At 42.2% G+C, this 144,179-nt stretch overlaps 4 protein-coding genes across 12 annotated transcripts; all 4 read right to left on the reverse strand.

Annotated features, from left to right (window-relative positions):
• Positions 1 to 8,338: 8,338 nt before the first annotated feature.
• Positions 8,339 to 51,887, reverse strand: PPEF2 (protein phosphatase with EF-hand domain 2). Of its 4 annotated transcripts, XM_023744814.1 has the most exons (19): positions 51,089 to 51,887; positions 48,474 to 48,589; positions 33,622 to 33,738; positions 28,389 to 28,516; positions 28,184 to 28,241; positions 26,616 to 26,791; positions 25,218 to 25,332; positions 23,911 to 23,957; positions 22,930 to 23,096; positions 22,427 to 22,463; positions 22,185 to 22,334; positions 17,943 to 18,329; positions 16,975 to 17,160; positions 15,769 to 15,911; positions 13,296 to 13,402; positions 12,228 to 12,391; positions 11,267 to 11,312; positions 10,768 to 10,855; positions 10,287 to 10,427 (listed from the first exon to the last, which is right to left on the reverse strand). In XM_023744814.1, exons 3-18 carry the CDS (start codon positions 33,674 to 33,676, stop codon positions 10,809 to 10,811), a joined length of 2,013 nt encoding a protein of 670 aa, XP_023600582.1. In that variant the 5' UTR covers positions 33,677 to 33,738; positions 48,474 to 48,589; positions 51,089 to 51,887; the 3' UTR covers positions 10,287 to 10,427; positions 10,768 to 10,808. The 4 variants fall into 4 exon arrangements, with proteins under 4 accessions (XP_023600580.1, XP_023600581.1, XP_023600583.1 ...); XM_023744812.1 differs by lacking the exon at positions 11,267 to 11,312 and having other exon boundaries at positions 8,339 to 10,427; XM_023744813.1 differs by lacking the exons at positions 11,267 to 11,312; positions 16,975 to 17,160 and having other exon boundaries at positions 8,339 to 10,427.
• Positions 51,888 to 53,098: 1,211 nt separating this feature from the next.
• NAAA (N-acylethanolamine acid amidase) lies at positions 53,099 to 77,833 on the reverse strand. The gene is made up of 8 exons (XM_023744809.1): positions 77,798 to 77,833; positions 70,381 to 70,733; positions 69,602 to 69,766; positions 66,662 to 66,788; positions 64,879 to 64,969; positions 59,476 to 59,552; positions 53,310 to 53,482; positions 53,099 to 53,205 (listed from the first exon to the last, which is right to left on the reverse strand). Exons 1-8 carry the CDS (start codon positions 77,831 to 77,833, stop codon positions 53,196 to 53,198), a joined length of 1,032 nt encoding a protein of 343 aa, XP_023600577.1. The 3' UTR covers positions 53,099 to 53,195.
• A 2,965-nt stretch (positions 77,834 to 80,798) lies between these two features.
• SDAD1 (SDA1 domain containing 1) lies at positions 80,799 to 113,065 on the reverse strand. 5 transcript variants are annotated; one of them, XM_023744818.1, is made up of 23 exons: positions 112,923 to 113,065; positions 112,618 to 112,700; positions 110,372 to 110,476; positions 109,542 to 109,640; positions 106,683 to 106,793; positions 105,198 to 105,269; positions 105,019 to 105,119; positions 103,669 to 103,726; positions 102,500 to 102,574; positions 98,914 to 99,015; positions 98,268 to 98,337; positions 96,931 to 97,034; positions 93,144 to 93,201; positions 92,102 to 92,160; positions 91,387 to 91,463; positions 90,511 to 90,608; positions 90,327 to 90,403; positions 89,360 to 89,489; positions 87,186 to 87,313; positions 86,861 to 87,051; positions 86,670 to 86,754; positions 85,383 to 85,544; positions 83,449 to 83,584 (listed from the first exon to the last, which is right to left on the reverse strand). In XM_023744818.1, the coding sequence occupies exons 3-23, from the start codon at positions 110,384 to 110,386 to the stop codon at positions 83,537 to 83,539; spliced, it is 1,920 nt and encodes a 639-aa protein (XP_023600586.1). In that variant the 5' UTR covers positions 110,387 to 110,476; positions 112,618 to 112,700; positions 112,923 to 113,065; the 3' UTR covers positions 83,449 to 83,536. The 5 variants fall into 5 exon arrangements, with proteins under 5 accessions (XP_023600584.1, XP_006103577.1, XP_023600586.1 ...); XM_023744816.1 differs by lacking the exon at positions 112,618 to 112,700 and having other exon boundaries at positions 80,799 to 83,584; positions 112,923 to 113,054; XM_006103515.3 differs by lacking the exon at positions 112,618 to 112,700 and having other exon boundaries at positions 83,267 to 83,584; positions 87,186 to 87,277; positions 112,923 to 113,054.
• A 9,197-nt stretch (positions 113,066 to 122,262) lies between these two features.
• On the reverse strand, positions 122,263 to 128,338 carry CXCL9 (C-X-C motif chemokine ligand 9). 2 transcript variants are annotated; one of them, XM_014445941.2, is made up of 4 exons: positions 128,213 to 128,338; positions 127,003 to 127,129; positions 125,589 to 125,673; positions 122,263 to 123,860 (listed from the first exon to the last, which is right to left on the reverse strand). In XM_014445941.2, exons 1-4 carry the CDS (start codon positions 128,274 to 128,276, stop codon positions 123,789 to 123,791), a joined length of 348 nt encoding a protein of 115 aa, XP_014301427.1. In that variant the 5' UTR covers positions 128,277 to 128,338; the 3' UTR covers positions 122,263 to 123,788. The 2 variants fall into 2 exon arrangements, with proteins under 2 accessions (XP_014301427.1, XP_023600591.1); XM_023744823.1 differs by having other exon boundaries at positions 125,506 to 125,673.
• Positions 128,339 to 144,179: the final 15,841 nt, after the last annotated feature.

Below are 144,179 nucleotides of genomic sequence, written 5' to 3' on the forward strand. Positions count from 1 at the left end.
ACGTTTGAAATGCCTCCTACCAGGCTGAGAGGAAGGCCAGCAGCCAATGGGCACAGCAAGTGCTCCCTAATTAGGCTGGGGGCTTGTCGTTAGCCGGAACCATAAGAATAAATGAGGGAGGAACCGCCTAAGTTGATGTGGGAAGTAGTTGCTCGGGAGATTTGGCCCCACAAAAGCAGTTGAAACAGAAAAAGGGCAGAGGCCCTTGAATGAGATCCTATTTGCTTATATAGAGACAGCCCCGTCAGCTACCTACCTGGCAGCTGCCCGAGACAAGGTGTGTGCAGGCGAGGAAGACCTGCCTGTGCTGTGGACACAGTGCCACGTGCTGCTCCTGAGGGGCTCACAGAGACAAGGGAGGTGGAAGTGCCCGTGTGGACTGCGAAGTGCTAGACGAATTTGCTGGGGCTGGTTCACAGCCTTGCTGCTCACAGTGTGGTCTTCAAACCAGGACCATCAGCCTCACCTAGGAGTTTGCCACAAATGCTCCTGGATGTCCTTTTGTTTGAAAACATTTGTTTTTATTGTGGTAAAATGTCCATAACATAAAATTTGCCATTTTAACCATGTTTGAATGTACAATTCAGTGGCATTAAGTATATTCACATTGTTGTGCAACCTCATCACTCCATCCCCGGCACCTTTTCATCTTCTCAAACTGAACTCGGTCACCTGAATGGCTCTTAGACAAGGTCTCCAGGTGATTCACATGCAGACAACAGCTTAAGAAGCCCTGGTGTGGGGGCTTCCGGCTGTGGATCCCGTAGTAAACGCAATCAGTTTGCTGTGGTGGACGCTGTGCTAAGCATGTTTTATCTCATTTAATCTCACTTAGGCTTTGCCTCACTCGGTCCTTCCAGCAACCTCAGGAAGGAGGCACAATCATGAACCCCACTTTACACATAGGGAAACAGTTCAGTGCTTTACTCAGGGTTGCACTTCGGGTAAGGGGTGGAGCTGTGACATCACTTGGCATCTATGATCCAGAGTCTACGCGGTCCTCTGACTCCCTCTGTGCCCAGAAAGATCCCACCCAGGGGTTTGCATTGGAGAATGTGTGTTAAGGAAGAAAGAAGCCTGGATACGGAGAGGGAAGCAGTGACATAAGATCCCACTGCAAGTAAACCTTTATTCCCACGGTTTTACACAGCCCACGCATCTAGAAAAAAAACCTGGAAAATCCGGAGCTGTTTTATGTTGTCCCTTCAGAAACTTTACTCTCTTATCCCAGACTCCACCCCCCACCCCCCAACCCCGCCTTCTTAGGGATTTCAACTGATCCTAATTCTCTCTTTACAGAACTTTCAGGAACAAACAGGGAGATCAGACAGGAAGTTACTGCTGGGGAATTCTGTGCTGGGTCGAATGGTGTGGCAGGCTTACTGCTCTCCTATCTCAAACCCCATGGTTGCAGGGCTCAGCGTGACTCAGGCGTACAAACTCCGGAAGGTCTGACTCAGAATCTGACTCAGGAACTCTGACCCGTCTCTCTGGCTCATATCTGAAACTGGGAAGTTTACAAAACACAAAACCTTTTATAATCAGAAAAGATAAATCTCCTGTAAGGAAGAAAAACACAGTGGAAAATTCCACGAGAAATATCTGAAATTGCCTAACTTTTCTTGTGTCAGCAAGTGAGGGGTCCGATGTGGCCAGATGCCACAATGCATGGAGAGCTGGACAAGGCCTGTCCTTCTAAGGATGAACACCTCGAAGGCACCTCTGCTCATTAACATTTCCTTGAGCACTACATCAACCAGACCCAATCTTCTCAATGATCGCTCAGAACTACTCATGGATCAAAGCTCAGTTAGACAAATGGTTGTCAACCCTGGCTGTACAGTGGAACCAATCACTTGTGAAGCTTAAAAAATAATAATCCCTAGCCCTGGCCAGGGTGGCTCAGTTGGTTGGGTGTTGACCCCTGTCCTGAAAGGTTGCCGGTTCGATTCCTGGTCAGGGCACATGCCCAGGTTGCAGGCTTGATCCCGGGTAGGGGGCATGAAGGAGGCAGCCGATGGATGCTTCACTCACATCATCGTTTCTTTCTGTCCCTCTCCCTTTCTTTATCTCTAAAAATCAATTAAAAATCATTTTTAAAAATCCATGTTCCAGGACCCACACCTAAACATTCTAACTATGTGTGAATAAGTGAACTATTGTTATCAAATAAGCAAACATTAGCCCTTGGATAATACATTATGGGTTTCAAAATGCTCTATTATGTGCTTCTCCCATTTAAGTCTCATGACTCCCCTAGAAAATATTGTTGTATGATGTCCATTTTACAGATGCGAAAACTGAGGCTTAGTGAGATTAGGTGATCCCCTCCCCCCACCCTACCAAATTCCAAAAATAAAAATAAAAAATGAATGAATGAATTGTGCTTATTTAACTCTTACCCACTCAGAAGTTTAAGGACTGCAATGGTTCTTGTCTGGCTCTACGTGTGCCCTAGAAAGGTTGTTTGATCGTTTGCCTTGTTCAGCATGTCATTTATTCCTCTCACCTTAACACTGATGCCTAATTTTAAATAATGCTTATTGTGTGAAAATTCCAACCGAAAAAGTAAAGAGAAGAGTGTAATTAACCTTTATGTAACCATCACCCAGCTCCCACAGCGGTCACCTCCGGGCCATTGTGATTACATCCACGCCCTCACACACTGTCCCCTATTTTGAAACAAATCCAGTCATGTTTCAGTATGTTTCTCTAAGGACTTCAAAACAACATAACTTCAATATCATTATCAGACCTAACACGTTCATGGGAATTCCTTAATATTCAAGTATCCAGTCAGTATTCACACATCTCTGACTGTCTTATTTAAAAATATATATTTCTTTGATTAGGGAGCTAAATAAATTCTATACATTGTAGTTGCTTCATAAGGCTTGTAAGCCTCTTTTATATACTAGTACATTTTATTGATTTGAGAGAGGGAGGAAGGGAGAGGGAGAGAGAGATAGAAACACCGGGCTGCCTCCCGCATGCCCCCTACAGGGGATCGAGCCCACAACCTGGGCATGTGCCCTCACTGGGTATCGAACTGACCTCTTGGTGCATGGGATGATGTTCAATTAACTGAGCAACACCAGCCGGGCTTAAGCCTCTTTTCACCTGTAGCCTTCCCCTTCATCTCTTTTTGTCTCCTTACAATTTATTTGCTGGAGAAACCAGGTCATTTGTCCTATAGAGTCCCCAGTCTGGATTTTGTTGATGACAAATGCTTGTTGACATTTAACATGCTCCCCCGGGGCCCTCTAGCTCCTTTCATTAGTGGGTAGATCCAGAAACTTTATCAAATTGGGTTTGAATTTATTTTTTCAAAATTCCTTCCTAGATGCTGGAAAGGTTTTGTGTGAAGACAGAAATTTAGGAAACAAAACCAATTGTCAAGGCGAGGCCGCTAACACACATGAATTCATGGCTCAGAATTAAGGAGCTTGATTTTGGCCGGCCTGTGCTGTTTCTGCTGGGAGGATCCCCTTCCTAACGCAGGGCCCGGGGTTAGTCCTGCCCCTCAGACCTGCTGCCTCCACCTCTCTGCGCCGGTGCCTGTCCTCTCTTCCAGCACCTGCAGGCATTCCTGGGAGTCAGCGTCTCCTGAGACCAGATAACATCGCTAAGTCTGGCTCATGGCGACAAGGAAATCAGCATTTTGTGGCAGTTGCTGTTGTCGCACAGCGCATGAGCTCGGAGTGACATCTAGTGGCTTAAAAAGTTATTGCGGTCTAGTGGCCTTTTAAAGAAGGGAAATCAAATTGTAATTTGGTTTGTATATATGTATTTTATTGCATACTTAATTACAAACGTATCTCATAACCATGAGAAAATCTTCAAAAGATACTGAATAATAGTAGTCTTGGCAATTAAATGTGTTTCCAAAATTTCACTCAAAACTTTCCTGGTGTGCTATGTAAATACAACGTGAGAGTCCCCCATGAACCCACACCCAAGACCAACCACAGCGAATGGAAAATTATTCTCTTTAATATCTACATATTATGTCATAGAATTGGGGGGGTAATTTATTCATCCCTCCTCTCATCAGCGGTCTTTAGAGTAGATTCCAGTGTTGTTGTTTCTTTCTTTGTTTGTTTTTTAATATATTGAGAGAAAGGGAGACAGATAGAGAGTTAGAAACATTGATGAGAGAGAAACATCAATTCAGCTGCCTCCTGCACACTCCCCACTGCACACTCCCCACTGGGGATGTGCCCTTGGCCGGAATCGAACCTGGGTCCCTTCAGTCCGCAGGCCAACGCTCTATCCACTGAGCCAAACCGGTTAGGGCGATTCCAGTGTAAACAGTGCTGCCAAGAACATCTCTGTTCGTGGGAGTTCGTGCTCTTGAGAACTTTTCTGAAGCTCATCATCTAGAATTACTGGGTCAAAGAGAATGAGCATTTTTTGCACCAGTTTACAACTCACCCAATAATGCCTATTTCCCCACATGCTTACACCACCAGAATATTACCACTTAAATAAAAATCTCTGTGCACCTTGTTTTTTTGTTTTGTTTTGTTTTTCTTTTTTATCTTTCTGTTAAAAATTTTTTTGTTGTTGTTGCCATGACTAGGTTGGGTCCTGTGTGACACAGTTTTTTTCTGACCATTAATCTTTCTGGAGACATTTTATACTGAATTTGTAACCTGATGGTAGATTCCAACTTAGAAACAAGAATAGCCTGGCCAGTGTGGCTCAGTGGTTGAGCGTCAACCTATGAACCAGGAGTTCATGGTTCGATTCCCCATCTGGGCACATGCCCGGATTGCGGGCTTGATCCCCAGGTGGGGAAGTTCAGGAGGCAGCCTAGCAATGATTCTCTCTCATCATTAATGTTTCTCTCTCTCTCCCTCCCTTTCTCTCTGAAATCAATAAAAAAGAAACAAGGATACATTTTTTACCCTTATTAATATTCATTGAATATTCATCATACTCAAATGATATGTATGGAGTGCCAAGCTGTGTACCTGGACAGTTGACCATGACAAATGGTGAATTGTGAAGAGAGCAGGACATGAAACCTGCTCTGTTATTAGGGAGCTCACAGACCAGAGAAGGGGACTGGCATGCAGGTCAGTCACTGCCAGGCTCACTGGAAGGAACCCAGGCAAGCAGGTGGCCAAGGGGAGGAAGTGGGGAGCAGATAGGTCAAGAAAAGTCTTCACAGAGGAGAAGGCATTTGTGCTGAGTCTTGAAGAATGAGGCCAACCCAACCAGGGGGAGGGCAATTCAGCACAGGAACCAGGATGTGAAAGGAATGGTACAACTGGGGGACTGTGGGAAGACCCAAGTAGCTAGACAGGGTTTGGGAAGCAGCGCAAATTTGAAACAGCATAGAGTTTTGGACTTTATGTACAAGGATGTTTCTCAAGTTCTGGAAACTTATTTTTAAAGAAAACACTACCTCAATACTGTAATTGAAAAACCAATTTCATTTGCCATAAGATACCAGAAAAATAGAGGGTTTTTTTTAAAAAAAAGAAACCGAGTGAGTACATTTGAAACAGCTTAAAATTAAATATAATAATGAATCTACTCTGTTTACAAAAAAAAGCATGCCTAAAATGATCTTTATCTGGGAAAAACAGTTTATATTAGTGGGTAATAAAGAAATTTATGTCTGCCCTAACCGGTTTGGCTCAGTGGATAGAGCGTCGGCCTGCTGATTGAAAGGTCCCAGGTTTGATTCCGGTCAAGGGCATGTACCTTGGTTGCGGGCACATCCCTAGTAAGAGGTGTGCAGGAGGCAGCTGATTGATGTTTCTAACTCTCTATCCCTCTCCCTTCCTCTCTGTAAAAAATCAATAAAATTTTCTTTAAAAAAAAAAGAAATTTAGGTCTGTATCATTTAGTTTAAGACTAAGATATGTCAAGAAATTCTTTGTTTTTGTGTTCATTAGCCCCCAGAATCAACACATCTGTGTTGGTAGTCAAGGCCTCTCCCTGCCTCCTGAAGGGCAGAGGTTCAGGGAGCTCAGTGTGGCTTCCATAGCTCAGATGACCTCACAGACCCCACAGCCGGAACTGAAATCCAAACCTCTGACTCAGATTCTCAGAGCAGGCTGATGCTTGATAAGAATGAAAACTTTCCAACACGTGTCTCTCTCCTGAATCGGGACCAGGCTGTCTGTAGGAGCAGCGATGTTCTTCCTGGAGCGTTCCAGAGGACATCTGCAAGCGAAGTGGTTTTGAAGTTGTACTCAATGTCGAAAGTTCCTTATAAATCTTAAGAGTCTCTGGGAAATATTTTGAGACATAAACCCAGAGATTATGAACTTTATGCTTTTCTTTTAATCATTAAAATACTGATAAAAAGGAGGTTTTTGAGTTCTACAAAAATAAACATTCAAATTTAAAGCAATGATTCTTGCCTGGCCAGTTTGGCTCAGTGGATAGAGTGTCACCCTGCAGACCAAAGGGTCCCAGGTTCAGTTCCAGTCAAGGGCATGTACCTTGGTTGCAGGCTCCTCCCTGGCCCGGGCCCTGGTCAGGGAGTGTGCAGGAGGCAACCAATTGATGTGATTCTCTCACATCAATATTTTTTTCTGTCTTTCCCTCTCTCTTCCACTCTCTCTAAAAATCAATGGAAAAATATCCTTAGGTGAGTATTAAAAAATAATAATAATAAATAAATAAAGCAATGATCCTTAGAGATACATGGAACCCGAATTATACCTGCATGTGAGTTCTATATCCAGCAGCAGCAGTAATTATTTAAACACACACACACACACACACACACACACACAGATTTATGTAAAAAAAAATCCCCAAACAGGAAGACTTTCATGACGACATGTATTAGCATATTCTCTGAAAACAATGTGTCTGGGAAGTATGAGCCCATCCTGAAATTATCCTTCAATTGTGATTATCACAGCTAAACTTTAACTTCTTGGATTATCAATGTTTTGGATCATTTAATGCTGTGTAACCAATTATCCCAAAAGTTAGTGGCTTAAAACAACAATAACCATTTATCCTATATAATAAAAGGCTAATATGCAAATCGACCGAACGGTGGAACAAGAGGTCTCTATGATGCACACTGACCACCAGGGGGCACACGCTCAACGCAGGAGCCGCCCCCCCCCCCCGCCCCCCCCTCCCCCGGGTGGTCAGTGTGCTTTCCACATGAGGGAGCGCCCACTCAGCCAGAAAGCCAGGCTTTATGGCTGGCGGAGTGCAGCAGTGGTGGCGGGGAGCCTCTCCCTGCCTTTGAGGCAGCACTAAGGGCCTAAATCGCCAGTCAGACATCCCCCGAGGTGGTCCCAGACTGTGAGAGGGTGCAGGCCGGGCTAAGGGGACCCCCCCCCCCCACCCAGTGCACAAACATCGTGCACCGGGCCTCTAGTAGAATTATATTGCACAATTCTGTGGGCTCCGCTTGGTGATTGTTCTCCATATGCTACCAGCTGGGGCTGCTATTGGCTGGGCTGCAACATTCAACAAACCTAACTTTGTTCAATTACAGGTGTGTTCCTGGTGATCTTTGGCTGTATGGTATTGACAGCATAAATATTTTAATTGTATGGTTTCAAATTCCCCATTTCTACATTACCACTTGTCAACTTTTGGTATAGTTATGGCGAACTCTTTAATAGCTCTTTCAGATAATTGTGGATATTCTTTTTGATACTATAACAGTGATGGTGAACCTTTTGAGCTCAGCATGTCAGCATTTTGAAAAACCCTAACTTAACTCTGGTGCCGTGTCACATATGGAAATTTTTTGATATTTGCAACCATAGTAAAACAAAGACTTATATTTTTGATATTTATTTATTGATATTTATTTTATATATTTAAATGCCATTTAACAAAGAAAAATCAACCAAAAAAATGAGTTCGTGTGTCACCTCTGACACGCATGTAATAGGTTCGCCATCACTGTTATAGTATCAAAAAGAATATCCACAATTATCTGAGAGAGCTATTAAAATACTCCATCGTTTTTCAACTACATGTCTGTATGAGGCTCAATTTTTTCATATACTTTAACCAACAAAATATATAATAGTTGATTGATTGCAAAAACAGATGTAAAAATCTTTTATTAAGACAGTCATGGCCCTAGCTGGTTTGGCTCAGTGGATAGAGCATTGGCCTGCGTACTGAAGAGTCCCAGGTTCGATTCCGGCCAAGGGCACATGCCTGGGTTGTGGGTTCAATCCCCAGTAGGGGACCTGCTGGAGGCAGCCAATCAATGATTCTCATCATTGATGTTTCTCTCTCTCTCCCCTTCTCCCTTTCTCTCTGAAATCAATAAATTTTTTTTTAAAAAAGACAGTCATGAAAGATATTTGCAAATGTGTAAAACAATGCCACTCTTCTCACTAATTTTTTTTGTTTTATTAATCTTCTTTAAAATATGTTATTTATTATCAATTTCTTGGTTTTGATAATGCAGTAGAGTTAAGTAAGATATCACCACTGGGAGAAGCTGGGTGATAGGAGCATGAGATCTCTGTATTATCTTTCAATTTCTTATGAATCTATAATTATTTCAAAAAAGTTATTTATGTTAATATGTGATAGATACATTATTTTAACTTGATTAATAAGTATCTTATATATTTTTGTTTCAATTTCTAATATAGAAAACATCAACAGATATAACCCACATAAGCAAAAGCTCTTTGGGATCCTCAATAAGTTTTAAGAGTATAAAAGCATCTTGCGATCAAAAAGTTTGATAATCCCGCTATATAGGTAAAGGAGGAAGTGGGGAGGCAATATGGCTTAGACTAGAGAGTTAGCAAAGGAGAAATAAGAAGATGTTAAATTCTGTAGGTGTTTTGAAGGTAAAGCCAACAAATTTGCTTGATGGATTAGATATGGGAAATACGGAAAAGAGAGAAGTCAAGCTTCTGTTTTCTGTTTAAAAATAAGGAAACTGGCAGAATGAAATTGACATTAATCAGATAGGGAAGATCCTAAGGGGAACTGATTGGGGGAGCTTATGATCACACCCAAAACATGTGAATTTATGGTGAAACGGGTGTACTCAGTTCTGAAAAGCAAACTGCCATAAAAATATTCACACCTGTGATGCTTAATTTCAGATGTCAACTTGATCATGGGGTGCCCGGATATTGGTTAAACACTATTTCTGGGTACACGTGTGAGGGTGTTTCTGGATGAGAGTAACATTTGAATTGGTAAAGTGAGTAAAGGCCTCACATAACTCCTTGAAGGTCTGAATAGCACAAAAAGGCTAAGAACGAATTCCCTCTCTGCCTGACGGTCGTTGAGCTGGGGTGTTGTCTTCTTCGGCCTTTGGATGTGGACTCAGACTGGGAACACACCATCAGCTCTCCTGGGTCTCCAGCTTGCTAACTGCAGATCTTGGGACTTCTCAGACTCATAGCCATATGGGCCAATTTTTAAATAGTAAATCTCTTTATAGACAAATACAACACCCTTTGATAAAGTAACCGCATTCCTGGAATTTGATCCTAAGAAAATGTATAATTTAAAAGATTTTTGTAGAAGAAGCTATGTGCATAAAATTATTAACCACAGTGTTACTTATAATAAAAGAAAACTGAAACAATACACATGTTGGACAATTGAAGAATGGCTGACTAGACTATAGTGCATCCATTTGAAAGAAAATTATGCAGCCATTAAACTAGTAATCATGAGGACTATGTAGTAACATAGGAAAGTACTTATAATTAGGTGTGGATTTATTTTTAAAAAGCAGAACATTAAATTATGTAATACTATAGTTATAATAAGAAAAAGTAATCAAAAGAATCCATATGTTTAGGTCATGGGATTACATAAATAATTTTTCATGACTTTCCTTTACCAATATGACATTTTAAAAGTAATAAATAAAAGGTGAAAATGGAAACAATGAGGGAGTTGAATTATCAGTGATTCATAACTGGGGTAGGCTTCAGACTTTAAAGATACTAATACTTGGGTCCCACCTTGTGAAAATTCTAAATACATAGGCTATGTCACCTATATGTTTAAAAATACAACACACACACACACACACCACCCTGCACCCACAAATACGAAGGTGATTCTGAGGCATGTTAGCTGGCAAATTCTCAGCATAAAGTTTCACAAATGTATGGAGAATAAGGAAGCTATTCCAGTGATATCGCTTGGCATCGCTTATGAGGCAACTTGGGTAACAGAGACCAGGCTGTCCTCAGTGGCAGCCCAGGAGCCACTGCCCTTCGTGTTGGTGGCTTGTGGACAATCTGCGGCGTCTCCCTCTGAGCAGGACTGCTCCACGAGGCGGACGGCCTCCAGGAACTCATTGATGTCAATGTGGCCGTCCTTGTTGAAGTCAATGCTCCGGGCAAGGTCACAGATACCGTCGTCTGTGATGTCCATCTTCATATGGGAGCTGAACAGCTTCCAAGTCTGTCTGAACTCGTCCAGTGAGATGAACCCTTACCAGAGAGAGGGAAGTCATTCAGTTCGTCAGTCTAGTTTTCAAGGTTCATTTTCCTCTGACATTCTTACAAGAACACCTGCTCTCATCTACTAATTATTATTCTCCCTATAAGAAGTTCTCATTCAGTTGGTCTTTTTTTTTTTTTAAACATATTTTATTGATTTTTTACAGAGAGGAAGGGAGAGGGATAGAGAGTTAGAAACATCGAGGAGAGAGAAACATCCATCAGCTGCCTCCTGCACACTCCCCAATGGGGATGTGCCCGCAACCAAGGTACATGGTGGGAGGTAAAATATTTGCTGTGTCAGAAATGACAGGAAAATGAGTGCCTTTACCTGAATGATCACTGTCTATGATCCTAAAAATGGTCTCCAGGTTAGATCGGTTGCGATACAGTGTTTCCAGCAAACTCGACTGTATGTTCTGTAAGAAAAACTCACCTTACTTCTATATCCTATGTTTAGCTTTTCCTACTACATAATCAACACACAATCAATCCTGACAATAAGACACTCTTAGAAAAACCTGAAGATGTTTTACCATCTCTTCACCCTCAACCCCCTTCAGCCTGCCAAATGCTCTAATGCAGCGGTTCTCAACCTGTGGGTCACGACCCCTTTGGGGGTCGAACAACCCTTTCACAGGGGTCGCCTAAGACCATTGGAAAACTCATATATAATTACATATTGTTTTTGTGATTAATCACTATGCTTTAATTATGTTCAATTTGTAACAATGAAATCGGGGGTCACCACAACATGAGGAACTGTATTAAAGGGTCTCGGCATTAGGAAGGTTGAGAACCACTGCAAATGGCTTAAGAGTTTGTAGCACCTGGTAAAAATGTTCTAAAGTTGACCGGGATGGTCGCTGCACATATCTGCGAGTATACAAAAAAATCATTGAATTCTACATTTCAAATGGATGAACTGTATAGAATGTGAATTATATTGCAATAGAGCTATTTTAATAAAGTACCTAGCCCACAGCTTCAAATATATTACGCATTCAACAAGTTTTATTGAATAAATCCTTTTTTAATGGAGGAAGCAGAATGAAATCAAAGAAGTCAGACCTGGGTTTGAGTCTCAGTTCTATAACTTAGGAACTCTATGATCTGAGGTTTGTAGCTCAATCTCTGTGATCAGTGTCCCCATGAGTACAATGGGGCTGATAATACCTATCTCTTGGTGTGATTTTAAGGATAAACTGAAGCAACATATGTAAATTCCTTACTGTAAAGTCTGACACATGGAAACTCAACAAATAGTGGTTCCCTTTTCCCATTCATCTTCCTTTCTGGGTTCTCAATATTTGGTTGATCTTATTCAAAGTTCTCCATAAAGTTCTTACCATTTGCGACAGCATGGACGGAACTGGAGAGCATTATGCTAAGTGAAATAAGCCAGTCAGAGAAGGATAAATATCACATGATCTCACTCATTTGTGGAATATAATGAACAACATAAACTGATGAACAAGGACAGATCCAGAGACGGAGAGGCATCGATCGGACCGTCGGGCCTCGGAGGGAAGGTAGGGGAGGGTGGGGGTAAGGGGGGAAGATCAACCAGAGGACTTATATGCAAGCATATAGGCCTAACCAATGGACATGGACAACAGGGCGGTGAGGGCATGAGTCGGGGGGTAAGGGGTAACGTGGGGATAAGGACACATATGTAATAACTTAATCAATAAAAAATTTTTTAAAAAAACACACAAAAAAACACAAAGTTCTCCATAAGGGGCTTCATGGCCCACAGTATGCCCTCATCCACCATGTTCTCATCATTACCTCGTGACTCAGTTGTTCTTTGGCCAAGTCCTCCAGCCAGGACTTGTACTCCAGCATGTTATCTGTTGAGCTGCTCACCAGCTGTGGCCTCAGCATCCGCCATGGCAGTCCTAGATGCAACACAGACTCCACAGCAGCTGCCCAGTCACTCAGGGTGATTGAACCTACAGGAAAAGGGCTAAGTTGTTGTCTTGTCACCTATAAGCCCAGTTTCCTGCCCAACAGTGGGTACCATTTTAACCTGACATCTTCTTACTATCCATAGGTAATAAAAATATTAGGCACTGTCACTATTTTTGTTGGTCATGGTCATGAAAGTAGAGTTGCCAGATAAAATACAGGCTATTCAGTTAGATTTAAATTTCAGACAGACCACGAGGTATAAGTATATCCCAAATATTGCATGGGACATACTTATATTTAAAGAATTTTATTATCTGTCCATAATTCAAATTTAATTTGGCATTCTGTTTTTATTTGCCTTATTTGGCAATACTACTGGAAATCACACAAAACTCAGACAATTAACAGGAAAAACCATTATACAAATACAGCACTGGTTGTTTACTTGTATAGGAAAAAAATATTGTTATGACTATATGACAGTTACTGCTGTTTTTTAATATGAGTACATGTAGTTAAAGTCCATTACACTTTCCAAAAGACAAAATTGCCAGTTTTTATAATAGAATGAAGAACAGATAAATACACACGAGAACAACAAGAAGTCAAATCATTAAAATTTGCTAATCTTGGGCAAACTTCTGTAACCTACCCCACCTGTTGTTTTTTGCTTAGTTCTGGCCTTGTCACCCTTCCCTTGACTTCATTTCTTTTCACCATCTCCATCTATATTTAGCCAAGTTCATATTGTTAAGAGCATGGAATTTTAATATTTAGAAAAGATAACTGGGGCATTAACTTGAATTAAATGGAGGAAGTAGTCAAAGAAGTCTTTTGGCCATCTGTTCATTCAGCAAATATTTATTTGCTAACTACTGCGAAACAAGTTTTTGTTTGTTTTTACCAGCTTCCTTCTCTTATGAATATCTTACTTGATTAACTTACCAGTGTTACCATTATCATGCTTCTTAAATTCCTCAAGAAGATCTGAGGAATGAGCAAATAACTTTCCCCGCAGAGCTCTTAGAGCTGACTCCTCTACTCTGCTAATCCTGGGACAGAAGAAAAAAAGGAACATTTTACTAAAGAAGAAATAGTCATGGGTTTCTACTATATTTTGCCTCTCTCATCCTTAATATTCCAACTTCCCAAGGGCTCAGTTTTTGAGGGAAGAGCTCCACCTCTTACTTCTGCCCCCGGCCCCCTGCTGCCCCACTTTTCCCTGCTGTGCACAAATAGGATAAATTTGAAGTATTCTGTGGAATGCTGCTGTCCTGCCCAGTATAGAATACTATGGTAAAGTTATGTAACTTCACTGTACCTCAGTTTGCCCAATAAAAATGTTACCTACCTCACAAGATTATTGTGAAGAATAAAAGAGTAAATTCATGTACTGCACTTAGAAGAAAGCCTGGCACTTAAAAAGCACTCAATAAATGATGTTTTCAAAATCATGCTTTCCTTGTAATTTATTATTACATTAAACAGTCACAAGGCAAGATTTATGAATAACAGCCCTGACCGGTTTGGCTCAGTGGATGGAGCGTCGGCCTGCGGACTCAAGGGTCCCAGGTTCGATTCCGGTCAAGGGCATGTACGTTGGTTGCGGGCACATCCCCAGTGGGGAGTGTGCAGGAGGCAGCTGATCGATGCTTCTCTCTCATCGATGTTTCTGGCTCTCTGTCCCTCTCCCTTCCTCTCTATAAAAAATCAATAAAATATATATATTTAAAAAAAAGATTTATGAATAACAAAATAACACTGATTTCGTTTTCTCATAGTTACAATACCCACTGAGGTGGGTAAGACTATTATGCCCGTTACAGAGTACATAACAAGCCCAAGGTCACATAGCTAATAAGGGGTGGAGCTAGGAATCAATCTTGACAGGTGGACGCCAGGCTGGCTAACCTATTACTGTGAGATGTGGGTTTACACCAAAAGTAAGTGAATTCTGAGTGAGGATTTCTCTAAGTAAAACACGTGATCCCGAGTTCTTGTACAAGACATCAATTATGGCTGGTCAGAAGCACTTCCCCCCTTCCCTCTAAGTTCTCCATTGTGGTCCAAATAGTTGAAGTCGTTGGACAAGTGACTTCTGGGTGCTGTTGTACTTCCTTTGATGCAATCAATGAATATTTCAAAGAGCTGAGTGATCTTTCACTATGTTATTAAACATATTATTTATAGGATTCCCTGCAGTGACTCCTCTTATAGTGACAACACTGAAATCATATGAAATCATGGTATTTCGGGTGCCTGGGGCCCACCCTTGGATACTCTAATCTGGTGAACTGGGATGAGGTTCAGATGACTGATTTTTTTTTTATAAAGCTCCACAGATGATTCTGCTGAACAGTAGGTTTAACTACTATTGTTTGGTGAGTTTAAATTTTCATATAATATTTCTTTTTAAAGTAATGCTGGCCTTAATTTTTTAAATAACTTGACTGTTCAATATCTCTGAGTGTTTTGGACTCAAGAATGATTTAAAATAATGTATTTTTATAGCACTCTCACAAGGCAGATGTTAAATATTAAGGTGTTCTTTTCAATGGATTTATACTAACTTTGTTTTTATTTCGAATTTAGTTCATCTGATAATTTTAAAAGCTGGTTTAGTATCACTAAAACTGTATCTGTTAGTAGCTTTATATTCTGGAGCCCACTTTTTGGTGGGAGGCAGTATTGCGTAATAAGTGTATGAGTTCTTAAATAAGACTACCTCGGTCAAGGCTAACTTTCACTGCTTATTAGCTGTGTGACCATGGGCCAGCTGACTTAACCTCTGTTCCTTAATAATTTCATATATAAAAGTAGAAATTATTACATGATGTATTTCATAAGTTCATTGTGAGACATATATGGTTTATAATAACACTTAATGTGTGGTATGTTCTAACTAAGATTACAACTCAGAATCATCCCAACAAAAGCCATTCAAGTAATAGTATATATTTCCTTCCCAGGAGGAAAGGGCCATTGTTAACAGGTTGTGTACACTGAAATCCATCTGCCAAATCCCCAGAGAGTACAAGGACCTTTGGCTGGGGTTGCTAGGACAGCACAAATTCTTTAAGGATGAGAGAGAACAGAAGAGTGACCCTGGAAAGACTCGGTGGCTGGTCCATGGATTTTACCCACGATGCACCCACTGAGAAAAACTGCAATAAAAGCAAATTTGCAGGAAACAAACTTGTTCCTTCCATTAATGATGAGGAGGTAGAGATTTTGGGGTGTGTGGAGAAGGAAGAGGCCCCTGCCTATAATGTCTATGATAGATCCGCCTTACTTCTGAAAGAGCCAAATTCTGAATTCTCACTTAGAACTTAGATAAATGTAGTCACATTTGACACTTCAAAGGTTCCATAAACACTATAATTCTGCTTTTCTGAAGTCACTCATGGGAAAGTCTTGCCTTTGCCTCATGGTCAGCATGTGGGTCGCCTTGTTAGCTTGATACTGCACGATGTGTGGGGCCAGGGCTGGCCCCAGTTTGACATAGGCCCCTCTGTTACTGCCAACTGCATAGTAGTTGGAAGCGGAAAAGACGGTTAACACCTAAATCAAGAGAAGAGAGACAGCCACTCAGGTTCACTGGAGAATCCTTTGCCCTCCATCCTAGAGGGTCCAACCCAATTTCAGGGGCTGCTATTTCTCCTTGACCTCACCTATGGGTTTATTTAAAGTCATTAATGCTAGTAGGGCAGGAGCTGTGACCCAAGTAATAAAAACTTGAATTCTGATAGAACATCCACAACGTACTTCCTTCACATTTTTGTCCCAAGTAAAACTAGGAGGAGTCAGAGAAAAAACTTCATTGATTCCACTCAGAGGCCAGCTGGGCCCAATGAGCGGAGGCGGCCATTATAACCAGCACGCAAATAAGTTGCTAACTAGCTGGTGGGAGGCCTCAAAGCAGTTTCCCACAGTGCGGAGCCCCCAAGATGCTCTGTGAAAAAAGTTTCCATTGTCAATATATTGGAAAATGCTAAACACTGCATCTTTTTTTGGAGATTTACAATGAATATAGGAAATTAAAAGTCCTTAGAAGTCTTGTAATAAAGAAACTTATATAACTATTTAACTAAACATTTCTCATATTACTTGATCTCTTATTTTTTCTGCATAGAAAACTGTTATTCTCCTGTAGAATTAGTATTCCTGGGAATACTCTCACCCGAATGGTATTAGCCTAGGCAAACACTGCAGGATTTAGAGATGCCCAAAGGTTAGGCAGGAGCAGACAGTCCAGAATCCCTGCCTGGGGCACCGTGAGAAGTCCTGTTACTCTGTGCTGCTGTTTGAGACATGTGACAGCGAGCAATGTGACGGAAAGAACAGAGATGTGGCTGGGAAAACCCCAGGCCATATTTGCACCCATGAGATGGAAGCAAACTTCCCCTTACTCTCCTCTCAGGATATCGGTGAGTGGTGGCCTCAAACAAAACTGAATTTTAAAGAGGCTCTAAAAGCCAAGGATAAATTACTGTGAAGGACTCAGTTATGGTTTGCAAGTGGGTAACAAATACAAGGCACAGTTGGTTGTGGGAAGCCTTCGCTAATCCAGACCTGGGAGGAGCAATAGGGACCGCTCCTGTGCTACTGCCGAGGGCCCACCCACCTTGCGGCTGTGGCAGAATTCATAGCCTTCGGGTTTGCACTCGTGTGAGCGGATCAGGAATTGCAGGTTGTATTTCTGTAGCAGCTGTTTTGTCACATTCGGCCCGAAATAGCAGCCTCCTCCTCGAACAGTGTTGGCCCTGCAGCCCTCCTGAGCCATGGGGTCACTCCACAGAATATCTACAACCTGGAGAGAACAGAGGTGGTGTCTTCCCTAAAAACTAGACAGATCCTCATTCAGAGTCATTTCTATGAATAGAGGAAGAGGAGGAGGAGGAACAGCAATGAAGCGAGTTGTAATCTTTTGCTGATGGAAGGTTTTGCTTTCAATTGGGGAAAAAAATGCAACATCTGTAGGGCACAACAAAGTGAGGTGCATTAAAACAAGGTATGCCTCTATTTTGGCAAGCACTGTGAACACATCCTTAATATCCATTCTTCTTCCTTGCTAACAAAACCCTGATTGGGCATTTGGGGTGGCAATGTGCCAAGCTAAATATCTGCTTTCTCAGCCACCCTTGCAGCTAGGGGTAGCCACGTGACACAGTTCCAGAGATTTTGGAAAAGCCTTTGGTTGCCTGATAATCACAGAGGAGGACAGAAGCTACTGACAGCCCTTTGGCTTTGAGCCTCAGCAGCCATCTTTCTGACACATTAAAACAAACAAAAAATAAAACAATCGCATCCAAGAAATCGTGGCTTACCTTTCACCCCAGCGATGTTAGGTCACTAAACCAAGTTTACTCAGGCAATGGAGCCTACATCTTCCCATCCTTCACAAAACTCTAAAATATATGAGTCATCAGGCAAATACTAATCTCTTCCTGGGATGTTCTAACACCAGGGATAGAGAAAGGCGGGCAAAAAAAATACCCTGAATTTACATGGAAAGATGAGATTTGATGTTTAAATCCTTGGTCCCTCCTGGTGGCAGCCCAATCCTAGGGAGCAGCTCCCGGCCACACCCACCTGCCTCCACTCCTCCTGAGAGGCCTCCAGCAGCTCCCCAGCTGCAGAGTCAGCTTCTGGGTTGAAGACCCAGGGCTCCTCCTTCTCCGTGATCACCGGGAAGCCTGCTTGCTGCCGGCACCTCTCCAGCTCCAGGTCCACGGAGCGCCTCGCCTGCCGGGAGAGCCCTCTGGGGTCCAGGGGGGTGCTGCAGGGGACGCTGGAGGAGCGGCCAGCTTTGTGGGTCTTGTGGGAGCTGAGATGAAGGGGCGAAGAGGGGAGAGAGCGGCTTTGGGGGAGAAACCACGGGGAGAGGCTCCCTGCAGAGCTCGTCTGCTTGGCTTTTCCCTTCTCCTCCGCTTGCTTCTCGTTCTCTTTTCTTGTTTTGCACCTCAAGGTGGAAACAATCTACAAATGTCCAGAAAACACAGGTGAGGGAATGAAACCAGAGGTCCTTTTTGAGCATCAGGCCAATGCTCCTCACACTGGGGTCCACAGGTAAGTGCTGGCCTGTGAACGGTTTGTCCTGACCCCGGACAAGAGAGGCACAGAACTTGGGAGTGAGCCTTTAGAAACTTCTATAGCCAGTTGGTAGTGTGATGGCACTCAAGCACATGATCAGTGGCCTTGTATTTTTTGTTTGAATTTCATTTTTCTAGTCATTCAGATTTTACGAAAGTATTAATCTATGAAAAATTGGAAATTAATTGCCCGGTTGGCATGGCTCAGTGGTTGAGCATCAACCTATGAACCAGGAGGTCATGGTTTGATTCCCAATCAGGGCACATGCCCAGGTTTTAGGCTCGATCCCCAGTGTGGGGTGTATAGGAGGCAGCCGATCAATGATTCTCTCTCATCGTTGATCTTTCTATCACTCTCTCCTCTCCCTTCTGCTCTGAAATCAATAAAAATATATTTTTAAAAATTGGAAAATTATGAAGCCTGGTCCTTCACCACAGATAACTGGATAAATGCTAACCTATGTCATGATTTCTCTCTGGGAGCTTAGTCATTTTAGACAAGGATGAGAAAGGGCACCTCTCTCTCAGGAAGATGAGCCCTTACTGACTTTTCTGTTGTTTCACAGATACTATGGCAGAGGAGAAGAAATGCAGCTTATGGCTGAGAAATGTAGGAACAGGGAAATCTTGACACTTGCTGTGAGATCACATTTTACAGGAGTGCTAGCTCACTTGTTAGCTCACCGGGGCAGGGAACACCTCTTTTCAGCCTAATTGGGAAGAGGGGTTGAGTATGGTCCCTCTCACTGACTCAGAGTCATCATGGTACCGGGACCAGGATAAGAACGTAGAGGACACAAGCAGAAAGAATTCTGATCATGGGAAAGAGAGGGGCCAGACCAGAGCAGAGCTGTGGCACTGAGCAGCCATTTGTGGCATGCCTGCGTACCACAGTGAAAACTGAGGGACACGCCTCCCACAGGGTATCAGTGACAAAGGTCTGGTGCACAGCGGGATATCCGTGCAACACAGAATCAGAGAACAAGAGCCTTCTGCAAATAGATATAAGAACACCAGAAAGGCATGTCCTGGCGTGGACTGGCTGAGGGCAAGAACAAAGAAGGCCACTCAGAGAGGGTCAGCAGAACCTGAGTGATGTTTGAGGAGGAGTCCAGATTAAAGAGAACAGAACAGAGGTTATTCTCTAACACTGGACAAGTGCTAAGTATTTCCTAGGCAGGTCCAGCGCTGGGCATAGAGAGTGAAAGGCCACAAAATGTGAATGGACTCAATCACCTCTTGCTCTCTTCATTGCCAGCTCACATCGAGGGCCAGACTATCAGTCCCCCTCAGGTACCTTTATTTTAAGGATATTATTATCTGCTCCATGAGGCATCCCTAGCTTTGATTCTTAAGGAGAATAGCAGTGCTAACACATGGAGAGCCCTTTCCAAGTAGGTGCTGTCCTGGGCACTTTATATGAACTAATTGCTTAACCCTGAGGCCACCCCTATAAAATACCATCCTCCTCTACAGTTTCACATGAATTAATTCAATGGCTGTCACACCTGGATGAAGTAGCATCCTTATTTATAGTAGAGATAAGAAAACTGAGGCACAGAGATACCAAGACTATACCAGGGCCGAATCCAGAGTCCATTTTCTTTGTGTTTTCCTTCCAAGTGGCCCTGAACTCAGATCGAGACATCACTCCTCCCCAGAGCTTTGCAAACCAACTGCTGGGAAGCTAGCTTTTTGCTAAGCCACAGGAAGCTCTAGCAATCTTTTCCAAAGTCCCCACTTCTCCTATATTTACATAATTAAATGTGATTCTTCCCATGAGATACTCTGATCTACCATAACTTGCTGTCTCTACCTGGATGCAGCGGAATAGAAATGTTTGAATTGAAACAAACAAACAAAAAACACAAGGACAATGAGGTACCAGACAACATGCAGAACTGACAAAGGAAATACTAAGAGCTGGTTTTACATCACCTGGGACCCTCCCTCTCAGTCAAGAACACGAAAGGGCTGAGGCTGTGGAGACATTGAGAGGAGTTTTGCAGGGAGCTACTGAAAATGTTGCCGGCCTCCCCTCTTCCACCTTTGCCAAGGGGTTAACCTTTCCTCTTCCCCACACGGGGTTTGGTGCGCAGGGACACGTAACATCTTTTAGTCATCAGACCTCAAGGAACCATAGTCAAGCCAAGTAGATAGGACCTGAATCCAGAAACCTCAGACTCTGAGCTGGATGCAAGTGGATGAGACTTGAGTACAGACTCCCTTGGGGAGGGGAGGAACATGATTCTGTGTATGGGAAGAAAGGCGTGCATCTGGGAGCCACAGGGACAGACTGAGCAATGTTGAACATCTGTCTATCCGTCCTCGTTAGTAATAGAAACCCGGATTCTTACAGACACCCCCTGAAATAAAGACTACAGCTTCCAACCTGCCTTTCAGCTAAGTGTTGACCTATGACAAAGCTGTGATCAGAAATTGTGCGTTCAAACAAATATCCTTAAAGGGGAGAAGCATGCCTTTCTTCTGCTCTCTAAGTTATGCCGGCTAGACTGGGGTCATGATGCCTGGAGCGCAAGCAGCCATGTTGGGCCATAATGCAACCTGGGAACCTGGGTCTCCGATGGCTTTGTGGTGTTACCATACCAGTCCTGGACTGCTGGCCTCCAGCTTTTATTTACATGAGAAACAAATAAATATTAAGCCATTATTATTTGAAGTTGTCTGCTACTTCAGCCAAATGGAGTTCATACTATTTCTACTTACTGAGTATAAATTTTGTAAGGCAGATGCACATATATCTTCATTTAATTCTCACAACATCTATGATATAGTTATTCATATCCCTATTGTACAGTTTTAGAAACTGAGGTTACACTAAGTTAAGTAACTTGTTCAAGGTTGCATAACTGTAAGTAACAGGATGGTTTTCTTTTCATCATAGACTCTTACATGTGTCTGGTATCTTATGGCTTCTCTACTCCAACTGTTATTAGATCGGGGATGGAAACACATGGTACTAGCTCCTCACTTTCATGTCCATGGCAAACATCACTAATTGGTCACAGCAACTTGTTCCCTGAGCCCAGCCGTGGATTCTCAGTCCTTCTCCTTTTAATGGTCTAATGCAGCAATTTTCGAACTGGTGTACCATAAGAATTATAGAAACATAATTTCTGCCAGAAAAACTATAGAATTTAAAACATGCAACACCTGAACATTTAGTCAGGGACACTGACCTCTTTTCCCTTAGATTGTCAAATTACTAGTAAAAAAAATGACAACAGCTAACACAATAGCCATTCAGTGTGAATGGATAAAAATTATACCTATTTTTTTGTCAGATCAGTAAAAAATATATTTTTTGGTGTACCACAGAATTTTATGTGCTATGAGTTAAAAAAAGGCTGAAAGTTGCTGGTCTATTTTTTTTATATATATATATATATATATATATATATATATATATATATATATATATATAATGATTTCAGAGAGAGAGAGAGAGATAAAAACATCAATGATGAGAGAGAATCATTGATTGGCTGTTTCCTGCACACCCCATACTGGGGTTCAACCCACAACCCCAGCATATGCCCTACTAGGAACTGAACTGAACTGTGAGCTCCTGGTTCATAGGTTGATCCTCAACTACTGAACCACACTGGCCAGGCCTTTTTAGTCAACTGGAGTCAGCATGCAAGATAACATTTATTTTATGTTGATAGTGAAACGGAGTATTTTAGTAAAATGTGCACTAATTTCATTATCCAGTCAGTACCTTGTGCCTCTCTAGTTTAGACAAAAGCTCTAGGTCAGTCGTGTCTGACACACCACCATGAAGAATCAGGACTTTCTCATCCACCAGCGTGGCCAGTGGAAGCCAACAGAAAACATCTTGCAGTCTTTGTAGTATTTTCTTGCCATGCATCTGAAAAATGATATGCACAAGACACTAAGTTTCAAATACTTCAGTCAACTATTCAGAGCTCAGAGAAACTTTTGCTTTTAGAGGCAGCACACCTTATATTTTTGCATCACTTCCTTGGTGAAGCCATATCTAGATTTAAAAGCAAAAAAATAGATATTAAATTTAGTGACAATAGTTATGACACAATTGCATTTTTATAAAATACATATTCTTATACATGTACTTAACTATATAGAAAAGAGACTAATCATCAAAATGACTACAATTAAACATTATCTCTGGGTAGACAAGTTATCGTATATTTTAATTTTTCTTCCTTTTGCTTATCTGTATTCCTTAATTTTTCTGTAGTTAAACTTTATTGTTTATATGATAAAGAGTATGGGTATGTAAAAAAAATTTAATGGTCTTATTAGAATAGTAGGATAATGTGTAAATTTTTTTTAAACTTTTAAAATGTTATATCTTGTGTATTCTACTTTATAAAATTGAAAAACTATTTTAAAAAGCATCTAGAAGATAAGGAACTCTGACAAAATAACTTTTTACAATTGCAACAAGTAAATATCAAATACCAAGCATGTTTTGGTTTTACCGTAAGTTCACCATGTGGTCCTCATGGTTTCCTCGGTTAAGATGGAACTCTTTGGGGTAAACCAACATGAAGGCAAAAAGGACCATCAGGATCTCTACCGAATCCTTGCCTCGATCCACAAAATCACCGTTGAACACATAGGCTCGTTCTGGGGATGGGAGGCCATTCTTCCCAACAAGGATTCAAGTCCCAGAGGAGGCCGAGAACGAAGGGAGTAGGAAATCAGGTTAGGCCAACGTGTACTTGACATTTACATCAGATGTAACACCAATTCTGAGTTTTTGGCTCTCCTCCAAATGTAAAACGTCAGTAAGAGGTGGAAATATTTTCTATTGGTCTTATATTTCCTTTCCAGCCAGGCTGAGGTTATGACATGTTCATAAAAATAAATGTTTTACGCAAAGCCCGAGTGTTGGAATGTGGTGTGTGCAAAGGACACTGAACCTGTGACCCAAAGGCCAGTTTTAAGTCCTGGCAGCATTGTTTTTAATGAACAATAACAACTGCCAGAGATTCCTTAGGATTAAACAACATAATACACGGCAACATGCTTTGGGAAATGCAGTATATCTACAAAGTTATATTACATAAACAGAATATTCATATACTATATGTTGCTATATGCTCTGCATTTTATAATTAAAAATTGATATGAAAATAGCTTTCAACTGCTTTGATAATAAAAATTCTCTTTATTTGAAAAAAAGAAAATCAATTTCTGAATAATGATTCCTTCTCTTTATTAACCTCAGATTTTGTATTTTTTAAACAGTTTATATAGTGGAATATAATGCAATGCTGGCTTTTATATTATATATTTTCTACTGTGTGTTCTAATATTTTCTATATGTATAAATATGCTATGTATATCTAATATTTTAAAATCCAAGCAATAGTTAATAATTTGTTTATTAGATGCTGTATTCAAACTTCTGAATTATACCTCAGAGAAAGACAGAAACTTAAATTGAACATTCATACCTTATAAAATATGAATATTAAGTCATCCAACTGACCATGTAAATCTCCTACCAAAAACAGAAAAGGAATATCAGTTTTGATTGGTCCTTACCATTGTTTCTCATTTTTTTACTCTAAAAAAGGAAAATACCCAGAAAAAAACTAGCAAGGTTAAGAACTTATGGTTAGTCATTTTTCCACATGTAAGATAGGAATAATTATTAATATCCCTTGTTGCAGGGGTAGTTAATATTGAAAGCAGAAACACAATATTTCTCCTGCATAATTATCATAAATAGTAAACAACCTGTCTTCTTACTGAAGCAAAGATGGGGCAGAATAGGACGGGGCTGCAAGCCCAGACGAGAATGGAAGACACTTCACCCCATCTAGAACAGAACCTGCAACTCCCTATGGGTCAGCCTTGCAAGATTTTCCAAGAGAAGTTGGGAATCTGGATTTTAATATGAAATCCTCTAATTTTCAAATATTGGAAACTAATTTTAAAATTTAAGACTATTTCAGGACCTATCTGTACACTGCCTGTTCCTAGAAGTGCCATTTTACAATACCTGCTGTACCACAGTCTGCCTCCCCTAAATTAAAGGGTGGGGTGTCCATCTATAATATAAACTGTGGGGGACTTTATGAAAACATAAGGAGGTGGAAAAATTGACACTAACAGGATTTCTGTCTGGGACAATATATGTGGATGGCAGGAATATTCACTAGGCTTTGGGGCCTCGTCAAGCAATCTATATATATAAAAGCCAAGCGACTGGAATGCCGGAACGACAGGAACGACCTGTTGCTTTGACAGGCACTGCGGCCCTGATCGCCCCCCCTCCCCGATTGGGGGCAGGGCCAGCCGGCCAAATACCTGTGACCTCTCCCCCGAGCCGGCCTGGCCCCCGATCGGCCCCAATCGGGGTGGGCCAGCTGGACCCCATCTGTGCACGAATTCATGCACCCGGCCTCTAGTTATAAATAAACGATCTAACAAGGGAGGGTCTGCAGGGTTTTTGTTCTGAATGGAGAGCATGAGTTTGGGGTCAAATATGAATTGCTCGGTAAAATAAAGAAGAGGCTGGCCCTGTGACCCCCTAGTCCTTCACTGAACCACCTCTAGTTTAAGAAACTGGAGCAAATATGCGATTGCTCTCAGTGTGAGGGAGTGAAGTCGGCCTGCCCACGTGGCCACTGAGTCCCGTCCCCCTCCCCTTCTCCTCCCCCCACTCCCCCCAGCCTTGCCTTTCCTCCTCCCCCATCACAGGCAGAGTTTTCTAGTTTGGGTCTAGCATATAGAACCAATTCAGACCAGCTCTTACCACACACTGTGATCTCCTCACTGTAACAGGTGGAGACCCGATTGATGTTTGGCAGCTGTACCAGATGTTTTCTAGTTTCATGCAAAAGATTCAAGACATAGCGAGCATGTAGCTGCTACTAGGAGGAAGAGGAGGGAGGGAACAGAACAACACTGATATTTGTGAGGGAAGATGGGCCTCCCCAAAAGTGAGCCTAGTCAACTGCCCCTGGGACCCTATGCACAGATCCTTTTTTTTCAGCCATTTGTACCCTTGTTTCTGCTTTTCACCATCACCCAAATGTTGAACTGATTTCCTCTATCTGCTCTATGAAATCCCCCCTGGCCTTTATCTGGGGAGAAACACATGATTGTTCAGCCAAGTATGAATAAGTGCACGCAAGCTGATGGTACTGAGTAATCCTGACATTACTGAGAAAATCACCCCAACTCCTCCTGCAGTGAATTAATTCATATGAAAGAGGGAAGGATTAGAATCTGGCATAGAGCCAGAATCCGACCACTTTTCCCCGCCTCTGCTTCCACCACCAGCATTTCAAGCCACAATCATCTTTGCCTGGACTATTGCAGTAGCCTCTTGACTTGGCCTCCCTGCTTCAGCCCTTGCTCCTTACACTCTGTTCAGCACAGAAAATGATTACTTTTAAAAGCAAGCCAGATGATAGCATTCCTGTGCTCAATGTCTCCCCATCTCTTTCAGAAGAATAAAATTCACCCCCTGTCCTCTTTGCCTCCATCTCCTAATACGCTTTCCCTGGCTCCCTCCTCTGGTGCATTCCCTCACCACCTTCATTTGACCTTTGCTCAGAAATCACCTTTTCAGAGGCCATCCCAGACCACTCGATAAAACTGCCCTCTCTCCCACCTAGAACTTAGTTGATTCTTTTGCATAGCTCTTACCACCTTCTAATACACACAATTTACTTGGGGCCTGGGCAAGTAATAATAAATAAACTGTTCTGACAAGGGAGGGCCTGGCTACTTGCAGGGATTTTGTTCTGAATGGAGAGAATGAGTACATCATTTACTCATTTATGGTCATTTATTATGTGTCTGTCTCCCCACTAGAATGTCAGCCCCATGAGGACAGGGAGTTGTGTCTGTCCTGCTCATTGCTGTGTCCCCATGTCCAGAACACGCTGGCACATAGCGGTGCTCAATAATTATCTGTGGGACGGATGAACAAAGGGCGATTACATTATTAGGAGAAGTTTTGAGTCCATAGGACCTGGTGATTGATCACAGGTCCTGGCTAAGCAAAGGAGGAGTGAGTGGAATCTCTCCAGTGGACCCATGACACAAACACCCTAAGTCTGGGGTCCTGCCTTCTGCTCTGATCTGCTCTCCCCCTGCAGGTGACCAGGAGTTGGTGGTGACTCAGGTTCCTGGGTGAGCTTACTTGTTTCAGTCTGAAAGCTTCCACCAGGGCAGTTGCGTGGTCAGGAAGGAGTGGGAAGGAGAGGCGTGGCCCCGTGTAATTGTCTGGCACCTCTATGGATTCATAGTCGCTGCATTTCTCTACCTCAGAGTCCCGGGGGATTCTCTCCTCAGTAAACATGCGGTTCAGGAAGTCCCCTGCCAGGACAGAAAGGGTGGCAGCTTACAATCAGACATGCAGTCAGCCCTCAGGCAACACAGAGGAGTCTTTCCTTGGACCAGACGGTAGGTCCTCACTTAATGCTGTCAATAGGTTCAGTGACTTTAAGTGAAGCAACATATAAGAAAACAAGTTTCACCATAGGCTATTATATATAACAAGAGTTATGTTCCTGCAGAATCTCGCCAACCTTATAAAGCGTGAAGTGGCCAGTCTGGCATCAGCTCCAGCACAGGAGAGAGAAAGAAAAGGGGAAAGTGACAAGTTAGGATGGGCAGGAGGCAAAGGTTATGTATGTCCTTGTGTCAATTCCCTTCTACTTTTATTTTAAAAGACTGAGATGTGTCAGACTTAGAAAGGATGGAAACTTAGGGGCCTAGGTTTGTTCAGAAGAAAGGAAAATACTGGCCAATTTAGATCAGGTGAGAGCGTCGGCCTGTGGATTGGGTTTGATTCCTGGTCGAGGGCATGTACCTTGGTTGCAGGATCCCCAGCCCTGGTGGGGGCGTGTGTGGGAGGCAACAAATCAATGTGTTTGTCTACATCTCTCTCTCTCTCTCTCTCTCTCTCTCTCTCTTTCTCTCCCCTCGCCCCCCCTCCTCCTTCCCTTCCACTCTCTCTGGAAATCAATGGGAAAAATATCCTAGGGTGAAGATTAGGAAAGAAGAAGAAGAAAAGAAGAAGAAGAGGAAAAGAAGAAGAAGGAAGAAGGAAGAGGAGGAGGAGGAGGAGGAGGAGGAGGAGGAGGAGGAGGAGGAGGAGGAGAAGGAGGAGGAGGAGGAGAAGGGGAAGGGGAAAAGCCATGTGGGAAACAAGTTCCAGGGCATTTATGGTGCTCAGTGCCCTTCAGGCAATTTCCAACTGCCTGGCCCTGCATCTCTAGCCTGAGGGCTTTTCCCTGGATCCACAGAAAGCCCTGCTTGGCAGGCCTGAAATGCTGTGGAATTAACAATCCTTCCTGTCTGCCCCTCCCGGCAGCCTCCAACCAATGACTTTCAGGAGCTGCCAATATAAGGACTCAGGTTTCCTCTGCCTTCAGGTGGGATCATTCGGGCGTGTGATTTGCCTTATTTCCCAGGCACATTGAGTTGCTAGCTTTCTTGGCTGCCTTCCCTGAATCCCTTCCCACTCCTTCCCCACCCACCCTGTTTCCTGTATTTAACAAATACACTCCTTGCACTCAAACTCTTGTCTCCAGGTGTGCTTCCGGGACAACCCAGAATACAAGTCCACTCTGCATTTATTTGTGGTCCTCCTTGCTCATTCCCAGCTGTCACCAGATTCACGTTTTCACTCCCTGTGCTCCCACCTCACCCCCAGACCTACGACCCCGAGACAGGAGGACGCGCCGTGTGGCAGCCCATACTCACTCTCACTGTGACTGCTGGGGGTGAAGTGGTCCACAAGGTAGCTGAAGAAATCGTGGAGCTACAGAAGAACCCAAGAAGACTTGGCTTTAGAGGTGAGTGAGAAGAGGCCCAGGAGTGGTCCAGATCAGCTACACCTCTGGGCACCTGGGCCTTGCTGCCCAGGGGCTGGAAGGCGGAGCTGGAGGCGTCCCACATCCCACCGCACCTTGACCTGGTCTTGCTGCCCAGCGTACTCCATGGACTGGAAGATGCTCCAGGTGCACTGCCGCCTCATCTCCAGGCGTGCCATGTAGCGCCGGTACCATCTCTGGATCAGGGCCGCCGCCTTGAAGGCTGTGACATGGATGGGGAAGCAAGCCTGTGAGCTGGGGTTCCCTGGGCCTGGGAGGAGGGGAGGGGCACCTCTCCCACTGTAATGTGGGGACAAGACGGTGGAGGAGGCACAGACCGTTGGTGCTGGTAGGAAGGACTTGCCTTCCCCCTGGCTGGGGTGCTCTTTTCCCCACTTATGCCTCAGGCCACCTCCATTCTTACCTCTTGGTTCTGCTCCTATCACTGGAGGTGTATTGGATTCCCACTTTTTAATGAAAATATTTACATGAGTGGAGATGAAAAGGCTGGACTGTCAGGATTCTGAGAAGGATATGAAAACTGGAGCAACTGCAAGGATGCAGCATCCTTGAAAAGTGGGATAATGCAGGCGTGGGCGGGGAGGGAGCATTTTGATATTTTAACAATAAACCGACTGTCAGGAGATCTGGGTTCTGGGCCTGAAAGTGTTTTGACCAGCTTTGTGGCCTCAGGTGAGTCACCTTTGTGGTCCTCAATGTTCTCATCTGGAAAAGGTGATGAATTAGATGATGACCAGGGAAAACAAGCAACAAAAAACATGCACATTACGACACACTGTAGGGTCCGGTGGTGATGAGCACGTGCTGGGTTCTGTGCTGGGTTCTGTGCTGCTCTCCCCATATTCCGACATCCCCAGCTGTAAGGGTCCCCGTCGCAATACCGCCACGACGGTGCTGCCTATCAAACACACAGGCACTGCCTATCGAACACACAGGCAGCCTTTGGGCTGTGCTTTTGCGAGGACCTGTGCTGGGTGACTGTCACCACAGGATGGCCTGAGGACTTTTAATTCTTCATATGGGCTTTGGGACCTGTGGTCCATAGAGCAGGACAGCTGTCCATATAAATAACTAGATTCGTCTTAAGCTCAAGGCCTGGATGTGCCGCCGGTGGTGAATGAAGTTATTTGTAGATAAAGCTGGATCGCACAGGAAAGCCTGCAGGTTCACGCAGGTCAGCCGCATGAACGATAGACAGATTGACTTAACCCTTTGCACTCCGCTGTCCCCTCTCAGGGGACATCGGAATTCTAGCATATCACTCGGATGTCCCCTCTCAGGGGACATTGCAGTTTATTAGTGATTACGGGGAATTGAGTTATTTCAACGCAACTTTTTGAGACATGCATGTTTCCCTGAAGTTTTATCTTGAAATGGCACAAGAAATTAAATCAAAATATCGTAAAATTACTAAGATATATACAAGAAATGTCAGCGGGTTTTGTGTCGGATTAAACAATAAACTACATATTCCCGATGTGGGACAAAGAAAACGGGACTGCATTGTGTGTTCTAACAGGAAAACACCTGGTGGCAGGCGTCAAACCACTTATTACTGTCAAACATGCACTAATCAGCCTGCAATGCATATTGGGGAGTGTTACAAAACTTATCATACTGTACAAAATTATAAACAATAAAATTTTGTTTTTTTTTGCAAATATACATTCCTCGATGTCACCCAATTCATGTAAGTCCAATATCATTATAATACGTTACTTGGTTCCAAAATTATACTAAATAATACAAGGGTCAGTAAATGCACGTTTCCGCCGCAAAGTAGCGTCGAGTAGCTGGTAGCCAATGTCCAGAATGGTTCGGAGTGCAAAGGGTTAATATATTTAGCTTGCATTAGGGAACTAATACAATTCTTGCTGATCTCCCTAAGAAGAAAAATGATGGTGGAGTGGGAAAAGAGAACCTGGGAGGAATTTAAGCACAGCTGAATTTGATTTCCTATGAGTGGGGGAAAAGTCATACTGTAAATATTTCTCAAAGGCACTTACTAAATTATAAGTGATGAGGTTGAAGCTCTACCAATTGCATTCTGTAAATGCATGTTCAGAAGAGTGAAAGACATGCCCAGGGTAAGCGCTACAGACTCCTTAAGAACACGTGGGAAACACTTGGGGATCTGGACCTCGCCCTAGACTTGTAGCATCAGAATCTCTACAGGGAACCCAGAAATTTGCAGATTTAACAAGCTCCACATGTGACTCTTACTTGCGTTAAAGTGTAAGCAGCACTGAAGAATATCATGGCCATTAAGTTTCCCTGAAAATGTTGTTTGCTAACACCTCGCCTCACGCATTTTAAGGCAAGTACTGCCAAGTAGACATACTTATATCCTGTGTCCTGCTTCGGCCAATTAGGGCCGGGGGAGCAGGCAGCGCCTCTCTCTGCCTCTTTATTCTCCCTCCAGTTCTCTCTCTGGGGCCGGGGTTATCTTTAATTGAGAGGGGCATGTGAGGTACAAGATAGTTTTAGATCCTTTTTCCCATCCTCCCTCCCCACAGCATAATATATTAACACTTGAGTACTTCTTGCTCTGGCATTGTGTAAACTAAATGCTAGGGTGCAAGTTACAAATACACCTGATTGCTAAAACCCCATAGGAAGATGCTAAAACCCCATATGAAGAACAAGGCAATCATGTGGGGAGAGAGCGGCCAAAGGGCACCAAGGCTTCAGATACTGAATGAAGAGCTGTCATAGAGGTAGAGCTTCCAGCCCCAGCTGCCTTGAGGATCAGAGACAAACCACCCCAGCTGGACCCTTTTCAAATTTCTGACCCACAAAATCATGACCAGAATAAAATACTTGTCTTAAACGACTAAGTTTTGGGATAGTTTGTTACACAGCAACATATAATTGGAACAGTAAATGTATAAATGTTTTACAAAATTATAAAACAAATTAAAGTGAAAATCTCAATCTCTAAAAATCCAAAGCAAAAGTTAAACAAGTGATTCTAACCATGTTTAAGTTGGTGGCATCACCTCACAGAAAGGAGTTACTGCAAATGACTTGAAAGTTCAGTAATTTGTACATCCCTAGTGGATATATCTGAAGATCAAAAGAACTGCAAAGGACTCTTAAAGAGTTTTCAGTAATCATATCGCTTATAATAGTATTTTTATATTACTCTGAAACTATTATTTAAATGTCATGGGATAGAGTAAATAATACCATATTGATGTCATTAAGGATAAAGAGAAAAGAGATCCTATATAATAGAAGGCTAATATGCAAATCAACCGAACGGCAGAATGACCGGTCGCTATGATGCCCACTGACCACCAGGGGGCAGATGCTCAATGCAGGAGCTGCCCCTGGTGGTCAGTGCACTTCCAAGCAGGGAGCACCGCTCAGCCAGAAGCCTGGCTCACGCTGGCAAGCACAGCGGCAGTGGCAGGGCCTCTCCTGCCTCCACTGCAGCACTAAGGAGCAGCAAGCCCAGTGGCAAGGAGCAGCCAGCAGGCAGGCAGTAAGGAGAGAAGGGTCCCAGACTGCGAGAGGGATGTCCAACTGCACAGGGCACAGGCCGGGCTGAGGGGACCACCGCCCCCCAAGTGCACATATTTCATGCACTGGGCCTCTAGTATAAATATATCAAGGTTGATAAGTAAAAATATTGTGATCCTAAATACAAATTGGTCATGATTATTTTTATTTAAATAATATATTTTTTCTGAATCTGTTCACTAAAATAATGTAGGAATAATAACCGACCTGGTAGCAATGAATACCTACCCTACACCCTGGAGAATAGCTATTCCTGGTCTGGGATCAAAAATGTGCAAGTTGAGCCTAGGACATATTGCCCAACTACAAAGCAAGGAAGCTGCAAGCTTACAGAGATGCACAGGCCCCTGTAAACAAGGTGCTGTCACTATTCCCTTTGCCTCCTCCCACACCTCCACTGCTCTCCTTAGCCTCCTTTGCTGGATCAACCTCTTTCTACCTGATGCTTAAGTACTGGTATAAGTTTGGCTCTGTCCTAGGCCCTGGTCTCTGATCTGGTTTTACTCTCGCTCTAGGCTACTTCAGTGACCCTCATGGCTTCAACAACCACCTACACTCTGATGCCTTCCAAATGCACATATCTCCAGCCCAACATTCCCCCCAAATGCAGATCTGAATATGCAGCTGCCTACTTAGCACTTCCACCTGCATGTCTCATGGGCACCGCCAACCCAGAGTGCAGAAACTCATCAGCAGCATGTATAAACTCATCATCTTCCCTCTAGTCAAACTTGGTTCTTCTCCTTTATCATTACATCAGTAAGTGGTATTATCATCTACACCAGGGGTCGTAGCTGGAAACCTGGAGACACATGCAAATACAAATATTTTATTTGTTCCCGTTTTGTTTTTTTACTTTAAAATAACATATTTGCAGTGTGCATAGGAATTTGTTCATCGTTTTTTTTTAAACTATAGTCCGGCTCTCCAACGGTCTGAGGGACAGTGAACTGGCCCCCTGTTTAAAAAGTTTGAGGACCCCTGATCTACACAGTGTTGATAGCCGGAAATCTGGAGATCATTCTTGACCGTTCCTTCTCCCTCACCTCATACATCTAATCAGTTAGATTCTGTCAAATCTACCTCCTGAATATTATTGTAGTTTACTCTATTCTCTCCATCTCTACTGCCACCAACTCTGGACTAAGACGTCATCACCTCTTGCTTAGATGACTTCGGTAGCTTCTAAACTGTTCTGTCTTCTCCTTCTCTTACCCCCTTCAATCCCTTCTTCATGGAAGCCAGAAGATCTTTAAATAAGGGTCTTTTAATATTAAAATCTTATTATAGAACTCCTATTTTTAATTTCTCAATGGTTCCTCATGCCTTTAGGATAAAGTTTAAAATTCTATAAGATCTCAGTGCTTTGGGCTCTGTCTACCTCAGCAGCCACATGTCAGGCTACCCTCTCTCACTCACTTCAAACCATTTAGTTCCTTGAATATGCCTCCCTCCTACCTACTTCATGACCTTTGTGCTGTACCCTCTACCTGGAGTGCTCTTTCATCCCTTTTTTGCCCAACCCATGTCACTCACTTATATAGTTTGGGATAAACCCCAATGAACAGCCTGACCCCTTGAGTGAATTTTAATTCTGTCAAATATACTTCACCAAGTCCTAAGATACTCAGCTGAACATTCTGCTGGTCATAGCACAAGAAGAAGCTGAAGAGTTGCATGAGGAGAAATATAATGGTTTTTGCTTCTATCATGACAAGTCCCTCCTTTGCAACATAAACTTTGGGGTACCCAGAACTAGTTTGGGAGGTGGGAAACACATACCTTTTTCTGCATTCTGGAAAGCAAAATGATGGTGGGTTGAGGCGCCACTTCCCATGGTATAAGAACAATGTTTCTTCAGGACTCAGATAGCAAGTCCAAGGAAAAGTGAATTGTTTGCTGACAAAAGGAAGAGGAAATCTTCAATAGGGAGGTTCAGGCAGAGTATTAGTTCAGGTGCAGCATATTATCTATGAACCTTGTCTCCCACATAATAAAAAAATTTGAGACTATCACCTCTCCAGTCTCAGTGCATGTGGTGTACCTCCCCTGAAAAGTCCCTCCATTTGTCAGTACATATCTCTCTTATGCTTTGTACTTTTCCACTAGCTTTTCCCTTACAGTCAAGAAACATACAGAAGTCTCCTCTCTTCTCAAAGCAATCCATCATCACCATCATCATCATCATTGTCATTATCGTCATCACTATCCTTTGACCTCCCATATTCCTCCAGCTATAACCCAACCTCTCTTTTCTTCACCTCCAGGAGTAGACTACATATTTTCTCCTTAATTCCTCTTCAGACTTTAGACTACTTTTTATTTTATTTTATTTTTTAAAATATATTTTATTGATTTTTTACAGAGAGGAAGGGAGAGGGATAGAGAGTTAGAAACATCGATCAGCTGCCTCCTGCACACTCCCTACTGGGTATGTGCCTGCAACCAAGGTACATGCCCTTGACTGGAATCAAACCCGGGACCCTTGAGACCGCAGGCCGACACTCTATCCACTGAACCAAACCGGTCAAGGCTAGACTTCAGACTACTTTTTAGAGCAACTTGCTGTTGTCAGAACAGCAAGTCCATCTGCCTCCACAAGCCACCCCTTAATTATAATTCTACTCCTTGGGCTTCCATGAGGCCAGACCCTCTTGTATTTACTCCTGCCTCTCTATTTACACTTTCTCCTTTTGGAGCTCATTTTTCTCTGTCCCTTTCTCAAATGTTGAGTTTTATTTGTAATCTAGTCTCAAATGTCAGCTCTCACTCTGTACAAACTCCCTGGATGATTTAATTAATTATCACATTTTTCAACTATCAATTCCCACCTCTCAAATTCATCCAAGGCCATCCCTAAACATCAGCCCCATATACTCAGCTTCCTGCTAAACTTTCACTGGAGTGTCTTGGATTCCATGTATCACAAATAGAACTCATCTTCTCAAAAGCCTACTTTTCCAGCCTCATCTCCTTTCTTCAAACTCTGCGCTTTGACCACCATGACCTTTGTGGTTTTGCTCTTACCTGGAATAATCTTCCTATCCCATCCTTTCTAACTTGTCCAACTCGACTCATTCCTTAAGGCTCACCGTAGGCATCACCTCTCTTAAGGAAGCCAGTTGGACATGCCCCCTCTGAGCTCCTGAATATTCTATTCACATCTTCATCACTATAACACCATATTAAAAATTTCTACTTTGTGTCTTTCTACCATTGGACTGTGAGTTCCTTCAGAGCAAAGACTGGGTGTGTGCAAATTCACCATTTTTATATCCAGGACTTAGCATGGTGCCTGACACTAATAGGAAATCAATAAATATTAATTTAATTAACTTTATGCCATATTAATTTTTATACAACAAAAATAAATCTTTCTCTAGCTCTTCTTCAGGAATCAATGTGAGATGTACTGACAATGTCAACAGTGGATTTCATTTCAATATTTCCCCCCCTCCCTCACTTCTACCTCACTCTCCTTCCTCTATTTTTGAAGGTTATTATATTGGGGATTGTCAACAAATTATCTTTTTCTTTGCAAATCCAAATGAAAGGCCCACCTTACTTTTGTTGATTGACTTTTAAAAAATTAATATTCAAAGAAGACTATAATTTTTTTTCTTGTGAGCAAAATTGTTTCCAGATATAAGAGATGTCATGTAGTCCTAGCCAGTGCTCAGTTGTTAGACCACCGGCCCATGGACTGAAGGGTCTCAGGTTTGATTCTGGTTAAGGGCACATACCTCAGCTACAGGTTCGCAGCCCCAGGTGGGGACACATGCAGGGGGCTACCAATCGATGTGTCTCTCTCACATCAATATTTCTCTGTCTCTGTCTCTCCCCCTTCCTTCCACTCTCTCTAAAAATCAATGGAAAAAATAGCCTCAGGTGGGGATTAACAAAAAGAAAAAAAGAAAGAAAGAAAGATGTCGTGTAATCAGAATCTGAGCAGGAGGTAAAGTGAGAAGCTATCATGAACAAATCAACCAAACTCCCCACACACTTTTAGAGCTGGAAGGGGCATCAGCAATGATTGAGTCTGCCAGTGACTCATAAACTGCTTTGATAATTAGTAAACTCCCTAGAGAGCCATGTTGCATATTGAAGCCTTTGGATTTTGGAAGTGCATAGATGGGGTGGAGAATTCCAACTCAGCTTCTCACTAGATCTTAACCATTTAACCTCTCCGTTTTCTCACTTATATATTACTGAGAAAAATAAATATGTTTAAAGTGCTTTCAATATACAGTAGAACCTCAATATATGGACCGAATCTGATATTATATTTATTTTAAAATATTAACAATAAAAAAATATGTCCCTGGCTCAAATTTAGGAGGCAGTATAAGACATACTATCTCAATGCAGCATTGTTATGAACTGAATGTCAGGGCTCCCCTAACCTATATGTTGGTATCCTAACCTCCAATATGATTGTATTAGGAGGTGGGGCCTTTGGAAAGTAATTAAGTTTCAATGAGGTCATGAAAGTAGAGCCCCCATGATGGCATCAGTGTCCTTATAAGAAGAGAAACCAGAGCGCTCTCTCTTTAAGGGGAAGGTGGCTATCTGCAAGACAGGAAGAGAGCTCTCACCAGGAACCAAATCTACTGGCACCTTGATCTTGGACTACTCAGCCTCCAGAACTGTGAGAAATAAATGTTTGTTGTCTAAGCCACCCAATCTATGGTATTTTGTTATAGCAGCCTGAGCTAAGCATAAACCAATGTGAAGGTTACTGAATATTGCTGGGTGAAGGCTTGTTGTTATCACATAAGTTCTCTTTTGCCCTTCAGATATCTTGTTTCTTATGTGCTTATAAATCCAAACACAGTGGTAGAATAAGACAAATCATCTATCCTATAAAAAAGTGTTGAAGGTAGAAATATGACACTGCTATAGAGTAAGAAAGTAATAACTCTCATGAGCCAAGAAACAACTTGAAACAACCTCTAGGAGTGAAAGGAATAAAGTCTCCCATCAGACGGCATATCCAGTTGTAACTAAGTCTGGGTCCCCGAGGACAAAAGGGATGTGCTTTCATATATCGTGGGGGAGCGGAGAGGGGCCCCCAGCGGTTACTACAACAGCATAGATGCCTGGGCTCCCTGCTCTGGGGCTCCAGCCTCATCTGTTTCCCTGCCGTGTCTGGGTCATGGTGACTCTATTTCGGGGTTGTTATGAGGGTGAAATAAGGTTACATGTGAGGAGTACTTTGCAAAGTTTTTCATTGTCATTTAAAACATAGAGGAGCTTTTTAATTGACACTTTCAGAAATTTTTTTTTCTTCTTTTTTTCTTTTTTTTAAATATATTTTATTGATTTTTTACAGAGAGGAAGGGAGAGAGATAGAGAGCTAGAAACATTGATGAGAGAGAAACATCGATCAGCTGCCTCCTGCACACCCCCCACTGGGGATGTGCCCGCAACCCAGGCACATGCCCTTGACCGGAATCGAACCCGGGACCTTTCAGTCCGCAGGCCGACGCTCTATCCACTGAGCCAAACCGGTTCCGACCAGAAATTTCTTTAAAATTGTCTTCCCTCAAATTAAAAGCACCTTAAATAGTTATCAGTACAGAGTTGACAAAATACATCATGGTAAATTAAAAACAATGGGATAGCATTTAGCCATGAGCAGCCATGACAAAGGCTAGTCTACATGGAATAGTATGAAAATATTTCCAAGATATAGTGTTACATGAAGAAAAGCAAATTGCAGAACAGTATGCTTAATGTCATCTCAGCTACATAAAAAATATGTCCGTAAGTGTCTAATCAAAGAGTATACACCAAACTGTGAACAGTGATGACCTCTGGAGAATGTGGTGGGGTGGGAAGTTTTCATTTTTAACTTACATACTTCTATTATATCTTTTATAATTAAAAATCATAAACTATATTTTTCAAAAATTTTTGCATATAAGAAATAAATTAGAAAAATACACTGAAGAGGGCATAGAGGGGATCAATGGTGATGGAAAAAATAAAATAAAATAAATTTTTTTAAAAGAAAGACACTGACTAAATAGGTATCGCATTCAGCTGCGTTAAGATAAGAAAGTGAGCCCAACTGGTGTGGCTCAGTGGCTGAGTGCTCACCGATGAACCAGGAGCTCAGACTGGGGCTGTGGGCTCCACCCCTAGTTGGGGGCTGCCTTGGGGTTTGCAGGAGGCAGCTGATCAATGATTCTCTCTCATCATTGATGTTTCTCTCTCTCTCTCTCCCTCTCTGACATCAATACAAGTTTATTTTTTTAAAAGATAAGAAAGTGATATTGTCTGCAGACCAGCTGAGAATGTTTTAGAAGTCATTAAGAAAAATGAAGAGGAAAGAGCAATAAAATAATTCTCAAGGCCAAAAGTGAAAACTTCATAAGATCATGAAAAATTAACTTGACGTGGCCTCAGATTGTTGGATGATTCAGCACCTTTGGTAACCACTGGCTGTTTCTCTGCTAGGGAGGCCCCTGCCGAGCCTGCTTCCCAGGTATCCAGCACATCTCCACTGCATGGTGGAGCCTCCTTGTTCCTCTAGGACAGTGGTTCTCAGTCTTCTGGCCGTTTAAATACAGTTCCTCATGTTGTGACCCAACCATAAAATTATTTTCGTTGCTACTTCATAACTGTAATGTTGCTACTGTTATGAATCGTCATGTAAATATCTGATATGCAGGATGGTCTTAGGCGACCCCTGTGAAAGGGTCATTCGACCGCCAAAGGGGTCGTGACCCACAGGTTGAGAACCGCTGCCCTAGGATTTGATCTAGCACCATTCATATCTGACATTATCATTAAAAAGTGCAGGTAATTGTTTATCTGCCCCCTAAGTGAACCCCCAAAATAGAAGGAAGATTCATCACCCAGGGCTTAACGACCTTGAACACGCAGAGCAAAGACCCTCTCTGGGTGAGTCAATGAGATAAACAAAGGGGCTTTCTCTGTCCTCTGTCCCCAAACCAAACCTATTTGTTTATTTCCTGTGTGAAAATACGTTTGTTGTCCTCGTGGTCTCATCCATTTCTGTACTTCAGGCTAGAAAGAAAGCTCTTACCTCCTTCAGTATGTTCACTATGAGGCGCAAGGCAGGAACCACGTTAACACGCAGGTGTGCGCCACATCCTGATTTCACAGTTGGCTGAGGAATCCCTGCGTTGATCTTCCAGATCTAGAATCCAATAAGTAAAGTACAGGCCTTGTCTGACATGCCTCCTCCCCAGAAGGCAATGAGGACGTCCACTGCCCTGGCCCAGCGTCAGGGCTCCCCGCCTCATGGCAGTGGGCACCCCGGGACCGCAGTCAGATCAGGCCTGCAGGAGGTTTGAAGGGGAGACTGCATAGTCAGTACCTCCCGCATACCCCGGCTAACTTCTGAAGACAGTTTCTCCACCGCTCACTCCCACCCGTCCAGACTTTTAAACCTCCTTACTCTCCTGGATTAGGAGGCTATGTTTCCCAAGCCCTGTCTGAGCTCCTTAACCCAGAAATAGAAGAGTGCTGACCAGGCAGAGGGGACTGAGGGCTTGGGAGACGGAGCCTGGAGGGGTCCATGCTGAAGCCAAGCAGGAGACAAAGGCATTCTTCCTTGTAGCTGGCTTGTTTCTGTTTGCAAAACTTGATTAAAACACCCTGCCCTTCCTCATTTACTCCTGTCATGGACACTTTTTCCCTAAGATATAACCAAAACCACTGTAAATCACTATTCCCAGACAACATAGTTTTAAAATAAATCTTAAGATGCCCATATATGTCCTGGTAGATACTAAATATTCCTTGGGAATTTGCAAAGAAACCTATACTCTGCTTGCTAACATATAGTTAGTAGGTCAAGCTTGTTAATCACGTTACTCTAATCCTCTTTATCCTTATTCTTCCTGATCTGCCCATCTTTGAAAAACATGTTTCAGAGCAGCGGTTCTCAACCTGTGGGTCGTGACCCCTTTGGCAGTCGAACGACCCTTTCACAGGGGTCGTCTAAGACCATCCTGCATATCAGATATTTACATTATGATTCATAACAGTAGCAACATTACAGTTATGAAGTAGCAACGAAAATAATTTTATGGTTGGGTCACAACATGAGGAACTGTACTTAAAGGGCCAGAAGGTTGAGAACCACTGTTTTAGAGATTTCTATACATACAGATTTAACAATTTATCCTTGGAGTTCTGAATCTTTGCATTATGTGTTTTGATGCTATGTAATTAAATAATTAGATTAAACCATATAAAATCGCTATTGGCAATTACTAGTAGATCATTATAATACATGAAGGTTTATGGTTGTTTTATTTTCTTGGTAGAGGGTGACCTATCAAAATGAAATGAAACCCTTAGGAAGCCTTTTTGCCTTGATTTCTCTTTTGTCCAATATTAATATTTTCACATTGTCTTAATGCTTGTGAGTGGTTGACTGCTAACATTTTTTCTCCAAATTAGCTAAAAGTTAAGACTGATACAATGCTCTATTATTGAGAGTATGAGGAAAAAGGCCCTCTCCATTCACTACTGGTGGGAATGTGGATTATCTCACATTTTTGGAATTAAACTAGATTAACTTTTAACTGTGACTTACAAAATTATAATTTTTACTTTACTAAATTTGTAATATGTAAACTCTTTGGCCCAGCAATCCCACTTAGAAGTATCTGGTAAAACTATATACCCACACAAAAATGTATATAAAAATGTTCATTAACATAGTCTGTGATCATGAAATATTAGAAACAACTTTTAAAAAGTTAAAAAATTGTAGAATGGTTAAATATCTTTTTCTTTTTTTTTTTAAGCAGAGCAGTGCCCTTGCTGGGTGGTCAGTTGGTCATCGCGTGCACCACAAGGCTGTGGGTTCAGTTCCAGTCTGGGCACATACCTAGGTTGCAAGTTTAATCCCCATTGCCTAAGGGAGGCAATTGATTGATATTTCTCTCACATCTATGTTTCTCTCTCTCGCTCTCTATAGTCCTCCCTCTCTTTCTAAAATCAATAAAAACATATCCTCCGTTGAGGAAAAAAGAAAAAAAAAGCAGATAAGTATTCTCTGTCATGAAAAGGTGCTCATGTTTTTTAAGTGAAAAGGCAAACTGCTGAAATAGAAGGGTGGGCAATAGCAGGTTTACAGTTGTAATACAAATAATATAATAATAATAATACAAGAATAAGCTATTTCATGTACTCACAACTATAAACCTATTTTTGCCCACCCCTTTCTAGCCTGAAGTATATTATTACTGCATTAGCCTCACAAATTACCTATGACTATAACTAAATGATGGTAATTTTTTTAAAGGCTTGAAATAGAAATGTTTCCTGTTGGGCACAAGCACAGAAGCTGAGCCTGCTCATCCAATTGCCCTTAATGGAGATATAATAACCATCGGGATCTTTTCCAAATCCTTCGATTTTAGATGAGCTTTTTTGCAATTAGTGCAGCAGTAGCTTTTGGTTTTGAAGTCCCTGCAGCCATAAGTTTGACTTTAAGCAGCTGATTATTTCCTCCAGTAGTAGATTAGACGATTTCTTATAACCACGTGAAATTTTTGTTCAGGTTTTTGTTTTGTTTTGTTTTGTTTTGTTTTGTTTTGGGGGGGTGTAGATCTTCATTTATTCAAGGTCTTCTTGACGGCTTGCCTCAGCCAGAATTGGCTGGTAGGTTTCACCTTGTGTGACAACTTGGGACACTGGGTTGAGATCACGAGACCACATTTTGCTCAGTGGAAAAGGGCACCCTGCTCAGCTAGTGATGTCCGCTATGGAAAAAGGATGGATATTAGTGACGGCTGTGCATCTGCCATCAAGTCAGGACAGTAAAGCCCTATGTAACCTTTAAAAATCCACTAAGGTACCTACCCTTAATGTGTGGAGAAGGAAAACTCTACTTCTCCCTCTTTAAGTTTAGTGAACCTGGTTTGTGTATTTAACTGGACAAAAGACAGATGAACAGGAAGAAAGGAAAACAATTTTATTAATTTTGTATGTGCACAGGAGTGGGGGAAAGTATCACTATTTAATATATTGGCATTGCCCTGATGTCCCAGCATCATAAGAAAGAGAAATCAACAGATGTCCCACTCCCCACTGCTGCCTCTCTTGTTCTCCCTCCCTCCCATCCTCCCTCCTCCTCATAGGTCTGAATGAGGACTCTCTCATGCAGAGTTTCCACCTGTCGGTTCCTCTAAGATTGAAATTTTATGCTAAATGTTCATGTGGGGATGGCAGATCCACATGGATTCTCAAAGGGGGATGATGACTCCAAGAGAGGTGAGGACAGTGGCATGGAGCATGTCAGACAACCCTGGTCCTCACCATGTCCTAGGCCCTACGTGGTGTCCACTGAGCACCTCCTACTGAATCCTCCCAGGGGACTACAATGAAGAGCTGAGCCCAGACTTGACACTAGCGGGGGTTCAGTGAGCGAATCCATGCAACAGCCAATGCTGAACTGTCCAATCCCACCCCTTAACTCTTACTTCCTCATCTATCAGAAAGAGGAGAGGGTTCTATGATTTATTTTACTCTGTGCCATTAAAGGATATTTTTAGAAAGAAAATATAATCATGTGGCCATAATGACCTCTTCCGCACTTGGGGGGTAGGGGAAAAGAGAGAGGGAGAAGTTCTCTGGTATCTTTCATAAGAGCACTAATCCGATCATGAGGCCCCACTCACATGACTGTATCTAACCCCAATTACTTCCCAAAGGCCCCCATTACGTTGTGGGTTAGGGCTTTAGCGTATACATTTTGGGTAACACAAATATTCAGTCCATACCACTGAGCAAATTAGTGAAACTGTGAGTCTTAGTTCCTTCCTGGAACTCATTATACCTACCTAGAAGGGTCTTGAGAGGATTAAATAAATTTTAATGTACATGTATAAATCTGCTTAGGCTGAGTTATCCTATGGAAACAAATGACTCCCAGAGATCAACGGCTTACAACATCCAAGGGTACTTGTTCATGTTCACATCCTCAGCATGTCAGCTGTGCTCTGCTCCAAATCTTTATTCCAAGAGCAATACTGAAGAAGTGGCTTCTGTCTGGGACAGGCAGGTCTCACGGCAAAGGGAATAGAGAGATGGCAGAACCTCTCAGGGGCTCTCAGAACTGCTCAGAAATGCCATCACTTGCATTCACATTTCAACAGCCAAAGCAAGTCATGGCCAAGCTAATGCAAAGTACAGTCCTTCCATAGGGACAGGCCAAATAAATATTTTAGCAATCATACAATCTATCACAGTATATAAAAGTATAACCAGTAACTGCTAGTGTCCTTCCCTACTGATCCTGCTGAGGAAGACAGTGGTAGAGCATGCCAAGGCAGTGTAAAGCCATAGTTAGCAGTCTAGATTCTGGAGATGACTGCCTGAGTTTGAATCCGGACTCTGCCATTTTCCAGCTGTATGACTCTGGGCAAGTTTATTTAACTTCTGTGCCTCAATATCCTCCTCTGTAAAATAGGAATAATAACAGTATCTATGCCACAGAGCTGTGGATTAAGTTAGTTCATGTATGTAAAGTGTTTAGAGCAGTGCATGGCGTATAGTAAACCCTATATAATTAACTACTGCTACGGCTGCTGTTGTTATTACTGAAGAAGCCTGGCTTGAAGTCAAAACTTGATTTAAAATTCCAGCTTATTGCCCTAACCAGTTTGGCTCAGTGGATAGAGCATCGGCCTGCGGACTGATGGGTCCCAGGTTCGATTCCGGTCAAGGGCATGTACCTTGGTTGCGGGCACATTCCCAGTAGGGGGTGTGCAGGAGACAGTTCATAGATGTTTCTCTATCATTGATGTTTCTAACTCTCTGTCCCCTCTCCCTTCCTCTCTGTAAAAAATCAATAAAATATATTTTTAAAAAAATAAAAAATAAAATTCCAGCTTATCATTCTGTTAATGACCTTGAGCAAGTCACTTAATTTCTGAGTATTGGTTATTTTTTCATCTGTAAAATTGAAGTAGCACTCATTTCTAGAGAGGCAGTGTAGGGCATGGTCTCCGGATTTGGACTACTTGGGATCTGATTCCAACTATACCACTTTCAAGCTGTGTGAGTTGAGGCAAGTTACTTAACCCCTGTGTGCTCCAATTGCATTATCTGTAAAATCAGAATAATAATCACACCTTGTGTTCATAGGAATGTTGTGGGAGTTAAATGGTTAATATATGCAAATGTAAAAAAATATATATGTAATATATGTAAATGTGTTAGAACAGTGCCTGGCCCTGGGGAAATGACCGGTCACTGGATGGCACACGTAAGTGCTTAGTAAGTTTCACTAGTATTCTTTTCTCACAGGGCTTTGAGGATTGACTAAATAATAGGCAAGAAGGTGCTTTATATAATGTACTAGTCAAGTGTGAAGACTTAGGAATCTGCAGTGTAGACTTCTATGGCTATGTAATTAGGATTAATCAGATTACTAGGCAGCAGTAAACACTTTTAAAAGTGTATCCAGTTCAGAGTGACCCTCTTCAATGCCTCCTTGAGGTGTGAATGGGTCCCGGCTGCTATTTTTGGAGCTTGTGAATTACAGAAGCAAAAGCTGGCCCTCGGCCCTGCTTCTAGCAGGACAGAGCACTTTGCACCCTGAGATGAAAAGAGATTGCCGTCATCCTAACTGGTTCTTATCTCCAAAATAATAAAGCCGAGAATTTCCTGCAAACCTGGACGCGCTAACCAAAACCATTTCATCTCTAAGTTCTGCTATGCTGGCATTCACAGGCGCACCGTGGCCTTTGTGAAACTGACAGTCATGTGGGGAAGTTACTGTCTTCCCACCATAGCAGACATTGGTAACTGTCATAATCTTGGTGATTTGAGGTTCTATTTTAAAAGTACTTCTGTGGGTTTTTTGTTTTTGTTTTAATTTGGGAAATCTGTTCTCTTGTACTCTTTGTAAGTAAACTTTATTTTTCCTTTTCTAAATGTTTCTGTCTTGCCTAGAGTTGATTGGACTAGGGGTCACACTCAACATGGGCCAAATTCTCCCTCCATGAATGTGTATTTGTTTTTCTTTTTCAGCTTCTTAAACCAGGAAGATATGAACTGGGGAGCTGTGGAGTAACCATCTTCACCAGATACGGGACAGAGAGGTGGAGAAAGTTCAGCCTGCAGAGTGAAATAAAGCGAGGCAAGATGAAGTGGGAATCAGATAGGGATGGGGGACAGTGCTGTCACCCAGTAGCCCAACAGCCTCCACCCTAGCACACTGCTTTATTCTCTTCGTAACACTAATCACTACCTACACGTTTGTTTGTTTGTTTGTTTGTTTGTTTGTTTGTGCCTCCATTTCTACAAGAATGAATCTAAGTGCTGTGAGGGCAGGATAATTGTCTTGCCCATCTGACTCCCAGTGCCCAGATCAATGCTTGGCATATAGTGGAAATTCTATAAATACTGACTGGATAAATAAATTCTATTTAATTGTTTACAATCAAATTAAAAATCTGAGAACTTATGTCCCATTGTTTCAAAAATCTTGTTATCTGCTATGAGCTATTACAACTTTAAAAGAATTAAGAATAGTGACCAAATAATAATCTTATATGGTTAATTTGGAAGCCTGAAACTAAAAATGACAAGAGCCTGCATTCCATGAAATGGGTTGCATTATAGCATCACTTCAAGAAGGCCAAGCCTCATGGGTCATAGAGTCTGGGATGATTTCTCCCAGCCATAACTGGGGTTAAAATGATGAGTCAGCAAAAACAAACAACAAAACTGGATACCTGAGGACTTGAAGACGGAATTTAGAAACAGGATATAAATAAGTATGGGGTAAGAAGCTTACCAAAAGATATCAAAGCAAAGCATAAGATGCTATTTAAAAAAAAAAAAAAGAAAAAAGTAAACTTACATTCTGGCAGGTTTAAAAAAGTACCAAATAGTCCATTAAAAAATACTATCCTTGATAGTAAAAACTCAATAAACCCATTGAAGAAATATTTCTGATTTAAAGGGAGGAAATCTTTAAATGCCTGGAATACATCGTTGAGAGAGAAATCCACTCCTCTCACTTTCCCCTCCCCCCAAAAAAAATTCCAGAGGGGCTAAGACATAGCCCCTCACATACCTACTCAGATTTCAGGAGAAGGTAGGAGAATAATTATTAGATGATAACTAAGCATTTTCCAAAATTAAATAAAATAAAATTGAAATTTGGAGAGCACAACAAATCCCAAGCAGATCAAAAAAACCTACATCTAGGTGCACTGTAGTGCAACCACATGGCACAAAGGACCAAGGTCTTAAAAGCAGCCAGAGGTTCAGATGCTTCAATGACTGTCCTGCTTCACAGCTCTCGAGGGCTTCATTTCCCCTGGTTAGTCCCCAAATTTCCACCCAAAACTCACAGTATATATTCAAGAAAAGAATGACGTGACCAATAAGTAGAAATTTCTGGTCTCAATCACAGTGTGATGTGTCTGGCAAGAGTAAACTACTCTTGATATTTGATTTTAAAAGGGGCACTGGATGATGGAAATTTAACAGTGTTGATCCAACACTGTCCAAGAAGAAACTGTATATTCCGGGCAACTAGAGATGTGCAGCATGATGGGGCAGGATGACCTGTGCCTGGCCAGCTTTTCCTTGCAGACATGCCATTTCCCTTCCTTGGACTGGTGCCTTGAACAAGAATACCCATCAACTCCTTTTCTCAGGCTTTTAGCCTTTTCTGACTTCATCCCCAAGAAGTTTCTTTCATATACATGTGAAAAAAAATCCAACTCTACAAAGCGGCTGTGCACTTCTTCAAATCCTGACACTTAACATCTGCAAGAGCTGCTTCCTCAGGACAGCTGTTCAGAAGGTAGGAAGAACACAGCACTAAATATCTCGGAAATTTTTATTTTCCTCGCCAACATCTTTTCCAGCATTTTATTAACTAATGATAAGTGACCATTAGAAATTATTTGGCTTTCAAAAAGCAGTAAGAAAGTGGCCATTTAGAAAAAGGAGGTACATCAGGTTAGAAACATTATACAAAATGAGAATCCCATCACATGGAAATACATAACCAAAGGTTAGACTAACAAACCAAGCAGGCTCTATTCAAATGAGAGCGCTCCATTTCTTTGAGAAGAATTTTTCTTTCTCAGACTCTTCCACAAACACTTCATAATGAACAAAGAACTTATTTCTTTGTAAGCTGAGGTATGACAACATAGCTATGCTATAGTGAGAAGCTGGGATACAGTTTGACCTCTGAAACCAATTACCTTTGAGTTAGTCATTCAAGCCAGGATAGAGGAAGCTCTGGGAGGGGCAAGGCAAACCGTGACGGGAAAAGAATTGAAGGAGCCTGCCACCCATTTTACCAAAACAAGCTCCAAGGTGGTCCTCCTGCTCCCCCCACCCCACCACTTCACACAGTAGAAAAGTTTAATGAGGAAGGAGCCTATATTGCTCACCTATATATATAAAACCCTAAGAGACCGTCTCACCGTCCAACCAGTAGCTATAACACACACTGACCACCAGAGAGCAGACACTCAACACACAGGCATAGACACATGGAACAGACTGATGAATCTCAGAGGGAATGGGGGAGAGGGGAGGGCAGGAAGAGATTAACCAAAGATCTTATATGCATACTAGAGGTCCGTTGTGGGTCCCTTGACCTGGCCTGTGGGGAATTGGGTCAAAACCAGCAGTCCAACATCCCCTGAGGGGTCCCGGACTGCGAGAGGGTGCAGGCCAGGCGAAGGGACCCCACTAGTGCATGGATCCGTGCACCGAGCCTCTAGTAAAATAATACAGTCCCTTCACTTTGTTTTATTTTTTAAAGTGCAGCTCTTCAAGAATTCATTTTTTAAAAATCACCTGCAAAGAAAGAAAGAAAAAAAAGAAAGAAATGCACTTAATTCAAAAACTGACTTTTTAAAAAATTGAATTTTTCCCATCACCATTCATCCCTCTATGCCCTCTTCCACCTCCACCCTCTTCCACCTACACCCTCCCCCTCCCCTGTGCAATTACCACACTGTTGTCCATGTCCATGAGTTTTCTTTTTGCTCACCCCGCCTCCTACATTAACCACCTCCCCCCAACCCCCAGTGGTCTGCCTGCTTTCTATCTATGAGTCTGTTTTTGACTTTTAACATTCCCAGAGTAAGTGAACGACCAAGACCAAAGCCAGGTCCACAAACTCCAGAAGATCCCTGCAGCAGGGAAAGGTGTCCTAGCAGAAGGTGGCTGCCGGAAGGTCTCAGCAAAAAGGGTTCCCACTCCTTCCTCAGGCCCCTCCTCTCATCCCTGAGCTCACTGATGCCTAAAATGAATTCTGTAAGCATCCCGTGACCTCAGTATCTGTCTTACGCTGCAAAGGTGATGGGCCTGCCTCACTATTCCTCTGGGGACACGTAAGCCCTACCAGCTATTTTCCTCTCCATATAAGTGAAGAGATAACACTTTGCCCTGAGCGTAGGTTTTAATAAGGGAGCAAAGGGTACCAGGCACCAGGAGATTCGCTCTCATGCAAACAATTCGAAATAAATACCTAATAGTGACATTCATCTGACACAAATGATATGATAACATCATATATGTATAAATGTTAAGTATGTTACCATCTTCTGTGAGAAATACCAGCACACACACACCTCTTCCTCCCCCAATAAACTTTAACAAACCTTTCATAGCAGGTGAGTTCACTCTTCTGCTTACTTCCTTTTAACCCAGGTTTCTGACCCTCGTCATGTACTTGTCTGGGTTGGCAGCGCTCATTACGGTAGTATAAACCGTGAAGCTGAAAATAATGAGAGAAATGTTTATATACGCATCATTTTCCCTAGGATTCCAAAGAAGAGAAAAAATACTAAGCCCTTCCCTAACACTTGGGACCTAGGGTAAGAATACCAACAGAGGCCCATATATGTCAGAATATTTAAAATTTATAATTCAAGGGACCACACACTCAAGGTGATCGTTCCTCCTATTTTGATGACACTGTGAAAGGCCACGTTCAAATTTTAAAATCCTCAGACTCCTCAGAGTTGCATGCTGGGCACTGAGGAAGGTCCAGCCTTGACCCTCACCCCTTGCTCTGCCCTACGCTGCTGGGGAGTGGGGGGACATGTATGTGGACACCTCAGCCTTTGAATCTAGGCTTCATGCATGACCCCCAGCAAACATCCCTTGGCCACAGGATGCCCACAATGGCTGCACACCACCATCAGGAGACCACCGCCTCCCACAGAAATGAGCTAAGAATTCCCGAGTACTTGAGCCAGACTGGGTGGACAAATGCACCTGGCCCAGGAGAATCTTATATGAAGACAGGGTCAAGGATGGCCAGGGCTCAGGAATCAAGATAGGAGGCCCACTTGCTCAAATCCAAGGATGAAAGTATGATGTCATTTACTCAACATTCTGCATCATTCTGCCCAGCAGGAGACCTCAACAACCTGAGCCCAGGTGCACACACAAGGGCCTCTTCCCTTCACTCCCTTCACCTACCACTTGTGCTGGACACTAGCTGGGATGATGTTCAAAGCACCTGGAGCTGGGTTGCTCAGGAACAGGCAGAGTTAGTAGCTCTGGGCCCTACAGCTGAATCAGATACTCAGCTAAAGAAAGCACTAAGGGCATGTTTCCTGAAGCAGGACCTTGGCTGTTTATTTACCTTAGTGATAATTCTATTCTCCATCGCGGTTTTAAAATTTTCTCGCTTTTAGCCACAGCAGAGCATGGAGTTCTACTGCAGGTGAGTGTAATTTTATAGCACAGCATAGAGCTAACTTCTGTTCAGGCTTATTTCTATTAACCGCTTACAGTAAAGGGCCCGAGAGTCAGGGATCTGTGTTAATTCTGGCTCAGTGGTGATTATTCTTTTTTAAAAAATTTATTTATTGTCTAAAGTTTAGTGGTGATTATTCTTTAGATGCAGTTGCTCTTGGGCTTTCAATTACACAATAGAGAAAAATGCTACTCCATAAGCTGTTTATAATTTCTAACATTCTATTTCAACAAAACATTTCAGAGTCATTTCAACATTCACAGCCTTTAACTTAGTAACCCCACATCTGGGAATCCAGGCAAGGGAAATATTAAAAAGTTGAGGGTGCGGGGGGTGGGAGGGATAAGGTGGAGAGAGAATTGCACAAATGTGTTTACTTCAGAGCTTTAATAGAGGAAAACCTAACAACTGGAAAATGCTTAACTCAATTATACTACATTCTACTGCTATGCAGCTATTTAAAATTATAAGGGTTACTCACAGCGTGGAAATACTTTATTAAAGTAAACATAAGTATTTTATTATAATACTAATTTGAAAATATATATTCATAATTTATATAATTATTTTCAAAACTATAAGTGAATATAATAGAATCAGGGGCATAGAAAGGGAGTGGACTAACAATTCTCGGGGGAGAAAGGGGTACAGGGGGTGCGGGAAGAGACTGGACAAAAATTGTACACCTATGGATGAGGACAGTGGGGGGGGCGGTAAGGGCAGAGGGTGGGGTGGGAACCGGGTGGAGGGGAGCTATGGGGGGGAAAAAAGAGGAACAACTGTAATAATCTGAACAATAAAGGTTTATTTTTTAAAAAAAGAAAAAAAAACCTATAAGAACACAAAAACAGGCTTTTAACCCCTATCTTTTGAATGAACATGAAAAGGGCAAAATTGTGCCCTTCCAGAAAGGGTACAGCCAGTGTTGCATTTGGAGTCAGTTCCTACAGGCTGGTGAGAGCCAGCTGTTAAATACGCAGGACATTTATAAATCAATTGTACGCTTGAAATAAGTACTCCCAGGTAGGAGTACTTATACCATGGGAGCTAATAAATACTACAAATCAGGGGGGTCTTTTGTTTGTTTTTTGCTCCCCAGCAAACAGCTAGTTTACTAGCATACCACTGGGTACCACTTGTTACCCAAGTAGCTCATTTGGGTAGAGTGGTAAAATACTGACTGACTAGGTAATTTGGTTTTTCTGTATTTGGTTGTTAGAATATTGTTTCTGGAACAAACTGTTTAGCATTCATCTTTTCATCAGGCCATTTAAAAAAACACTTTAGAAAAGGTATTTTGAGATATATATTCCTACTACTGTACAAAGTAAAAAGAGTAACACCAGTTTTGAAAATGTCATTACACATAACAAACCTTAAAGCACCATATACGAGTTACTTTAGAGGCCATCAGGAAAACCCCTATTTTGTGCTTGTGTAAAAGAGGATTGTTTAAAAAAAAAAAAGCCATTGGGTATTTGAAACTAAAAACCACTTTGCAGGTTTTACCTGCATTCGCTATTTCTTGAAGAATACTATTTTGATACTCCTGTCTTGGAGAAAGCAGAAGTGAGACTGATGAGTCGGTAGGCAATGCTCGGCTGTGGGATGTACTGAGCAGAAGCTAAAACTCTGTATCGACTTGCAGATGCTTCCTCTTTATTTTAGTCAGTTAAGTCCTACCACAGAAGCAAAACAAGGTGCGAGCACTCCTCGTGAGCGGCCTCGGGTGTGGGTAAGGCCATCGACAGCACCCGAGGGGGACGATCACCGGCAGGCTGAGCTGTCCAGCCTTGCGGCGATGGTGAAGTTCAGGTCCTCCTACGAGTTTGGAGGTGGCTGCCTCTCACCTTTAACTAAGAGCTTCCTGTGGCAGTGGTGGTGACAGCCCAGTGGTTCACTTCAGAAAACGAGGTGGGTAGAGTCCCAGGCTGTGGACTGTCAAGGGCATGGGAACTTAGATACTGAGTGATCTGCGGAATGAGCCCAGGGTAGCAGAACCTCCCCAGGAAGACAAAGGGAGGCCAAAGCTGTCTCAAGTTTAGATCTTAACAGTGAAATGAAGGGGCTCCCACACAGAGTTAGGATGAAAACATCCTGTTTTTCTTTATCTTTGTTTTTCTTGGTGGACTTGTCACCTGATTATGACATACTTGTTTATCTACCTCTCCTGGGCCAGCAGAATGCCAGTCCCGTGAGAGCAGACTTTGTTTTGTTCCCTGCTGTTTCCACAGCACCTAGAAAGCTTGCTCCACAGGAGCCCTCAGATCCCTGCTGAGCCAAAGAGCACATGAGATGTGAACAGATGCCACTTACTTGTTATACACCGGAAACACCGACAAAACCTGCACAGGAGAAAATCATATTACAAAAACTGTCAGAGTGGAGAAGAAATCCATATAGGAAGAATAAAACCCTTTAACACTTCAGCCTGTCTCAGAGTGACAGTTACAGACTTCTGCATCCTTTCTCCTCCGAAACAATGACCATTCATCACATCTGTCCCTTTTTCTAACAAGCAGAAAAATGTAGGTGAAGACGGATACTTCAACCCACAGAAGCAAATTCAGAAAATGTCATCTGACTTTTTAAAAAATGTTTTCAACCAGGTAAAACTTTTATTCTAGCATTTGCTTCTACCACATCTGCTTGACTTTACAGGAGAAAATGTTCTTACATCACTACTAACAAAGACACCAAACGTCCTGGGCGAAAACTGGGCGTCCCAGTGAAGTTACCTGGAAGAGGGCCTCCAGGCTGAGGTTGGCCTGGCCGGTGGCGTTAAGGGCTTTGATGGCGGGTGTTCTGTAAGGACAATGGTCAAAGGTCACTTGGCACTTCAGGAAACCCTGAGTCCCTCCAGCTCTCATTTGGGGAGACTCAGTGGGAGGCCCAGCCTCCTTACCTCCCGTTCCTCAAAACGGATTTGGCCCCCAAGCATGTTTCCTCCCTAGTCCCGGACCCCCTCGGTGGAACGAATCCAACAGTCGCGCCCACTGGCCCATCTGCTCAGGGAAGCTGGGCTGGGGAGAACAGTTGCCGCCAAACCCCGAGGGGCTGTAAAGCCAAGGGGAATATCTGCTCTTTGGGGACACACTGACTTATAACCACAGAAGCTGCAAAATTAGCAGGGACAACAAAAGCCCCCAACTGGTCTAGTTATTTATTTCAGTATGAAAAAGATTTTCCTTCCAAAAAAAAGTCTTACATAGAAACCATGAATATGCTCTACATTTTCCTTTTACAGATGGCTGAACAGAGACTCAAGAGAACTGAAATCATCTTTTTCCCCCACCACCAGCCAGAGCCAGCCTTACTCTCCCAATACCCGACCGACTGCCAAAAGGCTCTCCCCCGTGTCCCCCACCACACTCTATCTCACCGCCACCTGGCACTGGCAAGGGGGCCCAGGTATATTTTCTGGGAGGGGATAGCACCTGTAGTGCTAGATAGTTCCTGTGAAAGGAGGGGTACGTTCTCCTGACCACAGAATATACCGGGAAGCAGAGAGAGGCCCACCTTCGGTCATCCCTCGCAGGCGCTGGCTTCCAGTGGTCATAATTTGTCTCCACTCGGAACCACCTACAACACAGCACATCATCTTATCTTTCCAAGGTCATTGGAGACATTAAGTAAAGAAGAAATATACAAAAATGAAAAATACCTCCAGTTTCATCAATTAAATATAGATTATTAATGCGAAATGACCAGAGCCTTTCATTCTACTCACGCTCCATTTAAAGGATCTAGAGGCCAAATGTCTGCCGGGCCTCTTCTGTTCCTCGTGATGACTACTCCTTCCCGGGGGGACATGCCGCCAACAATGTAGTACACATCAGCAATAAGCGGAGTCTTGGCCAGTTTGTCAACAGCTGCTTCGAAGTTTTCCGATTCGCTCAGGGTCTGAACAGAGACAAACCTGCGTTAGCATCATCAGTCATACCAGTTGATAGCCAAGGGGTCCAAAGCACATCCTCCTGATATATGAACCCATGATCACAACCTTGAACTGCTCTGACTTCATCCTCTTGTCATCAGGACTCTTGAAATGGAAGAAACCTCAGCGGGGAGCCAACTGCACAGGATTTTTCTCACAAAAGGGAAGAACTGCTGACAAGCTCTAGGCCCAGCTCAGAAAACATGGGCCGCGTGTTTTTCTAGGCAGACCACTCCCCATGTTTCCTCATTCATTTGCTCTTTCAACAGGTATTTTTTAAATACTATTTGTATTGATTTCAGAAAGGAAGTGAGAGGGAGAAAGAGATAAAAACATCAATGATGAATCATCTATTGGCTGCCTCCTGCACGCCCCACACTGGGGATTGAACTCGAAACCCGGGCATATACCATGACCAGGAATCGAACTGGTCACCTCTTGGTTCATGGGTCAATGCCCAACCACTGCACCACACCGGCTGGGCTCAACAGGTATTTCTTGAGTACTACTATGTGCTAGACACCATGCTGGTATGGAGACAGCAGTGAATACGACCGATCCAGCTTTGTTCTCCCCAAACTTCTAAGGATGACAGGAAAATCAACAGAAAATGGTGATGCAATGTAATGAGTGTCAACAAGGAAAAGACGCTATGGCAGTCAGAGCAAGGGAACCATCCCCACCCATGGCATCGAGGAGGCATCTCAGGAAGGTATCACGTGAGCTGAGGCCAAAGAGACTCAGAAGTTAGAGTGGTGATAGTGGTAGCTGCGGGGTTGGGAGTGGTGATGGGGAAGAGAGTTCTAGCTCTATGGAAGGGTTTGGCAAAGTCTCAGAGCTGCTACATTAGAGTAGTGAGCTGAACTGGTGTTCAGTGACCCCTGGGGCTTCATGAAGACTTCCCATGGACTGTTAGGGAATCACTTTCCTGATCTTCAGCTTCCAAGTATGACCCTCCTCCAGCTGATTGCACAGGAATGTCCTGCAGTGGACGGCCTGCCCGTCCCACCCGCGCCTTCACAATCAACCTTCACCCCTGTGTGAAAGCAGTACATTTTCTGCTCACCCATCCTGAACACCGCTGAGGCACAGTGTCAAGGGCAGGGTGAGGATAGGGTCAAACTAAAGAGCAACTCAAAATATTCGTGTCTGCAAAGGCACCACATTCAGCACCATAACCCACCATCCAGGGCAGGGACATGTGGACGTTTCCCTGCCTTATACATATTATACATATTGCTGTTAGCGGGGAGGTATTCAGACTTGAGTTAATTTGTTCTGAACTCAGAAAAATTATAAAGTGAGGCAACAGGACTGATGAAACATTTTCATTTTTTTTTATTTGTTGCCTATACCATCCCCCAACTGCTATCAAAGCATGCATTCCTCTAACAGAACTGTATGAGAAAAAAGCAAAAGAACATCAGTAGGAAAAACTGGAAGCAAGGCTGACTTATTTCACTCAGAGGTAAATTGTGGTGAGAACATGTACCTTATGTTTATCTCAGGAAATGGAGGAAATAGACAGTGACGGCTAATGAGTACAGGGTTTCTTTTAAGGGGAATGCAAATGTTCTAAAATTGGTGACAGCTGTACAACTCTGTGAATATATAAAAAACCAGTGAGTTGCATGCTTTAAATAGATGAATTGTATAGCATTTATTTATATACCTCAATTAATTACACATCTACCTATGACCCACCAATTCCATCCTTAAGCATGGACCCAACTGAAATGGATACATATGTTTACAAAAAGACTTGTACAGGTCGGAGTGGGACCATCCAGATTGCAGCTCCTCGGATTCATAAAGGACATACTCAGGGGGCAGACTCAGTGAGCACCAAAGCCCCATTGAAGCAAGTCTTGCCCCGGAGGGGTGTCTCCAGCACAGAAGTTCTCCCACTGCAGACACAGCTGATTCTCACAGCCAATTGGCCTGGAGGTCAATCCCTCCCAGAGTTACCTACAACAATCAAGGCTTAACTACAACAAGACTATGCACAAAGCCCACAAGGGGGTGCACCAAGAGTGGCTACCTCAGGTAATTGGGGAGGCTAAGCCACTGGGCCCTATAGGACACCTAGCACAGAAAGCCACTCTATTGACACAGCGAAGGGTAAAGTAGTGCTGTGACAAAGAAACAGGACACAAATGACAGAATGGAGGAAAGCAAACTACTGGATATAGAGCTCAAAACCACACTTTTAAGGTTTTTCAAGAATTTTCTAGAAACCGCCGATAAACTTAATGAGACCCTCAAGAAATCTAATGAGACCCTCGATGTTGTGATAAAGGACCAACTAGAAATTAAGCATACACTGACTGAAATAAAGAATATTATACAGACCCCCAACAGCAGACTAGAGGATTGCAAGAATCAAGTCAAAGATTTGAAATACGAAGAAGCAAAAAACACCCAACCGGAAAAGCAAAAAAAAAAAAAAGAATCCAAAAATATGAAGATAGTGTAAGGAGCCTCTGGGACAGCTTCAAGCGTACCAACATCCGAATTATAGGGGTGCCAGAAGAAGAGAGAGAGCAAGATATTGAAAACCTATTTGAAGAAATAATGACAGAAAACTTCCCCTACCTGGTGAAAGAAATAGACTTACAAGTCCAGGAAGTACAGAGAACCCCAAATAAGAGAAATCCAAAGAGGACCACACCAAGACACATCATAATTAAAATGCCAAGAGCAAAAGACAAAGAGAGAATCTTAAAAGCAGCAAGAGAAAGAAAGTCAGTTACCTACAAGGGAGTACCCATAAAACTGTCAGCTGATTTCTCAACAGAAACTTTGCAGGCCAGAAGGGAGTGGCAAGAAATATTCAAAGTGATGAATACCAAGAACCTACAACCAAGATTACTTTATCCAGCAAAGCTATCATTCAGAATTGAAGGTCAGATAAAGAGCTTCCCAGACAAGAAAAAGCTAAAGGAGTTCATCACCACTAAACCAATATTATATGAAATGCTGAAAGGTATCCTTTAAGCAGAGGAAGAAGAAGAAAATGGTAAAGATACAAACTATGAACAACAAATACACATCTACCAACTAGTAAATCTAAAAATCAAGTGAATAAATAATCTAATGAACAGAAAAAAAAAAAAGACTTGTACAAAAATTTCTATGGTAGGTTATTCATAATAGCCCCAAACTGGAAACAACCCAATCAATGTCTATCAACAAGAAAATGGATAAATTGTGGAATATTCATAGAACTGAATATTTTTCAATAACAGGAACGAGCTAGTAACACAAATAACATGGATAAATCTGAAAAACATTATGCTGAGTGCAAGAAACGGAGTCCATATACTATGATTTCATTTATATGAATTCTAGAACAGGCAAAAGTTCCCTGTAGTGATAGAAGTCAAACAGTGGTTTCCTGGGGGGAGACTGGGTGTCAGAGGAGGTTGGGAACTGATTAGAAAGGATGCTAGGGAAATTTCCAGGGACTTAAAAATGTTCTGTGTCTTATTTTGTTTGTGGTTACAGGCATGGCTATATGAGTGAGTACAGCTGTTAAAACACATTGAACTAAACTCTTAATATCTATGCATTTCACTTTATGTAAATTATGGCAGGTTATTCATAATAGCCCCGTGTTTTTTAATCCTCACCAGGGGATATTTTTTTTCCATTGATTTTCTTAGAGAGAGTGAAAGGAAGGGAGGGGGAGAGAGAAACATGGATGTGAGAGAGACACATCAATTGGTTGCCTCCCACATGCTCCCCCAACTGGGTCTGGATGAACCTGCAACCCAGGTCCATGCCCTTGACCAGGCATCAAACCCTCGACCCTTTGGTGCATGGGCTGATGCTCTACCACTGGGCCACACTAGCCTTCTATGGTCGAAGGACAACTTACATGCAGCCTGGAACTCTGCTGTCTGGTAGGTCCTGTAACGCAGATGCTCCTTTTGTTTTGTGTAGAGCTACCTTCTAATGTAATTGTTTTGCTAATTCGAATATTTGCCACTGGGATTTCTAAAGGGGAGGTATATCTATGTCTGTAGAAAAGCACAGTATTATCTCTTATTTCAATCAGCTATTTTGGAAAACTAGAGCCTAGGACCAAGATTCTCTCCTTGACCAAACTCTGGCCAGCCTCCTCTGAGCCCTCCTCTTGATCAGGCCTTAACCTCGGCCTACAAAGACTGGGACAAACACTAACAGTTTCCAACAGCTCAAGGCCACATCCCTACGACGCTAGCCCTCCCCCCGTTATAGTCACTGCCCGAGAAAACCCCAGGCTGCTGTAGGGGAGCAGAATTTGCCTCCCCAAATATGTCTCTGTGGCATGAGGATTATTTTAAGCTGGTTATCTTTAAGAAACAGCAGACATGGCAGAAGCTCTGAAAAACAGGTGGAAGTTACCCTTTATAAAAGGCATTTCCATTCATCAGAGAACTCTCCATTTGTGAGGGTGTCTCCCTAACTGTACCAGAATAAGGGTATATGAATCTCTAGAAACTGTTATCAGTGGAGAAGGCTTAGACTCAAATCTGCATAGAAATCTTACTTTTCAAAAATTTTTTCAATTACAGTTTACATTCAATATTATTTTATATTAGTTTCAGGCGTATAGCATAGTGGTTAGAAATCATATACTTTACAAAGTGTTCCCTGATATTTCCAGTACCCACCTGGCACCATCCATAGTTATTACAATATTATTGACTCTATTGCTATGCTGTACTTTACATCCCCATGACTATTTTATAACTACTGATCTGTTAAAAATCTTACTCTTGCCCAGCTGATGTGGTTCAGGGGTTGAGCACTGACCTATGAACCAGGAGGTCACAGTTCGATTCCCGGTCAAGGCACATGCCTGGGTTGTGAGCTTGATCCCCAGTAGGGGGTGTGCACTGATGTTTCTACCCCTCTCTCCCTCTATCTTTCTTTCTCTGAAATCAACAAAAACAAACAAACAAAAATCTTACTCTTGCTATACTTTTTCCTGGTTGCCTCCCATAACTGACTCCCCACCCTCAACGTCTCCTTTTGTCTTCAGTGAACGTATTTAAGGTGATGGCTTCCACCATTTTGGTGAGAGTTACAGTTTTCCTGGGTGTTATACAGGAGGTATAGACGTTATTAAATATTGTTTCTTCTGCTAATCTGTCTCATGTCAATTTGGTTATTAGACCAGCCAGAAGAACCCAGAAGGGCCGAAGACAATTTTTCCTACCTGGACACTGACAAAATAATTAGTTACCGTCTGTTTCAGCCAACACCTGAAGATAGGGCCCTTGTCCCCCAGTCTGCTGGAGGGAAGGAGCCTAACAGTTAGCAAACTCAGGTTTTACACAAACAACCCCTCTTTTCGGCTTTTTGTAATTTGTCAATTCTCTGACTCTCCTGTGTTCCCCCCACCTCCTCCATTACCCACTCTCCCTTTAAAACACCCAGGTACCTCTGTACAAATCAAAGTTGAGTGCAAGTCACGCTTTCTCCCATTGCAGTATTATACTGCTGATTAAAATCTGTCCTTACCACTTTAACTTACTATCAAAAGGTTGATATGCACTTTGCAAACCTTTAGACGCTTATTCTTTGCAGGAGCTTTTTTTTTTAAATATATTTTTTATTGATTTCAGAGAGGAAAGGAGAGGAAGAAAGAGATAGAAATATCAATGATGAGAGGGAATCATTGACTGGCTGCCTCCAGCAGGCCCCCCACTGGGGACCGAGCCCAGGCAGTGCCCTTGACTAGAATCAAACCCTGGACCCTTCAGTCCGCAGGCCGATGCTCTATCCACTGAGCCAAACCGGTTTCAGCGAACCCTGGACTCTTCAGTCCACAGGCCGATGCTCTATCCACTAAGTCAAACCAGCTGGGGCTGCAGGAGCTTCTTACGTTAGGAACAACATTGTTAGATGACACAGAGCGTCACAGAAGATGAAGTCAGGGTGAGGTGGGCTCCACAGTCAATATACTCACAGTGCGGATAAGCCAGCTGATCGGAGAGTGTCTCTGAAAAAAGGCAGCGATCGCATTCTCCCACCACCAGCCTTTATCTGCCGAGGTGAAGGAACAGTGAGTGTACACACAATTGCCGCCACTTTTTTAAATTCCTTAAGTCTTGCTTCCTTCTCATAGTCCAAGCTGGTGGGCGGAGGGGGGAAGGTTGGTAGATGAAGAGTGATTTTATTAGCATCCAGTTTTCAAAGATGAAGCTAAAAGCATTGTTTTCAGGCACCAAAGATTCTGTGTTCTGTGTAAACATGTGTGTGTGTGTATCACATCTATACACAGAATTTCTGGTGCCGGGAAGCAATGATAATTATCTTAAAGGAAATCACTCTATGAATTACCTCAGGCAAAATAAATTTATGGAACTATCAGAAGTGGCTCAGTAAGTATTAGGAAGACTGTAAAGAGTATATATATCTTTCATGACTTTAAGTTTGATTGGGGCTCACTTTAAAAAAAAAACAAACAAATTTACAATCATTTCCCAAAATTACTTTTTAACATCTTGAAATTTTTCTATAGGGGATTTATTTTCAAAGAATACTTTTCATTCAAGAAATAAGCATTGAACATCTGCTATGTGGCTGTTCAGACAGAGCTGACTCCCTGAAAAGCTGACTCCACTTAAAACTAACCCTCCAAGAAGCAGAAGACCGATGAGGATGACTAGACAGCCAAAAAGGGAAAGTTAAACTTAAAAAAAAAAAAGGCCTCCGTGACCTATTCTCCCTCCACTTCCCGTCTCAGAATCTAAAGGTGGTCACCTTCGCATAGAGCAGTGATGGCGAACCTTTTGAGCTCGGCGTGTCAGCATTTTGAAAAACTCTAACTTAACTCTGGTGCCGTGTCACATATAGAAATTGTTTGATATTTGCAACCATAGTAAAACAAAGACTTATATTTTTGATATTTATTTTATATATTTAAACACCATTTAACAAAGAAAAATCAACCAAAAAAATGAGTTCGCCTGTCACCTCTGACACGCGTGTCATAGGTTCGCCATCACTGGCATAGAGACTCCTGCCCACCTACCCACGTGGGGGCATCACCACCTGCAGGTGACATGCACGCTCCACCGCCCAGCCAAAACCACAATGTGAATTTGCAGCAGGGGAGGAAAAAAGAACCAAACTTCCAAGGTCCTGCATTTTTTCTTTAAAGTACTTTAAAAAGGAAAATGTGTTTGTATTTGTTATTTACATTTTATATTTCTGTATATATTTGGGGGGGGGGGGGGTCAGCCATTTTTAATGATTTTGGGATGACCAAACCAGTCTTTGGAGCATTCTCTGTCCTACTTCTGACTTTACTTGTGGTATTCCCAGGTTCATCATAACCTCAAAGGAGAACCAAAAAAAAAGGTTTTGCTTGTGAAAAAAAGCAAAAACTGCCCAGCCGGCATGGATCAGTGGTTGAGCATCAACTTATTAACCAGGTCACAATTCAATCCCTGTCAGGGCACATGCCTGGGTTATGGACTCGATCCCCAGTAGGGGGTGTGCAGGAGGCAGCCGATCAATGATTCTCTCTCATCATTGATAAATGAATTTTATTTTGTCCAATAATAAATGAATTGTATTTTGCTGAGTTATTCTAACAACAACAACAAATAAAACACACAAACTAATCCTCCGGAATCCTTGACCCCTCCCCCTTTCCCTGGGGGGACTCTGGAATGCGTTGGGAGGCTCCAAGTTAATCAGGAACTACCATTAACCTTCTCCCACCATTTAGTCCTTCCTCAGGGGCAACATTACCTATTTTTTAACTCTCCCTAGCACCAGAGCACCAGGTATCAGGTCCTTTTGTTCCCTGATCACCCCCACATGCCTCTTGGAAATACAGGTCCTTTCCTCCGGGGTAGAAAACAGGTGGTCTATGGGGTAATCCATTTTTTCCTGTTGCTGCCTAGGACTGTGTTTCTGTAAGTTCCCTCTTAAAACTCTTTAAACTGACAAGCTGGACTTGTCTGCTTCTTTCTCTGGCTTCTCAGCTCGTTGGACATTTGGGGGCCACACTGCTCATACGGCCTTTTCACGAAACACTGGCATATCCTGACTTGGTCCAGACCCTTGGAATTGAACAGTGGACAGAAGAAACTAGTATACTGAGGGAAGAGCGAAGAACTAAAACGGAGTCACTACAGTCAAGCTGCTCAATTACTAAAATCAAGTAGGCTGAGGCAGAAGGAAACAATTCTATTCCTGCTTTAATTAGCCAGGGAACTTGAACTTTTGAACTTTTCAGTAATGTACAAATGCCTGGGGAGGTAGATAGATAGTAGCTGTATCCTATAGATAACCCTGTGAAGATCTTAGGAAAGAATATTCACATGTCCGAACAGCCTGGCATCCATTATCCAGACCCCTGACATCTGGAAGATCGCCATCTGCTAAGATTGCCAGGGGCTAAGAATGCAGGACGCATCCTTCTGAAGAATGTACTTTTTGCTATAAAAACTCTTCCCTTTTCTTTCTTCTTCAGAACACCCTGGGTATTGCCTAGTTGTGTCTATGGTATGCAAACCCTAAAACCCTTGAATAATTTGTTGCCATTTATTTCTAGCAAAGCCTCCTGACACCTGGTGCTCAGCTGACCATACCATTAAATAAACAAGACCGGGATAACTATAATAAAGAAAATGAGACAGGATAATATAATCATGAGTGACAAGAGAAGATTCCTTTCAAGAAGAACCTAAGGACAGCCTCTCTGAGTTAAGATGGGCTGAGGGACCCAAGACAGGAACAAGCTTGGCAGATGCAGGAAAGGAAAGAATGCTGGTGAGGGGCAGGTGGAGTGAGGGAGAAGGAGACAGGTGTGAACTGAGGTATCGGAGCTGATCGTGTAGAGTTCTATGGTCAGAGTCAGGACTTTGGATTTGTTATAAGTGAAATGGGCTGTCACTGTAGGTTTTAAACAGAGGAACAACCTGACCGTGCCAGCTGCTGGTTAAAAAGGAACTATAGAAGGGTGAGAAGCAGAGAGACCGGATGAACAGGGACGGCAGCAGTACCGGCGCGATGCAGGTAGCCTAGCACTGAAGGTTGGCAGAATGGACAAGGACAGTCTCGTTTTGGTGGTAGAGCTGGCTACACTCAGGAGTTAGGGATCAAAGAATCTCCTGGTACATCAGTTGATTAGCAGTGCCATTTCCTAAGACACACAAAACCAAGAGAGGAACAGATTTGGGTGGAGGCACAGTGAGGGCAAGAAAAGGAAAGAAAAAGTCAAGAGATCTGCTTAAGCCCGTGAAGTTTGAGATACTGGGTAGACGTCAAGGTGGAGATGCTGAGACGGTGGATGGGTACTCCAATCTGGGTTTCAGAAGTCAGGCTTGGGGATGTGGTAATAATAACAGATGTTCCACTGGCCCTTATTGTGTGCCAGGCACTGCTCTGTGCACTTCATGTACATGAACTCATTTCATCCTCACAACAGTGATTATCACCCCTGCTTTCCAGATGAGGACACTGAAGTACAGACAGACAGTTTAAGCACCTTGGTCCTGGTCACCCAGCTAGCAAGTGACAGCACTAAGATATAACCAAGGCAGGCTGGCTCTGAAGTCTGAGATCTTAACCGCCAGGTGGTTAGTTAAGGCTCTTCATCTCTATGCCATTAGTTAGTCTTCATATCCTTACCCCTTCTCACGGTGGTTAGAGGCACTGCTGCCACTCTCCATAATGCCCAGAAGCGTAACTGAATATCTTATCTCCATTAACCAAGAGATCTTACCTTACTGTTCAGGCATTTCAACTCAATCTTAGCAGATTAAAAGATAGTTTTCGTTCAAATAAGGTTTTTAAAATTTTTAAAAAGCAGTTTGACAGTACTTAATTAAATGTGTATGTTACAGAGTAACTGCATTATTTGTAAACTGCTCATACCTTAGGTTCTACTAACCAGTTTGTTAAACAATCTGAGTTGCAAAATGATGGAAACAAAGCCCACTTTTTAATAAATACACATGTGTTTACAGACATTCTGTGTAAAATTTTAATAACTGTCATGCTGTGGTTGGAGTACCACTTGAGATGACATTTGAGAAAATGTTGAAGAAATACATTAGGATAAAGAACTGACTACTATAGCCCTGGCCAGTGTAGCTCAGTTGGTTGGAGCGTCGTCCCATACACCAAAAGGTTGAGGGTTTGATTCTCAGTCAGGGCACATACCCAGGTTGCATGTTTAATCCCTGGTCAGTGCTCATGCAGGAAGCAACTGATTGATGTTTCTTTCTCTCTCTCTCTCTCTCTCTCTCTCTCTCTCTCTCTCTCTCTCTCTCATGCAGGAGGCAACTGATTGATGTTTCTCTCTCTCTCTCTCTCTCTCCATATCCTTGGGTAAGGATTATTAATAAAAATTAAAAAAAAGAATAAACCTAATCAGAGGAAACAATAACAGGAAGTCAATGGGGTTCATCAATGACCAACACTAAACTTTAAGAGACTCTTTGTGTATGTCTCCTTCACTCAGCTGTACGCTCCTGAGGACAGAGACAAGAGGTTATCTCTGGGCTTCCCACATACTGTGGAACTGAACGATGTCCCTGAGACTTGTGGAAGGGCCGCGGCTGTATAACAGAGCTTTGGGCCAGGACCCGTGAAATCAATTTGACAACTACCTCCCCACCTACTAGCTCTCATTTCTTCTGAGCCTCAGTTTCCTCCTCTGCATCGTGAACGGGTTAATAATATCAGCCCTGCCAATGCAGAAGGACTGTTGTAAGGCTCTAAGGAGGACACTTAGGAGAAAGTGCACAGTACACTGCAAAGTGCTTTACAGATGTTGCCTGTGGAAGGCCATCATACAGCCTCCAGATCACCACAACAGCTTCCTAACCGTCTCTGCTTCCATCTTAATCCAACACAATTCAGTCTCTTCAGAGCTGCCAAAGTGAGAGCTAACATATAAATAATATCTGTTCACTCCCTGGCCTAAAGTCCTTAAGGGCTTCCATTGAGCTTAAATTCCAAACTCCTCATGACCTACACCATGGCCTCAGCCCTCCTCTCCTCCTCCCTCCCCTCCCTCCTTACTCCCTTCTGTAACCACACTACCGAACCCATCAGGATGCATGGAGCCTGGCAGGGGTCTGGCGAAATCCCGTGAGTCAGGCCTTCCTGGACCCTCTAGCTATAGTAACCGTCCTGCCCCTCCTTCATTCTCCATCACATCGTCCTGTTTTACTTCCTTGCATGTATAGCTACCTGCAGTCATCTTCCTTGCTGACGTGCCCACTGCCCGTCTAACCTCATCAGAATGCCCTCGAGTGTAGTAGTTGTTCTACATGTTCTGTTGGGTGAGTGAGTGAAGTACTCGGATAAAAATGAACAGGGATGCTTGGGCGTTCATTTTGATTACCTCGTTCGTCGCCAGAGATTGTAAACTTGTAAGGACTTTGACCAGTCCATAATCCTACATAGCCAATAAAAGTGGTTCCAGTGAATGCAACCTGAAATCAAGAGATAAGGTACCATTTTACCATTCCAACCAAATATACTTTGAAATCACCTTATTTCGCCCCACAATTTCATGGATTTTTTTCTTCTTCTAAGGTTCCAACATAATAGAATAAAAACTCTGAAATAACCTTGTAGAAGGTTTAACCTTGGATAGAATTCAGTGGACCTATGACCTTGGATGGGAAAAAAAGGTACATCTTTATTTTCACTAACTTCTAACTGAAATTTCATTTCTTCTGTAATGAATAATGCAATAAACCATGTCATCATAGCAGTGCCTGTCATTCTGCCACCAGCAGAAATTGCAGGTATTTTCACATACATAATGGTATCATACCTATCTTGCTATGCTATGCATACATATCTTGAAATATCATTCACACTTATCACTATCCTGAAAATTATGGTAGTTATTAAAGCCACTGCCAAATTTTACTATTTAATGTGTTAAGAATAAATAAAATTGCCCGGCTTGTGTGGCTCAGTGGTTGAGTATTGACCTATGAACCAGGAGGTCATGGTTCCATTCCTGGTCAGAGCACATGACCAGTTTTCGGGCTGGAACCCTAGGAGGGGGTGTGCAGGAGGCAGCCTATCAATGATTCTCTCTCATCATTGATGTTTCTATCTTTCTTTCCCTCTTCCTTCCTCTCTGAAATCAATAAAAAATATTTTTTAAAAGAATAAAATAATGAAATGGCTGTATTTCAACTTAATGGTTTTCTTTGCAATCCCATACCTCTTATTTTATGTATTATAAGCGTAATTCTAAGAAGGGATCAGCAGCTTCACCAAAGGGGTTCCCATACAAAGAAGGTTAAGCAGCTCCATCCTACAAGTGGCAGCATGTGGGAAACCCGGTGCTGTTCGAACTTTTAATAAGAGATTCTCTTTGTAAAAGCAGATGACCAAATGAGTAAATGAGTTTTTCATATCTGTGACTCAACCTCTAAATGCAAAGAACAAACAAAATATAGTCCTTGTCCTTAAACAATGTCCCTCAAAGCCAAAACCTGGTTTTGGCTCTGTTCTGTTTCATAGCAATAGCCTGCTATGTATAATCAATGAATAGTGATGAATGCCATCTCCCTAAAAGTTTATATAGAAATGTGACAATAGTACCTATTAGATTATAGCTTTAATAAGTAACACCACAGAATACAGCTCAACAGTGGTTTTCTTTTCAGTGTTACTAGACCTTACTATGATGAAAATAACTATCACCATAAAGTAATTATCAACCTCTCTGAACTATAGTCTGCAAAATGGGTTTAAGTGATTTCCCAGGTTCATAAAGGAAATAAGTGACAAAAGCAGGATTCAAAGTCAGGACTGTCAGACCCCAAAACTGGGTTTCTAGCCATTACACTACACAGCCTTCCGCCCCCCTGAACATGGGCAAGCAGAGGAAAGAGCTGGCTTGGTGTCATAAGTGGACGACAGACCACACCCTCATCGAGATTTCCCCAAGGAATATGGATTGACCTCTCTATGCTAATAATAACAGATGACTCTTCTCTCTATAAGCATAATTGATGTAAACCTCTCTTCTGGTTTTGCTTTTCCAGGAGTTTGATGTTTTTTGTATCTTAAACTGATAACACATTTAAGTAGCAGGCCATGATTGCTAACTTGGGTTATCAAGTCTCGGATTCCTGAATCTTATGCTGTATGGACTATACCTGCCCGTTCTTTAAGAATTGTACATCCACAGTCATTTTGCGTAAGAAATCCCCAAATGGATAATCCAGATTCCGGCCATGGTAAATGTGGCCTTTGGAGTCTTGAGCCACAATACTGGTGCAGAATCTGAGAAAAGGGGGAAAGTTCAACAGGAATGAATGAGAAAAATAAGAAAAAGGAAAATGAGGTTTTCATTTTTAAGATAAATCGTTAAAGTAAAACACAACTATTCATTACAATGGACACATACGCTATATAATCCTTGTACGAAACTATGGACTCACAATTCAAGGTGAAAACACACTGGACACAGCGCATCAGCGTTCAGTGTTACTAGACCTTTGCCCTCAGCACACACGGCATTGAAAACATATGGAAAGAGAATTTCATCCTAAATCTAAATCTGGAATTGACCCATCTGGGCTCCACTAGAACTGAACTTTGCTTATTCTTCTGCATGGCAGAGTGTAGCCTATTCAATACATTGTTCAAAGCTTGCTCAAGGTCACCTCTCTATCCCATGAACTTCTCAGAGCAAGTAGATTGGCACTAAACCGTTCTGTTCCACAAACGTTTCATTTTCTCTCCTTGGAAAAACAGTCAACTCTTTAGGGGCTTGCACTTTTCCTGTCCCCTTTAGAACTCTGCACAGAGCTGACAGGAAGGAGCCAGAGAGAAGTCCTTTGAGGAAGAAGGAAGGGGTGTGGTAAGGTAAGTAAATTCTTTGAGGATATGAAAGGTTATGTGAAAAAGATATTTACATACAGCATGCGCAATTCTGGAGAATGGGGAAGAAGCTATGTATATCCACACAAAACTGAGAGGAAACACCTTGAAGAACTGATGGCCATTTCTGAGTAACAGGATATCATTAATTTCTTTTCACTTCTCTGTATTTATTAATTTTCTAGAATGATTACATATTATTTTTATAGTTAGGAGAAAAGAAATGTTACTTAATTTTTGTTTGTTTAAAGAAGGAAGCTTGGTAAGGTTCTAGTTTTTCCCAAGGTTTCCAATCTTAACTTCAAAGAGTTCATGTCAAGGAGGGGACTGATAAAACATTGCAAGTGGCTAAAGCAAAGTTTGGTTTTTCAAAATTGGCAAGACAACACTACTTCCGTGTCATGCCCAGATGAGGTAGCCCATCAGCACAGGGGGCTTGGGGGCCGGGCTCTGCTTTGGGAAAGGCACTGTGGCGCAATGGAGACACACGTGCTTTTAGCAGAGCGGCTTGGTTTCCACATCACAGCAGGTAATACCATCTTCAGTGCCTGGCACCCAGCCGGCTCAATATGGGGTAGCTAGTCTTATCCTGATTCGAAAAGCCTTCAAACTGACATCAGAAATGAGAATAAAACATTTCCTTTGTTAAGGTTAGTGGAGTCTGCCTGTGTTTTGTGTTGATAGGGAATTCAATATGTACCTTAACATCACATCCCAAAGTTATAATATTCTTCCTGGAACTTTTGCTTCAATCAGTGACTCCAACAAAAGAAGGTGAAAGTGTATATGAAAATCCATTTTTCGCCCTAGCCAGTTTGGCTCAGTGGATAGAGTGTTGGCCTGCGGACTGAAGGGTCCCAGGTTCGATTCCAGCCAAGGGCACATACCTGGGTTGCAGGCTCGATCCCCAGTGGGGAGCATGCAGGAGGCAGCCGATCAATGATTCTCTCTCATCATTGATGTTTCTATCTCTCCCTCTTCCTTCCTCTCTGAAATCAATAAATATATATATTTTTTTAAAAAAGAAAATCGATTTTTCTTTTCAGTGAGAAAGACACATGCCAGAACAAGGAAACAATGGGAGATAAAGAGTGGCAAAATTAGTTCAACTGAAAAGCACTTTAACAAGTTTGTGTCTTAAAACATTTTCCTGAGGAGAAATGCAGTCGCAATGCATGTTAACCTGCTCTGCCTAGTTGTTCTTGGAAGATGCCAGGGGAGGAGGGGCAGGGGGTAGTGGCAGTAAAGTTTCATTATCCCAATAACTTTTTTCATCAATCTTTTGGTAGCCAGAAGCTGTTACCACATTGCGGACGAATCACGAGAATTCTCCCTTCATATTACACAGTGTTTCACAAAGTATCATACTTTAAAAAGATATTAGCTTGTAAGAACACGTAATAAATAACTTCAAAATGCAATGGGTATTTAATTTTAAAGCGTGCCTTTAACATTTATGTAAAATGTTTTTTGTACTCGTTCAATAAAAACTTACCTGGCCACTGGATAAAGCTAGCAATAAAACTACTGGTGCGCAATGTGTTTAAGTAAATGCAAGATGTTACTAGATGAGGCTGGTCTGGTAGCAAAACAATTAAGCCCTGGAGGCAGAAACCTCTTAATTCCAGGACCTGTCACCGAGCCCATGGAGACTTTCGGCTTCCCTGCCCTTTGCCTGGGATCCACCAGGCACTCCATATTGCTTCCAGTCCGTGCCCCGCATTTTGTCACCCCCGCTCAGCACACCAAATATTGGCTGGCCTGTGGCCCAGCCCTGGAGGGAGCAGACCGGGAAAGAGGAATCCGGATCACCAGCTATGACAGACATGGGGGAGGAAGGACTGCAGGGACAAATCAGTGCTAGGGCGGCCCGAGGGTCACCGGGTTAACTAGAGGGTCCAGGTGAGAGTGGGGTGAGCTCCAAAAACTTCTTGGAAAGTACACGTTGCGCAGAGTTTCCAAAGTGGGGTGCCACCTAGACTGGTGGTGGGAGAAAGGGGGCATCAGGTAGAGGGAAAGCTCAGTGTGGAGGTCAGAGAAGCCGCTTGCCTGCGGGAAGCCCAGGCATGACCCGCTGCTCAGATTTAACCAGAGAAGCAAAGAGAAGTGCTGCGGGTTTCTGGGCAGCCCAGACACCACCCCGCTTTTGTCTCCCTGGAAACAAGTCCGCTCCCACTCGCGTGGCCAGAGTCGCCGGCCAGCCGGGCACTCACGCGGTGGACTCGTAGGCCAGGTTGATGAGGATGCAGTCCGCCAGCCTGAAGCCCAGGGCGTCGCACATGCCGCGGATCTCATCGGCGTAGGGCTGGGGCAGGGAGCCTTCCAGCTCCCCCATCGCCACTCGCATCACTGCGTGGACCCACTTGGGGACCTTATCCCTGGAAAAGAAAAGCCACGAGGGTGTTGGCGCTCAGAGGTTGCAGGGGTGCCAGTGTGTGTCTGGGGAGCTGGGGGGACTTACGGCTCTCCTTCTTAGGAGCCATGCTGTTGCCCCCCTTCCCCGGGTTGCTGACAGTTCGGGTTACGCATCACCCGATCCGCAGCCTCCAGGAGAGAAAAAGGAAACTTCCACGAGAGAGAGGACGCGCGAGCGCGGTCCCCAAAGGGGCGGGCTGGGAGGGCCCCCAGGCGGGAGTGGGCTGCGTCCCCCGGCTCAGTAGCTGAGCGGCCGCGGCAACATCTCCAGCACCACCCCGACCTGGAATGTTGGAGGACTGGCGTGCCGCTGCTGACACCGAACCTGAAAGCCGAACCAGCCGCGCCGGATCATCCCCGAGCTCGACGCCGCCTAGAGCAGCAGCAAATACCAGTTCTGATCCCCGCCAACCCCTTCGCATTCCAGGGGCCGGGGTGCGAGGGAGGGTGGGGGGCGGCAAGGCCGTGGCAGAGAGAGAGAAGGGGCCGAGTTTCGGCTCAAACACGCGCCTGTGGGCTTCCCCGCACCCGGGCCAGGCAGCCCGTCCCCGCAGAGCCGGTGCGGCCCCGCGCTCACCCGAGGATGTGCGCCATCGCGCTGCGCAAGAAGTCCAGGTCGAAGTGCTGCAGCACCGGCAGCCAGCGCAGCTCGGGCGCCGCGTCCAGGCTCACGTTGAAGAGCGGCGGGGCTGGGGGCCGCGGCGGCGGCAGGCACCCCGGCCCCGGCCCAAAGCAGCAGCAGCAGCAGCACGCGCCAGCGCCGGGCGCGCACCCGGGCGCGCAGTGAGCATGCTCGGGCTGGGACGGCCACAGCGTGATCGCAGCTGTTACTGCCGGCGCCCGGGGAAGCGCTGAAGAAGGAGGAGGAGGAGGAGGAGCCGAGGCGGAGCCGGGAGGGCTGGAGGCGGAGCCCGAGAGCGACCCGCCTCGCTGGGTCACACGGGACCCGGAAAAGCGAAGTCGGTCGCTCCCGCCGCGGCCGCAGCCCCCAGTCCCGCCGCGCGCTCCCTCCCGCGGGGGCGCTGAGTGTTGCGGCCGGAGGCTGCTCCCCCCTCCGCTCCCCACCCATCGCACTCACGTGGGTGCGGAGAGGGCACGCTGCGCCCGAGAGGAGTGAGGAAATGATTCTCGGTAGCGGAGGGCAGCAGGAGAGCCCGAACTGGTAGAAAGGAATCCGTCCCTCCCTCCACCTCTTTTGCTCACGTTTAAATTCTAAAAAGGTTTATCTGGATTTTATAAGGGGGAGGAGAGCCTTTTCTGTTCAACAGGCCCTCCTCCTTTAACTTTTTTTTTAAAGAGCTAAAATGTTGCCAATATTTATGTGCCAAGTATTTTTGCCGCCTCTCATTTCACCATCAAAATAAGCCCAAACACAGGTTCTGCCAACCCACCCCTGCTTTTCTGGTGAGGAATTTGAGGCTTGTAGTGGTTCAGTAATTTGCTCAAAGTCACACCACTGGGGAGCCTTTGCGCAGGGAGCCAGGCTGTCAGAATCCAAACGCACCTTCGTAGTCTTGAGCCTGAAGGGGCCTCACCACTCTGCACCTCCAGTATCTGGGAGACAGAAAACTTGTCTTGGGAAATCACCTGACTTAGTAAGGCTGGGGCTTTTTTTCTTAAATCCTACCCGAGGATATTTTTTTCTGTTAATTTTTCAGAGTGAAAAGGAGGGGGTAGAGGAGGGGAGGAGAGGAGAGGAGAGAAGAGAGAAATATCCACGTGAAAGGCTTCCCGCAGGCCACGCCACGCCCCTGGGATCGAACCTGCAACCCAGGTGCATGCCCTTGACCTCCCTGACCATAATCGAACCCGCGACCCTTCGGTGTACAGGACGACTCTATAACCACTGTGCCACGCCAATTTTAATGGTTAGCAGGATCATCTGTGGGTAAAATAGAGTAAATGTGTAGAGCAGTGGTTCTCAACCTTGGCTGCACAGTAGAATCACCTGGGAATCTTTTTAAAATCCTGATTTCTGGGCCTCACCTTCCGGAAATTCTGTTTCTTTGTTATGGGGTGGGGCCACAACATTAGTAACAAAGAAACAGAATTTCCGGAGGATGAGACCCAGAAATCAGGATTTTAAAGATTCCCAGGTGATTCTAATGTGCAGCCAAGGTTGGGAACCACTTAAGAAATAAAAATTATTATTAAAAAAAAATAAAAAATAATAAAAAAAAAAAATAGAACACATCACCACTGATTTTCTTCCTATTTTTATGGCCTGCATGTCCCTGGGCTAAAGTTTCACATCTTTGTTCCTGCTTCTTCCCAGTCTTTGCTTAAAATCTAAGCCAAGACCCAGGTCTTAATTTGTTTATTTGCACCTGAGTAACTGCATTGAGAGAATCACTAAGGGAGCAAATTAGCTGAGTTCAAAGAAGTGTGCTTGCATTTAAAAAAAAAAAAAAAAGACTTCCAATCACTGCCAGACTTTAATTTTAAATAAAAATTAAAAACAAATACAAGATTTTGAAAACAACCCATGATAAAATGCATTGTGAACAAATCTACAGCATAATAAAAAAAGTGTTATTCACAATTAGGCTGAGCTAAATATAATCTATATATATAAAAGCCTAAGCGACCAGAATGCCGGAATGACCACTCACTATGATGCACACTGACCACCAGGGAGCAGATGCTCAATGCAGAGCTGCCCCCAGGTGGTCAGTGTGCTCCCACAGCCAACCTTCAGTAGCCAGACAACCTCCTGCAGTCCCTCCCCCCATCTGGCAGGAAGGCCCCAAATGGCCCTGATTGCCGGCCATGCTTAAGGACCCCACCCGTGCATGAATTTCGTGCACCAGGCCTCTAGTTTTATATAATCTACTCCTCTACTATTAAAAAGTTATAGATATGGCCTTGGCTGGTGTGGCCCAGTAGTTGAGCATGAACCTATGAATCAGGAGGCCATGGTTTGATTCCAGGTCAGAGCACATGTCCTAGTTGTGGGCTCGAACCCCTGTAGAGGACTTGCAGAAGGCAGCTGATCAATTATGCTGATCGATGATTCTCTCTCATCATTGATATTTCTATGTCTCTATCCCTCTCCCTTCCTCTCTGAAATCAATAAAATATATATATTTTAAAATTTATAGATATGATATAGGACAATTTAAAACAAAGATTAAAAGGGAGATCTGGCCTATTGATTATGTGAATGTCCCATAGGTTGTGGTCATACTGGTCTTAGAAAGCACATTTTCCTTTACCTGGGAAGGACAGCACAGTTATCCCAAGGTCAGAGGGCTCCAGTTAACGTATCCTTGTTGACTCAGTGTTCCAGAGACCCAAAACTGTAATTTAGATAACATGCCTAAGTTTAACGCAGGTTCCTCATTCCAGACCCGAGGGCTCTAGATAATGTGTTTCTGTCAATTCAGTGACCCCGAGACCCAAAACTGTAATTAACATGCTGCTTCTGCTTCTGTAAACTGCTTTTTTGCAAACCAGGTTCCTCATTCAAAACCTTGAGATGTAATCAATACCTTTGTGATCTTTGCCTATATAAGTCTGGTTTTGCCACCATCTTATCACTATGAGATTTGGGGAATGGCCCCTCATAATCCCGGATTGCAATAAATGTGACTCTTTAATTCGGAAAAAAAAAAAAGGGAGATCTGGAATTGCAAAACTCTGAGCCTTCTCCTTTCTGCTGTTTCTGTGCTGTGCAAATTTCAGAGATACTGGGCATTGCTCATGGCTTATCTATGCACCAGAGCCTACAGTTTAAAAAATGCTTCTGTGGGGAATGAAAGAAGGTAGCTGATTGTATCAGAAACATGGAATATAACAGCTTTTTTATACCTGGCATCTCATTCTGTTCAGTTTAAAAGCAGTGTGGTAGTTAAGAAACACCACCACTCCTAACTATGGGCTACACTTAGTGACTTGCTTGTAATGAATCAATAGACTAAAGCCGAGGTGGTGATGTCTGACTTCCAATACGAGGTCACAAAAGACATTGCAGCTTCCTCCTTGCACTCGCTCCTGGATGGCTCACCCTGAAGGAAGCCACACTAAAGAAGTCCTATGAAAAAGTTCCTAATGTGAGGAACTGAGACCTCTACCAAGAGCCAGAGAGGAACGAGTCTTCTTACTCATACAATCATGCACCGCTTAATGTTGGGGATACCTTTTGAGAAATGAGTTTGGTGATTTTGTCCAGACAATGGGATATAATTCAGCATTAAAAAGAAATGAGTGGTCCCACCAGGAAAACACATGAAGGAAACTTATATGCATATTTCTAAGTGAAAGGAGCCAATCTGAAAAGGCCACATACTGTTATGATTCCAACTCTATGACATTCTGGAAAAGGTAAAACTTTCTATAAAGTAAAAAGATCAGAACTTGTCAGGAGGAAGAGAGGGAAATGGGCAGAGTAAAGTGGATGTTTAGGGCAGTGAAACTCCCTGGATGATACTACAATGGTAGATACATGTCATTATACATTTGTCCAAACCCAGGGAATGTACAGCACCAAGAATGAACCCCAATGTAAATAATGGACTTTGGGTGATAATGTGTCAATGTAGGTTTATCAATTGTAACAAATGTAACATTCTGGTAGGAGATATTGATAATGGGGAGGCTATACAGAAGTGGGGGGAGCAGGGGGTTCTGTATATGGGAACTCTCTACATTATGCTCAATTTTGCTGTGAACTTAAAACTGCTGTAAAAACATCTATATTTTTAAAGGATCTAGAACTTGTTTTGAAAATTCCCAGATCCAAAGTATACATGGGAACTTAGTTTATCACAGAGGTGGCATTTCCTGTCTGTGGAGATACTTGCAATATAAGTAATTGATAAAGAATTCGTATCCAGAATATACGAATAGACCCCTATGAATCAATAAGAAAAAAGAAAATCAAGTGGATATAAAAACAGGGAAATCAAATAGTAAAAATCCATGTGAAGCAATCTCAATCTCACTGTTAATTGAAAGGGCGAGGGCTACGCCCTCCATCTTGCCCTGAATCCTCCATTTTGGGCAGCAGCCATGTGCTCAGCAAGGAGCTTCTTCCTGGAGGCCAAACCTCTGCAAGCCACACCTAGGATTTCTTTAAACTAACCAATGATAATCAAGGGAAGTGCGTGCCATAGATACGACCACATCCTGTGTAACAAGACACCGACTTGTGCCTAGCCAATCGGCAGGGCCCCCAGTCCTCTCTCTTCCCCTTACTATAAAACCCCTTTCCCCACAGAGCTGTCTCTCTCTGCTTCCTGCCGCTGCATCGGCGAGGTGGGGGAGCTGAGCTAGCTCGAATAAAGACTCTTATGCTTAACTAATGGACATAAGACACTGGGGGGTAAGGGAGGGCAGGGGATTGTCAAGGGCGGGGGGGGGGTGGGGGAAGGACACATATGTAATACCCTTTGTAATACTTATTATAATATTTTTTTTTAAAGAATAAAAAAAAAAAAAGACTCTTATGCTTTTGCATCGGACCTGGCTGGCTCCCTGGTGTGGTTTCCTGGGGATCCTGAAATCTGGGCATAACATTAATCACTAAAATCCATCTTAAAACAATACCATTTCATCAACAACAGATTGTCTAGAGTTTTAGAGTCTAATAACACCAAGTGTTGACAAGGATGTGCTAAAATAAGAACTCATGAGTTGTTGGAAGGAATGTGCATTTTAGTATTACCTAGGGAAGTTGGAGAATCATGGACCCTACAACCCAGAATTCCATTTCTAGGTTTCTATGTAAACTGGATAAAGAAAAGTTTCTAACTCTGGCCGGTGTAGCTCAGTTGGTTGGAGTGTCATCCTGTATACCAAAAGGTTGTGGGTTCGATTCTCAGTCTGGGCACATACCTAGGTTGTGGGTTCAATCCCTGGTTGGGGCACATACAGAAGTCAACCGATAGATGTTCTCTCTCACATCAATGTTTCTCTCTCCCTTTCTCCCTTCTCCTCTCTCTAAAATCAATAAGCATATCCTCTGGTAAGGATTAAAAAAAATTTTTTTTTAAAAAGACTCTAAGACATATGCCCAAGGAGATATTTACAAAGACATTATGGGGCAAGACTTTTTAAATAGTGAAAAGGTGGACACAATCTAACTGCTCTGAAGTAGGGTAATGAATAGATGGAAAACTTTACAACAGTTAAAATGAAAGAATCTAATGTTACATAGCAAAATACTATAAACAATTTTATTTGTTAAATTTTAAAAGATACTAAATGATACTGTCTGCTATATACATACACATACAAATACATGCACAAATATAGTAAAATATAACTAAAGGAATAACAGGCATGGAGAAGATAGTGGTTAGTCCTGAGAAAGGAGGAAAAATGGCTGAGTGGGGCGTTAGTTATAGTACTCTTAATGTTTTGTTTCTTTAAAAATGACTATGGTAAAACTTAAAATTGAATAAATCTGGGAGATTGATGTTTATATTCTATATTTTTCTGAATCACAATTAAATGGTAAAATGTTTATAAAAATTTTTCAAAAGGGAAAGATTCAAGTATCCTTAAAGCAAGAAGTTGTGAAATACAATTTATTCTTAGTTTCCATGTAATTATTTTAAACTTCCTCTTTTGTAACATTTTCTAGAATCAGGTTCCCATTTTGTCCACAATTTACCTTGCCACTTGGTCAAATTTCCTTTTTGTAAAAATATATTTTATTGATTTTTTACAGAGAGGAAGGGAGAGGGATAGAGAGTTAGAAACATGGATGAAAAACATCGATCAGCTGCCTCCTGCACACCCTCTACTGGGGATGTGGCCACAACCAAGGTACATGCCCTTGGCTGGAATTGAACCTGGGACCCTTCAGTCCGCAGGCTGACACTCTATCCACCGAGCCAAACCAGTTAGGGCCAAATTTCCTTTTAAAGTATTCCTGGATCTGATGTTAACTTAGGTATTAGGCATAGCAGGTACTCCAAAATTGGATCTTGCTAAGAATGGAAGTAGAAGTAATGTTTTAGATTATTTTTAAAAAATGTTTATTATAAATGTTTTACAGCAACATTACAAAATGTTTTATGATGGTTAATTTTATGTGTCAGAGTGACAGGGCTAAGAAATGCCCAGCTAAAGGACCTGCTTGTGACAGCAGATCACGGGCTATCTCAGCCTCCAATGTGTGTGTGAGGGACTTTCCAAAAGAGAAAGAAGTTGGACAGACTGAGTAAGGAAGCTCACTCTCACTAATGCAGTGGGCATCATCCAGCCCTTGGAGGGCCTGAACAGAAAAGGCAGCAGAAGCGCAAATATGCTCTTTGAACTTGAGCTGGGACATTCATCTTCTCTTGCCTGGGACCTTGGCAGTCCTGGTTCTCGGGCCTTCAGGCTCAGACTGAATGGCACCACCACTTTTCCTGGTTCTCCAGCTTGTGATAGCAGATCATGGGATTCCTCAGCCTCCACAATCTCATGAGTCAATTCCTATTTTATATCTATTTCTCTGTCTCCCTCCTACTGGTCCTGTTTCTCTGGAGAACTGTTATACATGCTTAATACGTACAGAAAGAGAAAACCTAATCAGCTATAGTACTACCATACAAACCCAGCAACTATTTTCATATGCATACTATATTTATAAAATTGTTAAATTGTAGACTGGTGCAGCCACTGTGGAAAAGAGTATGGAGATTCTTCAAAAATTAAAAATGCCTTATGACCCAGTGATTCCACTTAAGGGACTATATCTTAAGAACGCCCTTTCTTGTTGCCTTAAACACAGAAGAACTATCTATGAAGGTAAAGGTATTATCATTATTTCCATTTTTATAGATAAGGAAACTGCAGCACAGAAATGTTGATTAAAATGTGGTCATACAGCTATGCCAGTCAGCATTTGAATCCAGAGTTTGGCTTCAACACACTAAGAATGACAAAGCAGAGCCCAAGATCCTGAGGGCATGACAGCTCAGACCAGCAGCTGTGTACCTCCAGACTTCTCATGTGATTCTCCAATATTTGGTTATACTATTTTTAGATGTGTATTCAGTTACTTGCAGCAGAACAGCCCCAAACACATCTCTTGCCATATTTCGGACCATTTTCTTAGATTAGACTTTCAGATGTAGGTTTGAGACAATGGTTATGACTATTTTTAGGTCTTAGCACATACTATAAATTATTTTCTCTAAGAATTATACTAACACTAGAATTTTGTTAATACTAACAAAATTCGTGCACAGGTAGAGTCCCTAGGCCTGGCAGGCAATCAGGGCCCATTTGTGGGGTGACCGGGGGCCCCCACTGGCACCCACCTTGGCTGGCCTGGCACCACCTGCTCGCCGCCCCCCCCCACCCCCCGCCACTGGTCACCTCCCTCTGTGGGGTGACTGGCGGGATTATTGGGGGGGGGGGGCTTTCGCTGGCACCCTCCTTGGCTAGTCTGGGGCCTGTGGGTAGCTCCTGCATTAAGTGTCTGCCCCCTAGTGGTCAGTGCACATCATAGTGACCGGTCATTCTGCTATTCGGTCAATTTGCATATTAGGCTTTTATTATATGATAGCACTTTAGCTAACATTGGGGATTGCTGGGTAGAGAAAAAGGGTCCCATCTAGTACCCTGTCAGTAAACAAGAGGAGAGAGTGGCTAAGAAGGGGAGATCACAACTCCTTTGGCGTATCTGCAGATTAACCCTTGCCTTGGTTTAAGTACATTCCCCTCCAAATGGTCCAAAAAAAAAAAAAAATCACGAGAGTGTCTTAACGCAACTTTATTCTCTGGCCTCAAATAAAGTTGTTTCTCATACAATGACATAAGTAAAAACATGTATGCTGTAAAAGATTCAGAAAGTAAAGTAGAAAGAAAAAACCCCTCACATGATTCCAACCAACATCGAAGAAAACCATGTTTAATATTTGGCATGTTTCTTGAGCTTTTATTAGTCCCTATTCACTCATGTGTAATTGGATTATACTATAAATACTTTGTGTTTTGTTCATTTCATTTATAAGCATTTCCTATTGTAAACATTTTAAAGGCTACATAATATTCCACCACGTGGATAAATCATAGTTTAACCATTTCCATATTGAGATCAAATTGACAAATAAATGAAAGCAGAATTTGCAGGAGAAAATAAAATGATCACATAGGAGTGCCCTGATATATATGGTATTAAATAGTACTGAATGACCTGTGCTTTCCATTCTTGTTTCGTTTTAAACATGTACAGACCAAAAACTGCACTAAGAGAAAACGATCCATGTCAGCAATTTACCTTCCTATTCCAATTCAATATCTTTTAAAAATCTCTTTATACATTCTAAAAATATGTAAGCAACTAGAGGCCCGGTGCACAAAAATTTGTGCACTCGGGGGGCGGCGGGAGGGGGGTCCCCCAGCCCGGCCTGTGCCCTCTCGCAGTCTGGGACCCCTCGGGAGATAATGACCTGCTGGCTTAGGCCTGCTCCCAGGTGGCAGAGGGCAGGCCCAATCCCTAAGTGCAGCCCCTGGTCAGGCTCAGAGCAGGGCCGATTGGGGAGTTGGGGCGCCGCCCCGTCATGCACAGAGCAGGGCGGATCGGGAGGTTGCGATGCCACCCTCAGTCACGCTCAGGGTAGGGCCGATTGGGGGGTTGGGGCACCGCCCCCTGTCACACTCAAGGCAGGGTCGATGGGGAAGTTGCGGCACCACCCCGTCATGCACAGAGCAGGGCCGATCAGGGGGTTGGGGCGCTGCCCCCTGTCACAGAGCAGGGCCAATCAGGGGGTTGAGGAACTCCCCCCTGTCACTCACAGAGCAGGTATCAGGGGGTTGGGGCGCTGCACCCTGTCACACTCAGGGCAGGGCCAATGGGGAAGTTATGGCTCTACCCTGTCACACACAGAGCAAGGCCCATGGAGGGGGGTTGGGGCGCCACCCTCTATCACCCACAGAGCAGGGCCGATCTGGGGGTTGGGGCACCACCAATGTCACACTCGGGGCAGGGCTGATGGAGAGGTTATGGCTCTACCCTGTCACACACAGAGCAGGGCCCATGGGAAGTGGGGGAGGTTGGGGCGCTGCACCCTGTCACACACACAGCAGGGCCGATCAGGGGGTTGGGGAGCTCCCCCCTATCAGGCACAGAGCAGAGCTGATCAGGGGGTTGGGGTACCTTCCCCTGTCTCGAACAGAGCAGGGCGGATAGGGAGGTTGTGGCCCCACCCCCTGTCACTCACAGAGCCGCAGGGCGATCAGGGGGTTTGGGCACTGCCCCGTCATGCTGATCCCGGTGCCTGGAGGCATATTACCCTTTTACTATATAGAATAGAGGCTTGGTGCATGGGCAGGGGCTGGCTGGTTTGCCCTGAAGAGTGTCCTGGATCAGGGTGGGTGTCCCCACTGGGGTGCCTGGCCAGTCTGGGTGAGGGGCTGAGGGCTGTTTTCCGGAAGCGGGTGACTAAAGCTCCCAACCGCTCCTTGTTTTCTTTCTTTTTTTTTTTTTTTTTAATTCTGGGCCAGCTTTAGCTCTGAGGCCTCGCTGCTGAAAACATGGATACAATGTTTCGGTCCAGCTGGCTTTCAGTCCGGCTGGTTTCTGGTGTTTTGTTTAGCTTATTTGCAACATAGTACATAGTTGCTTAGACTTGCAGCTGAGTGGCTGGCAAGTGAGGCGGGGAACGTTGGAGTCCGCAGCAAGCAAGCCTCATGCTCGTTTCAGTGCCTGGGCTGCCGGCCGCCATCTTGGCTGACAGTTAATTTGCATATACTCACTGATTAGCCAATGAAAAGGGTAGCGGTCGTACGCTAATTACCATGTTTCTCTTTTATTAGTGTAGATAGTTAATTTTTAAAAAAATATATTTTATTGATTTTTTACAGAGAGGAAGGGAGAGGGATAGCGAGTCAGAAACATCAATGAGAGAAACATCGATCAGCTGCCTCCTGCACACCCCCTACTGGGCATGTGCCCGCAACCAAGGTACATGCCCTTGACCGGAATCGAACCCGGGACCCTTTACTGCATAGGCCGACGCTCTATCCACTGAACCAAACCGGTCAGGGCAGCAATAGTTAATTTTTAGTTTTATTTTTTATACAATGAAAGGATGTCACTTAGTAGAACAGGTTTAAAGTGTTTAAAATAGTTTTAAAACAGTTTTAATATAGTTTGAAGAACAGAGCATTCCAACTGATTAAACATTCTGGTTAATACAGAGCTGCCATACAACACTCTACATACATTATAAATTTTCAAAGAATTAGAATATGAAGTAACAAAACAAAATTTAATTAACAATAACCTTTAAAAAGTTGTACCAATTTTTAAACCCTAACTTTTTCTTTGATGATTCAAGAATCCATTTCCTACTGCTGCCCTGTTCATCCTAAGCATGTTTGTCAGCAAACCCTCCTGCCAGCTGAACTGCCCCTTCGTCAGGATGCCCTGCCCTAAGCTATGTGCCTTTTTTGATAGCTCTGTAAGTGGCTCTGTATTACATAGTTATTTTTAAAGTCTATTTCCTTCATGGGTTTCAAAGTTTCTGTATGACACAAACATTGTGTTTGCAACCCACCCAGCATCTAGCAGGCTGCTTTGCATACAGTGAGCATTCAATATATATCTTTGTATTTCAAACTAGTTCCCCCCAAAATGGATGAGGGATAAAACAAATACTTGTAGCAACTGCAATTGTCATTTCAAGAGTAAATTAAGCAAAAGATAAAATAAAAACTTAATCGATATCTAACCTTTGATGAGAAATTTACTGAATGCGTACTTTGTGGCAAATACCATGCTAAGTTCTTATAAATAGCTATTAGTTCTCAGAACCTCAAAACGATCAATGAGGGAGGTCATGTTTCAAATATTTACTGAGCCTGGGCATAGAGCAGGGAACAGCCTCTGCCTTTTGTGGCGCTTATTTTCCGATGGAATTTGCTAAGATCACATACATAATACATTATCATTCCAGATTTATACATCGCTTCATGTAACTATATATGAGCTTGGACAATATGAGTTCATCCCAGAAATGGATCCATTCCCAGTGCGGACAAAAAAGTGAGTCTGAAAAGCTAAAACAGAGACCCTGGTGGCTTCTTCAAGGTAAATTTCACCCTGAAAGGCTACTCTGCCTTTGCTGGCAGCAGCCACCCTTGTGAGGGCCTGATCTTCAAATCTATAGTAAACAAACATAAAATATTCTTGAGATTTATAAAATAATAAAAGGGACCATAGTAAGATAAGATACTATGGGACTGAAGAAATAAAAGAGAGTTAAGACTGCACCCTTGTAAGCCAGCTAGTTTTCTATCTTGCATATACATTTCAGTTAAGAGCAGGGTGAAGCCACATTAGAACAGAAGTCAGAACACATGGACTTTGGTGTCTCGGCACCTAGGTGGGTGTGAAAGTCTAGCGAAAGGATGCAATTTTCAGGTACCATCACAATTCAGGCAGCAAAGCTGTGGATCCTGGCTGCTATGTCATTTTGGTTTTATTTACCCCTCTCTCAAGCTAGATACACGAGACAGTTCAAATGTGCAAAGAGAGCAGTTTCTAGTCTGAACCATTCAAATTTGCATGGGGCACATTCTGTGAAATACTGAAGTTGCCCAGGTTGACTCTGAGAGCTCCCCTCACTAGGCCAGTGCAACTGAGTCATTAAACCTCAAGGTCTTCACAACTAATCCCCAGTATTTTGGGGAAAGTCACACAGTTTCCTTCAAATAAAACTCAAGTTGAACTTAGAAAGTGAACAGAAGATACTGAAAGGGAAGGAGAAAAGTAGTTTTAGAAGCTGCTTTCTAATTCAGAGTAAGCAGAAAATTGCTTTTTACTTGAAAGCAATATAGAGTAATTTCATCATCTACAATATTATCTAAGAAATCTGAGGTAAAAGGCAACAAACTTTCCAAATGCAACAACTTGCAAACAGAGAGACTGACCTGCTTTCATGCCCCCTGAAATCTACCCAAGCACACCTAGGGAAGGGAGACCAATGCAGCCACTCAACACACAAGAAGACCTATTTGATATTAGAAACCTTTCTTTGGACACAAGGCTGAAAATATTAAAGGTGAAAAAGGCTAAGGAAACTAATTTGATTTTCTTTTTCTCTATGGGGACGTGAGCAGCCCAAATGATAAAGACACTCCAAGATTACTATTTATACTTAAGGCAATATAAAAAGCAAGGTTTTAACCTGGCATTCAAAAAATATTTAAATCTTTTGGATGGACTAAAAGAGCTAAATAGTCTACCCAAAATCTGTACAGCAGGGACCTGTTTTCAGCAGGTAAGCCTATTTACAAGTAAGAACCTCTTACTCTTGTAACATTGTCCTGTTTCATTTGAAGAGAATATGTAACCCTGCCCCCTGCAGAGCTCATCTACAAGATCTCCATGACCCCACAGGAAGATGGACCTATCTCTACCAGAGAACTATTTACACTGCACATAGATACACATATACACACGTCTGTCCCCCGCATCCTCCAAATAGGCTGTGGATGCCTTTAATGAGGGATTTTGGTCATTTTTACATCGATAGTGATAATAGGCACCGAAGAGTTTATTCTCACATGACTGCTAAATGATTTTACAACATCACGACTGTTTACATTTCAAATATTCCCACCATTATCCACCTCCAAAATAAAAACACCAAAATGCTACCAAATTTACTTTGGTTTTCACAGTATAGTGTTTCTGGACTATTTAATGTAAACATTCTCAGTTTATTAATTTTCAGAGTAATGACACAAATTGAGCATTCTCTTTGGAGTGCTAAACTTGCTTGTCCAGGTTACTTCATTCTTTTTCTCTTTTTCAAAAGCGCATCTCGTAGTGCCAACTGGAAGATAAGAAAAAGACAACTAAACATGGTAAGTCTTGGGATACAAAATTATAATAATGTGGTTATATGAAAGTGTACCAAAATGGAATCACTAAGTCAAGAAGTCATCCCCCAAAACTACAAATAGTGAAATATTCCATAACAGATCAGATCTGTAACCAGGCTAGGGCCTCCTTACTGCTAGGAAATAGGCAAAGCTCTTGAATACTGTTCCCACCACATGGGACAAAAGCTCAAAACAGGAGCAGCTACAGAGTGCAGAGATGGAGCATTATGAATAAACCCAAAGTTTAAAAAAGACAACCAAGGTCAATGTACACATTGTAAGTGTGTAATGAATACTATCCCATTAATTCCCAAGTATTACTCTTGGATTCCTAGAAACTTTTAAAGATCTGTAGTTTTTGAATTTTAAAGGACACGTGTTCATTTGGGGGGAGGGAGAAGAGGAAGCTGCCTGGCTCTACATCTAAATGTTCTAAGTTTTTAAATTTTATGATTTTAAGTTATTGGCTCCTTGCCTTTAGCTCTTATCTATGTGTTGGTATTCCTTTGTTAGGCAGAATAGCTAGCACACTTGAGGCAGGAAAAAAAATCAAGTTCATTTTAACCTAATTTCCATGGCTAAGAAGGTATTTCTCAGACTCATCTATTTATGAATTATTTTCTCATCTGTAAAACTGGTTTAATCACAGTACCTGCTCATATTGCTGTATGCTGATTAAACAAACATGCTGACAAGGAACAAGGCCAAGCTTCTGTATCAAGCCAAAAAAGGCATGCTAAAATTGAGAGGAAGTAGCTAAAATGTAACAAAGCCACGAAAATCTCATAATGAAGCAAGTCCTATAAACTATTACTATTTCCTCAACCCTAAACTCTTACAAAGGGCAGGTGAAGGATAAACTAATGGAATTAATAAATTCAACTATGAATTTAAATTGAACTGGGAAATTTTAAATATTAAATGGCAGCTTTCCTTTTACCTCAATTTCAACAACTTCTATTAAAAATACTGTCACTTTACTATTTACATAACACAGTTTAGAACCAGGAAGATTAAGTAAACAGACAGTAGACTTTAAATGGTTCCTCAATTAAGTTAATACTGCCTTGGTTCCCAGACAGAACACTGACCTGGAGAGCTGGCCATTGCATTCAGGCTGAGCATTTTGGAACACTGGTTCAGAATGTGAGACTAGTTTACCCTTGACCGGATACCCTGGAGATTCTTCAGAATAGTTTGATACATTCTGGTATACCCCCAGTAGAAAAAGACATTAAAATATAAATTTGTTTTACTACAATGAACTACTGAAAAAAACTAACCATGAAAGATCAAAAATAGATAAAATGTAATCCCAAAGGCCTGTAAGCATAAAGGCTGTGCAAAAGGGCACGAACCATTGGGGAACCATTTCGTTTGTGTGCTTCACTAAAACTGTTTCCGAGCTATTACCACATATAATTATTGCTTCTAAAAAAGTACCAGACATATTATAAGCACTCAAAAATTCTTACTCAATTTTTATACTATAGTTCACATAAATGTCAGAGAATTTTAGCAAGAGAATGAACTGCACCCTTTTACTTAGAGGAGAAAAACAGACTCCCCTTTGGACAGATGAGTCCCAACCAAGTCAGGTCTAGGACTGACACACCCTATCTTCCACCTCTCCAATAATACTCCCATTAATCCTAAGACACACACAATGCAAGGTCTTTAGAGGCACAAGTCCATCCCAAAAGTAAAGGTGTCTTAGAATGACAATCCCAAGTTTCAAGATGAACTCACCTGCTTTTCTCGGAAGGAACGCTTATTTTTTGAGCGGACATTATGGCTATACCGCATCATCATGAAGTTCTTCTGTTTTTTCTTCTCTTTATTTGTGGAACTGGAAAATGGATTCATTTTGGTTTTCTTCCTCATAAATTCTTTTCGGTCTGTCTTTCCAGCCTGTCAGCACACACACAAAAAACATTTCATGAGTTACCTAATCAATATACACATCTCTCCTGTGCCAGGTGCTCTACTGGATGCCAAGGACACAAAGATGAATGGAACACAGTCCTTGCTCCCCAGGACTCAGTCCAGGGGAAATGGACCGTGATCAACTGTAATGGGGCAAGGAGCTCATGGGAAAAAAGTCATAATTGAACAATGTAAACCAATGAACAAAAACAGAAACAGAGAAGCATTGATCAGATGCTCCAATCTCAGAGGGAAGGTAGGGGAGGGTGGGGGTAAGGGGGAGAGATCAACCAAAGGACCTGTATGCATGCATATAAGCCTAACCAATGGACACAGACACCAGGGGGGTGAGGGTATGAGCAGGGGGGTGGGGGAGTAATGGGGGGGATAAGGACACATATGTAAAACCTTAATCAATAAAAAGAGAAAAAAAAAGTGGAGGCAAAAAAAGTCATAATAATTCAGCTTGGTGAGGTCCGAGGAACCTCCTAGAAAGGGAGACCTGTGAGCTTTTTTTTTGCAGGATGAAGGCATTCATGGTAAGGGGAAAGGAGAAAAAGGGGTAGAGCATTTCAGGAAATAGGAATAATAGCATATGGAAAGGTGTGGAGAAAGAACATGGTTTTTTTTTAACTTAACTGAACAGATTTTAGTACAAACGGAATGCAGAGGGTGATGTGGAGCCAGGATGGCCTGATGCCTAAGACAAGCAAAGGCACAGAAAATAAAGGTGGAAATGTCGGCGGGGTGCAACCACACCGTACTTGCCAGAGGCAGACTCCAACTGTCTGCCTTTTCCTTAATGACTGCAAACACTCCCCTGCTTTTCTATCAGCTCTGGTAGTGTTCTGAGCCTCCCTGATACCATGAACATGTAATGGTGCTTCCTGTTATCTACAACATGTTTTGGATGGTAGTTACATGGCTGCCTAGTTGTTAAGCTCATCTAACTGAACGCCTCATGCCTGTGCATTTTATTCTATGTTCAGTACAGCTTTAGTCAAAACATTAAAGTAAAATACTACCATTCTGTGCCTATACAAGTTCTGGGTCATGTTTCATTTCTTTGTTTTCTGTTTACAGGACTAGGGAACAGTATGCCTCACTCACCATTGCAGTTGCTAGTCTTGTCTCCTTGTCAGACTTTGGCTTTTTATGAAGGCGTTCAATGTCCCGAAGAGAAAGCAACTCGCCCCTGAGATGAAGGAAAAATGTAACATGAAACAAGGGTGGAATTCCTCTCTCTAATACTTTCATTACCATGGGAGCTGCCTAAAGACCTAGGGCATGTGCTGCTGTACCTGGAATCTTCATCACTGTCTATTTCGATATAGTTCCTCTTCTGGGCTTTCCCGGGGGCAGCGTCGAGTTCCTTCCTCATCTGGGCCAGGCGGATTTTCTGGAAGTCTTCCTGAGTTAAAACTCGGCTGGTGCTGACGGCTGCAGCTTTGGCTATCCGCTCCTCCACAGGCATGCTGCTCAGCTTCTTAGCCTTTAAGGACACAGCAAAGGCTTTCAAGGCTACAAGCTCAGGTGAGAGCTCAGTCCCTCAGTAAGGCTCAGCATGAATTAAGCCTTAATGAACACTGGAGTGATGCACTGATAGAAGGAAATGTTGAAACTTACGATTTCTTGCTGTTCTTCATCAGAAGAGTGGTGCACGTCAACCCACTCCCCGTCATCTGACTCCTCACTGAGACTGGCACTTTCCCACCCGTCTGTGTGAGAGAGCACAGGTAGTCTATCGCTTTGTGCTGAGTACTCATGGCAAGTGGAGATAAATCAAGTGAAAGTAAGGTTATGAACCTCAAATAGATGCTCTACAAACCAAGGATTGATCAGTATTTATTGTTAAATAAGCCACATCAATTTAATTCATTGTAGGAATGGGAATTAAACACTGACCAAGTATCTACCCTCGGCCGAATTCTTTCACTTTCTCTAACCCTCAAGACTCAATAGAAGAGGAACAGGATATTGCGTTAAGGCACCTGTTCCAGGCCAGTCAGAAAATGCAGCCTACACTGAAATTCTGAAAATCATGTTTGACTCCAGAGACCACGTTCTTCCCACCAAACCATGTACATCAAACTGCACTTGTACAGTACAGTTATCTTGGCTACAAAGGAAGTACCCAACTCTTCTAAGCACATTAAGAAATGTTTTTAGAAACTGGTTAGAACAGTCATTCAGAGAACTGAGGTAGAAGATTTTGGATGTTAAAAAACCTTGCAGCCCTGGCTAGTGTGGCACAGTTGGTTTGGCATCATCCTGTGCACCAAAAGGGCACTGGTTTCCCAGTCAGGGACCATGCCAGGTTGTGATCCAGATCCCCAGTAGGGTGCATGCAGGAGGCAGCCTATCAATGTGTTTCTATCTCTCTCCCTTTCCCTTCCTTTTGCTCTAGAAAATCAATAAAAAACATATTAAAAACAAACAAACAAAAAACACCTTGCAGACATCACAATAAAGGGGTATTAGTGTTCTTAATGGAGCCACCATAGTACGCTTTCAAAATCAGCTACTTACAATCTCAGTGGTTCCTCATCCTATATAATAAAAGCCTAATATGCTAAGTGTCCGGTTGTCCATTCAACCAATCAAAGTGTAATATGCTAATGATATCTAAGGCCGCTCAACCACTCGCTATGACATGCACTGACCACCAGGGGGGTAGACACTCTGACCGGTAGGTTAGCTTGCTGCTGGGGTCCAGCCAATCGGGACTGAGACGGGCTAGACATGCTCCAGAGCCCTCCCATGGTTCCTCCCTGGCTGGCCAACCTCCCACGTCCCTCCCTGGCCCCAATCATGCACTGGTGGGGTCCCTCAGCCTAGCCTGTGCCCTCTCACAATCTGGGACCTCTCGGGATATATCAGAGAGCCGGTTTTGGCCCGATCCCAGAGGCCAGGCCAAGGGACCCCACTAGTGCACAAATTCGTGCACCGGGCTTCTAGTGTTCTATATAATAGTGTCCCAGCTCTTTGGTATGGCATATACACAACCAGTCATGGTAAGGCCCAACTCAGACTCTAGTCTACTATTTGACTATTGTCTACTTTATATTCTGCACTGTAAGTTGGCCAAATCCTTTAGGTCTTTGCTCACAGTTTGCCTGGAAAGTCTCCATTGTTCTACCATTCCTCACTTATAATTCAAAATACAGCTTATGGGTTACCATCTCCTTGAGGCCTTTTCTGAACCTTGGAGGTTGACCTGACCTCTCTCCTGCCCTTATGCCTCACTCCAATTATAAATCCTAGTAACACTTTATTCTCAGCTCTTTTTTTCATGCCTGCAGGGCAGGAACCATATCATTCATCCTTGTATTGACAGTGGCCAGCCCACAGCTAATGCTTAAAAAAGCTTTGCTGAAATCATGAATGAATGAACAGGAAAAAGACAGGACTTTAGCAACCAATATAAGAAAGTCAGAATGGAGATCCTCAAGCATTCTTCAACAAATTCAACAAGCCTTTTTCAACAGGAGAATTTTGGAAGATTGCTAAGGACTAATAAATACATCATTTTTTTTTCCAGGCAATCAACAAAAAACCATTATCTTTCCCAAGTGACCAGCATACCATTGGTAAGGGGCAGCCACCCTGAAGAACATGAAAAGACATCTAAACTCGAATGTAAGTTCCCTAGTAGCAGGAACCATGCCCATTTGATCCCCAAGGCTTGTAACAGTGCCTGGCATAAAGTCACTGCTGAATGTTCAATAGCGTAAAGATTTCAAGGTCAATACAGATATAGGAGTGACTATGTCCCAAATAATGGTGAAATAAAAATGAACCTTCATCGTTTTCCGCATTCTCTTCTCCATTTTCAATTTCTAGAATTTCTGCTCCTGGGATGTAATCTTTAGCATCTAGTTCTCCATATTCTTGTACTCTTGCTTCTACAGAGGCCTCTGTAGGCTTACCCTAAAGGAAAGGAAATTGTTTTTAATATGGTTCTTAGATTGTAAATCATTATTCATGAAAAGGATTTCCTAGGATTATGAATTTAGAGGGGAGAATCACAAAAAATGAAGTAATCAAATGACAAAGATCAATCCATATATGCCTTGGGTCAATGTAAATTTCCCAGTGAGAACTCTGTCCACTATTTTCCCGCTCTCTTCTGATCCAGATCAGGAAACTGGAAGTTATTAGAGAATATCCATTAGGATTCCTTTTTTGTTGTTGTTGTTGAGAAAGAGAGAGATGGGGAGAGAGACATCGATGTGAGAAAGAGACATAGATTGATTGGTTGCCTCCTGCATACACCCTGACCGGGGACAGGATCAAACCTGCAACCCAGGTCCACAACCTTGACCAGAATCAGACCCAAGACCCTTCGTGTGCAGGCTGATGCTCTAACCACTTAGCAACACTGGCCAGGGCTCTGTTCTGATTCTTAAGTCTTGAGATCACCATCTCTTTTTCTGTCACATACACCCATCTCTCTTCCCTTGCAACTCCAAAGAGGTGGTATCTGTCTGGGGATTGCCCATTCAATACTGGCATCAGCTACTGATTAATCTTTGGGATTTCAATCGATTAATGATTAAACAGCCTGACTGATCTATAAGACTCAGTTGTCATCAAATATTTAAGGCAATGGTATTCAATCAATTGTATTCTGAGCTTAAAGAATAAACCAGGCATATCACCAATACTCATAATGTAAGCCTCACAAACACTTAAACTCAAACTGTAGGATCACTCTCACCTTCTGAGACCATACCCTTTAGATCAATATATGCACGCTTCACCTACCCGGAATTTCTTCTGTAACATCTGAGGATTCAGTGTTCGGAAGAGCTGAATCAAAGTTCTAGCAGACATCATTACATCTGTAAAATTAGACCTTTAATTTAGAAACTCCAGAGCTAAGTGTCTTTTGAGATAAAAATGAATCATCCTATATTCTTTGGTCTACAGAGACTAACATGCAACTTACTCTTATCTTTGTGTGTTTTATACTGAGCCAGGTCTTGGAGAAGTTCTTCAGTCATGGCTAGAGGACATCGAGCTGTTATCTCCTTTATAGCATTAATTCTAGAAAAGGAAAAAACATTCAAAAGAACCCAAAAAGCAATTTCATATGGTTCAATTTAAGAAGGTGTCCTAAAAAGACTAAAAAGGGATAGAAGAAGTTGGGTTTTATAGAGCTTAGGTCTCTAAAACTGCAACACAGGAGAGAATGTGAGAGTGGGCAGCCTTAGAGGGCTTTGTTCCAGAGAGCTTACTACCATTTCCCCTACAGTGATATAGGAAATAGTATCTTCTTTACAAAGTAAATAATGGTAGCATTCACTTGCTAACTCTAAGGGGAAACGGGACTAGGTCAAATAAGAAAAGCTAAAGATTTTTAGAGCTGTTATCCTAGCAATAAGTCCATAAAAAGTAGCTCTCAACATACTGCTTAGTTATCAGGACAGATTAGATCATTGTTAAACCAGTACTCACACTCATTAAGCATTTTTAAATGAATCAAAAGGGCTACTGTCTAGGAATTAGAGTGATTCAACAATAAATCATTTGTTCCAGGGGAAGATATGAATTCAGGATAGAGACAGGAGAAAAATGCTGATCGCCAAACATTCATTTGAAAAAGTGAAGCTAGTAAAAAAACAAAATGTTGATTAGAAAGACAAATATCTTTTATCTGACTCCCTCCTCAAAATTCTGACCAATAAAGTAAAAATATCAAGCCTCCTGAGAAGACTAAAGTATATTTTGAGGCCACACTGCCAGCTGAAACTTCCATCCTGGTCATGTAAAGCTAACCGAGTACATTAAAAACATCCAGTGCCCCCAGCCACATTCTACATACCCTACTGTCATGACTTCCCCAGAGTTCTTGTCGGTAACAAAATTGTTGGCCACAGTCATGAGCAAGGATTGAATGACCTGAATTGGGAATAAAAGAAGAGTGCTGGTAAGACATCTGCACCTACTCAAATATTTGAGGATGAAGCACAACAGATTATTCACAGTAGGAAACAGCATTCCACCTTCAGTTTGGGAGTGTGACGGAATTAAGACTGAGGAGGACAGATAAAAATACTCTACTTTGGGTTTTCGTCTCTGTAGCGAACTTCAGATTAAATTTTGCTCTCCTTTAAGGTTAGTTTTCAATATGGATTAAAGAAATTGCTTTGACCCAGGATAATCCAATCCCAATACCGTTTAAATCAAAGAAAGGCATTATCAGCTTTGAAAAGTAATCACATTTAACCAAAAGTAAGGACAAACTTACTCATATTCTTGACCTCCCATCATAAAACTTGGCAATTAAAATAAGAATTCTCAACAACTTGTCCAAAACAGTTTACTTCCTATAGTAATTTTTTTTTCAGTTTCTGTAAGTAAACTTCTGTATATATCTCCCTAAGAGTTAAAGTCGCTTCTACTCAAAATAAAATAAATAAATAAATAAATAAGGGTGGGAGGGACAGTAATCCCTGTGGGAAAAGCCACATGATATACTTAATGGTAACACTGCGATGTACTAGATCCAGACAAAAGTAAGGTTTAAGACTTCTCACCTCTGGGGGTACTAGGTGATGAGATGCTTGTGCAGCAAACAGAAGGATCTTTGTTACTTCTAAAAATGTAAGAGGTTAGAAAGGTCATAGTGGGTTTACTGCTGTTCTCTGAACTATAGCAAACATGGTAAGGACATTCTGGCCCTACCGCTGCTGCTTACTCCACATGAACACTCCGCCCCCTTGCTTCCTTTAAGCACCTACTCAACTGCTGCCTTATCAAAATGTCTAATCGCATAATCTAAAATAGAACCTGCCCCAGCACTCCCTACTGTCCTTATTTTGCTTCCTCTTTCCTTAAAACTCTTATTTTCACCTGGACATATACAGGATCTGAGTACTCTATTCCCTTGTGACCACCCTAAGTTTCAAGGAAGAAATTGGCTACATTGTGTTAATGTTACACTTTTGAAGGAGCTATTCAAAATGGTGTGCAATATAAACTTATGAACTGTTTATTTCTGGAATTTTCCATTTAAATTTTTTTTTGAACCTCGGGTAACTGAAGCTATAAAAGCAAAACTGCAGATGAAGGACTACTTTAAAAAAAGACTTGCTTTGAGAAACCAATTCATTCGTCTTTCCACCCCCACCACCCATAATTATTTTTTAAAGTTGATGAGCAGAACAATTAACCCAGGGAAGATTCTGGAAAGAAAACATGAGTTTCTCTCCCCTTTTCTCAAACAACACATCTCACTCCTAACTCTTTTTTTTTAAAAATATATTTTATTGATTTTTTACAGAGAGGAAGGGAGAGAGATAGAGAGTTAGAAACATCGATGAGAGAGAAACATCGATCAGCTGCCTCCCGCACATCTCCTACTGGGGATGTGCCCGCAACCCAGGTACATGCCCTTGACCGGAATCGAACCTGGGACCTTTCAGTCCGCAGGCCGATGCTCTATCCACTGAGCCAAACCGGTTTCGGCACACTCCTAACTCTTTATCTTTACAAATTACAGAAGAAAAAATTCTGGATGGTTATTTTAACCCCTAGATGACCTAGATGACCAAAGAAACATATGAGTGTGCAACTTACCTCTTTGGTGGGGCTGCAGAAACCTTTGCACAAAGGGATAGAAGTTGAAAAGAAAAAGCTGTGGGGGGAAAAACGCAAACTTTAAAATTTCTGTAACTAAAGCTAAACTATAAGTTCACTTTTCCAAATCCAATTATATCACTAAGTTCAAATCTAAATAGCATCTACTATAATCTGATCACCAAAAACACCACAATTCTCGTTTTATTATTAGATACCAGACCAACCACTTTGGAGGAATTACTCAGAGCTCTATTTTAGAGAAAAAACACTACCACTCTGGAGTATACCTAATCAAGGTGACATGGGTCCCGTTATTAAAGCAATTGCCATTTTTAAAACTGATTTTAGAGACAGGGAGAGGGGGAGCGAGAGAAGGAGGGAGAAAAACATCGATGTGACAAACATGCGTTGGTTGCCTCCCATCTGGGGTTGAAACAACAACCTGGGTATGTGCCCTGACTGGAAATTGAACCTGCCGCCTTTTGGTGTATAGGACAATGCTCCAACCAACTGAGCCACACCGGCCAGGGCAAGCAGTTGCAATTTTTAACTTTAAGAAGAGGAAATTTGGAGATGGACCAGTCTATCAAAGTTCATTATGTGAAAATAAATTAATTTTTTCTATTTTACCCACAGAACAAAACCATGGCCAAAGTAACAGGGAAGGTTTGGGTTCAATATAAAGATGGATGTCCAATTGTAGTCAGTTGTGAAACTCTGTATCATTTCCATCAACCATGCTTAAATTACAAACCGCTTTTGGTTATCAAGCTCAAATTCAGGTTGGACATAAAATTACCACACAAATATATCAAGAATTGACTTGGCAATCCTGCCTTAGATCTGTAGACCATAGAGAAAAAGCAGTTTATTCACAAAAGTGTTGTTTTTCTTAGAGAAAGAGAATGAGTGCTTTCATTTTTAAGTTGATCTATGTCTATACTGTTTAATTTTCAGTAAATAAGCCAAACCTGTTTTACTTTTTTAATTAAAAAATTTTTTTGAAGAAAGCAACATATTCAATGATTTTCAGAATAGCAGCACTAGTCACAAGAGCAAAATAATGGGGAACAACCTCAATGGTCATTTCTTCACGGCCTAAATTTTTGGGAATCTCTTCTACAATGCCATTTGGTCCAAGAGTGTGTGGGAAGTTTCCATACATTATATATATATATATCTATAAAATCACCAAGGAGCTCTTGCAGTCTAACTTAACATAAAATAAATGAGCACAGAATTCAGCTTTGCAAACATGACAATCTCCTACTAGAGGGGTCTGGAACTTAGGAAAGCTATGAAGGAATAAACTGTGAAATGCCGAAACCGGTTTGGCTCAGTGGATAGAGCGTCGGCCTGCGGACTGAAAGGTCCCAGGTTCGATTCCGGTCAAGGGCATGTACCTGGGTTGCGGGCACATCCCCAGTGGGAGATGTGCAGGAGGCAGCTGATTGATGTTTCTCTCTCATCGATGTTTCTAACTCTCTATCTTTCTCCCTTCCTCTCTGTAAAAAATCAATAAAATATATTTAGAAAAAAAAAGACCAAGATGGCGGCATAGGTAAACACCGAAGACTGCTGCCGCAAACAACCACTTCAAAAATACAACTAAAAGACGGAACGAACATCACCCAGAACCACAGGAAGGCTGGCTGAGGAGAGACTCTTCAATTAGAAGGAAAGAAAGCAGCGTGCCGAGGCTCAGAGGAGGCACAGTGTGGAAAATTTAAAGGTGCGGAGGTGCTCGCGCAAAGTGGGCTGGTGGCTGAGGGCGCGGTTGTCTAAGTGAGTCTCAGACTCTGGGCTCCAGATCCGGGCGAGTCTCTAGGGACTCAGACTCAGACGGGAGAAGCGGGATTGTCCGGCATCAGTTGAAATCTGAGGGCAGCTTTTTCTCCGAGGTTTGCAGCGGCTGCCGGGGTTCTGAGAAGCAGAGCCTCTAGGAACGGGACTGAGAGCAGACATAACTGCTCCCTCCGCCCGCCCTGTTGATCCCCTGCGACCCGCCCCACCCAAGCCCTGCGCAGAGCCATTTGCTGGATCGCCTCAGGCAAAGGCTAGATTAGCACCTCCCCAGAGGACAGAAGTTTTCCCACAGCTGATTCCTACAGCCAGTCGGCCTGGTGGTCAAATCCCTCAGTATTAACTAAAAAAATCAAGGCTTAACTAGAACAAGACTGCGCACAAAGACCACAAGGGGGTGCACCAAGAAAGCATAAAAAATGCGGAGACAAAAAAACATGACAGAAATGGAGGATATAGAGCTAAAAAACGCAATTTTGAGGGCTTGCAATAATGTGCTACAAGCTGCCAATAAACTTGATGAGAGCCTCACGAAATGTAATGAGACCCTCGATGTTATGATAAAGAACCAACTAGAGATTAAGCATACACTGACTGAAATAAAGAATATTATACAGACACCCAATAGCAGACCAGAGGAGCGCAAGAATCAAGTCAAAGATTTGAAATGCGAAGAAGCAAAAAACACCCAACCAGAAAAGCAAAATGAAAAAAGAATCCGAAAATATGAAGATAGTGTAAGGAGCCTCTGGGACAGCTTCAAGCGTACAAACATCAGAATAATAGGGGTGCCAGAAGATGAGAGAGAGCAAGATATTGAAAACCTATTTGAAGAAATAATGACAGAAAACTTCCCCCACCTGGTGAAAGAAATGGCCTTACAGGTCCAAGAAGCGCAGAGAACCCCAAACAAAAGGAATCCAAAGAGGACCACACCAAGACACATCATAATTAAAATGCCAAGAGCAAAAGACAAAGAGAGAATCTTAAAAGCAGCAAGAGAAAGAGACTCAATTACCTACAAGGGAGTACAAGGGAGTACTCATACAACTGTCAGCTGATTTCTCAACAGAAACTTTGCAGGCCAGAAGGGAGTGGCAAGAAATATTCAAAGTGATGAATAGCAAGAACCTACAACCAAGATTACTTTACCCAGCAAAGCTATCATTCAGAATTGAAGGTCAGATAAAGAGCTTCACAGATAAGGAAAAGCTAAAGGAGTTCATCACCACTAAACCAGTATTAGACGAAATGCTGAAAGGTATTCTTTAAGAAGAGGAAGAAGAAAAAGGTAAAGATACAAATTGTGAACAACAAACATGCATCTATCAACAAGTGAATCTAAGAATCAAGTGAATAAATAATCTGAAGTACAGAATGAACTGGTGATTATAATGAATCAGGGACATAGAAAGGGAATGGACTGACTATTCTTGGGTGGGGGAAAGGGGAATGGGAGATGCGGGAAGAGACTGGACAAAAATCGTGCACCTATGGATGAGGACAGTGGGTGGGGAGTGAGGGCGGAGGGTGGGGCGGGAACGGGGAGGAGGGGAGTTATGGGGGGGAAAAAAAGAGGAACAAATGTAATCTGAACAATAAAGATTTAATAAATTTAAAAAAAAATATAAAATATATTTTAAAAAAAACAAAAAAAAACACCTGTGAAATGTAGTAATAGGCAATAAAAATATGTAGGTTGTGTTGGCTCAGAAAAATGTATGTGAAACAAAATAAGAAAAATAGAACACAAAATGTCCTGTCCATAAATATATATACAATTTAACATTTATACTTACTAATAAGAAAAAAAATGATAATAATAGTATTTTCAGAGTAAAAGATTTTATTCTTCTCTAAATTGTATGAATTTAAATGATTTGGGGGATAAAATTAAGCCACTCTACTACCTTAGAGGCTTTCTTTTAGCAAAAATAATTCTATTTCCAATATCCACCAAGAGAAACAATGTAATTCAAACCTCGTGAATTCCCACCAATCTGGAAATGAGGTTCATGAGCATCATCTTCACTTCAAACCTCTCCTTTGAGCTCTCTAGCTGCTTTAGTAGTTTTTCTGCAAAATCTAAAAGAAAGTATCAGAAAAGTACACTATGGGTCCATGGTCTGTACAACATTATCTTACAGATGTAGAGAAAGGCAGGAGTTAGATCAGCGACTCTGGTATGGCTGTACCTGAAATCACTCTGTTGAACCAGGATGGTATAAACAGCAGTATGACAGAAGGTGAAAAGATTCACACACGGGTCAATACAGTTTCAATAATGCCGCAAGTTAGGTCTTAAGGATGCTCAAGGTTTTAAGCATCAACATGCTCAGTGACTGTTTAATAGGTGCTCCATTTAACAGTTGTTCTTCAACTTCAGTTTCTCAACATGTGGTCCACAGAACACCAGCAGCTGGTCCACATGGTACTTTTGTAGAAATACAGAATCTCAGGTCCCAAGCCAGACCTACTGAATCAATCTGCACTTTAACAGGATCCCCAGGTGATTCTATATGCACCTTAAAGTTTGAGAAACACTGACCTAGAGGAGGGGCCAGCAAACACTCCTGTACAGAGCATTTAAAAGCCCGAATGTCACCCAGCCAGTGTGGCTCAGTGGTTGAGCATTGGCCTATGAACCAGGAGATCATGGTTTGATTCCTGGTCAGGGCATATGCCCAGGTTGCCGGTTCAATCCCCAGTGTGGGATGTGTAGGAGGCAACTGATCAATGATTCTCTCTCATCACTGATGTTTCTGTCTCTCTCTCCTTCTCCCTTCCTCTATGAAATCAATACTAATAAAAAAATAAAAATAAAAGCCCCAATGTCCAACTGCACCCAATACCAACTAATCAGTCTCTGGGGATAACAGGACCCAAGCACCAGTATTGTTTATAAATTCTCTGAGTGAGTCCAATTTGCATTCCAGTTTGAGAACTGGTGTTCTAGAATAAGGTTTCTCAAACTTTTGGTTTCCACAGACCAGTTTTTTGTTTTTTCTTTAAAAAAAGGACAAAAGATCATCAATTTTTCATTTAGTCGAGCACAATGTTGTCCTACCATTATTGTGTTGTTAAAATAAAAATTTTAGAGAGAGCTGTTCTTCCATATTTTTCTTATTTTGCTATGACTGAGAATCACTGTTTCAGAACATAAACTAGTAACAGTTACCACCAACTAGGAACAACTAAGTATTTACTGATTGTCTATTAAGCCCCAGGGATCTTATATTCCCTGGTAACTCTGAAGGTAGGAAACTAACTAGGCAGAGATCAGGCCAATAAGAAATTGCAAAGTCATAATTATAGTACCTTGAGGATCATGAATCAAGTGAATAGCTGAAAAGTTAAACACCTCTGGTTTTTTCTTCTTCTTTTGTTTCTGAAACAAAGGGAAAGAAAAAACATTTACTTTTTGAATTACAGTAATGAGGCCCTTGGGGTTAAATGTGCTAATGTGCTAAAAGTTGTCATCAAGTCCACCACACTGTTTAAAAAGAAGACAAAATCTTTGTTCTAAAAACCTTTCTTTCATAAAAAGAGTATAGATGGTTTTTGTCTTTTAAGATTCACTAGTAAAACTTAAAGGAATTTGGCAATATAAAAATTAACCACGTAAGGGCCAAATTAATGATTCTCAGAATAATCATTACAAAATATAAAATGTATTTTATTCATGTACTCTTCTGAGAAGATATGCCTACCAAAGATATCCTAATATAGGTCATCTCAATCAGAACAAGTGAAAAGTAAATTTAATCTAATTTATTCAAGTCACAGATTTTGCTAGAGCTGAAAATTAAATTCATCCCAAAATTAGTGCTTAAAAACTCATTACACATTTCTACTAGTAAGTCTTTCAGAAATGTGCTTTATTTCAAATTCTTAAAAGCTTTTGCTAAAAACCTTTTCTACATTCTAATGATTCCTAACTTCATTTCCCAGGTACAAATCTCACCTTGAGCACTTTCATAGCCTTTTCCAACCTCTTCTTGTGCTTGGAGCTTTTCTTCCCTGTGGCATACTGTACTAGCAGGTCTCTTGCTGTTGGTCCTTCATCCTAAAAAAAAACCTACTTTGTAAAACTGTAAATAATGAAAGTCTGCATAGAAGCTAAGAGTAATCCTTTCAACCACTTCTTCATACTTACACTCTTTGAACACAGCCATTAAAAATGAACAGGATTTCTAAAAGTCAATAAAAAATATTTTCCCATGTGCACAAACAGGCATAAACAAAGACTTTGACTGCAGCATTGATTTTTACCTTTGTATTTTCTTTTTTTAAAAATATCAATATTTTTAAAATTTATCTTTATTGTTGAAAGTATTACAGATGTCCCTCTTTTTCCCCATTGACCTCCTCCACCCGGTACCTCTCCCCTGCCCAGACTTCATCACACTACTGTCCTGTGTCCATGGGTTATGCATATATGCATATAAGTTTTTTGGTTAATCTCTCCCCACCCACCCCTGCCTTCCCTCTGAGATTCATCAGTCTGTTCCATGCTTCTATGTCTCTGGATCTATTTTGTTCATCAGTTTATTTTGTTCGTTAGATTCCACATATGAGTGAGATCATGTGATACTTGTCTTTCTTTGACTTATTTCACTTAGCATAATACTCTTCAGGTCCCTCTATGATGTCTCAAAGCATAAGAGATCCTTCTTTTTTAATTTTCCTTTTAATTTTTATTAAAGTATAATATATTGACAGACTGCAACTTTGCTCTAATTTGAAAAACAAACTGGAAACAAATATTTATGAACAGGAAAATTTTTAAGTATAATACATTTATATTCAGAAATATGTGTAGGGTAAAAGCATATGGCAGAGAGGAACAAAATAGAAACAGAGGAATGGATACATGGAACAGACTGACAAAGGCCAGAGGAGAAGGGGGTGGAGGTGGAGGTGGGGGGGGACTGGAAAGGAGGTTGAAGAGATTAGCCAAAGAACACAGATTCATAACCCACAGACATAGACAACAGTATGGTGATAGCCAGAGGGACAGGGAGGTGGGGGCTGAGTGGAACAGGCAAAGGGGAGGGGTAAATGTTGGACCACTGTAATAGTGTCAACAATTTTTTTAAAAAAGCATAGGGCAGATTTACATATACTAACAGAATAAGCTCTAAATACATTGGTAAGTATATATTGACACAAAGAAAGCAACCTGCAGTATAATATGTGTATTATTTACATATTTTAAAAACCTACTGTGGCTTGGCTGGCATAGCTCAGTGGTTGAGCATCAACCTATGAACCAAGAGGTCACGGTTCGATTCCCGGTCAGGGCACATGCCTGGATTGCGGGCTCAATCCCCAGTGTGGGGTGTATAGGAGGCAGCCAATCAATGATTCTCTCTCATCATTGATGCTTCTATCTCTGTATTCCTCTCCCTTACTCTCTGAAATCAATAAAAAATTTTAAAAATAAAAAAATAAAAACCTACTGTGCATATAAGACAATCATATACACACCTACATATATAACTGCAAGGGGAAACAAAGTAGTTATCTGTGAAGAAGGGATGGGGAAGTGGAAATAACACAGGGTCAAGCAAATTTCTATTTTATCTATAGTATCTGAAACTTTTTACAATAAAAATGTATTACTCATACACCATTTAATAAGATAAAATGAATTACAAGATATTATATACTAGTGGCCCAGTGCACGAATTTGTGCACATTGAAAGAAAATTAATTAGAAGAAATATTTTAATATCGCTATTTGCCCTTTCTCTATAATAGAAGTGTCAACCAAATTCATGATCAACAATGACAGATCAAAACACACACATACAACTGGCGCCAGCGAGAGCTTTATATGTATCACCTGTGCGCAAGTCAACTTAGTGTTTTATATGTATAGAATAAAGCTGCTTAATTAGACCTGCTTTCTGATGTAGCTAAACTTTTTCCAGCCCAGTGAAGCACCCCAACTTATTTCAGGTAATTGTCAGCAACACAGCAGCAAATGTCAACATGAAGCAAATTATTATTGTAGATCACACAGGGAGAACAAAGGGTAAAATATTTAACTGTAGCAGTGTTTGACTATATTCTGCACAGTGAGAAAACCTGAAGTCATTTTCAAGGTCCACCATTTCTTCTTTTCAGTTGGGTCAAGTTTCTAAACTTTCTAAATCTCCATTTTCCAGTTAACAAAAAGAAAATAGAATTCCACCTCGTCTCCTATCTACCTACTCCAGGACTTCTGTGAGGATCAAATGTGATGAGGCACGTGAAAATGCTTCACAGACATTTGGTTAAAGTGTGAAATGTCTGCACCTGGCTATAAAGCAAGGCATGTTCCAGGGCTGAAGAAATGCAAGGAGGCTAGGGAGAGTAAGCCAGGAATGCTATATGACGTTGTTACCCAGCGCCCACAGCTACCGTTTCCAGACTGGGTTGGGCTGTGGGCCGCATTTTGCGCCATGGAGTCTCGGCAGCATTGGCTGCGATTTGGTGGGCTGTCACTCTGGGGTGGTGGTAGGGCCTGTGTCCCACTTGGGGGAAGCCGAGTGTTGCTTTGTGGGCACAGAGGTTTCTCTGTGTGCGTCATGGCAGCTCCTGTGTTGAGCTGCCCCCTGGTGGTCAGTGGGCACCATAGCAACTGGTCAGACACTTAGCATATTAGCCTTTTATGTATATAGACTAGAAAGGCTCACGATCAGGGATGATCGGGGCCTTCCTTCCTTCCTTCTGCGCCGCCCCCTGGTGGTCAGCCCACGTCATAGTGAGCGGTTGAATTCCCAGTTGGTCAAACTCCCGAGGGGACAATTTGCATGTTAGCCTTTTATTATTACATAGGATTCCAGTATTCTTATAAAAATGCTAAAATAGGAAGGGAAATTTTTCTCCTTTTAAATTTAATTAAAAGTATTTTTTTAATTAATAAAATTTCATATAATATATCTTGATTTTTCCTTTTAAAGATGCCATGATATTACTCCTCTCCATTCCCCCACTCTGAACTTCTATGATGTCAATACTCACCTCAAAAATGTGTTGGCATCATCACCCTAACCGGTTTGGCTCAGTGGATAGAGCGTCAGCCTGTGGACTCAAGGGTCCCAGGTTCAATTCCGGTCAAGGGCATATGCCTTGGTTGCAGGCATGTTCCCAGTGGGGAGTGTGCAGGAGGCAGCTGATCGATGTTTCTCTCTCATCGATGTTTCTAACTCTCTATCCCTCTCCCTTCCTCTCTGTGAAAAATCAATAAAATATATTTTTTAAAAAAATGTGTTCGCAGCAATTTTCATTCTAAGTTTATATAGTGAGTTATAGTAACTGGTTTATAACTAATAACAAGAGTGAATGAATCTAAATTTTATTAGTTACTTAACCAATCTTACTAAAGTTAAGTGACAAATTCTAAACTATAAAATCTCCACATGGCAGAACTCAATAAAGGATAAATGTAACATGTAAATTCCTTTCTAATGTAAGCAGTCATGGATTTTACCATTTTCCCTGAAAGCAATAATGAAATCTCATAAGCTGTAAAATTCAGAAGCATTTATGGTTAAACTAACCTCCGATTCTGAGTCGCTGTCTTGTTTTTCCTCTTCATCTTTCCCAAGGAAGAATGTTAAAGCAGCAACTAATATCTAAAGATCAATCAGAAAAATTACTCATCCTACCTTACAACAAAGAATAAATACTTCTGTCTACTCTTTATATAAGTGTACACAAAAGGATCTAAAGAAAATTAAAAATGGGATTTGAGCTCATTTTCTCAATTAAAACATAATGCTTTTATAACATTACTTGTCCTAAAAAATATGTAATTAAAAAAAATCTTAGATAAAAATACCTAGGCTCTACATAGTTATCCTTCAAGTAGACTGTCAAGAATTTCCATGCCATGGCTTGGTAGGTCAGTTGGTTAGAGCCTCATCCTGATACATGACAGTTGTGGGTTTGATTCTTGGTCAGGGCACATACAAGAATTCAACCAATGAATGCATAATAAGGGGAACAACAAATCAATGTTTCTCTCTCTCGCTAAAAATTAAAAACTCAATAAAAAAAAGAATTTCTACTTCCTCCCTACAAAAAAGTGACATTACAGTCCTTTTAATAGAAAATCAAACATATCCTTAATTATCTTTCAGCTGTGTCTGAGCCCAATAAAATAGTCAACAATTACAGGAAAAACATAAAATCAACACTATTGTTTAATACATAGCATTTTACAACACTCATATGTAGAATTGTGCACCTGAAACCATTATAATTTTATTAACCAGTGTCATCCCAATAATTTCAATAAAAAGGGGGAGCCCTAGCCAGTTTGGCTCAGTGGAAAGAGCGTTGTCCTGTGAACTGAAAGGTCCCAGGTTCGATTCTAATCAAGGGCACATGCCCAGGTTGTGGGCTCAATCCCCAGTGGGGGGCTTGCGGGAAGCAGCCAATCAATGATTCTCTCTCATCATTGATGTTTCTATCTCTCTCGCCCTCTCCCTTCCTCTCTGAAATCAATAAAAATATATTAAAAGAAAAAAAAAGGGGGGGGGGGACCTTCATGATAATTATGACTCTTCTAAAGCACAGGTTGATGAAGCAGGAAATGGCGTGTACACAGAGCACCAGTAAAATGAACTACATACTCCCTCTTCCTCGTATACCATTCTCCTTTACTCTCTATGGAGAAGCAGACCACTCACAAACAGTGCCTTCACACAGCCATACAGATGCTCACCTTGGTGACCTTAGAGAAACACGCAGTTGTTATAACATTGACAGTTTTGGCATCGTTCCTGGGGAAAAACAAATGAATGTTATAAAGTAAGTTTTCATTCTATTGTACTTGACAGCACAATGGCACAAAATAAATAATATAATAAACATTTCTGACTTGTTAGAATTCCTAGCTATAATAATTTTAAAAAGTCATAAGTTGCTAGTCAACCACAGTTTGATTACTTAATTTAATACTAATTAAACTTAAGCTCAGTCTTACTTCAGAAAATTATGCAGTCATTAAGACTCATGGCCCTGGCTGCATAGCTCAGTTGGTTTGAGCATCATCCCGATATAACAAGATTGCGAGTTTGATCCCCGGGCAGGGCACATACAACAAGCATGTCAAACTCATGGCCGGCAGGCCGCATGTGGCCCACAGTGCATATTTTTGCGGCCCAGCCAATATAACGGTATGTAAGAAACGTTTAATAAAAATTCCGTAACTTAATTTTTACAATATCCTGTTATACAGTGATGGCAAACCTATGACACGCGTGTCACCTCTGGACACGGAACAACCAAACAACCAGTTGCTATGACATGTGCTGACCACCAGGGGGGCGCATGCAGAACATGGCGGGTGTTGGCTGCGGTGGGATGGTGGAGCAGGTGAGTGGGGGTGCCAGACCAATGTGGGGCGCTGGTCACTGTCACCAGGGCGAGTCTCTGATGGTTACTGAAAATTCTTTGTTCCTGTGCACCACGGTCCCACAAGGCGCTTGCACCTGCTGCCAGCGCCGGCCCTGTTCGTGCCCGCTGCTGGCACCAGAGTTGCCATTCACACCAGCTACCGGCGCCGGCCCCAATCGCTCTGCATCGTCAGTGAGTGTGAGCAGCAGCTGCCAGCCCTGATCACCTCTGAGGGCTTCCCCACTTCCCTCTCCTCCTGGGGGGCGATCGGGGCAGCGGCAGCAGCAGCTGCTTCGCACCCAATCGCTCTGCGCCATCAGCAGGTGCAAGCAGGGCCAGTGCAGTCAGGCAGCGGGAGTGGGGCTGCCAGCAGACAGGGGACCAGGACCACGGTGGGGGGGCTGGGCGGGGGCATGGAGGATGGGCTGAGACCCGCCCCTGTGCCCACCGCAGCCTCGCGGCCTACAGTTCCTTTCAAGGTGCACGAATTCGTGCACTGGATCCCTAGTGTAATATAAGGTGTATGTGCTCAACAAATGGTAACTAGTGTTGCTACCTCTGCATATTTACTTCCATTCTTACTCAAGATCAAGACAAATAATTGTGCATGTGCTATGTAGTAATTACAAATGAACAAAAGATTCTATTTCTCAAGCGACAAATACATATATATTACCAGATGTTTCTTCTGTAGAGTTCAATCATCACATCCAAGGATATCTTAGCTGCAGTTGCATTGCTATCTCTCAGCATGGTGTACATGAAATTCTGCAACACCTAAAGAAAAAGAGGAGAAAGAAGCCTTAATACACTGATGGTACAATGCTGCAACAAGGAAAACAAAAGGGTACTTACTACATTCACTTTATTGTTCTTGTGTTTTGCATTTATATTCTTGATATCAGTCACAATATGCGTGTATAAAGTCTGAGGAAAAGAAACAAAAACATATATATATAAACCAACATTTCAAACTTTGCTTACTTTGGAGAAAAGTACAAATGTACAAGAGGATTTAATATTATCTACTTTACATTTTATCACAAAAGAGACCAAAAACAAAATAAAAGCAGCAGCTAAAATGCAAAAGGAAAACTGCCCTGAAAAGGTTAATCATGGAGTTACCATATTACCCAATAATTCTACTCTTAAATAGTCAAAAGTGAAAACAACCCAAATGTCCAATAACCTATGAATGTGGTGTAATCATACAATGGAATAGTATTTGGCAACAACAACAAAAAAGAAGAAATACTAATATATGCTACAACATGGATAAACCTTGTAAACATTATGCTAGAAGCCAGACACAAAAAGCTACATACTGTATGAGTCCATTTATATGAAATATCCAGAGTAGGCAAATCAAAAAGACCAAAAATAGATGGGTGGTTGCCTAGGGATTGGGAGAGATGGGGGCATGGGGAATAATTGCTCATGGGAATGGGATTTCTTTTGAAGGATAAAAATGTTCTAAAATTGATTGTTGTGATACTTGCAAAATCTGTGAGTATACTAAAAAACACTGAATAGTCCATTTAAATGGATGAATTGTGTATGAATTATAGTTGCTCCATTTTCTGAGCCCCTAACTCCATGCAAGATCATATTGGCAATACAAGTATCATTGGTGCCCAAAACATGTTCCTATAAACAACTTTTATCCCACAGGTTAGACCAAGAAGTACAATTGCTAACATCAAATGGTGGCAGTTTCTAAACACTTTGAAAAAATTATTAAGTTAATGAATGTGAACTTAAATTTTTCTTGCTTAAATTTCTTTTATAAACCTTCAGCTTCTGATCTTACTTATGTAAGCAAATTCAAAGTCATAGGAAAACAATAATAACAAAAAAAGTGAGTTTCTTGGGGGCTGAGGTTGGGGCAGTTATGGCTATGAGTGTTTAGTCCACGCTCTGATTTAGTCAGTATAGTGCAGAGAAAAGGGCTTGGGTTCTGGAGCCAGACTGCCTGGGTTTATATTCCTGCTCCACCACTCAGAATCTGTGTGACTCTGGGCATGTTACTCTATCTCAGCCTTTTCATCTATAAAATACTACTACTACTATCACTACTACTACTAATAAATCCTATATCATTAAGCAAGTAAACAAATAAATATTTAAAAAGCTCTGAGAATGGTACCTGACAAAAAGTAAGCATTCAATAAATGTTTAGCTATTACCATCATATTACATACAAAAAATGGTGGATTTTTTTCCTATTAAAATTATTCTTAACTATATCCAATAATGTGAAGCATCAAGACTTCACTCTATAAGTTTTAAGTTACTGCAAGGAAAAATGAGATATATGAAAAAAGCAATTTTGCTCTTTACCTTTCGCAGAAGCTTATCATGGCAACGCAGAAGTTCAAAGAACAGCTCTAGTAAACTTGATGGATTGATGAGATTCTTATTTCTCAGCAAGATCAAAGCTTTGCAAAATGTCTCAGGAAGGAAAAGAAAATATACTATAAGATAATGATAAAGTTAAGAAAATGGAGCATGTAAATCACAAAAGAGCCTATTAATCAGGCATCAGAACAAAGAGTCTCTGCCCTCATGGGCCTTACACACTGGGGGGTGTAGCAGAAGAGAGGACAGACAAACAAGAAGCACATGAACAGGAGTATCTCAGATAATAAATGTCACAAAGGAAGTAAAACAAGGTAATATATGTAATTGACACATTGTGGCTACTTTACACAGGGAGGTCAGCATCTGACAAAACCCCAGTAATCAATGAATCCACAAAGATAAGAAAGGTGGGTTAACAACAATAACATCATACACTAAACTGGAATAATCAATCTGAATTTGTGACCTTACAAGGCATTCTTTTGAAGTATTGTTAGTATTACAACAAAAGTTGCAGTACTCTTGCTTACCACCAACTTTTATGAGTACCCTTATCACTCAAATTTTTCCTCTAATTCTCTTCTCCATTGGATGGAACAAATAATCCTTGGAAAATAGCTGACTCTAAGTCTTGGGGCAGGACAAACAGTAAGAAAGGGTTTGGAACTATTTCTGCCAGAATGCAAGGATGCTTTAAAAACATCAGGGGTGTTGCCGAAACCGGTTTGGCTCAGTGGATAGAGCGTCGGCCTGCAGACTGAAAGGTCCCAGGTTCGATTCCAGCCAAGGACATGTACCTTGGTTGCGGGCACATCCTCAGCTGATCGATGTTTCTCTCTCATTGATGTTTCTAACTCTCTATCTCTCTCCCTTCCTCTCTGTAAAAAATCAATAACATATATTAAAAAATAAGTAAGTAAATAAATAAAAACATCAGGGGTATTGCTGAAAGAAGAAGCTCCCACCGGACAGGTGGTGACAGTTTGAAGGTGGCCATCACAATAGCCAAGTAAAAAGAGGATCCATCAGTATGTTCTAAATGATTCTTCTAAAAAGGAATGCTAATTACACAGATTCAATCCCTTGTTTCTTAGCAAAGAAAAATTTTAATTAGTGTTTTAAAAACCTACTATTCATCATAAAATACTATAAAGAAACATACACACACATTTGTTTATTTAATAACTAGAGGCCCGGTGCATGAATTCGTGCACTGGTGGGGTCCAGCTGGCCCGTCCTGATGGGGCTGGGGAGAGGGGCCGCAGGCAGTTGGCCGGCCGGCCTTGCCCCCTGGTCGAACTCTTGGTCGAGGGGACAATTTGCATATTAAGCTTTTATTATATAGGATGCTTGCAGACCAGTTTGGTTTGATACTATTAGCCACACAAAACTTAAAGAAAGAAAACCTAATTACTTGGAAAGACACTGAGTCTCCATGCTCAAAATCTCAAATCTGTACAACCCAGAGGAACTTGAAAAGCTCCATGACTTAAGTAAAAGGCTTCTGACTAATGGTTGGAGTTTGAAGCCTCCTGTGCTGTCAGGTCCTATGACCCTGAGGGTTAACCAGTTGACAACCCTAAACCTGCAACCTTGGTTTGTCTGAGATGACATTCTTTTTTGTTTGGGCCTAATCAAATTAATAAAATCTTAGAGAAGTATAAACAGAGTTAAACATATGGACTTAGCATTTTTACAAATTTTTGTATAAGATATCAATGTTTTGTAATCATAATATTTATGTAAGTTCTACTTGCTATAAAGGTGTTTGGAAAGCTGATGTATACAATTTTAAAATGCCAAAGGCTGAGTTCCCTAGAAGTAGAGCCCGATTCATTACAGTGGTTTGTCTAGAAGGGAAGTAAGGCAGTAAAATAAGGCAGAGAAAAGCTGAGCAAGGATGTGTCCCTGGCTGAGACTAGCTCTAGTCAAATCACAAGCCCTGGAGTACAAACTGCAACAGAGAGTGGGACCCACCTTGAGGGACAGGGTCAGGGTTTTATACCACTGGGTTGGTCAGGTACCAGCTGTGAGCTGCAAGGTCAACCTCTCAGGTACTAGGTCTCCCATTTAGCTGAGAACAATGCTCCAGGGAACGGGCAGCTGGGGGCCATTAGGCAGGGGAAATGGATGCACTGGCTTGGTAAAGGGATCTTGGCCCGGACCCAATGTCAACCACTAGAGTAAGAATATTTAAATGTTCAAACTGGCTATTTAATGGATAAATTTATTAAATTAAGCATTATACAAACCAAAAGGTGAAATTAAAGTTCTTCAGGCATACGATATTTGAATGACTAGAAGGAATCACCTATTCAAGAGGGAAAAGAACATCCTGGCAGGGTTAGCATGCTGAAAGATCAGAAAGAAGAGTATAATTGAAAAGACAATGAGATTATATACACACATACACACACACATGCACATACAGGCAGGAAGCAGATCATGTAAGAACTTACAGGCTACGATAATGCGTTTGAGTTTTATCTATAATAATAAAAGCATAATGTGCTAATTGGACTGGACGTCCTTCTGGAAATCCTTCCTTCCAGACAAAGCCAAAGCGGGTGGGGGCTGAGGCAGAGGCGGCAGAGGCCACCGGCCGTTGTGGCGGTGGCGGGCGGGGGTTGGGGCCAAGGCCCTTGCACGAATTTCGTGCATCGGGCCTCTAATTCTAAGTTTAAATAAGAAGCCACAGAAGGATTTTAAGGAAGGGGTGACACATTTTGTTATACAATTTAAAAAGATGTTTAGCCGAGAGGCTATTTTCATTTAAACACATATTATAAGAATACACACGAACACAGCACAAGTTATCAATCCAAATACTGGCTCTACCATTCGAAGATCTGGATCCAAGACAGTGTGATTGTAGGAAAGAAGATCTTTCAACTCTTGAGGAAAGTTACTTAAATGTTCTGGGTAGCAGTGACCAATCTGTAACAAAACAAAGACTCTTCTGAAGTCTGTCTTTCTCTCCTATAATTCATGTGCATGTATTTCGGATTTTCTATAAAATTCTGCAAAAGGGGAATAAAGGCTCTTTCATAGAGGTAGATGGTTCCAAATCATATCTTTTTCTTCTACATGTAAATTTCTCTGACTCCTTTCATATTTCCTCTTAGTCTTATTAAAATATGTGTGACATGATTAGAATCTGATTTTATAATGAATTTGAAGAAAACAAACAGTCTGAAATTTTGCTCTGGATGGTTCTGTGAAAAGCTCTAGCAAAATCTTCCAACTCACCACACAGAGAAAGTAAATTTGCAAAGAGGGAAAATTGCCTGGTCGTGGTGGCTCAATGGTTGAGCCTCGACCTATTAACCAGAAGATCACCATTCAATTTCCAGTCAGGGCACATGCCCAGGTTGTGGGACTGATCCTGCATGTGGGGTGTGTGGGAGGCAGCTGATCAATGATTTCCTCTCATTATTGATATTTTTCTCTCTTTTCCTCAGCCCTTCCTCTCTGAAATCAATAAAAATATGTATTAAAAAAATAAAAATTAAAAAAATAAAAAAACCATTTTTTTAAAAAGGGGGAAAAATTTTTTTTAAATGAAGCTTTCATTCCTGAATGGAATGAGGTTGGATATTACTGGAAAAATATTCTGCAAACTATGTGTAATAACTGGTCTTTGTTTTGCACAGAAATTATCTTCTTACCTGTGCCATAAACATCACCAGCTCTGCCAGTTCTTTGCTGGGTTTATTTGGTTGTAATCGGAAAATCTCCACATTGGATTTGTAGTGATTATACTGCTGTAGAAACTGTAGAAAAATAAGATTTAAGTTGGTCACCTTTTATTATATGACTTGCTCAGTATATTTAAGTCTTGGTTAGTAACATGGAGAAAATGATGTGGCAAAAGTATGCAGAAACTCTTTCCTTACCTGCATTTTCAAAATAAGTTTTGGAAACTTTATGTACATCACAGGTAATCTAAAGATCCTTTCGTTTATCGTTAGAAATTTAGGTGGTGTAGTGTAAAGAACAGTAAAGCCAAGAGTCAAAAACTCAGGTTCTGGCCCTATTCTGACATTTACTATCCAAATGACCCTTACTACATAGTCTGCGCATACAGAGCACTTATATCAGCAGAAAAACACCATGTCAGAAAATGTAAATTATGTATTTCTTAGGTACATGAAGCACTCCAGTCAAAATTCCCTTCTTCTTTTAAATACCGATTTAGATTCTATCCTGGAGTTATAGATAGGATGTATTAACAGCCAAAAACAATAGACACACAGAAATAATGATAATAGCTTCCATTTGTTCATCACTTGCTATATGCCAAGCTCACTGTGTCCATTATCTCATTTAATTATGTTTAATCCTAACAACAACTTAAGAATGTTCAAACACCAGACATCAATTAGTTCCATGTATCTACTCTTCATCCATAGACCACAGCTTTGAGTGTGTGTGTACCAGAGAGTGAGAGAGTAAGAGACAGACAGACACTATGAGAACGAATATTTCTTAATACTGCAAGCCCTAAATGGTTAGTGACCTCCAAATCCATATATCCAATTAACTGCCTGATGTCTCTGTTTGGATGTCTACCAGACATTTTAAACTTAGCATGGTTAAAAAACGTAACTCTTGATTTCCCCAACAAAACTGGTAGGCCTTCAGCTTTCTCCAAGAATAGGACTTCAGATAGCATGCAGCCCCCACATGCTTCAGGTAAGACCCCATCTCTCTTGACTCCCTACTGCCACTGACAAGAGTGAGGAGAGTACCCCAGAACTCAGTGTGCTTCCCGCAAGATCCTTTTCCCACTTCTTCCCCAATCCCACCCCAGCCCAGCCCAGCCACCACTATCAAGGCATATTCATATACAAATTTACTTTCTTCATAGTCCTTACCACTGTATGTCTACCATCCAGAACATAAGTCCAAGAGAAGAAGGCTCTCAGATCTGTCTTATTGATCACTGTATCCCCAGGGCCTAGAACTGTACTGACACACAGTAGGTATAGTATGTGTGGATTTGCATATGCATTCACCAAGTGAAAGAAAGAGCAATTCTCTGAAGTAAGAATTATGTCTTTCTTACATATTAAAAAGGCTCAGTGATGAGTGCTTCCAAGTAACACAACTGGTCAACAGCAGGGTCAGGATTAGTTAGCTGTGAAAACAATGTCCTTAAACACAGCACTGTACAGCTACAACTATTACTTTGTCAATGGTTGTGTACACAGCTTTACACTTCGTAGCGTCTCACCTATTACTTCATTCCTTGTATTTGTTTCTGACTCTTTATCTTCCTTGGAAAGGCTTTCTACACTGGTGACCTAAACCACTGGAACTGCTATTTGGTAAAAAGCATTCAATTAAACATTTCTAAGTGAAAAGTTGGGGGAGTAGGAAAATGAGAAGGACAAAAGATGAGTAACTGTGTTAGCCACTGGGCAAACCACCATCTAGTGAGGAAGAAGCACAAACAATGGCAGCAGATGCTTAGCAGATATCTCATTAACGCCCGCAGACACCGGGTGCCTGAGAACACAACTGCCAAATTAATATAGTACCAAAGTCACCACTTTCATTTTGTTGCTTCTTGGCTCAAACACCCTTAATGTTCACAATTTGTATGAAATCAGTATATAAAGTCCCTCGCAATCTGAACCTAACCTTAATTTTTAACCTCATCTTTCCCCGAAGCAAATTCTGACATCCAGGTCATGCCCGCTTCCGATGCGACTGAATCCTGATTTCACAATATAGACTAAGCCCCTGTCTATCCCTTATACGTGAGAATTCACCTCCTTCCCAACACAACCCACCGCAGAGCGCGGGGGCAAACAGACGTCGGTCGCAAGCATCCTGAGAAACGACACGTCAAGTGTTACCAATGAGTTTAAGTTAGGAGTTTCTGAAAAGAAAAGGCAGAGAAACCTACATGGCAGTTGGAGGTTGGAAGCGCGCCATCTGTCTCTCTCTCTCAAGCAAAATGAGGTTTTTAAAGGTCCGTGGCAGCGAGGTCTACGGAGCAGGTAGACCGAAGGGACCAGAGTTCCAAGAGGTGGACCACGCGCCTTAAGGCATGTTCCCTTTCCCAGCCCCTTCTCCCTTCCGACAGACCCCAGAACCTAACAGTAGCACACGCGGCCAGCAGGATCCCCAACTCCACTCCACGCCTCCCCAACCCCACTCGTGTCAACCCGGCGCGCCTCGGCCTCTAGCGCCGCCGCGGCGCAGTCCCACCTCCTCCACGTAGGCCGGCGGGTCCCGCTTGATCAGGTTCTGTAACTGCGGCAGGTTGCTGGGCAGTTTGTTGTTGTTTCTGCTGGACATCTTGGCTGCTGACGAGCTCCGCGGCGGACAGTTTTAAAGAAAAGAAAAGAAAAGAAAAAAAACAACCCTACACCGATGGCAATTACCAACCGTCCCAGATCCTGCCGGGAATCGTGCAGCGCGGTAGGACCGGAAGCAGCACGTGGGACGCGCAGCCAGGAGCTAGACTACGGGAGCCTCCGAGGGTCAAACTACTTTCACGGCCTTAACGCTCTGCGGTGGCTTTTACGACACTTTTATTCCTCGGCCAACCGCTGCTACTCTCAATCGTTTCTGAGACATTATGAAACGCAGAGTTTTTTTTTCTTCACACACGTTAATTTATTTCATCATCCCGACACATTCTTGGGAAACAGATGAGGATTACTAGTTTGTTTGGTGTTTTAATCCCACAGCCTAAAGTTAGAAGCTAAAAGTACCCATGGGGAGTAGATAGCACTAGCTTATCTTATTTTTATAAAGGGGCATAAAAGAGCAACGAGAGGTGTAAATTGGGGCGGGGTGGGGGGCGGTATAATTTTAATACGATTTTGTTTTGTTTGGCGTTGTTTCATCTCAACGTGACCCAGGTAAGAGAAAAGGGTGTGTATTGGATAAAAAGTTGTATATTGATTACTTTAAAATGAAAAGTAATTTGTACCGAAATGTCAACCACTGTTAGAACGTTTGTCAGTACTCTTCAGCCAGGGCTTTAAATTCAGATCCCAGTAATCCCAAGAGAATACATTTATACAATCTCACAGTGCAAAAATAAACATACAGAGAATGGATGTATGCGACAGGGTGCTGTTAATACAATGCACTTGATCACTCACCCTATGCCAGGCACTGTTTCCAGCATTTCAAGTGTACTAACTCATTTAATCCTCAGAACAGCCCTCTAAAGAAGGTGCTATAATTATCTTCACTTTATAGATGAGGAAACAGCCTCAGACAAGTTAACTGCCCAAAGTCAGCTGGTGAGGAAGCTGGGATTTCAATCCAGGCAGTCAAGATTGTAACTAGATAAGAAAGAAAAAAAGTAGCCTGACAGCTGTCAGCTGGTAACAAATTTGGCATTAATAGAGAACTTGGTGTTCTTTTGCTTAAAATAAGCAATTTCACAGAACACCAACTTCAGTCAGGGTCATCTGTGACTGAGCCAAAACCAAGAAACTCTAATCACATCTGAGCACACACAGAATCAAGCACACTGTGCAAACCAGGATTAGTTTTTCAGTTGCATTTGGAGAATGGCTTCTAGTTATTAATCATTGAATCGAGTATTGTGTAGTTAAGAAATGTATGCAATCCATATTTTATTTGCAAAACCATTCATAGATTTAATTAAAAATTCCTGTCAAAATTATAAGCTTATGTACTATGCATATTCATCTTGAGTCCCCAAAATATGACTTGTGAATAAAATACTCAGGCTATGTCACAGCTTTTATTCACAATCCATATGTCAGGCACTAGGGTAGGTGCTAGGAATACAAAAATAAATAAAACATGGGCATTTGCCCTCAAGAAAGTCACAGATTAATAAGGGAGATGGATAGATAAATACATTTAAAGTGAATAAACGTGTTTGTATAATAGCTCAGTGGAAGCAATAGAAAGGACAAACAGCCGAGGAATCAGAATGTCTCACAGTTTTTGGTAGCATTTGATTGAAATCCCGAAAGATGAGTTGTTCTGCAGGAGGGAAAGGAAGGCTTTCTAAATAAAGAAAATAGCCTGTAGAAAGGTACAAAGGCTTGAAAAAAGTCTAGTGCAGTGGTTCTCAACCTGTGGGTCGCGACCCCTTTGGTGGTCGAACGACCCTTTCACAGGGGTCGCCTAAGACCATCCTGCATATCAGATATTTACATTACGATTCATCACAGTAGCAACATTACAATTATGAAGTAGCAACGAAAATAATTTTATGGTTGGGTCACAACATGAGGAACTGTATTTAAAGGGCCAGAAGGTTGAGAACCACTGGTCTAGTGGCTTTAAGGGACAACCAGAAATTTGGTGCGACTAAAAGTTGGAAAGGGAGTGTGCAGCAGAAAAGATGAGGAAAATGAGTTGGGTGAGGTTATGCATGTGGGTGATGAAAGGCTTTACCTGCTAATCTAAGGAGCCCATTTTACCCCAAAACACCATGAAAACAGGATTTTTTTTCTTTTTGATAGATGAAAAAATTAAGGCTGAGAGTGGCTGAATACAGTCAGCCTCCCATATCCATGGGTTCCTTATCCTTGGATTCAACCAACCAAAGATGAAAAATACTTGAAAAAAAATGTTGCATTGTTGTTGATATGTACTGTGTAGCTAATTACATATGATGGTTCCATCTGTAGTGACATGTACAGACTTTTTTCTTGTCATCATTCCCTAAGCAATGTTGTATAACAATTTACATGTTATTAGTTATTATGAATACTAAAGAGATGATTTAAAGTATGCAGGAGGATGTGCGTAGGTTATATGCAAATACTATGCCAATCCCCTACAGATACCGAGGGACAAATGTATGTATTTAGAGTGACTAACTGAATATGCACTTTTTAAATCATAAGTAATGGTTATATTATGTGTAATGTGATATTTTTAATGTATATTAGTCAGACCAATGCCATATTCATTTCTATATTTAGTCTTGAGTGGGCAAAGGAAATTTCTATCTTTTTCTGATCCACAAATTATTTTTAACCTGAAGTAAATTATTCTAGAAAAGAAAATATCCTTTGCACCTTTGCACAGGAGACCCTATTATAATTGTAAATTCTGAATTCAAATGGATTAAAAATTTATTTATTGAAGGAGCCTAGACTAGAGGGATTGTTTATTGCTGTTACAGAAAAACCAGAGAAGAACCAAGCAATGCTTAGAGAGATGGAGTTACATTTATTACCCACAGGCCCAGAGGAAAATGTCTCTCAAAATCTGGGTGCCTTCACACGAAGCTTCTCATATTTATACGATCTTACCCTCTTTGTCTCCCAAATATGGGGTTTTTCCGGTTCCCTTTGCAAGTTCTTAAAGGGCCTTATGTGCTGGGGCTTTGAGACCTCGACCAAAGGCTTGGCCTGACGCCAGCACTGATAACTTCGTCTGGAGAAGGTTTAATGGCCTCTCTGAAATGGAAGTAGTCTTATTTTCCTTATTAGTTAAGCCAGCAAGCATTTACAGAAATAGCAGGGTTAAGATTTCAAACAGCAGTTTTTATATAAGATGGATGCTTCATTGCCTCTCTGCATTCAATTATGAGTTAATGAGGATTTTGTTTTGTTCACTTCCCTATCCTCTGCATTTGGAGCAACGCATGGCAAATAGTAGGTAATCAGTTAATAGTTGTTGAATGAACAATCTCTAGTCTCGTTCAATTCTTCAATTGTGTGACTTATTAAACTAAGAAATTAAGATGTCTTAGGTATCCACAGTGGAAATTTACCTCAAAATCAGTAAGTAACTAACATGTGAATTCTAGTTATGGTCTCTCTCACTGGAAACCAGTGATATTGACTATGTTCGGAAAAGCCAGGAAGGTTTCGGTACTTTTCTAATAAAAATATATTGTTTTAAAAAATTGTTAATGTAGCCACTGGAGGGAGCTCACGCTTTTCTTTTTAACAAGAAAATTACGCCAAGTTTACAATGTGACCTCATACAAACTCATCGGGAAACTGGTACCAGAAGAAATTTTAGTTCTTTTCAAGGCTAGCTACAATAGGGAAAGAGAACATATCATGTGTAGAAATTCCCCATTTCTTTCTTTGCTTGTAACACATTCTTGCTTGCTTTTCTATTTCTAGAAAATATGAAAGTTGTGGTGAGATGTCCTCAAGGATTCTATTTATTTTAGAAAACAAATAGCCCTAACCGGTTTGGCTCAGTGGATAGGCCTATGGACTGAAGGGTCCCTGGTTCGATTCCAGTCAAGGGCATGTACCTTGGTTGCGGGCACATCCCCAGTAGGAGGTGTGCAGAAGGCAGCGGATCGATGTTTCTCTCATCGATGTTTCTAACTCTATCCCTCTCCCTTCCTCTCTGTAAAAAAATCAATAATATATATATATTTTTAAAAAAGAAAACAAATAAAAGTGGTGGGAATACCTCTCTCCTCTCCCCCGGAATGTGCTCCTGGTTATACTATCCTCAGGGACTTACTTACAAAAGGAACAGCCCCTCCTCTGTTGTCTGCCCCCAACCTGTGAGACCCACAGGGGTCACTGGGTGATTAGAGAATCTTGCTTTCAAGCAGAGGAATGGAGCAGTGTGGGGACTACCTGGATACTATTTGGCATTGCATTTGATAGAAAATAAAGAAAGAATGAAACCTATTTGGAGTCCTCTGATTTCCATATAATTGTTAACAAAATAATTTAAGCCTAGAGAAGTGGCCTTTTCCCATTCTGGCGGTGCTAAACTAGTTCCACATGGCAGTTATTTTATTTTTTATTTATTAATTTTTTTCCCTTTATTGATTAAGGTATTACAAATGTGTCCTTACCCCCCCCATTGTCCCCCCACTCCCCCACTTATGACCTCACCCCCTTCCCCCTTTTCCCGGTGTCTGTATTCATTGGTTATGCTTATCTGCATTCATACAAGTCCTTTGGTTGATCTCTCCCCCTTAGCCCCATCTTCCCCTGCCTTCCCTCTGAGGTTTGAGCATCTGATCGATGCTTCTCTGTCTCTAGATCTATTTTTGTTCATCGGTTTATGTTGTTCATTATATTCTATAAATGAGTGAGATCATGTGATATTTATCTTTCTCTGACTGACTTATTTCACTTGGCATAATGCTCTCCAGCTCCATCCATGCTGTTGCAAATGGTAGGAGTTCCTTCCACATGGCAGTTATTTTAAAATATAAACATACTTACATGAGTACAGGGAGCATCACTATAAAAAGGTGGGTATTAGGTAGCTATTAATCAAAAGCTATAGTGTACTAGACGGACCATGAAAGGGGATAATGTTTTGGGAGAAACCTTAGAGATCATAATCTCTCATTCCTCAGTTTGCAGATGAAGAAATTGCTACTCAGAGAGGTCATAAGACTTGTCAAGGCTACTTAGCCAATGAGTGGCAGGACCAGAAACATACTCCAGTCTCTTGATTTCCAGGCTCCTGTTTGTATGTCCATCTAAAAGGTTTCTTCCAGTGTTAAAAGTCTCTGTTTGAGGCTGTATGAAATAATAAAGATAATAGCAGCGAACACTTATTGCTCAAAATAAAAAGTCTATCACATGTAATCTGTGTCATTTGGGTTCTCTGAGAAGGAGGCACTGAGACAGAATCAGATGCACAAGAAGTTTATTGGAGGTAACCCTTATGAAAATAAAAGTGGAAAAAAAGCAGAAAGATTGCCCCAGACTGTGATGGAGGTCTGAGAAAGTCTTAGTGAACCCAAGGGGGAGCACCTGACTAAAGATTGCCCATCAGAGGAGTCCTGAGTTGGGCAGGAATGGTCAGTCCCTAGTATTCCTTCTATACTCAGTCATTGGCTGGAGACTGCTTGGATTTGGCCTTGGCTTGAAACCTGAGGCGAGTCTCCTCTCCAGTGCAGCAGCTAGAGGGTGTCAGCTAACTGCTCTCTCTCCCTGTGGCTGAAAGTAAGTTCTTTGTTGAAGGGTGATCCAAGCAGCACACCTTTAGGGCTGCCACATAACCCAGCTGGCCCCAGAGTTTTCTAGCATTATGGAGTTACTTGCAACATCCAAAATGAATGCTACACAGCAGTGTTTTAAAGCTGGCATCCTACCACAGAAAATTTCTCACTGGTCTCCTTTGCCTTTACTTCATTTTTACAGTCTTACTTCACTGCCTTCTCTTTTTGCTGTTCCAGGATCCCCAACATACTCCCTAGCTGCCAGAGGTAATTCCTGTTCCCTTATTATTCAGAGACATTTAGTTCCCTTTTGCAGCTCACTTTTGCTTTGAGTTCCAATCCATAAAAACTCCTAGCCAGTCTGGCCCTAATCAAAGGCCCCAAACAAGAGACACTTGCCCTGGCCCTGGTTGGGTAGCTCAGTTGGTTAGAACCGTGGTCAGCAAACTGCGGCTCGCAAGCCACATGCGGCTCTTTGGCCCCTTGAGTGTGGCTCTTCCTAAGCCTTAGGAGTACCCTAATTAAGTTAATAACAATGTACCTACCTACATAGTTTAAGTTTAAAAAATTTGGCTCTCAAGAGAAATTTCAATCGTTGTACTGTTGATATTTGGCTCTGTTGACTAATGAGTTTGCCGACCACTGGGTTAGAGCATCGTCCAGATGGGCCAAGGTTGTGGGTTCCATCGCTGGCCAGCCAAGGTTGTGGTTTCAATCCCTGGGCACATACCAGAATCAACTAATGAGAGAGAGAGAGAGAGAGAGAGAGAGAGAGAGAGAGAGAGAGACAGAGACAGACACAGACAGACCTGGTTTTAATTCTGCTGCTTTTAATATTGTAGAGGTCATTACTGGTATTTCTCATTTTCAGTAACAACACAGTTTTTTCTCTGTATTATATGGTTGACTTTGACATTGTGGAAATAAAGGAATTACTATAGGGAATCAGGTTTTCCACAGATGATGGAGGATCTCAAGAAGGGAAAGTCTGGGACGATAGTCAGGTATTGGAGAAAGATTCACTGATGAAGCCATCAGAAGCACTGGTACAGTTGGACAAATAAGAGCTCATGAGAAAAATCCAAGAAGCCAAGCCTGTCCAGCTGCCAGTCTGGGGGCCTGTGGGAAGCTGTAGCTTCTGTGTAACTACAGCCTCTGTGAGTACACTTCCAAGATCTGGTTGGGACCATTGTTGATCGAGAGGCCAACAGTCATGAAGACAAGGTGAACTCAGAGGAGAGCAAGGGCAAGCTGGGATCCTTGGATACCAAGGTGTCTGTCATTCTATCTAATCAAGAGTAATGGCTATTCCTTCACTTTTAAAAATCTCACACAAGTGTCTCTTTGGCTAACTCTATGTTAGAACTACACCGGGAAGGGGATTCTGGGAAACAGAGTTCCCAGCTTAACCATTGATATAGCACAATAGGGAACAGTGTAGGCAAAGGCCCCGAGAAGGAAATAAACTCAGTGTGCTTGAGAGACAGAAAGAAGGTGAGGCTGGGCTCAATAAATGAGAATAGAGGGAGCCTGGTAAGAGAAGCAGGTAGAACTTAACTCACATATGGCTTGGTAGGCTGAGGTATGGTTGATTTAATTCAAAATTGATGGATTTTAAGCAAGGTGGTAGTATTCTGTGAGTTATTCTTTGAGAGGCTCATTCTGGCCCTAGCCGGTTTGGCTCAGTGGATAGAGCATCGGCCTGTGGACTGAAGGGTCCCAGGTTCGATTCTGGCCAAGGGCACATGCCTGGGTTGTGGGCTCAATCCCCAGTGTGGGGTGTACAGTGTTTCTTTTTAAAATATATATATATATTTTATTGATTTTTTACAGAGAGGAAGGGAGAGGGATAGAGAGTTAGAAACATCGATGAGAGAGAAACATCGATAAGCTGCCTCCTGCACACCTGCTTACTGGGGATGTGCCTGCAACCAAGGTACATGTCCTTGGCCAGAATCGAACCTGGGACCCTTCAGTCTGCAGGCCGACGCTCTATCCACTGAGCCAAACCGGTTAGGGCTGTACAGTGTTTCTATCTCTCTCTCCCTTCCTCTCTGAAATAAATAAAAATATGAGAGAGAGAGAGAGAATATCATTCTGGCTGGCATGGAGGTAAGGAAGGAAAATTAAACTTGAAGAAAAGGGGCAGCAGGGAAACTATTATGGTAGCCCAGGAAAGAGACAAGGATAGCCTGGACTTTGAGTATAAAAATATAGATATGAAAAACTGGTCAGTCAGGCTTTTAATCTCTTCTCCAACATATTTTTTTAGTCCTGGAAGCATCCCCGAGTGTGAGATGTGGAACACCCTTTGTTGTGAGGAAGGCGCGGCAGAAGTAAATAGTCAGAGAAGGGTGGAACTGACACTAAGTGCTTCCTTAGCACCAACATCTATACTGGGCCTGTTCCTCACAACAGCCCTGAATGAGGACACTGGTGCACGGGGAGGTTAAATAGTATGGGTGAGCCAAGGTCACACAGCCAGTAAGTGGTGGGCTTTTGAGCTTAAACCAGGTATCTCAGAATCTAGAATCCTATCTTTCAGGTTAAGGCCCTTGTGGGTAGTCATGTCCGCAGCTGCCCAAATGTCACACCTGTCTGGCCTCTCAGTGTACCTCACTGATATTTTTTGTCCACATTCAACCTTCTTAGAGTCCACACTACATAATATTTCCAGCCCAATTTTTCTGCACTCGTAAATAACTTATCTTATGCTTATTTAGATATCCACCATAGCTACTTATGACTTTATAATATTTAAACATATGTGCTTTCAGAATATGTGAAAGAGGACTTTTTTTGTTTCCTCAGGATACATCTGATTGGGCTAGGACTATCCTTCAGAATTAGACAATAAATTTCATTTCATGTAACTCTTATCCGTCAATGTTGTTATAATGAGGCATTGTTGTCACATTTTCCATAGTTTTTTTTCTGTCCCCAAAGAGCCCTTTAAAGGGCTTCCATGTCTTTATCTCCATTATCTTTTATCTGAGATGAAAGCAAATCAATAAAGACATGTGAGAACTACTGTTAAGCATGCAATAGTTGAAGTGTATGTTCAAGACATTAAAACAATCAAGACTTGTTTTCTGATTAATGGCCCATTTATTGATACCATCTTTTAACAAAGAAATTATTTCAGAGTATAAGGTATATATGCCAATACTGCTTTGAACTTATTTGCTTAGAGAGTATACATGTATATGTAAATGATGAATATCATGCACTTATATGTTATAAAATGTGGTTTCTGATTATTAGTTATACACTACACTTTACCTGTGAGTTGTGTAGTAATTGGTTCAAAACTCTCAAATTAGGGAACATTTAGGTTTTTCAAGGATGTACATGGAAGGAGCTAGTTTCATGATTAGATCAGATATTGCTTGGGTGGGATCACCACTGGGCAGCACTGAAGATCATCTGTTGGGTAAGGAGTAACAAAATTTGCAAGAAGGCATTTGTTTAAATTCTGGCAAAAGACATCCTGTCCTACACAGTTCACCAAACCTCCTCTTTAAGAGAGTTTCCAAGCCCTGCGGAAGCTATGTGAGCACTGGTCTTGTCTCCTCTAACAGAATTTGCTGCTCCCTCCAGCTCTTGGTATCTTAACATCACCTTTCTTCAGGAGACCTGGTGAAATAATCAGTAATCACAATATTTTACCAACTCTGAGAAAAGTTTAATGACAAGGACATTCATATTTACCTAAAATGAGTTTTCAAAAGGATGTTGGTGGCTTTCTTGTCATATCATAGAAAACCGAGGCTTGTCAGGAATTGTACTGAAGGAATTTGCATGGGGTGGTGAAGGTTTTGACACTGGTTGATTTATAAAGCTCCTTGTAAGATTCTGTGATTCTAGGTTCCCTGTATATTTTATGAAAACAGTTCAGAACTTCCATAAATGGTTAAACATTTCCTTCTTATCTGCTCAAGAGGCCAAGTTAACATCCTGTCATAAGACAAGGATGTTGCATCACCCCGGGTGCTTTCAGGGATAATGGCCTGAAGATAATGAATTTACCCAGGGGTTACTCAATATTGAATCTTGCTACAGATAGCCAGCTCCTGCTCTGAGGGGATGGCCTGGCTTCCCTCCTACGTGTAACAACTGCAATTAAGGAATCATTCAAAATCTAGTCCCACAGTATATGAGGCACAGTGGCAGATTCAGGGAAATAAACTTGGCTCCTGCCCTTAAGGAGCTGGAGAGATAGAAAAAAACACACACAAAAATTAGAAAATAATGAAGTGCTCACCTGTGTGGTGTGGAGCACATGTGAAATAGGGTTTTGAGATAATCTGAGTGTCCAGAAGGTTTTATTTAAGAGGCAGGATTGAATTGAATCTTGAAGCCTGGGTAAAGTGAAGATGAGTGGGGAGAAGAAGGCATTCCTGTGGGGTGTTGGGGAAATAATGAGAAGAGAGTAGACCAGGTCAGCACAGTAGAGGAGGCAGGCACTGAACTGTGGTCGGACAGTGAGGAACTGGCTTGGCTGAGGCAAAGGGGAACAACAGAAACCAAGTGGACAGCCTGGGCAGGTAAGATGGAGTCACATGGCCTCAAAAGTGAGATGGGAGGTTCTGAAAGCTAAGTGCTAGTGTTCTCCAGTGTTGGTTCCCAGAAACTACCAGCATTTACCTCTCAGATACATTGCCTGTGAGGCCTGTAGGCGGATTCAAATACAGATGCTGATGGCCATGGCAGCTTAGTGAGGTCCAGCTCAATTCCAAACTGCTTGGCTTATCAGCAAGCTGACAAGCTGGCACTTGCTGACATGTGCCTCAGAATACACTTAGAAACTGCAGGCTGTGGTCTGGGAAGCCTAAGGCTGCTCTCCCAGGCAGCTGTTGTGTATGAGCTGTTGTGTGGCCATCTGTCCACATGTGGGTGTTACTAAGATCCTGCTCTTAAACATGATGAAATTCAGCTGGCTGTAGGTGGAAGAATGAGACAAACTATAGCCTCTAACAATTCTTAACATTTGGATTTTAAAAGCTACTTTTTAGCTTCAATTACAATTTCATAATGATGCTTTATAATTTCTAGTCAGATCAACAAGCTTATGGATTAAGGTGCTGGAATTATTTCAGTATAATTAAAAAGAACATTTTAAACAGGAAATATTTGTCGGTAAAGCTGTCAATTACATAGTCTTCTTTTGATGAGGACGTGGAGATCGTTTAACTTTTTGAATTCCCTGCTTTTTTTGATGTTTTTTTTTTCTCTTTCTTTTGCTTTTTCTTTTGGCTGACCTGCAAAGAGAGGGGGGGGAAAGACATTGTTTCTTCATCTTACCATTTTCCCTTTCTTATATTATAATTGAACTCTCTAGACTGTGGTCCTTCTTCATCCTCAAAACAGGTTTAAAGTGCTTTACTCTCACAGGGGCTCCTTTTAATTCTTTCTACTTCACCCACTTTGAGGAGGAGGCAACAGCCTTCTAATTGGTCTTCTCTTGTCCATTCTCCTGGCTCATTACTACCCTCCAATCTTGCTTATGACTTAACTGTCCCAAGTACAACTTTCTGATGTTGGAGGATAGAATTGCTAAGTTAAAGTACATATATACTTAAGTCTTCTACTTAAGTATCATCTACTTCTTACCTATGGGGAGACTGAGGCTCAGAGAGTGCGACTTGCCTAAAGTTGCATAGCTAGTATGTGGCAGAACCACTGTCTATCAGACTCCAAAAGCTACACTCCCAACTACATATTCTGTGTCCCTCTTCAGACATAATTCCTTAGCATGTCATACAGGATTCTTCCCACTCTGTCCTGGTCTATTCTTTTACCTCAATCCCTTAATTCCCTCCATACAAACTCCACCCACATCACTAGAGGCTCCCTGAACACAGCAAGCTCTCTCATGATTCTATCTTTCATGATGTCCTTGCCCTCCTGGTGAACTACTTATCCTTCAAGACCTAAATCAAATGTCACCTGATATGAAAAGTCTTCCTTAATAGTTTCTCCCTGCCCCTCCCTTCAGAAAAACTACTTATTCCTTCTTCTATAATCTTCAAGATTCTTGTACATATTTTTATTTAATATTTGAAATTGTACTTTAATTTATTGTTAGAATATTTGCTATAGCAGGATGGTACTATCTTATTACCTTTCTATTCTCAGTGTCTACTATTCATTTAAATACATATTCATTGTGTTAAATAAGAAAGATAAGCTCCCTTTGCTCATGGAACCCACATTCTAGTGGTGCAATAGACAAGTGATACTCTATGCAGGAATATAATTATACTAGAGGCCCGGTGCATGAAAATTCATGCACTGGAGGGGGGTGGTCCCTCAGCCTGGCCTTCCCCCTCTCACAGTCCAGGAGCCCTCAGGGGCGGGAGGTGACCTGTCGATCAGGGGAAGGCGACGCCCCATCACACCTCTGCTGCTGCCACTGCTGGCAGCGCAAGCCTCAGCCGGCTCTGGTTACCTGAGCCTCTGGTGGCCCTGGGTGGCTGGGCAGCTGCCATCCAAGGCTTGCCTGCACCTCGGGCCGGCCCTGGGCGCTGGGTGGCTGAGGGGACTGGGGGACTCCAGAGGCAGGCACACGGCAAGGCTGGGCCTGCCTGGACCCGGCCTTGCCGCACACCTGCCGCCCTGCGGGGCTGAAGGGACTGGGCGCAGCCATCTTATGGCTGTGGGCGCCGCTATCTTTGAGGGCATGGCAGTCAATTAGCATATTCCCTCCTTAAAGATGGTGCCACCATCTTTGAGGGCGGTGTAGGCAATTAGCATATTCCCTCCTTATTGGCTGTGGGTGCTGCCATCTTTGAGGGCAGGGCAGTCAATTAGCATATCCCCTCTTTATCAGATAGGATACCAAAGTGAGGACATCATTCTAGTAACAAAACAGGAATACAATAATATGAATTTTTAAAAATGTACCTTTAAAGGAACTACATAGATTCTTTGTCTTCCAAAGTTAATTTCTAAGAGAAAAAAAAAATTTGTTTCTTCTTTTCACCAACCTGTTTCTCCCACTCTTTCATCAATTTTTTCACATTTGTTGAATCTGGGTTTAGACATGTTTGAGTCCCATTCTTCATTGTAGCGCTGCCAAGGTAATAGCAACAAGATTTTAACTTTTTAAAAAATATTTTAACTTTTAATAATTTAAATACTTCATCTTATCCTCAGAATTCAATTCCCCAATTAGAGTGTACTTGTGTCATCACTATAAGCATCTGAGAATCCCAGTCTTTTTTCCTTTCTAATCGAATGAGGGACTTAGATAAATTTCTAGGATAGCACATAACCATAAATTTAAAAATCCCACAGGTATATGCAATGAGAGACACATATCTAAAGATGATATTATTTTGTCCTGGAAATAGCTATTTAAGCTTAACTGAAGAAGCAAAATAGAAATGTTATCAATATACCTACTTTTTTTTCCTCAGAAACAATGAATATCAGCATAAATTTTGCCAAATTTTCTAATGAAACTACTTAAAACATAATAAAATGTTATCCTAAGATAAGATTAACAGACTGTTTGAATTTTGTTAAATTACAGCATACTCTCCTTGAATAATTCAAAGATGTTTTTTTCTTTAATTTATCAATATAATCTGAGAATAAGAATAGCTAGTCTATATATCATTCTCAATTTAGGCTTCAAAAAACTTAAGTATACATGTACTTTAACTTAGCAATTCTAATCTCTAGAAAGGTATTATTAGTAGGAAAGAATTCAAGACACAATATTGCCATAATAAGAGTTTGATTTCAATAGGAAAAAATAAAAAATAACCTACAATTAGCATTGGTTATACAGATTATGATACATGCATATGATGGAATATAATTTGACCATTAAGAATGACATTATCAGAAAAAGATGGTATTATGACAGAAGATGTACTGACATGAAGAAACGTTCATGATATAGTATTAATGAAAAAACAGTATGTAGGGTATGATTTTATTTTTGTGTGCATATATATTGTATTTATAAATATATGTATATATTTTTTGTGTCTATATATGTACACACAAAGCAAATGAGAGAGATCTGGAAAACCACATACCAAGAGATTAACAGCATTTGTCACTGGATGGTAGCATTATAAATAATATTTATTTTTTTTCTTTTGGGTTATCTGCATTAAATATTTTCTCCAATGAACATATATTACTTTTGTGATATGTCTTTGTTCCTAACCCCCACCAGAAATTACTTGTTGGTTGTTGGCTTGTTTTGTTTGTTTGTTTTTGGGTTTGTTTGTTTTTTAGAAAAGCAAGAAGTAGGCAAGATTTGCAGAGGAGCAACCATCTGAATTTTAAGTGTCTGTATAGGCAAGAATTCCGAGGGTAATAATCACACTAAATTTAATGTTCCTGCCAATAAGATGCATGCATGTTGGATGAGATTTTACTTACATGATTTCAGTTTTCTCACAAGAAGGACTTGGGGAAAACTGTTTAAGGTCCTTTAAGGATTTTAGGTGGATCATCCCTTGGTTGGTGTTGATGCAGAAACAGCGTCCTTTCTTCATTATTGGGACTCCTAAGAGAAAGGGAATGGGTAGCACACGCTGGTTTAGGGCAATGTCTCAATTTAGGTGATCCATCAAAATGATACATTTGACTTAATCATGGTTATTACTATCATTTCCTGAGTTTCTAATAATCATTACCACAAACTTTGAAGTAGGTATCACTTTCATTTTATAGACAAAGAAGCTCAAGTTCAAAGAAGTAAAGAACAAAGGCATTCAGCTTTTAGGGGGCAGGGAAAGAGTTTGAATCCAAAGGCATTGCTCTTAACTACCATATTCTACAACCTTAGGAAAAAAGATTTTCACAATATTTAATAAATGCCTACTGCAGGTCAGACACATGGATACCTAATTCATGGGTGCTATGTGGGCCACAGTTTCCTAAGCATTTCCAAAGCTGTTTTATTACATGACCTTGTAGTTGGTGTTGGTTTAGACAGAAAGCTCTACATATAATAACCAGTAACCACCACCATCCTCCTCCTCCTCACTGCCTTGCTTTTCAATAGTGCTTTAAACTTTTGGAAATTCTTTAAAATACACTATCTTCATTCCTTAATTCTTTCATTTATTCAACATATATCATATATTTACTTAGTGCTTACTATATGCCATACCTCATGAGGCAGAAAAATCATAACTATAAAATATCCATTTTTCAGCTGAGGAAACTGAAGTCTAGAAAAGTTAACTAATTTGCTTAAGGTAACAAAGGCCAACAGGAAACAAGTTAAGAACAATGTCTCTGATTATTGGATCTTTAATTGATGAAGCACAAAAATACTTATCAAGAAAAAATATTAGGGTAAAAAAAATAACTTGAGAGTCTTTAATCTCATTATCTACAGTTCAATAAACATTTATTGAACATTTACAACATGCCAGGAGTTCAAACACCAAGACTGAGAAGACTTTCTTGATTTGGCAAGTCTAAGATAGGAACTTGGGATAATCAACCACATCAATGAGCTTTTATGAGTGACTCACCACTTTCTGATGCATGCAGTCATCTCTACTGGGCAATTCAAGAGGCTTTTATAGCCATTTACATCTCTGAGTTTATTAACCTAATGTGAATCAGAACCCCTTACCTTGAACTTCAATCAGAGTCAGGAAGATGATACCCAGAAGGAGAGAAACACCACTTTTCTTCATAGCGGTAGAATGGAGTTCTACTGAGTCACTCCTCTATTGGAATTCAAGCCTGGGAAATTGTTTAGAGAACATGCTATTGAAAATCGTATTTATATAGGAAAACATTTTCCCTCCGAAACTCTGATTGGCTAGTATTCTTAGCTGATCTAGCTAAACTGCCCACAAACAATTGTGCTAGGGGAAACCCTACTCTCAGATCCAAGGGAATTTCTGCATGATTTATATCCATTTCACATAAATGGGTGGTTTATAGTAAGGGATGTGAAACCAGTATCACTGGCAGCCTTTAGTACACTCACAGCTGCTCACCTAGGGTGAAGAATAGGTTATATAATGATATCATACAACAAGAGTTGGAAATGTGGTTTCCAGATGGGAAATACTGAAGTCCAGATAAGTAAAACACTCTTCAAATTTCCTTACTATTTATATAATATATGGCTGAGTTATTTTTTCTTAACCTATGATAATTTCCTCCAGGACCAAGTCATTTCCTACTGTGATAAGCTTCCTTTGTTTTTTATGCCATCGCTGCTACAGTTTATTGTTATTTTTAAAAAAATATATTTTATTGATTTTTTTTTTTTTTTTACAGAGAGGAAGGGAGAGGGATAGAGAGTTAGGAACATCAAAGAGAGAGAAACATTGATCAGCTGCCTCCTGCACACTCCCTACTGGGGATGTGTCCACAACCAAGGTACATGCCCTTGACTGGAATCAAACCTGGGACCCTTGAGTCTGCAGGCCGACTCTCTATCCACTGAGCCAAACCGGTTAGGGCTATTGTTATTTTTAATGGTTGAATTAGTTATAGAATAAGGGATCAGTTGAAAATAGACAAATGGGACTACATCAAACTTAAAAACTTATTTGCTTGTATCAAAGAAAACAATCAACAGAGTGAAAAAAACAACCTATGGAATGGGAGAAAATAATTGCAAAACATATATCTGATTAGGAGTTAATGCCTAACAGTGATGGTGAACCTATGACACGTGTGTTAGAGATGACATGTGAAATCGTTTTTTGTTTGATTTTTCTTTGTTAAATGGCATTTAAATATATAAAATAAATATCAAAAATATAAATCTTTGTTTTACTATGGTTGCAAATATCAAAAAATTTCTATATGTGACACGGCACCAGAGTTAAGTTAGGGTTTTTCAAAATGCTGACACGCCAAGCTCAAAAGGTTCGCCATCACTGGCCTAGAATTTATAAGAAAATTCTACAACATAGCAACAGCAGCAACAACAACAAACCTGATTTTAAAAAGGGAGAGAAATTTGAATAGACATTTCTCTAAAGAAGATATACAAATGGCCAATAAGCACATGAAATGCTCAACATCATAATTATAAAAGACAGGGAAATGCAAATCCAAACCACAATGATATATTATCTCATATTCATCAGGATGCCACTATCAAAAATTAGAAAATAACAACTGTTGGTGTGGATATGGAGAAGGTGGAACCCTTGTGCACTATTGGCGGGAATGTAAAATAGTGCTTCCATTATGAAAAAGAATAGAGAGGCTCCTCAAAACATTAAAAATAGAATGACCATACGATGCAGCAATTCCACTTCTGGGAATAGGCCCAAAAGAATTCAAAGAAGGATCTCCAAGAGAAATTTGCTAACCCATATTCATGGTAGCATTATTCACAACAGCCTTATTTGCAAAGGTGAAGTGACCCAAATGTCCACTGACAGATGAATGGATGAAGAAAATGTGGTATATACAAGCAATGAAACTTTAAGCAGCCTTAATAAAGAAGGAAATCTTGTCCCATGTTACAACATGGATGGACTTTGAAGAGATTATGCTAAGTGAAATAAGCCAGTCACAAAAGGAGAAATATTCATCTGAAGTATTTAAAGTCAAATCTAGAAGATAGGAAGGTTGCTGCCAAAGGATTGGAAAGAGGGTGAGGTGAAATTAGTCTTTAGTAGGTTTTAGAGTTTCAGTGTTGAAAAATGAAAAAGTTCTAGAGATCTGTTGTATAATAATGTGAATATACTTAAGACTACTGAACTGTACACTTAGAAATTGTTAAAATTGTAAATTTCATGTTATGCATTTTTTTTACCATAATAATTTAAAAAACAAAACAAAAATAGAGTAACGCTCTGGCTGGTGTGTCTCAGTTGCTTGAAGCATTGTCCCTGTACACTGAAAGGTTGTAGGTTCAATTCCCAGTTAGGACATATACCCAGGTTTCTGGTTTGATCCCCTCTGGGGGTGTGTACAGGAGGCAACCAATTGATGTTTCTCTCTCATATCGATGTTTCTCTCTCTTCCTTTCTCTCTCTCTCTCTCTCTCAAAAAAAAAAAAAAAAAAAGAAGAGTAAGGGATCAGTTGCATGTAATGGAAACCCAAATTAATAGTGGCTAATTAAGATATATGCATTTCTCCTTGAAAGAGGCAGGTTGATTAGAGTGTGTATGGTGGTTCTGCTCCATGAGGTCTCCTAGGTTCTATCTCATTGATTCACTGCCATCTCCAGGTTGCTGCACTTTTGCAAATGGCCCAAGGGGCTTTGCCACCATGTCTGCTTTCCAAGTACAGGATGGTGGGAAGGCAGAAAAGGGACTGTTCCTCATTTTTAGACCCATCCTGGGATTGTACTCATCACTTTCCATCATCTCCTATAAGCCAGAACTTAGTCACATTGCCATACCTATCTGCAGGGCAGGTTAAGAAATGTGACCTTTATTCTGGTGATCCACTAAAGTTTGGACGTTCATTATTATAGAACAATGTTTCTCAACTTTTTTTAAATTAGTGCCTCTCCTGAGATTAATTAAATTTAAATTAACTTAAATTTAAATTAACTTATGCCCTGGCCAGGTTGCTCAATTGGTTAGAGCATTGTCCCATACACCAAAAAGCTTGTGGGTTTGATTCCTGGTCAGGGCACATACCTACGTTGCAGGTTCAATTCCCATTTGGGGCACATACAGGAGGCAACCAATCAATGTTTTTCTCTCTCCTTTCCTTTCTCTCTCTCTGTCTCTCTTTTTTAAAAATATGTTTTTAATTGATCTCAGAGAAGAAGGGAGAGGGAGAGAGAGATAGAAACATCAATAATTCTCATTGATTGGCTGCCTCCTGCACATCCAACACTGGGGATCAAAGCCACAACCCTCTGACGCACCTGGAACCAGAGAGGAGGGAGCCCGATTCCAGGGTGTGTCACCTGAAAACCACCCTCTCACAATCCAGGGCTCCTTGAGGGATGTCAGAGAGCCAGTTTCTGCTCAATCCTCTCAGGCCAGGCCGAGGGACCCCACTGGTGCATGAATCCGTGCACCGGGCCTCTAGTATTATAATTACCTACAATACTCAGTAGAGTAACATGCTGTACAAGTTTGTAGCATAGGAGCAATAGGTTATCCAGTGGTCGGCAAACTCATTAGTTAACAGAGCCAAATATCAACAGTACCATGATTGAAATTTCTCTTGAGAGCCAAATTTTTTAAACTTAAACTATATAGGTAGGTATATTGTTATTAACTTAATTAGGGTACTACTAAGGCTTAGGAAGAACCACACTTAAGGGACCAAAGAGCCGCATGTGGCTCGCGAGCCGCAGTTTGCCGACCACGGGATTATACCATCTACTAGTACAAGCATACTTCATTTTATTGGGCTTTGCTTTGTTTTTTGTTTTTGTTTTTAAATATGTTTTATTGATTTTTCACAGAGAGGAAGGGAGAGGGATAGAGAGTTAGAAACATTGATGAGAGAGAAACACCGATGAGAGAGAAACATCGACCAGCTGCCTCCTGCATACCTCCTACTGGGGATGTGCCTGCAACCAAGGTACATGCCCTTGGCCGGAATCTAACCTGGGACCTTTCAGTCCACAGGCCGACGCTCTATCCACTGAGCCAAACCGGTCAGGGCTGGGCTTTGCTTTGTTGTACTTAACAGGTGTTGCATTTTTTTACAAACTGAAGGCAAGCCCCTCACTGGCAAAAAGATTATGACTCGCTTGTGTTATCGCTGTTTTGTGGCGGTCTGGAACCGAACCTGCAATATCTCCCAGGTGCTCCTGTGGCGTAGGTGTATATGAGGCTGTACTAGTATCATCTAGGTTTGTATTTAGTGCACTATGATGTTTGAACAATGATGAAATTGCCTAATAACACATTTCTCAGAACGTCTCCCAGTCATTAAGCAACACATGACAGTATTAAGAAATAAGTAAGATTTTGTTGGGTGGGGTTGAACTTTGGTGTGCCACTAATCATTGTTAATATCCAAGATTTTTTTTTCTTACTCCCCCTAAGAACCAATTTTGTCCCCTTGAGGACAACATTCCCCACATTCCCAATTGAGAATGCATGCTATAAAGTAAGGGGGGGAACAAATATTAGCATTTTCTGTTACGTGGTGCACATTTTTGGACTAGCCTCTAGTATTAATGCTTAAATACAACATTACTGAAATCTTTTTGAAGAAAACCTGTGGTGATACAGCTTATTCATTTGGTTATGCCTAATTTTGGTAATGACTGTGACTATGCATAAGGTGGAGGTGGGTTCAAGTCCAGCTTTACTACTTAATGACAGTGCAAAATACTTAACTTTTTAAAGCCTCAGTTCTCTCGGCTGGGAGAACTATTACTGACCTCACAGGTTGTTAAAATGATGGCAACAATGCATTATCAACTGCAAAGCATCATAGAGTTAGTGGCATTCTTTCTAAGCAAAGAAAGAAAGACGAAAACTTCTTAGAATAAAGACTAAGGCCCAGCACTGTCTGCCCTTGCCCACTTTTCCAGCCCCTTTTTGCGTAACTGCTCTATCACCCTTGATCCTTAAAGGGACAAAGGGACAAATGCTCCTTCCCGTCGCACTGTTGCTGCTCCTGCTGTTTTCCTGCTTGCAACGCCGTGCCTGCTCCGCCTCCCTACCCTACTGCCTAGCAGTCTTACCCACCTTAGATATCCAGGATGGCATGTCCCCTGGGAAGACTTCCTTGATCCTCAGACTTGGTCAGGTCCTCTTCCATATGCTCTCATGCCGCCTCGCGCCTGTCCTGGTTCAGCCCACTTCCGAGGCCATGAGAAGTTTATCTGGAATCCGATGGTTAACATCTCTTTCTGCCACAAGGTGGGAGGCGCTGGAGAATCTACGCTGAGCACAGGGCCTGGCACACAGTAGGTGCTCAGTAGACATGCGGACAGGAGTGAGAGAAGGGGCCAACGGACCAAGGATCCCAGCCTGGCTTCGCACTGCGCCTGCGAAGCGCTGCCAGGCTCCCTGGGGGCGAGGCGCGCACTGAGCATGCCCAGCCAACCAATGGGGCCGAGGCACGCACTGAGCATGCCCAGCCAGCCAATGGGGCCGAGGCACGCACTGAGCATGCCCAGCCAGCCAATGGGGCCGAGGCACGCACTGAGCATGCCCAGCCAACCAACTTCCAGAACTTTCAGTGGGGAAGCCGCTGGCGCACGTCGTCCGCTCTCTGGCAGCTGCTGGTGTCCCTGCCGCCTGCACGGATCCCTCGGGGAGAAGCCCATCGTGGGAAAGGTAGTGGCTGTACCCCTGGGGGTCCCTCCTCCGCTGTCCTGCCGGTCCCGCAGCCTCCAACCAGAGAAGGCTGCGCTTCCTTGGGGAACGCCGGGAGCGGGGCCCATTTTGCAGTTTCCACACCAGCCTGGGTGGAGGCCGAAGGGCACGATGGCTTCAGAAGGGCCTGGTCACTGGGGAGGAGGCCGCACGCGAGGCTCGGGAGGGCCCTGCGCCCCTGGGCTGCGGCGACGGCGACAAGGGCCTTTTGGACAAGGAAGGAGGTGTTGGGGTCAGTTAGGCGTCACTCGAGGCCTGACCTTAAAATGCACAAGGGACCGATGTTCGACAAGCAGATGGGGGGCAGAGGGGCGGGGGGACCCCGGCCATTTGTGAGCTGCTCCCTGTGAAGCCCCGGGGGCGGCCCCGCCTGGGGAAACGGAGGCCATGGCCGCTGGCAGGCCTGTGTCCCAAGCCTCCTTTTGGAAGTTGTCCTGAAGACGAGAGAAAGCTTGTTGCTGACGGGGCAGAAGGACAGAGAAAACTCCCAGCAAAAGGCATTTATGGACAGACAGGGCTTTTAGGAGAAATAGAAACCCGGGGTGAGATTTTGCAGGCGTTTCTCACAGTCCTGGGAACGGCGCCAGGGCTCTCAGGGTGTTGCGTCAGATGCTGGTCCGTTTCCTTGGAGGGAGCGGGGGAGCGTCAGCCTCCTGCCTGGGAGCCGCCCGGTCCCGCTCCCAGGGGCCGCCCAGTCCCGCTCCCAGGGCCTGCGCTGACGTGAGCGCAGAAGCCATTGGGAGCAGCAGTGCTGTCCCTGTGCTCCCGCCGCTTCCGCCCTTGGGGCTGCGGAGCCAGTGTGGTCCGTTTGGGAACAGAGCGTGACTCACTGTCAAAGCAAAAGTAAGAGCCTTCCTTTCACTTGTGAAATCCCCAGGCCTGTTTGAACCTCCTGCCAGGGGGACTTCCCCTCCTCCTGCAGCTGCTGCTAGGACCAGCCTGAAGGGTGCTGATTTGAAAAGGGCTTATTTCTTGAAAGTCTCAGGGCCCCTGCTTAGCATTCTGACTTTTCTTTCTTCCTCTTTTCTCCCCATTCAGGGAGTCATTCCTTTCTTCAAAAATATTATAGTATAACTAGTGGCCCAGCTCACAGATTTGTGCACATTGAAAGGAAATTAATTAGCAGAAATCCTATATAATAAAAGCCTAATATGCAAATTGTCCCCTCAAGAATTTCTTGCACTGAGCCTCTAGTATTTTAATATCACTATTCACCCTTCCTCTATAGTAGAAGTGTCAGAGATGAAAGAAAATTAGTAAAATGTAGATGAAAATAATATATAAATCCTATATAATAGGAGAGGAATATGCTAATTAGCCATTACTTCCTGTGGCTTAACGACCAAGTGCGTCATGACCGGATCATGGATCAGCAGGAGGGTGGGCCAGCGAGGTACAAGCGGGCTGTGGAGAGCTACAGGAGGGGGCAGGGAGGGAGCTACAGGAGGGCTGCAGGGGCGGAGAGCTACAGGAGGGTGACAATGACCTACTGGCACACGGACTTGTGCACAGGGCTACTAGTTGATTAATAAACAATAACAACATGATATAACAGCAAAAACATGAAATAAAAACAACATTGATAAAAACAATGACTGATAAAGTGATTAAACTTATTCTAGTATCTCCCTTTATACCACGTTAAGAGTAAAAATACTTTGAGTGCTTGACTAATTTCCCTTGTGATGAAGTATTTACAACTTTAACGCCACACGCTCTTCAAACTTGAGAGAAAGCAACATATAACTGACCATGTCTGAAAACGGGTTCAGGTAGGAATATTCCTACTCTGCCTAGAGTTTGTCCTTATGATTTATTAATAGTCATCGCAAATGCTGGCATCACGGGAAACTGTCTTTGAATTAATTTAAATGGGAGGCCAATGTCAGATGAGGAAAAATCAATTATTGGAATCAGAACACCCTCTCCTTCCACAGATCCTGTTAATACTTTAGCTTTGATTATGTTAGAATGTAATCTTTTGATAATAAATCTAGTACCATTACAAAGACCCCATTTATTATTAAGATTTCTCAGTAGCATGATGATTGCAACCTACTTTCAATTTTAATTTATGACACGGCATTCTCAAAGGACTAAATTGCCAGTGCGCATCATATGTACCGGCTGGTCAGTTGGGTTGGTCACTTAACCATACACACACACACACACACACACACACACACACACACACTGGCTGCAAGCAAATCATAGCTGTGGCGTTTCATGTCCTGTGTGCCTCTCAGGTAACAGAAGGGAACAAGTCTTCCTTTACTGACCTTAATAGCTGGCCTGGCTGGTTTATGTTTTTTATGTAAAGCTTAAGGATTGGATTAAATCTGTGAATAAACTGTCCTGAAAGGGAATGTCGGGCATCATTTAGAGGACAGCTGTGGCTAAATGTTGGCCATGGCACAGTATTTTTGCTCTCTGACTTTTGGCAAGTTAGCTTACAGTTTGATGACATGTAACCATAGTCATTAAGAAGCTGCTGCTGCCCTAACCGGTTTGGCTCAGTGGATAGAGCGTTGGCCTGCGGACTCAAGGGTCCCAGGTTCGATTCCGGTCAAGGGCATGTACCTTGGTTGCGGGCACATCCCCAGTAGGGAGTGTGCAGGAGGCAGCTGATCGATGTTTCTAACTCTCCCTCTCCCTTCCTCTCTGTAAAAAGTCAATAAAATTTTTTAAAATTTTTTAAAAAGAAGCTGCTGCCTAACTTGAAGAAAATTATTCTGTAAAGGGAGAAAAATAATAGTTTCAAATATCCATTTATACTAAAATCTCTTATCTAAAGAACTATAAGAAAAAAATCCATATTCTTGAAACCATTTATGGTTTATTGGACATTTATTTTATTCATTAAGCTTTTATTATTATGAGTTAAATTGAGGACACCAATATGAACAATAATCTCTGCCCCCACAGTTTAGTGGGTGAAAGCTGCATGTAATTAGCAATTATAGGAGAAGAAATGGTATGATAAAGGATGGTACAGTTATTGGAGATGTAGAGAAGGCCACAAAACTCTGGCCAAATTTCAGAAACTGCAAGATCTTTGGCAAAGGTAAAGGGCAGAGTAATAATAGGAGAGTGGTGAGAAATGAATCTAGAAATGGAGCAGGAAAATTTCTATGTAGTGAGGAGACATTTAAGGATTAAAAAATTTTTTTAAATTAATTTCAGAGAGGAGCAGAGAAGGAGAGATAGAAACATCAATGATGAAAGTCATTTATTGGCTGCCTCCTGCACATGCCCTACTAGGGATTGAACCCACAACTCGGTCCAGGAATCGAGCCTGTACATGCTCTTGACTGGAATTGAACCCAGGATCTTTCACTCCAAGGGCCGACACTCTAACCACTGACCCAAACTGGGCAGGACAACAGTATCTTTTAATTAATCATATTTTAGTAAACATTTCTTTGTGTCTACATAGTTTATATATTTTAAATATGGTTCTTTATATTTGTAGTTTGTTCATGCTCCGAGTGCTAGGCATGAGTTGTTTTTTATTATTTCAGTAATACAGCAAATACTCTTACAATTTTTTTCCAGAAATTTTACTTTGTTGGGATATTTTCCTCCTTTGGAAATATAAAGACACAGGTTAAAAACATTTTTATATCTTTTGTAATATTTTGACAGATTACTTTCCAGAAAGACTAGACTAATTTTGTAATGCTTCCATCGTTATGTAGATGTAACAGTTTCCCAATCCTCTTGTCATTTGTAATTTTATTCATTTAATATGTGGAGACCCAGGGAGAAGATGGCCATCAGCAGGCCGAGGAGAGATGTCTCAGAAGAAACCAACTGCCAGCTCCTTGATCTTGGACAGCTAATCTCCTGAATTATGAGATAATAATTTCTGTTGCTTAAACTACCTAAACTGTGGTATTTTGTTCTGACAGCCCTAACTGATTGATGCACTCTATATACAGGAAAAAAGTGTGTTTGTGTATAGAAAAGTGCTCCAGTATGGCTTAGTGAATTTTCACCAAGTGTCAGTGGTACAATGGTACCCTTCCCTTTTTCCCCAAAGGTAACTCGTGTCATAGATGAATTTTACCTATATTTGAACTATAAAATGTCATTATATATTATGTCCAATTTAATGTCTCAGTCCTTTCACTAAATATTTGTGAGATTTATCCATTTTATTCAATGAATAAATCCAATGAATAAATGAATAAATCCATTGGATAAATTCAATGAATTTATCCAATTTATTCATTTTAATTACTCTATAGTATCCCGTTGTATGACTATACCTGAAGGTATATATCCAATTGATGGGCTAAAATTAATGTTGCTGTTATGAATATTCTTGTGCATAACTTTTACTAAATACACACACACACACACACACACCGCCCCCCCCCCCCCACACACTAGAGGCCCGGTGCACAAAAATTTGTGCACTGGGGGGTCCCTCAGCCTGGCAGTGCCCTCTAGCAGTCTGGGACCCCTCAGGGGATGACCACCTACTGGCTTAGGCCCGCTTCCTGGGGGGATTGGGCCTAAGCTGGCAGTCAGACATCCCTCTGGCAGCCCGGGAGCCCTCGGGCGATGTCCACTTGCCAGTGGGGAGCAGGCCTAAGCTGCAGTAGGACATCCTTAGCGCTACTGAGGAGGCGGGAGAGGCTCCCACCACCACCGCTGTACTGGCAGCCGTCAGCCTGGCTTGTGGCTGAGCAGAGTTTCCCCTGTGGGAGCACACTGGCCACTAGGGGGAAGCTCCTGCATTGAGCATCTGCCTCCTGGTGGTCAGTGTGTGTCATAGTGACCAGTCATTCCCAGTCTTTCTGCTGTTATGGTCAATTTGCATATTACCCTTTTGTTATATAGGAGTACCTGGCCAGCCTGGGTGAGGGGCTGATGGCTATTTGCAGGCTGGCCACACCCCTTCAGGGTGGGGATCTCTGCTGGGGTGCCTGGCCAGCCTGGGTGAGGGGCTGATGTCTGTTTGCAGGCTGGCCACAGCCCCTTCAGTGTGGGGTCCCCACTGGGGTGCCTGGCCATCCTGGGTGAGGGGCTGAGGGCCGTTTTCAGGCTGGCCACAGCCCCTTCAGGGTGGGGGTTCCTGCTGGGGTGCCTGGCCAGTCTGGGTGAGGCGCTGAGGGCTGTTTTTCAGGCTGGCTAAGCCCCCCAGTGGGGATCATCACCCCATGAGGGTATGGCCAGCCTGGGTGAGGGGCTGATGGCTGTTTGCAGGCTGGCCACAACCCCCAGCCACCCAAGCTCCCAGTGGAGGCTGACTGGAAGCAGGTATCTGGGATTTATTTGTCTTCTGTAATTGAAACTTTGTTGCCATGAGCAGAGGCCCCAGCCGGCTCAGCGCAGGCAGGCAGGAAGCTTGGCTTCCTCCATTGCCCAGGCAACCAAGCCTCCTGCTTGCTCCAGCTCCGTGGCTGCCGGCCACCATCTTGGTTGGGTTAATTTGCATATAGTTGCTCTGATTGGCTGGTGGGCGTGGCTTAGGGCATAGCAAAGGTATGGTCAATTAGCATCTTTGTCTTTTATTGATGTAGATAGTATCCCAAAAAACATATACACACTTTAATGGCTGATAACTCAATTTTGAAAATGAAATGTCTTTTAATAAATACTGCCTTTGTAATTATTCAAAGTATGTATACATTTTTGGGGGAAACCCTATATATGCATTTCTGTTGAGTGTATTACTAGGAGTGCAATTACTGCTTCCACCAATAGTGAATGAGAGGTGGGGGTTTTCCTTTATTCTTTTAAAAATAATCTTTAAAAATTTATTTATTTTAGAGAGGCAAGGGAGAGGGATGGAGACAGGGGGAGAGAGAGAGAGAAAGAGAGAGAAACAGCAAATTGCTTTACACTTATTTATGCATTCATTGGTTGATCCTTGTATGTGCCCTGATTAGAGATCTAATCTGTAACCTTGGCGTATCAGGATGACACTCTAACCAACTGAGTTACCTAGTCAGGGTCGTGAATGATTAATAAAACATACATTCTCACTTATATTTAATATCATCTGGCTTATTGCTTTCTTTTTATGTTAATACTAGAGTTCTGGTGCACAAAATTCATGCACGGGAAGAGTCCCTAGGTCTGGCCGGCGATCAGTGCTGATCTGGGCCTTCTGGCTGCCGTCTGGAGCCTTCATTCATTCCGCACCACCCCCTGATGGTCAGCGCACATCATAGCAAGCGATTGAACTCCCAATCTCCCAGTTGAACTTCTGAGGGGACAATTTGCATATTAGGCTTTTATATATATAGATTTTGCTTTAAATTTCTTAGGCATTTCTTCATCCTATATAATAAAAGCCTAATATGCAAATTGTCCCCTTGGGTGGTCGTTCAACCAGGAGTTCAACTGGAGGACCAGGAGTTTGGCTGCTTGTATGATGTGCACTGACCACCAGGGGCGGTGTGGAACATGGTGGGCATCAGCGATGCACTGCAATCTCTCGACAGCTACCTGGGGGCAGGGGTGATGGGACGGAGGAGTGGTGAGAATGCAGGGTGTCCGCCAAGCTCGCTTTCACTCCCCCTGCTACCCTCCCCCAGGATGCCAGGGCTCACACTCTGGGGAAGCCCCCATGCTCAGGTGCTGGGCCACAGCTGCTGGGACCACAGGGGGTGGTTGGGCTCCCTGTGGGTTCGCGCTGAGCTGGTCTGCAAGGCTGGCTGGGAGAGAGCACGCTGCCTGCCTGGCTTCTGTGCGGCGCTGCTGGGTGGCCCAGAGGCCCACACTGCACCCCGGCTTGTAGCATCTGGCCGTGCTCACTGCATCTCCATATGGGGCACAGTGTCTCAGGTGGAGGGGGCACACAGAGGCCCTGGGACCCAGGTGCTGCCCAGGACCCACCATGCCAGATGCTCACACTTTGATCACCAGCCTGGCCTACGGACTTCACCTGTGCATGAATTTTGTGCACAGGGCCTCTAGTTTTTATATAATACTGATTTCTGTTTATTTCTATATATAATACTGGTTTCTGTTTATTTCTTTACTAGAGGCCCAGTGCACAAAAATTTGTGCACTCAGGGGTAGGGGGTCCCTCAGCCCGGCCTGTGCCCTTTCGCAGTCTGGGACCCCTCAGGGGTGACCATTTGCTGGCTTAGGCCTGCTCCCCGGGGGATTGGGCCTAAGATGGCAATCAGACATCCCTCTGGCAGCCTGGCAGCCCTCAGGGGATGTCCACTTGCCAGCGGGGAGCAGACCTAAGCTGCAGTCAGACATCCTTAGTGCTGCTGAGGAGGCGGGAGAGGCTCCCACCACCACCTCTGTACTGGCAGCCATCAGCCTGGCTTGTGGCTGAGCAGAGCTCCCCCCTGTGAGAGTGCACTGACCACCAGAGGGCAGCTCCTGCATTGAGCATCTGCCCCCTGGTAGTCAGTGTGTGTCATAGTGACTAGTCATTCCCAGTCTTTCTGCTGTTAGGGTCAGTTTGCATATTACCCTTTTACTATATAGGATAGAGGCCTGGTGCACGGGAGGGGGCTGGCTGGTTTGCTCTGAAGGGTATCCCGGATCAGGGTGGGGGTCCCGCTTGGGTGCCTGGCCAGCCTGGATGAGGGGATGATGGCTGTTTGCAGCTGGTCAGACCCCCTTCAGGATGGGGGTCCCCACTGGGGTGCCTGGCCAGCCTGCATGAGGGGCTGATGGCTGTTTGTAGCTGGTCACACCGCCTTCAGGGTGGGGGTCCCCACTGGGGTGCCTGGCCAGTCTGGGTGAGGGGCTGAGGGCCGTTTTCAGGCTGGTGGGCGACTGAAGCTCCCAGCCTCTTTTTTTAAATTATTCTGGGATTTATTTACCGTCTATAGCTGTCACTGGAGCTGAGAGCCGGATCCAGCTCTGAGGCCGCTGGCTGGCTGAAAGCAGGTATCTGGGTTTGTTTAGCTTCTATAATTGAAACTCTGTTGCCATCACTGGCGCTCTAAGCTCTGAGCCCGCTGCCGGCTGAAAGCAGGTATCTGGGGTTTGTTTAGCTTCTATAATTGCAACATTGTTGCATCCGGAGCTCAGAGCTGTGCCGCAGCTGGCGGGGAACCTTGGCTTCCTCCATCACTGGAGCAAGCAAGCCTCATGTTCACTTCAGCTGCGTGGCTGCCGGCCGCCATCTTTGTTGGCAGTTAATTTGCATATCCTGCTGATTAGCCAATTGGAAGAGTAGCAGAGGTATGGTTAATTACCATGTTTGTCTATTATTAGATAGGATGATGTAGATAATGCCATAGTTGATTGTTTTAAACAATGACTATTGCCTGATTTTGTATAAAGTGTTGATTTAGATTATTTGATCTCCCAACAGTATCTAACTGTCCCAACCAAAGTTTGTTAAATTATGATTTTTCTCCAGTTGCACTTAGATAGTGGCTAGGGATAGAGTCATCTGGACACCTGAAATGGAATCACAGGCCTCCTCATGTGGCTTCTTTCTCCAGCATTGTAACCCAGGTTATTAAATGGCTTTTGAACACTACTCTATGTAGCCTCTCTAGCAATATAGCCTAGGCAGTGGCAGAAGCAACTTCTGCTGCTGCCACTGCTGCTTTTGCTCCTCTTGTACTTCCTCCTCTTCCACTTCCTTCACTTCTTTCCCCTCCATCATTTCTTCTTTTCCTTTTCTCCTCCCATTCCTTCTTTACTATGTAGTTACCTTTACCATTGTCTCTTATTTCTTCATACAGTTTCTATTGACTTTCATTTTAGCCTGTCCACTTTTTATTGTCTAGTGTTCTTTCATTTTAGTCTGAAGGACTCCCTTTAACATTTCTTGTAGGGCAGTTCTAATGGTAATGAAGCTTCTGTTTATCTGGAAATGTCTTAATTTCAAGAAAGATATTCTTGAAAGATAGTTTTGCCAAAAAATGAAATTTTTGGTTGACAGATTTTTTTTTTCCTTTTAGTATCTTAAATACATCATCCTACTGTCCTCTTGCCTCCATGGTTTCTGATGGGACATTGGCTGTTAATCTTATTGAGGATCCCTTGTATGTGATGAGACAATTTTCTCTTGATGCTTTCAAGATTCTGTCTTTGTCTCTGAGTTTTCACAGTTTGACTACTATGTATTTCAGCATAGATCTTTTTTGAATTTATTTTGCTTGGAGTTTATTGAGCTTCTTGAATGTATAGATTCATATATTCCATTAGATTTTGGAAGTTTGGGGCCATTATTTTTATGAATATTCTTTCTGCCCCTTTCTTTTTGTTCTCCTTCTGGGGCTCACATTATGAGTACTATTACTTGGTGCTTTCTCATAGGTCCCTTAAGGCTTTATTCACTTCATTATTTCTTTCTGCTCCTCAGCTCAGACTCAATAATTTAAATGGTCTTATCTTCAAATTTGGTGATACTTTCTTCTTAGCCCCAAACTGCTAGTAAACCCTTCTAGTGAATGTTTCATTTCAGTGGTCTTTTTTTTTTTTTTTTACTTTTAAGCTCCAGAATTTCTTTGGCTCCTTTTTATTAATTTCTCTTTATTGATATTCTCATTTTGTTTATATATCATTTTCCCAATTGCCTTTTTGTTAAATTGAATTTATTGGGGCTACATTGATTAATAAAATTATATAGATTTCAAATGTACAATTCTATAATACATTATCTGTATACTGTATTGTGTGATCACCACCCAAAGTCTAGTCCCCTTCTGTCCTCATTTTTCTCTTATTTACCCTCTTCTACCTGTCTCCACCACCTTTCCCTCTGATAATCATCATCCTGATGTTTGTGTCTATGAGTTTGTTTGCTTTGCTTAATATCTTCACCTATTTTACTTAGCTCCCAACTCCCTCCCCCTGTAGCTATCAGTCTATTTTCTGTATCTACCAGTCTGTTCATTTCTTGTTTGTCTATTTTGCTTGTTAGATTCCACATATAAGTGCAATCATATGGTATTTGTCTTTCTTTGACTGGCTTATTTCACTTAGCATAATACTCTCCAGGTCCTTCCAGGATGTCACAAAAGATAAGATTTCTTTTTTATGGCTGAGTAGTATTCCATTAGGTAAATGTACCATAGCGTCTTTTTATCCACTTATTCATTGAAGGGCACTTGGGTTGCGTCCAAATCTTGGCTGTTGTACATAGTTCTGCAATGTACATAGGGGTGCATATATTCTTTTGAATCAATGTTTCAGGTTTCTTTGGATATATTCTAAGAAGTGATGTTGCAGGATCATAAGGCAGTTCCATTTTTAATTTTTTTACTTCGTTAGTACATGAGCTTTTCTTAATAAAACACCTTTAAGATGAGAAGTCCTGTTACCACACAATTTAGAGTGCCACATTCATGGTTTAGTCTCAATTTATCCGTTATTCCATC

This window comes from Myotis lucifugus, unplaced genomic scaffold, assembly GCF_000147115.1.
Source record: "Myotis lucifugus unplaced genomic scaffold, Myoluc2.0 scaffold_487, whole genome shotgun sequence".
NCBI classification, from domain to species: Eukaryota; Metazoa; Chordata; class Mammalia; order Chiroptera; family Vespertilionidae; genus Myotis; species Myotis lucifugus.

Excerpts from the sequence above, each read along its gene's own strand:
- PPEF2 (XM_023744812.1), bottom strand. The coding sequence starts at position 33,676 with ATGGGAAGTGGCGCCTCAACCCACCATCATTTTGCTTTCCAGAATGCA. Across the intron at positions 23,097-23,910 it reads TAATATTCATATTTTATAAG|AATGGCCTCCCATCCCCAGA; the intron begins GTATGAATGTTC and ends CTTGTTGGGAAG. Across the intron at positions 22,335-22,426 it reads AAGTGATGCAAAAATATAAG|ATGCATGGCAAGAAAATACT; the intron begins GTGTGCTGCCTC and ends ATCATTTTTCAG.
- NAAA (XM_023744809.1), bottom strand. The coding sequence starts at position 77,833 with ATGGCAAGAGATGTGTTTGGGGCTGTTCTGCTGCAA. Across the intron at positions 64,970-66,661 it reads AATTCTTAAAGAACGGGCAG|GTTGCATTCACTGGAACCAC; the intron begins GTATAGTCCATA and ends TCTTGATTTCAG. Across the intron at positions 59,553-64,878 it reads AATCTCTGGCGACGAACGAG|ATAAAGGCTGGTGGTGGGAG; the intron begins GTAATCAAAATG and ends TCACCTCGGCAG.
- SDAD1 (XM_023744816.1), bottom strand. The coding sequence starts at position 113,012 with ATGTCCAGCAGAAACAACAACAAACTGCCCAGCAACCTGCCGCAGTTA. Across the intron at positions 106,794-109,541 it reads TGGATCCAGATCTTCGAATG|ACATTTTGCAAAGCTTTGAT; the intron begins GTAGAGCCAGTA and ends TTCCTTCCTGAG. Across the intron at positions 87,314-89,359 it reads GAATGCGGAAAACGATGAAG|CACAAAGCGATAGACTACCT; the intron begins GTTCATTTTTAT and ends ATGAGTACTCAG.
- CXCL9 (XM_014445941.2), bottom strand. The coding sequence starts at position 128,276 with ATGAAGAAAAGTGGTGTTTCTCTCCTTCTGGGTATCATCTTCCTGACT. Across the intron at positions 125,674-127,002 it reads TGTGAGAAAACTGAAATCAT|CGCTACAATGAAGAATGGGA; the intron begins GTAAGTAAAATC and ends TTACCTTGGCAG. Across the intron at positions 123,861-125,588 it reads TGAAAGAGTGGGAGAAACAG|GTCAGCCAAAAGAAAAAGCA; the intron begins GTTGGTGAAAAG and ends CTCTCTTTGCAG.